This window comes from Heloderma suspectum, chromosome 3 (genome assembly GCF_057233095.1).
Source record: "Heloderma suspectum isolate Gila_16-S chromosome 3, 16-S_ref, whole genome shotgun sequence".
Classification (NCBI taxonomy): domain Eukaryota; kingdom Metazoa; phylum Chordata; class Lepidosauria; order Squamata; family Helodermatidae; genus Heloderma; species Heloderma suspectum.
Genome location: NC_139460.1, coordinates 101,196,681 through 101,340,859, shown reverse-complemented (window position 1 = coordinate 101,340,859; position 144,179 = coordinate 101,196,681). Strand labels below are relative to the sequence as shown.

At 42.3% G+C, this 144,179-nt stretch overlaps 2 protein-coding genes across 4 annotated transcripts; one reads left to right on the top strand and one right to left on the bottom strand.

Annotated features, from left to right (window-relative positions):
• Nucleotides 1–67,669: 67,669 nt before the first annotated feature.
• Nucleotides 67,670–69,992, bottom strand: TASL (TLR adaptor interacting with endolysosomal SLC15A4). The gene has a single exon (XM_084843982.1). It carries the CDS (start codon nt 69,990–69,992, stop codon nt 69,108–69,110), a length of 885 nt encoding a protein of 294 aa, XP_084700108.1. The 3' UTR covers nt 67,670–69,107.
• Nucleotides 69,993–93,302: 23,310 nt separating this feature from the next.
• On the top strand, nt 93,303–142,503 carry GK (glycerol kinase). 3 transcript variants are annotated; one of them, XM_084843979.1, is made up of 21 exons: nt 93,502–93,685; nt 101,860–101,933; nt 103,684–103,790; nt 104,660–104,737; nt 110,332–110,411; nt 113,505–113,642; nt 114,649–114,758; nt 116,369–116,435; nt 119,824–119,841; nt 120,949–120,984; nt 123,706–123,773; nt 125,581–125,623; nt 126,308–126,388; nt 127,073–127,151; nt 128,101–128,197; nt 128,877–128,961; nt 129,528–129,648; nt 131,377–131,520; nt 131,875–131,955; nt 135,760–135,846; nt 139,510–142,503. In XM_084843979.1, the coding sequence occupies exons 1-21, from the start codon at nt 93,593–93,595 to the stop codon at nt 139,521–139,523; spliced, it is 1,701 nt and encodes a 566-aa protein (XP_084700105.1). In that variant the 5' UTR covers nt 93,502–93,592; the 3' UTR covers nt 139,524–142,503. The 3 variants fall into 3 exon arrangements, with proteins under 3 accessions (XP_084700106.1, XP_084700107.1, XP_084700105.1); XM_084843980.1 differs by lacking the exon at nt 119,824–119,841 and having other exon boundaries at nt 93,303–93,685; XM_084843981.1 differs by lacking the exons at nt 119,824–119,841; nt 135,760–135,846 and having other exon boundaries at nt 93,334–93,685.
• The last annotated feature ends 1,676 nt before the right edge of the window (nt 142,504–144,179 follow it).

The window sequence follows — 144,179 nt, the reverse complement described above, 5'->3', positions numbered from 1 at the left end:
GAAAAAAGCATGTGTAAAGGCGCCATTCTTAATCCTGCAAAGAATCCAGAAGCAGAAGCCTTGGTAAAGGTGTGGGATAAAAGCCTCATGTTGAGATGCCCTCAGAGGGAACAGGGAATTCGGGCAGGGGGGAGATGACGTCAGCATCCCTGCTAATCAAAAAGTTGCTGGTGCGTCATCCCTTTGAGGCCTGACTCCACTACACCACTGGCTATGCCTGAAATCAGTGCAGAAACCATACTTGCAGAGCTGTTTGTGAGCCATGTGATATAAGGAATAGTGTTGGACTTTGACGGGTGAGACTGGGGGAGGGTTCAAATTTTCCACTCAGCCATGGTGCATTGGGTGGCCTTGGACTGATCTGTCTCTCCCTCTCAGCTTAATTGACCTCACCAGGTTGTTGTGAGTGTAACATCATTCAATCCCATGCTAGGTCTGTGGCATTCCTGCTAGTCCAAATGGCAAATGGGGGTCTAGCAGGATAGCCACAAGTGGCACAGTCTGAAAGAGTTGCTGCTGCATAAAATCCTTGCACTAACTGGCTCTTTTCTTTGGCACTCTCTTTCCCCTTCCTGTTTAGCAGTGCAGCACTAAACCAGTTCTCAGAAAGAGGGAAGCTGCACTAAAACATATGAAAAGTATCCAGAAGCTTCTTCTTTTTTTAGGTCAATTGTCCTGTCCTTTGTGTGGCAGGTAGCATAAACTGCTAAAGCCACGTTTTGCCTCACAGTCTCCAATTTATTCTTTGTCTTTGTTTGTGTAAACTCCTAGTATGTTTGTTTCTCCCATAAGCTAGTCCTATCTTAAGAATTCGAGTTTGAAGAGACTCCACAGGCAAACACAGACTAGTTTTCCAGGTGATGAAGTTTCAGAGAGTTCTGTGCAGATAAGCTCCCAAACCTTAGCCCTGTACAAACTGAACAGAGTATCCGAGTCTAAGAGGACTGAAATTGGGTGCCACTGTCTATGACTATGTTGATGTAGAAAACCACTGTTCAGTGTTTCAGAATCTCTGCTTCACTAAAGGTGCAACCCTAAGCATGTTTAGATAGATGTTTAGATAGCATGCTGGGAGTTGTAGGACTTTTACCTGTCTAAATATGCCTAGGATTGCACCTTTAGTTCTCTCAGTGCTCTACTCATGAGCAAGGGGCAGATTTATGTACCACACATACTTACTACTGAGTATCTCCAGAATGTTTTCAAAACCTCTGGTGGACTACTCGGTTGAATACATTTACAGAACAATATATGCAAAGTGTCCTAAATCATTACAGCTTTTTAAGGAACCAAGAAATGTAGCCACTACTAAATCAGTCCCTATTACCTCACCAGGTATAACAGTTGGAATGTGTACCAAATTGGTACCTAATGCTACAAGAGCATATTTCTAAATGTATCCTTTTGGTAACTAGGATTCTAGCCATATATTAGATTAACCAGTATGATAACGCTAGAAGGCTGCAACCAGGGCTGAATCTACACATAGCAGTTATACTGTTATCATACCGTTATAATATTGGTACACATTATACCAATGGGCACCAATAGTTTTGATAACGGTATGATAGTGATATAACTGCTATGTGTAGATTCAGCCCAAACTGGAGCAGGAGTAGGAGTGGAAAAGGAGCAGAAGGAACAAGTGGAAGAAAAGCAGGAAGCAGTGAAACTTTGGAGAGATGGGAAAGAAAGGATTGGGGGGGGAATGGGCCCTACCAACACTGAACCCCACTGAACCCCAGGACACCTATCACAAAGTATCACAAAGTCCTGTCCAGCAGACACCATAAATGCTTTATGACCACAGGTAAAGTCCAGTTTGAGAATCACTGTTTTACAGAGCACCCCCATGCACGTCTACTCAATATGCTCAATGTGTTTCACTCCCAGGAAAGAGTGCATAGAATTGCAACCTTTAAAAGGAGCTTGCAAGTATTATATAATGGGTTGGATCCAGAACTGGCGTTCCACCAGTGGAAGGATACAATTTGTGGAATGGTATCCTTCTGCTGGAGGGAAAACAGTTCTGGCTCCAACCCAATATGTTTTTAGCACATTTGATACAGCTCCTGCATCAAGTGCAGTTAGTAGCTCTTTGACTGCTTGTTATTGAGAAGATAGTGACCAAGCGTCAACTTAGATTACTGGCAGCCTGGCTGCCATGAAGAGGAAACTGCTGTTAGAATTTCATAAAATTACAGACAGGAAATGGTAGATGATAGTGAGGGACAGAGAATGTACTCACAAAAATATTGCTCTAATAATATACACAGATTCGGTGTAATCATATAATATTATAATGCGGATGTTATATTAAGGACAGTTGATCAGAGCCAAACTACATGTTACTTTGTATTCAGAAGCAAGTGCAGAGCACCCAATCTGGACTGGGACCCTAGGATGGGGATAGGGTGGAATTTCACCCTTTGCCCGCTGCTGCTGATACAAACACCTGCCATTTACATTGCCAAAAAGACATCTACTGTTAAAGATCAAGGGGCAGGCTACACTCTCTGAATGCAGCTTGTTCCTTGTCCCACTTGAAGGAGCTACCCCCTCCTATGCAACAAATATTCCAAGTGTTTCATCTAGCAAATGCTAGAAAGTAGCAATGGTCTACAATAGGGGTAGGCAGAAAGTAGATCTCCAGATGTTTTGGTTTTCAACTCCCAGCATTCCACACCATTGGCCATGGTGGCAGGGACATCTGGGAGTTGACATCCAAAACGTCTGGAGATCTACCTTCTGTCCATCTGTGGTCCACAAAGCAGGTTAAAATCCTATGCACTAACAGCAAACTCATTTTCCAAGTGCAGATACTTACGTAGCCAAAACAGCATCATCCACACTCAAGAGGGAGGTATCTTTAGGCTTGAGGGAACCCTCTCGGCCTCCAGAACAAGAATTGGGCTGCAATAATGGAGTGTGTGTGTTTTAGTGTGAACTCAAGGCACAACTAGGGATGGATGAATCTGTCAGTTTCACTTTCTCCCACATTCAAATTTTTTAAATTTCAAGTTGTTTCCCTTCTGAATATGAAGACCTTTGCAAATGTTGGTAAGAAATTGTTATCAAAAGTAAACTGCAACAAAATTGTCACCTATCTGCACCAGGTACAGCTAATCCCAGCATGCAGAGGACCATGATGTACCTGCCCACCATTTAGCTGGTAAAGATGAGGAGCTTGTCAGAAAAAAAGGAGGCAAAGTAAGCACTAACATACGTAGTTGAATACGCAGGAATTCAAGCCCAGATTTGAGCTAAACACTCAAAGCCCCTGGCCTGTCAGTTTTGGCTTCTCCCACATTTGATTTTTTAAAATCTCAAGTTCTTTTTGTCCCAAATGTGGAGAACAAAATTGTGGTAAATTTTTATCAAAACTGAACTGAAACTGAATTCTCACCCATCGCCAGACACACTTATGCACACTTAAATATAAGTCAAACAGCTGGAACCCTTTCCAAATATTCCTTTTACCTTAGGGAAGCATTACCTGGCATGTTGTCTTCCATTGTCTTTCTCTTAGATTCAGTAAACCCCCTCTATGGAACCTTACATCCCTATATTGTTATTCAATGCTTGTCGCCTGCCAAGTGCGTATGTTTCAAGAGACTGATTAATATTGACCACAGGTAATGTTTGCAGCCAGACCATCATCACTGTGGAGACCTTGACAGTTCCCTGACCCTCATTTCCCCATTCCCCACCTCCCCATCATTCTCTCCTTCACTCTTACTACCTTCTTTTCTGCTCCTTGTGCAAAACATTGCATTGGGAAGTCAAAACAAGACAATAGGCATGTAAGTCTGATAACCTTGTTGGTCCTGTAGGATCAGAGATTCTAAGAAGTAGAGGAGTTTGGTGGAGGGGAATAAAAGAGTTACAATATTTGTCAATGGACTTTCAGCTTTGTCTTTGAAAAGAGAGTTTCTTGGGCTTTTTATTTAAGCCTAAAGCCAGACTCAAGGACACTGAGGCAAAACAATGTGTACAAGGTCAGTTACAAGCTAATTTCTTTCTAAAATGATAGATAACATAAGAAGCAGGTATATTGAGTCCTTTAGTGGACACCATTTCCAATTACTTGAAGTACTTTTCCAGAATCACTTTGAAAATGATCAATGTGCCATGTGTTGTGCTTAACTAGAAGCTTGGACCAAAAGGCCAAAGCTGGGTGCCCACAGGAGCAAAACAAATATGTCACACACTTCTTGATGATTCTGCTTGCTACAGCTGACAAATAATTGAAACCAAATGTTTTCCTGCTGCATCTGATCAACATACCATGCAATGATAGTCAGCTTTCATGCCATAGCCCTAGCCAATCATGCTTGCCTGCCTGCTTGCCTTTCTAGCATTTATGCCCCATTCTTCAGCCGGAAAGCCTCCCTAAACAGTTTACAAATCAGTAAGAACAAGGCAGTCTCTGCCATCAGGCATACAATCTAAAAAGACATGAGAGGAGAGGAGAAAGGGATGGGGAGGGAAAAGGAAAACAAGAATACTCAGGCACTAATTATATGGATCTTATTACAGGCAGCTGTAATAGCTGAAATGCAGGCAGAATTTATTGGTCTTCTTAGCACAACCAGCTGGATATTGGGGTATTTAAAATGTTCTGCTTGTTGTTCTTCCAGAAAATATTGGGGCAACATATGTCCTGGCATGCATCTCCAGCCTGATTTTCAAAGAGTCAGGTGCACTTATCAATTATTTTTAAAACCTGCCAATTTAAAAGACCAGAGTTAAGGTTATCTCATATTGGTCCAAATTCCAAAAAAGCTCCTCCCTTCCCTTTTTCCCAGTCTGTCTGTCTCTCTCTCACATGCACATGCACACAATATCATCACTGATCACGGGGCACATCAGTTAAGGCATCAGCCTTAGCTTCCCATTTCCTGGCATTTTAGAGTTCAGGCCAACATGAGATAGCCTGAACTCTGCTCTTTTAAACCAGCAGGGGTTTTTTTATCATTGAATTTCCTTGGTTTTGTAAAAGGAAATATCTCCCCAGTGTATTTGCTTTTAGATTATTTGCCTCTCTGGTAGGGATGGTGGAGAATTCTGCCACTGATCTCAGTGAGGCCGAATGCCAGTGCATTTGGCCCCCCAAAATCCATAGTGGAACAAAGCCCCCCAGCCCCACCACCCCATGAAAGGTGTGCGAAATGGAGCACCTACCTGGTGGCATTCGCACTGGTTTGCGAATGGTGGCCGCGTCTGTGGCCGCCATTCGCTTCATGATTTTTCCTGTGTTTGGCTACGTAAATACTTACATAGCCTATCACGGCTGATGCAGGGACGCCATTTGCGTCCCTGCGGAGGCCGTCATAGGCTATGTAAACAGGTAAGTCGTCTCTGCAGGGACGACTTACCTGTTTCGTTTCATGACATCCACGATGTGGGGGAGGTGCTCCGTCCCTCCCCCCGAAATCCTTGCCAGCCAGCTAAATATTTACGTAGCCTATCACAGTGAAAAAAAGGGACACAAATGGCGGCGGCTATGGCGGCCGCCATTTGCGTCCCTGAGCAGCCCAGCAGCGTCTGGATGTCGCTGCGGGCAGCACTGGCCGGTGGCTCCGCAGAGTCACCGCAGAGCCGAGCCGGCTGGTGAGGATTTCGAGAGGAGGGACGGAGCGCCTCCCCTCCACCACGGATGTCACAAAACGAAATGGGTAAGTCGTTTCGTAAATCCCTACTCTCTGGGCACTCTATGAACCACTGTTCCTCACTGACTGTAAAATGGTATGTGGATTGTATGCTTGCAAGTTTTAGGTGTCTAGGTTTCATGGTCTGTGACACTGACAGACTGACACACTTCTTTTATTATTATAGATGTAGGCAATTCTTTGTCTTTTAAACCACAAATGTTGCGGGTGGGGGGAGACACATACACATACACATATACTTGGGGATGGGGAGACATCCCCAAATACTTCTCCCTGAGTGGTGGGGAGGCAAAAAACACACACACATCCTGGGGTGGGGAGGCAAACACACATAGGGGAATGGACATACACACACTGGGGGTAGTGAGATACACGTGTGCACACACACGCACACATGAAAAACACATACTGGGGGGGATGAGACACAGAACACACAAACCTATGGGGGGGATTCAGGCTGTCCCGAGATGAGAGAAATCCAGGCTGTTGCGGGGGAGAATGGCCAGAGAAGGGACAAGGTTTCCTCCCTGCCCCAGTCACCCTGAGCAGATTGCCACTTCAGTGGCATTGAAGCAGCAACTGGACTGCCTGGGAGAGGGAATGACCAGGGAAGGGAAAAGGCCTTGCACAACACCTCCTCCCTTTCCCAGACACACACACCCCTCAGCCAGTCCAGCAATCTGCTTGAGGTGACCAGGAAAGGGAGGAGGTCTTTCCGGTCACCCATGGAGCGGCACTGAAGCACCAATCTAGACTGCCTCAGAGGTAGGGGTGGGGAGTGGCCAGGGAAAGAAGGAGGCAAGAGCTCCTCCCTTCCCAGTCACCGTGATCACCGCTTGTCCAGAGTTTGGGGGTCCAGGGCCACCAGTATGCTGATGACACCCAATTCTATCTTTCCTTTCCATCCAAATCCAAGGAAGGACTTCTGGTTCTAAATTGGTGCCCGATGTCAATAATGGACTGTATGAGGGCAAACAAATTGAAGCTTAATTCAGAGAAGACAGAGGTGCTTTTGGTCATTCAAAACAGCAGATCAGGGAATAGGAATTCAACCTATGCTGGCTGGATGGGGTTACGCTCCCCCTCAAGACTCAGCCTTGCAGTTTGGATGTACTCTTGGACTCGGCCCTGAACCTGCATGCCCAGGTCTTGGCAGTGGTTAGGAGTGTGTTTGTACAGCTGAGGCTAGTGCGTCAACTCTGCCTGTTCCTAGAGATGTCTGATCAGGCCATGGCCATGCATGCCTTGGTTACATCCTGTTTGGACTACTGTAACGTGATCTATGTGGGGCTGCCTTTGAAAACTGTTCAGAAACTTCAGCTGGTCCAGAATGCTGCAGCCAGACTGTTGACTATAGCTGGTTACAGGGAGCACATGATTATAACAGTTTTACTGGCTACTGGTCTTTAGGGATGTACAAAAGTCACTTACCTTTTCGAAGGGTGACGTTCACGGTGGGAGGGAGGCGCTCCGTCCCTCCCCCCGAAATTCTCTCCGGCTGGCTCCACTCGGTGGTGATTCCGCGGAGCCACCAGCCGCGGCCGCCCGCAGCTGGACATCCAGCCGCTAGGCAGCCTGCAGGGATGCAAATGGCGGCGGCTGTAGCCACCGCCATTTGCATTCCCTTTTTTGGGGGGCCATGATAGGCTACATAAATATTTACGTAGACTATAACAGCAAAAGAGAGGGGCGCAAATGGTGTAGTGGCCGCCATTTGCGCCCATCTCTTTTGCTGTAATAGCCTACATAAATATTTACGTAGGTTATCACAGCCAAAAAAAAAAAGGGAACACAAATGGCAGCCACCGTAGCCACCGCCATTTGCATTCCCTTTTTTTTTGCCGTGATAGGCTACGTAAATACTTACGCAGCCTATCACGGCTTCCGCAGGGACGCAAATGGCATCCCTGCGTTAGCCGTGATAGGCTACGTAAGTATTTACGTAGCCTATCATGGCTATAGTGAAGAAGCGAATGGCGGCCGCGGACGCAGCCACCATTTGCAAAGCAGCTTGAACGGCAGCAGGTAGGTGTCCCATTTCACGCACCTTTTGCGGGGTGGGGGGGCGGGGGGCTTCGTCCCACCATGGATTTTGGGGGGCCGAATGCACTGGCATTTGGCCTCACTGAGATCCGTGGCGGAATTCTCTGACATCCCTACTAGTCTTCCAGGCAGAATTCAAACTGCTGGGGGATGTCTTCATGAGCAATTTAGTGTGAAGTTAGAGCAGTCTGAATTCCTTCATGACAGATGATGTCATCACCAATCCACTGCCAACCAGCGGCTTCCGTTTTGAAAAGCCGCATTTTCTGAAACTCCTTTTACTCCAACTTTTTTTTTACTGAAAGCAGGTCCTTGGTGGTTTTACCACAGTGTGACATCCCCCCCTCCCGCATTAAATCCTGGGTGTGTCTCTGTGACCTGGCAGTGACATGGTCAAGGGGGTGGGACACCCCATTCTCTCTTGTTTCCCCAATGGAAGTAGTTTTTCCCATTGAGAGAATCCCCAGGAGCGCCGCAGCGACCCCTCACATTACTGCAGCAATGGGGACACTCATTTGCCTTAGGTAGCCTGCTTTTAATCTTTCACATATCCCCCCTTCTGTGCATGTTTACTCAGAAGTAAGAAATAAATCTTGCTCCCCTGCAGTAAAAAGGTTAAACTTTAGTAACTTGCCCTAAAGCACACTTTCGTTTCTCGGATACTCTCTTAAATCGCTATTGCGATGCTGTGCTTCTTTGATGTTTTGTAGTTTCTATGATGTAAAGCCGTTTCTCTGTTGTAAAGTCCCTTCTCTGCGGCAATGATCTTTCAGTTTACAGGAGCTTCTCATTGCAAGTAGGGAGAAGGAGAAAGGGAGAAAGTGGGGGTTGGAAGCAATAACTCCGGGGCAGAGTGCTGGGACGGGGCAAAACTGAGGGGCTGAGCTGCTTTCGGGGGGGGGGGGCTTCAAATGCTGCACTGGAGAATTGGAGATTTTGGCTTCTCAAGGCAAAAGTGCGAACCTGAGGAAAAATGGGGTTGGAGCAATAATTCCTCAGCAGATTGCTGGAATGGGGCAAAATTGAGGTGGGGGGAAGCTCTCAGGGGAGCCTTTAGATGTTGTACTCAAGAACTGGGGATTTTGGCTTCTTCAGGGAAATCTGCACACATGGGGAAAATTAGTTGCTCTCCATTCATAATAATGTAGTAGCAAGGGAGAGTCTGGACAGGGGTGGGAAACAAGCCTCTCTCATTGGTTGAGCAGCCCCTGCCAGGTTGATAATGTTCAGTTCTATTCCCCCACCATCCCACCCAGAAGTATGTTCCTTTCAAGTGCTGTGTGACCCCTGAAAACCAGACTTTAATGGTACACTACACTCGGCTTATCTTGCTTTGTGTGTTCCTAACAGAGCAAAGCCGATTCTATGAAAATCTGGGTAATATTTCAATGCGCTTCTCATTCCATTGTCATGAAGATCCCCCCCGCCCCGGCTTATGACCTTTAAAGCCCTATATGGCTTGGGACCAGGCTACCTGAAGGACCGCCTTCTCCCTTACGAGCCTACCCGGGTCCTAAGATCTTTGGGAGAGGCCTTTCTTTCAAGACCGCCACCTTCAGAGGTGGTGGTGATATGGAAAAAGTCTTTCTCTGTGACCATTTCCAGGCTATAGAATTCCCTGCTAACAGAGGTTAGGTTTGCTCCCTCTCTGCTGTCCTTCTGCCAGCAGGCAAAGACTCAAATAGGCCTTCGGCGGGTAAGTGGGTCTGTTGAGTTGGATGCAGTTTTTATTCTGTCATTATTGTGTTTATAATCGTGTTTTAATGCGTTTGTTTTATTATTGCTTTTATCGAGTGTTATTCATCATTGTAAGCCACCTTGCATGCCATGTTTCTTGGTATAAAGGTAGGATACAAATCAAATCAATCAATCAAGTATGTACCACCATGAGTGGTACTGAAATAGCAATAGGGCTACCTTGGAATGGGGGTGACCAGGGAATTGTGTATATGTGTTTATCTGGTCACACGCACCTTGGGTAAGGCCTCCTGCCCACAGTCCCAACAAAGAAGAGGCTGACAACCTGAGGCAGGACCCAGCAGACCTAGCACCTGCTGCTGCTTTAAACAGTGCCACAGTGGTTATTCCCCTCCCTCTCAGTTTTCTAAAAATCGGCTGTGAGGTGAGATGGAGAGAAAGAGAGGCTTCTGTGGCTGCACATCATTGCGAGAGTCCCATAGAGGTTAAAAAGCTTATTAAAAGACAAAATTAAACTTTGATGAAAAATGGTTTCCCACCAATTCCAATATAAGAGTAATTTTGTATATAACAACCCTGTGGTTTCTTCAGAAAACACGACTATAAACCAGTCGCCAACCAGTTTCTCAAAGTCACTTTCGACGGGGGGTGGGGGGTTGCTTTTTATCTTTAAACTGCTCTTTCTCCCTCAAACTTCCACCAATCTTCCTGAAATTTTCAGAGTATGTAAAACCAGTGCTTCTTTCTGATACCAGTAAATTTCAGAAAAATTAGTGAAACTGTTCCAATAAAGGTTAGAATGACACACACATACACACACACCACCACCACCACCATATAAAATTTTTACTCACTGGCCCTAATTATAGCCACCACAATATAAGGTCACTAGGAGACCTGCCGAGAGAGCCTATCATCGCACAAGTTTCATGTTGCCAAATGTTCGTTGTTATTGCTGTTGGCAAATGTTTGACAGTATACGTAGAAAATATTTAATATATGTTTATTTCAGAGCCAAGACATGCATACAATAGAGAGAGCAAGTAGTTTCCAAATCTTGGCTGCAATCCTGTATATCTTAGGCTGCAATCCTGTACACACTAACTTAGGAAGAAGTCCCATTGAACTCAGTGGTACTTATTTCTGACTAGGCATGCATAGGACTGTACTATTAATGCTATAGTCCAACATTTCTTGACTACAAGTATCTTCAGACTGGTCCTTTGTAGCACAAATGGAATATACAATCCAAGAGCTAGGGGTGATTATTTAACAGAAATGGCCATTTGCCTGAGTGGGATCTGAGAGAGTAGCCTATATGAAAAAGTACGTTAGCAGCCCCTGCAGTAGAACATGGAATTATACATAGTTCTTGAGCGAAGTATGGGATCCATTTATTTTACTGTTAATTCCCAAAGTACCCACCTTGCGGCTATTTTTAACATATGCCTGACTTCTTTGGTTAGCCAGGAAAACTGTTTCTAATGTTTTAAAGGGTATGTGTTTTTGAAAACTACAACACCCTGCATTATCTGGTGTAATAGCTTAAAGGATAGTTGAGGGGAATGTTTTAATGTCCCAGAAAGTGCTCTTTCAGTCCCTTCTCCACTACCAGCGCAATCCCATACATGTCTACTCAGAAGCAAACCCCACTTAGTTCAGTGGGTAAGTTTGTATAGGATTTTTACTCCCAGGTAAATCTGTATAGGATTGCAGCCTAAATGTCTGATTATTTGGGGTATGTGCAGGCTATAACCAGAAATTTTGGGTGGGACATGTGGGGGGGAGGGGCAAGACAGCACAAACTGAAATACAGGAAGTTTAATATGTTCAAAATAAAGTTAATTTGTTTAACTGTTAATTAAATAAACATTTTAATAAAACAAAAAAGTGACAAGTGCTTGGTAATCATTCCACTGTCTTTGTACTCATTGACCAGAACACTGGAACCTGGGAACAGGTTTAGTGAGTGATTGGGGCTGTTCGCATGAAATGACAGTCCACCATGAGTTATTCAAAATGGTGGCTGCATGTGCCCCATACATGCTGCAGCTGCACGGTGAGTTAAATTAGGGTTCTTTGACCCATGGTGAGGCTGCAGTATGTATGGGACACATGCAGCCACCATTTTGAATATGCAACCCCCTTTCAGGAGTTGTCGCGCTGTGCAAACCTGTCAGACCTGGGCTATGTGAGGGTTAAACAGCCCTCTCATAACCCATTGTCTGTTTTAGGGTTATTCGAAGGTTGTTTAACCCTCGCATAAGCCACAAGTTTAGCACAACGTGACAACCGTTAAGCAGGGGGCAGGATATGCAACCTGGCACATGCAGGCCTTTAACCCATGATGAGCTGCAGAGTGTCGTCCAAACCCAGTCATTGGGTAGAACACTGCCTGCAGGCTTTTCTTTACATTTCTGTAAGTAAAAGTTCTAGAAGCTTAGTTTATTGTATGAAAGCAAATATTCAAGGAAGGTGTTTGGTATATTTATGGAGAGAACCTGGCTTGCACAGACTCTCTCATGGCGATGACCTTGGATATGTTGAGCATTAATATTTGTAAAGTTGATTCCACTTTTATTTGTTGGTTTTCAACATTTTTATCCCATCTTTCATTAAAAAATATTCAAGCCAGCAAATAATAGACAAAAGTTTAAAATGATAGAGCAAAAGTTATCAAATTAGAATTGAACTAACTAAAAATTGAACTAACTGAAATTTAAAGTCAGCAGGCATCAAAAACTGTTTTTAAAAGGCAGTACACAAAAATGGCCACTGAAAATGCCCATTTCAATAACTGTGTAGAATTCCATGTTCCACCACTTGGGATGCTTAAGAAGTGTCTCATCATATGTTCTCAGATTTGTTCTTTCAAACCCTAGTTACCAGAAAAGTGGTCATTTCCATAAAATAAATCCCCCCCTTGATCACCCATTCATAATTTCTAAATTATCTTCATATCGAAGTCCCCCTTATGTCACGGGGGAGGCTGGAATATCCCAACCCCTTGACATCTGTTGCATGTCAAATCATCATGTAACTTTGCAATATAAAGATATTTCAACATATTTAACATTTCATACCTTCATAAAATTATAAAGAGTACTCACCGTCTGTTCAATTTCACATCTATATCCATTTATATGAATAACCTTGTTCTTGTTTATCATATGTTCTGTATTACATTAATAGTTTTTTAAAAAAAATAATATGGAATATTCTCCTCTGTTATACATAGGTTTTTAAAGTAATTCCTACAGAATACTCAGTTCCTATTCCAAATGAAATAACCCACTTATTTTGTTTTTCAGTCAGACAAGACTGAATGCCTATAAAAAAAATTGCTCTTTAATAATTACACTTTTTTCAATACAAGCAAGTCCTTTTTGATGTGCAACAGTTCCTTGCTCAAGGTGAAGCCTTGACTAAAATGTGATCTGCTCTTTGTTTAATGGACTAGATTAGTTAATTAACATCTTAATGAATGTCAGATGAAACAACAATTTTTATTTTTAGCCTTGAGCCCAGGGTTGCTTCAGCATGTCACTTACAATGTCAAATGGGCTGCCTGAATTCACCTCAGTCCTTGGAAAAGGGAAGGAAAGTGCTACTCAGGGGAGGCCCAAGATATATTTTGTTGCCTGAGACGAAGCAGAAAATGGTGCCCATGCCCCCACCCCACAACTCAAGGTGCATAGAAAACCAAGTTATTCTGAAGCAGGAAATCCCACAAACACCTTTCCCCCTCCTTGGCAGTAAAAATACAAAATTAACACATTAAATAGCTAGCAATGTGCTGCCTTTCATGACACCCAACACCAGCTGCCTGAGTGGGATGCCTCACTCTGCCTAATGATAGGGCTGGCCCTAGCACTACTCGTTTCTGAAGGAAAGTGAAATAGCAAACTTTTACTGCCTGCTTTGGGTAGAGGGACCGGTTGTGGCTGTCGGCTATAACTGTATTCATATTTTTGTTGCTAGTATTCGTGTATATTTTAAAATTGGACCATCCATTTAATAATTGTAGAAAGAAAAGGATATCAGAGTTATAACAAGAAAGACATTTAAGATTGGGCAGAGTATTGTGTGTGGGGTGCGGGGGGGAGAAGGACGTTAAAAAATGTTACACATTTTGTGGGTGCCCCCTATGGAGGCAGTCGGTGGGAAAAATACACTACTGCTTTGACAGGTCTGTAGGCAAACCCCTACTGTTACTATTAAGAGCAATACCAATTTTTAATGGCTATCATTTTAAAAAGATGAAAACAGCAGGTGCCTGTCTGATATAGTAGGTAGTATTGGACTTGAGAAGACATGGGGTCAAATTAGTCCTCAGCCAATCCATCTCTGGTTGATTTTGAGCAAATCACACTCTCTCAGCCTTGATTTGCAGACAGCACAATGGGAGAATTAGTGATGCAGAGTTTTCCTCAAAATGAATAAGATAATTGCTGTAAAACACACTCTGCATGATAAAAAGTGCTATGTTTATGCTAAATAATACAAAACTAGAATAAAAGCAAAATAAATCTTAGTGGTGCTGTTCTGTAGTTCAATTCTTCCCCAATTTGGCATCCTTCTGGCTGGAGCATGCTGGGAGTTGTAGTCCAACACATCTTGAGGGCGTTACAGTGGGGAAGGCTGCTTTAGTTCATAATATGCTTAGGCACTATCAGAGTTATTTGTTATTGGTGGGCTGTTGGTTCTTTCTACTTGTTTTCATCAGCATGTCCTCCCTTATTTTTCATAAAGAACTTCTAGCTTTCAACAACTTCACTTTTTCTCAGTTATTCCCCCTACCCCAAGAACATTTCTGCATGGCCACTGGTGGTGGTAATGGCGGGAAAAAAAATGCATTTGATGACATTCTTTTTGGTACGTTTCTTTTCTGGCTGACCTACTAGTGCTTATTTCTAGATGCGCCAGGGAACACTGTGATTGCTTGAAAGTGAACTAATCTTGCCTGCTGGAAAGTCCGTTGGTGAATTAACCCATATTGGGATTCAGAATCCTGCCCAGTCATACAAAAGGAGAACCCTTCATGCATACAGCTGTACACCTAGGTACTCTCTTCCACGACGGGGACAGGGGGGGACCTGCCATTATGCTGTTTCATTCATGTGCATTCAAGAAACCCTGATAACTTCTGGAAAAGGCAACAATTAAGGTTCTTGTTTATGTCTGGTTTTTTTCTATTAAAAAAAAAGCTAGAAGATAGCAGAGCACAAAACTGCAATATCCATTTTCAAAAATTTATTATAAGCATGAAGCAACTGGGTGGTTTAAGCTGCCATTTCCTACTCTCTGTATTTCCCTCTTTCTGGTCCAGCATTCTTTTCCCTGGTTCTCTTTCTAATTTCCTTGCTCTATTGCAAGCATCCTATTGATTTCAATGTAGCCATGACTTTCAACAGTCAAGAATGCCAAATTAAAAAAAATGTTATATTTAACCTTCTATTTTCTTCCTTTTATGGGGTCAGATTTCTTTAAAAAAAAAAACCAGCCTGTTCGCTTGTTTGTGGGTAGGAATTCACAATATTCCAGAATGAAGTGTGGAGGGGTGCATGCATCCATGTGTATAAGAAATGAAATAGAAACTGAAGGACATATACGTATTGGTTTGGCTGGAATTAAAAGCCAAATAGAGCTTCGGCTATTGGGTGGTATAGAAATGAAATAAAGACATAAAGACATAAAAATAAAGAAATAGGCATTTCTTTCATTTCCCATTCCCCTGTAGTCATATAGTGAAATTCTAGTGATATCATGGGCAAAACTCACATTTCATAAACTCCTGATATGGTGATTTTCTTTTCTTTATGTTTTTATTTCAAAAATGTAAAAGTAAATAAGAATCAATGTAATAAACTCACATTATTGTTTTCTGCTAAAGAACAATATTACTTTTTAGAAAAGGAGTGGGGAAACTCAGACTTTCAATGTGTGGTATTAGAAGTAAGGACAAATCCAAGCTCAAGCCTACAATGAATGGGCCACCCTGGCCTGTACTTTTTCTATACGTTAAACAGGCATCCCAAGCCATTGAAGAGCACTGTGAATAGAGATAGGGTTCTGTGTATAGATTTTACCTACCCTGTGGGGAAAATAGGGATGTGAAAGTCCCCCATAGCCAGGATCTCAAGGTTTGCACACAGTGCTCTTGGCTTTGTATCTACCTGTATAACTGGCCAGATGATTACCACTCTGAGCTCCAGTGACGTTCATTATTGGGGTAGGAGAATCCCCAGTATCCTATTCCTCTTTCTCCAGCATTTAATCAGTACTGACAGAGCTGACCGTACTGACCATCTTTGGGGGCAAGTGAGAAGAGCTCCACAAATGAAGCAGTACAAATGTTTAGCCTAGCCTCCTACTACACTCACATTTCTGTGGATGGTAAGAATGTTAGTACTCTCAGATATATACCATGTATACATGTAATTTGGGTTGGCGGGAGTAGAATTTTGAGGAAGATGTAAAATGGAAAACAAACTAACTCACCAAAGGTTTAAATGAAGCTGTAGATAATCACCAGAGCGTTAACTGTAAATCTGATATGAGCTACAGACTTGAAATTGTGACACTGAGGCAGAGGTTTATGAAAAATTGTCCAGTGAACTTATTTGCAAAAGCAAGCTGGTCTGACCATTAAGTGGAGTGCAATGATCACATAGTGCAGATTTGGGGTCACCATTAAAGGGAAGTAAAGGCGCAATCCTGTTGAGATAGACGGTCACCTCCGACTTCCTCTGAAGTCGGAGGTGACCATCTATCCAATGTAGGGTGGCTGAAGCACAGAGGAGAGGATTCCTTCCATGCTCTGACTGCCCTGCAATTTGCCTTAGACACCAGCTTCAGGGAGGGGGCTGGAACAGGGCTGGAGAACGCATAGGAAGCTGTCTAAAATGGCTTCCACAGTCTCCTCCCAGCCCCACCCCCAGGAACACCCCCTTTTCACCCTGTCTGTGCTCCATGTTACGAACATGGACAGGCACAGAGGGCCAGCCGCTGCAGTTCTCTCTGCCCCAGCTACAAGGGGGAGGGCAGGGGAGCATGGTTTCCCAGCTACAAGCTCATAGCACTGTCTACGAGATCGGAGCTGGGAAACTGAAAAACCCTAAATCCCCCACGCTGTCTAGGGGACATAGGATTGCTCTCTTCATTGTTTATTATTATTATTATTATTATTATTATTATTACTATTATTATTACTATTATTATTACTATTATTATTATTATTATTATTATTATTATTTTACTGCTGACAGAGAGTAACATGAGATTTTCTCCCTCAGGTACCAACATTTCTTGGGCCACCTCTGTCCAATAGCTTGCTTGCACAGAAAGAAGGAAAACAACACCTTAACATTTTACTTTAATATTTAACTGAAAAAAGATTATTGGTTGCCCCCTTGGATACTATGTATTAAGCAATCAGAAGAGATGAAGGAGTGTAGTTCTGAAGGTTAAACATGAGTAAGGTGCATTATGAGTCACAAGGCTGAAGGAAGAGAGAACAATGCAGTTGTTTGAAAAGGCACTGCCTGGAGTGAGTGGATACTGTATAAATATAGAATAAACTGATTGCTACTATAACTGAGAGCTTAGATGCAAATGTCTGTTTATTTCATAGCTGGCACTAAGCCAAAGTCATCCATTGCTCTAGGTTTGCCAGAGTCCTGCAGCTAATCATCTGGCCTTTTTGCCAAATCTTGTACCCTCAGCTGCATCTGGTGCTAAATAACTAACAGGCCCCTTTGACAACAGTAAGCAAGACAGGATTTCATGGCCAGTTTTTGCAGCTCAACTGAGGGTGATTTGGGATGTGCAGTTACTATGCCAAGTGGAGTTCCTGTGCTGACCTTTAGTGGCATGTTAACTTTAAGAATATGATGAAAAATGACCACATGCACAGAAAAGAACACACCTGCCCTTTGACATGCAAAGAAGATTTTTGTGAACCACCCAGAGAGCTTCGGCTGTTGGCCGGTATAGAAGTGAAATAAATAAATAAATAAATAAATAAAATAAAATAAAATAAAAGATGTCCAAAACCACCCAAATAAATTCAGGGCCAGCTGAGCAAATATATAATACTACTCAGCACATATATGGAGCTTTTTCAAAATTTCCCAAACAGTTCACATGCATGAGATCAGTGGTCCTAACCACCAGCTGGAAGCCTGCCTGTATTGTCACCCTCTTATAGATGGTGCACTGAAGTTAAGGGATACTACCTCTGCTTAAGACCACCAAACAAGTTCCTCCAAGCTCAGTAATCTTCCTGTTGAAATATAGTTTTGAATATAGATTTCTCTCATTTATCTTCATTAAACTGAATACCAAAAATGCCAACATAAAGCTTTTAATAATGCATAGGGTTGCACCCTTAATCTGTGAACAGTTTGCTATATGATGACAGCTCAAATTTGCAAAAACTGTTCCCCCTCCATATGGTGAAACATTCAACTTTCCATAAAATAGTCCATCTTCTTCTTTTTTTTAAGTATGTTCATGCAGAACTTTCAACAGTTAACAGATGAAAATAAGGTTATGCTTGTAATACCCTTATTATCATATTTTTCCTGTTTAAACTGGAAAAAAAGGTCACAAATGAGAATGGGAGTGAGACAAACCAGGCTTTGAATTTTGGTGAGCTCGAGTATCCCTACTTCTCCCATCCCTACCCCACCACCACTATAGTGAGGTCCCTGAGGGCTCCTCCGAAATTGAATGTGTCCCTTGGATCAAAAGAGGTTCAACACCCCTGCTGTAAATAGAGCCAATGCACATGCAACTTGTACACATGTCAGCTCTAGTTCAGGTTAAGGCACAGAGACTGAGGAGTGGGAAGGGCCAGTAAGCTTAATCCTGCTCTCTGCTTTCCCATGTGTTCACCTGAACATGGATAAATGTCTGTTCTCAGGTTCTCTCATTAAGTACACTTAATACCTGAAAGCCACAGAAAAGAACTCTTCTAGATTCTCACCCTAATGCGATGGTAAGGTAATTAATTCTGGGAAAGAAAAGTACTGACGAGATTGATCTGAAAACTTTTATAACTCTTTATTTACCTATTATGTTCCTGTCAGTCCCCAAAGAAGAACGATCAAAACCAAAATCATAATTAAAACATATCCTGCAGAATTTTTCAAATTTAGCCTTGACAGTTTCACTGACACTTAAACATAAAAGTAACATATTGAACTCTATGTTAAATTTAGAGCTTTTCTACACAAACCTGTTAAATCACTGTATCTACTTTCAAGTTTTGTCGCAGAATTTTGATCCAAGCTCTACACGAAGAGCTTTCCCTTTCCTGATTTTCTGCTACATAACCTCTAGGCGGCACTGTGCTATCCAGAATATCACTATTAGACAAATAGGAAAATACCTTTCCTTTTGCTTTCAGAAATAATACCCCATTTTCCCCATTATAGAAATGTAATAAATAAATATTAAACTTTAAATAAATAACAAAATAAATAAATATTAAACATTTTATGTCATATTTTATTATGTATTTTGTGATTTTAATTGTTGTGTGCTGCCCAGAAAGCGTCATCTATTGAACAGTATAGAAATATAATAAATAAATAAATATCCCTGCTTTAAAAAAACAGGATAGTTCTCTTTAGAAACAGAAGCAAAACTGGGGGATCATGACACCGTGTAAACAACCCACAAACAACAGTAAGGAATCATGACCGCACAATAAATGCCTCATGTAGAAAAGTTTTTAGTTGTCTTAACAAAGAGCTTCAATAGTAACAGAAGACAATAGCTGTGTGTGTGTGTATGCATGTGTGTGTGTATGCATGTGTGTGTGTGTGAGAGAGAGAGTGATCGGGATTGTACTATACAATTCTTTAGGCAAATTTTATATTGTTGTGTTTTTACAAAATATATTTTTTCCACATTAAGTAGCTTCAATCCAAAATACAGACGTATTTTTTCCTCTAGCCTGAAAGATATATCGTTAAAAGGGAATCAGGCAGGGAGCTTCTACAGTTACTTTCTTTGCAAGCTATAATTGGAGCAGTAAAAGTTGGCATTGTACAGCACAGGTCAGTCTGTACCTCAGGAGTCTACAGACTGGTAAAAAAAAAAAAGTAGGGGTGTTTAAAAAGAGCGATGAAAAGAAAGTGTGTGCGCGTGTTTCTCTGTTGTGCTGCATCTGGTTTCTGTCAGAATGAATCTTCTTCATCTTGGTTTCAAGGTTTCCATTCTGTGTGTTTTTAAACCAAGGTCAAGCAGTAGGCAGCACAGAGACCTTGAAGGTGTCATTGACAAGGAATATATAAGCTTTATAGCTACAGCACTAATTATTTAACATTTATAGAAAGGATATAGGTGGGCACGATGAGACACTTTACTTTTTTCTATACCTGTGCCTCTGCACACAAACATTTCAATAGACCAATGGAGTGAGCACCTGTATGTGCGCAAGAGTACATGTATAAGTGCATGTCTGTGTACTTACCTGCACAGAAAATACAGCAAGTATATGAAGAAAAAAAAATATGAAAAGGGGGCGAGTGTATGTGTGCCTGAAACCGCCATGGTTAACACAGACTCTAAACAAAAAGACAAGGCTTTAACATTTAAAAACAAAGCTTTACCATCATTTTAAACTACTGGGATTTTTCTTTCTGACATAGCCTTGAGGATTTCTTTTCAGTAAACCCCAAGCCGCTACAGTAAAAACCCTAATGAAAAAAATGTATCAACATTTATCTTCATCTTCCATAATGACAGACATTTATCATTAATTAGAGGATTGCCCACCCCACATGCTAATTAGACTCAGGTAAATCATGGCTAGGTCAGATCAAAAGAATATACACAAAAGTCAGAATAATTGCTGTGTTGTCAGGCTGAAAATATATCCTCAAGAATGGTGTCATTACATACTGTCTGAAAGTAGCACTTTTCAAATGTGTGCAATGGCTATTGGACTTTGGCTTTTGGTTATTGGACTTTGATTTGGCGTGATATATCTCAAAGACACAAATTGCAAAGGATCCTCATGCTGTTGCCAATAGTTTTAGTGGCAAAACATTAGTAGGCATGCAATAATATACAAGCATGGCTATTTTTAAGTGGATGCATACCTATCGACAGCTTATGCCACTAGATAAATAATGTAGTGAAATTTTATCAACAGAACAAGCAATATACATTTATTTTTTTCCATAGCAGTTTGAACTTAGCTGAAGAAAAATTCATTCCATGCTCCAAGTATCCAATGAGAAATCTCGGTATATGCATAACCAGGAACATCATTCTCCTGATCTCTTGATAAGAGGTTGTAAATAACACAACAGAAAAAAATACACACACACACACACACTTTTAAAATGAATAAATGTGAGACAGAGCATGTAATGAGTCCCTGAGAATAATATTGTTCAGGTAACTATCTTGATCACATCACTGACCCATATTGCTAAATAGTGCACTTGTTTATACTGTCTTGTTCAGCAGAGGCAGATTACATTCTTCGGGTCTTTTTAGCTTAGAAAAACTGAGTAAGATGGGGGGGGGGATATAACAGAGATGTATAAAATTTTGCAGGGTGTAGAGAAAGTGAATAAAGAGACATTTTTCTCCTGCTTTCATAATACCGGAACCTCAGGTCATCCAATGTAGCTGGTGGGAGTCTGGGGACAGGTAAAATGAAATACTTCTTCACTTCATAGTTTCACAGAGTCAGACTATGGAATTCATTATTGTTTATTGTTTATTTGTTACATTTATAGACCACCTTTCCTCCAAGGAGCCCAAGGAGACATACATGATCCTCCTTCTCTCCATTTTATTCTCACAACCACCCTGTCAGTTAGGTTACGTTTAGCGTCAGTGACTGGCCCAAAGTCACCTAGGGAACTTCATGGTCAAGTGGGGACTAGAACCTGGGTCTCCTGATTCCGAGTCCAACACTGTAACCACTACCACAAGATGTAATGATGGCCAACTTGAATGGCTTTAAAAGGGTATTAGACACATTCATGGAGGATAAGGCTATCAGTGGCTACTAGTCCTGATGGCTACATATCGCCTTCAGTATTAGAGGCTGTATGCCTCTGAATACCAGTTGATGGGGAACATGAGCAGGAGGATGCTAATGAGTTCATGTCCTGCTTGTGGGCTTCGCATAGGTATATGTGGTTGGCCACTGTGGGAACAGAATGCTGGAATAGATAGACCTTTGGATTGATCCAGCATGGCTCTTCTTATGTTCTTTAACTGTTTAATCCACAAGAAAAATGAAACAAAAAGGTGTCTTTTATCAAGCCAACAAATATATGTGGCTTTTATAAAACTAACTAAAATAGACATTTGTTTTGTTTCTTTCCTGCTGTGGTATCTAGTAGCTGTCACATAATCCTTAGACATGCTTTTACTGGCTTGGAATGCACTGAGTAACAGTTTCCTCATTTTCAGTGTAGTCTAATGAATGTGAGGTCGATGCGCCCTTTTGTCAAAATAGTTACACACTGGTAGATTGAAACCCAGAGACCCTTTTCAGATTCTTCTTTCCTTTATTAATGTTCTCCTTTTCATATTCCTGTTTGGCTAGATCTGCATATTCCATGCACCACAAGAATGAATGCTACAAAAACCAATATCTATGTTTCAAGTTCTCCCTCTCACCCCAGAATGTGAAGGAATGCTGGCTCTATCATCAAGTAGTCAATTTCCCTGCCCCCATCAGATAATGAAGACTGGGGGCAGCAAAACACACAACCTGGTGATGCCGTATCACAAAATACTTATATGTTAAAGGGAAGAAGGACAGAGCAAAACTCAACACGTTGCTGCCATTTTCAATGGAAATCCTGCTGAACTTGACATTTCTCCTGGCATTGAACACACTTTCTCCCCAGTGGTCTCAGGCTAAAATGATCCTAGCTGTTTCATAGCTGTGATTCATAGCCTCAACAGCTAGGATCATTTCTAAAGAATAAAAGCACTGATTCTCAGAATAAATTAATTTTGAACCTGGACCAAATTTGGCTCAAGGGGTGCTTCCAGATGGATGACTCCTAGCATCACTATCAGAAGGTGTTGTGCAGCAATTCCATCTTTTTCTCCTTAATGGATTTTCTGCAGTAAGGAAAAGGGAAGAGGAAGCAGTAGGAAAACATGGAAGGCCTGTGAGTAGAAAATGACATCTGGTTCCCCAATAAATTATGTGAATGGGGCAGGGTGATGGTGCTAGAAAAGCCTTGTCTGGAAGCACCCTTAGACAATGCAATTGTGGAATAATGCAGTAGATCTTCTCCTACAGATGTTTCTCCGCTTTATGTTCCAGAAAGCCTACAAGGAAAAAGGCAGTCTTCCGAGGGAGATCCTCTAATGTAGGGGGGGCACAACCTGTGCCCCCCCCAGGACTTAATTGCAGCCCCAGTGGTGCCCTAACACAAGCCCACACTGCTTCCGAATTCCCTCCCCCACCAATCCTGATACAGATTACTCTTTCCGTGGTGGCGGCAGCAGCAAGGGAAGAGCGATCTGTATCAAGATTGGTGGGGGAGCATGGGTGGAGGGAAGTCTCCCCACTCCCTACCCCAGCAATCCTCATATAGCTCGCTCTTTCCCTGCTGCTGCTAGCAGTGAGGAAAGAGTTAATTGTATCAAGATTGGTGGTATATGGGGGGGCGCATATGTGTGTGACCATGAACCAGTGTTATATGCAGCCCTAGGGGCTAAAAAGGTTGTGTGCCCCTACTCTAATGGAACCATTATTTGTTGTTTAAAAAAAAAAAAATCTCTAGGATTATAATCACCCTTCAAAAATATTCCGCCAGAGTAGCCAGGGTTGAAGCAATATTGCCAAGAACAGATTTATGACTGTAGTCTAATTTTGCCACACTGACACTAAATGTTTCCCTATCCCCTTGCTAGACCAACCTTTTTTCTTTCTTTTTTTAAGAGCTTATAAGAACTGTGTTGTTCAGCAGCCATCTAATTTGGGAACAAACGGGAAGAAATAAAACCACAGGCTGGGGAAAGTGATGCAAAGGAACACAGTGGCTTCCATCAGTGGATGACTATGACAAAAAGAGATCAGGAGCCAATTGTGAGATTTCTAGTCTCACACATTTTAAATGTGGTGTAGATTGAAGTGGTAGAATAAAACTCTTCCTCAGCTTGGGATAGTATTATTGAACATGATAGTTTGGACTATATCTCAGTCTCCAGCTGTAAATCAATGTAGTTGTCACAAGCCAGACAAACAGTAAAGTTAGGTTCATGTGAACTAAGTGTATGGCACAAATGCAATGTAGAAAAAATTATTGATCTTTCCAAAGGCTTCTGGGATCTTCAAGACTACAGAGTAATGCACATTCAGATCGGTAATACATCCTTCTCGGACCTTGGCTGAGGAGAAATGAAAATGTACCAGAGGATAACATAATACATATGTGTTTATGGTCTCCAAAGCTGAGAAAAAATATATCATACTTCGTAGATTTCCCTATAATTACATATGTATAATTACATAGAAAACCCAGTTCACTTTCTTTACCGATTTAATCTTCTGAGTTAGTGAAGAGCAGTACTTCTAGCTGCCATCACAAACTTGAGATCCAAACACAGTGACTGATCCAGGGATGCCCAAAGGATGTGACCCTGAACAGCCAGGCAAGACTGAACCTAATCTGTGATGGAAGGGTGATGGCATCTAATGATGGTTGGAACTGGTGCAACTTCTAGGTATGGGAACAGCTTCCATGCAAGAGAGTGTGAGCTAAGCCCCAGTATTTCATATGAAGAAAGTTAAAGTGTCCCAAATGGCATGGTTTCTTGATTCTATGCAGTTGTTGTTATTTTTTCAAGAGGAACAGATATCTTCACTTCCAGAAACCAAAATGAAGACTAAAGGTTTTTAAGCAGCCTTCCCCAAACTGGTGCCCTCCAGATGTTTTGGACTATAAGTCCCAGCATTCCTGACCATTGGCCATGCTGGTGGGGGATGATGGGAGTTGAATTCGTCATCATGACCACGCCCTCAACAACCCCAAAGTGGGTATTTCACACTACAGGAGAAGTACACAGGCAGGTCATGGTGCTCTTAATGCTCAGGCTGAAAAAATACTGCATTTTTTCGGTTTGGGGATAAGATGGGATAGGCAGGGGGAAATGGTGGGAAAATAACTGGAGGATTACAACATCATGTAATGGACTTGCAAACTTCCATGAGTGGCCAATCATGAATGTGTGATAAGTTGCAGGTGCAGAGATGCCCATAGGCTGCTGCCTGCAACATCAGAAATACTCTTCTGGAAAGCTATTCTAGGATAAAAGTCCATGGATTCTGTGGCTGTGAAAGTGCTGCATGTGATTATTATTTTGTATTATTGTATTATTTGTATTATTACTGTATTATTTGTATTATTACTGTATTATTTGCACTCCGTGATCTCTCCTTTTGTTTCCAGTTATTTATTTCTTGAGTTCTGTAATGCTTACTAATATCTGTATTTAATTCCCCCACCCCCAAAGCCACACCATTTCTTCTTCAAAAATAAAACAAACTAATGCTTTTAGCCATAACATAGAATTATGATTTGAGCCAGGGCTCAGAAGAGCTTAGTATCAGAACCTCTTTTTAATGTCATAGTTTAGTCAGTGTTTCTTGCCACTGAGTAACCACTGCAGTATGTCCGGGATTAGGCAGATCTTGTTCCAGGTTTGGGTGGGAGGATATCAGGCAGTGTGAAATTTAGACAGGTACAAAGCAAGCTGAAAAATCACAGCTTTGCTAGCCACCACTGAGAGCAGAAGCTAAGAAATGAATGTTGCAGATTAACTCACATTTTGTTGAGAAAGGATGTTGGAGTTACAACAGTATATGAGTTGTGTGTATTAGCTTAGATATGTGTTTGTATATCTTGCAGGCTTTCCAGGGTTACCTGAACATTTCATCTGCTACTTTGTTGTGACAGTTTATAGATGACAATTAACTAGACATCTTGCTAGCTTGTGGCTTATCTTTTCCCTCTCTGGTAAAAGATGGTTGTGTTCATTAGTAAAGTTTTCTTATGCATACTTTAGCTGTGTGTTCAAGTTACTTGCCAACAAGAACACATAGGCCCAGCAGTGGCAGTAGAGAAAAAGGAAAAGCTTCAACACCAAGGTGTAGGAGGGAACAGAAACTGGAATATATTTCCAGTTAAAAAGCCACCCACATAACTGGACACATTTCATGGCCAGAAAGGATGATGCAGTAGAGGAAAAGTCCTATGTTCGAAGAAGAAGAAGAAGAAGAAGAAGAAGAAGAAGAAGAAGAAGAAGAAGAAGAAGAAGAAGAAGAAGAAATAATTGCAAAGATTTTGTTAAGAAGAAAAACTGTAATATTGGGAAATAAGCCATACATTAAGAAGGACACCTCAGAAAACATAGATTAACAGAACAATTCTATACTCTGCTATATGCCAATAAAACAGCTGCCATATTCAATGCATGCTCAGCCAGGAGGGGAGGGGAAAAACATGTTTTGGGGCTAGATTATTGCAACGTGCTCTTGGTGAAGCCTTTGAAGATTGCTCAGAAGCTTCAGCGGGTATAGAAGGTGGTAGCATTCAAAGTGTCACCCCACTTCTTTACTTTTGGAGCAGACCTAAGACTATCACACTTCTTTTTAATTAATATAAAACCACTTTCAAATGCTACATAGAGCAGAGTTACACCAGCACTGGGAGAAGTCATTTGACCGACCCAGGCCGAAACTGTTTTTGAAGCTGCAAGAGGAAAACACTTGCAAAGACACAGCTTCCTCTTCCCCCAACAACTGAAGCTCCAAGTTTTAGGTCTTGGAGGAAGAAGAAACTTTTCTGCCTCTGTAGTGCCTGCCTACTGCCTCTTCCAGTTCTGCAACAGTTCTTGCCTGGGCAAGGCTAGAAGATTAAACGAATTACCCTAAAGAAAGCAGCCTGTGTTTTCAGGTTGGTAGGATGTCACATTTCAAGAATATGGGGTGAGTGCTGACTGTGACAATATACCAGGAGTGAGAAACCCGAGGTCTGTGGGCTGCATATTGTCCTCAGCACAGCCTTGTGTGGTGCCAAGAATGTGCACACACACATGTGTGCGCACGCACACACAGAGCACCTCCAATATCTTCTGGTTCATTCTGATCCTTTCCTTCCAACTTGAAGCATCATCACTCCTTTCATTTGGCCCTATATGCTCTCCAGTTCCTTCCTGGTTCCTTGTGCTTTTCTGGATCATCTCCTTCCCTGGCTGTCCGTTCCCTTCTTATGGGCCCCACCCACTGTTATTTTGGCCCTCCCCAGTGCCCCACCCACTGCCAGCAGGTGGTCCCCAACAGATTTGTTGTTGTTCAGTCGTTCAGTCGTGTCCAACTCTTCGTGACCCCATGGACCATAGCATGCCAGGCCTTCCTGTCCTGCGCTCTCTCCCGGGCTGTGCTCAAGTTCATATTCATTGCATCGGTGATGCTATCTAGCCATCTCATCCTCTGTCGTCCCCTTCTCCTTTTGCCTTCAGTCTTTCCCAGCATCAGGGTCTTTTCCAGAGAGTTTTCTCTTCGCATTAGGTGGCCAAAATATTTGAGCTTCAGCTTCAGTATCTGTCCTTCCAATGAGCACTCAGGGTTGATTTCCTTTAGGATGGACTGATTTGACCTCCTTGCAGTCCAGGGGACTCGTAAGAGTCTTCTCCAGTACCACAGTTCGAAAGCATCAATTCTTCGGCGCTCAGCCTTCCTTATAGTCCAGCTCTCACAGCCATAAATTACTACTGGGAAAACCATAGCTTTGATTAGACGGACCTTTGTCGGCAAGGTGATGTCTCTGCTTCTTACTATGCTGTCTAGGTTTGCCATAGCTTTCCTCCCAAGGAGCAAGCGTCTTTTAATTTCATGGCTACAGTCACCGTCTGCGGTAATCTTGGAGCCCGAGAAAGTAAAATCTGTCACTGCTTCCATTTCTTCCCCTTCTATATGCCAGGAAGTGATGGGGCCAGATGCCATGATCTTTGTTTTTTTAATGTTGAGTTTCAAACCAGCTTTTGCACTCTCCTCTTTCACCCTCAACAAGAGGCTCTTGAGATCCTCTTTGCTTTCTGCCATTAGGGTGGTATCGTCTGCATATCGGAGGTTGTTGATAATTCTCCCGGCAATCTTAATTCCGACCTGTGATTCATCCAACCCAGGGTTTCTCATGAAGTACTCTGCATATAAGTTAAATAAGCAGGGCGACAATATGCAGCCTTGTCGTACTCCTTTCCCAATTTTGAACCAATCGGTTTTTCCATGTCTGGTTCTTACTGTTGCTTCTTGACCCTCGTACAGGTTTCTCAAGAGACAGGTAAGGTGGTCTGGTACTCCCATCACTTTAAGAATTTGCCACAGTTTGTTGTGATCCACACAATCAAAGGCTTTAGCATAGTCAATGAAGCAGAAATAGACGTTTTTCTGGAATTCTCTTGCTTTCTCTATGATCCAGCGAACGTTGGCGATTTGATCTCTAGTTCCTCTGCCTCTTCGAAACCCAGCTTGTACTTCCGGTAGTTCTCGGTTCGCATACTGCTGAAGCGTAGCTTGTAGGATTTTGAGCATCACCTTGCTGGCATGTGAAATGAGCGCAATTGTGCGGTAGTTTGAACACTCTTTGGCATTGCCCTTCTTTGGAATTGGAATGTAAACTGACCTTTTCCAGTCTTGCGACCATTGTTGAGTTCATTGTTCATTGTTGTTCATTGTTCATTGTTGAGTTCAAACATTGAGGGCTAATTCCTTAAGTGCAATTGGCTCTCTCTGAACTGCCTGTGCTGGTTCCCTGCTAACATTGCCTGTAGTCCAGTAGCAAACATAAGAGCCCTGTTGGATCAGGCCAAAAGCCTAGCTAGTCCAGCATTCTGCTTAGAGAGTGGCCAAACAGATGCCTACGGGAAGCAAATAAGCAGGACATGTGTGTAATAGCATCTTCCTGCTCATATCTGCTAGCAACAGGTGTACATAGGTATACTGCCTCTGATGCTGGAGGTAATATATAGCCATCATGACTAGTAGCCATTACTAGCCTTATCCTCCATGAAACAGCCCAGAACAAAACATCTTCAAGAAGCTGAGAGAAAAGATGGGCCACCAAGAAGTTAAGTATTAAGTGCAGGCCAGAAGGTACCAGGGAGAGAGGAGAAGTAACCAGTGGTGGATATGGGAAGGGTTCACTTCCTTGATCTAAACATTAGAACTTGGTCCTCTGCTTTATATGTGACCCAGTCTTAAATGAATGGATCCATCATGTCTAGTTTGGCCATTACAATATCTAAAGCATCCTTTCAGCAACTCCACAACATAGGTCAGTATTATTAGCCACATCCTGCAGATTGTGAAATGAGGGAATAGTGACATTTTATTTGGTCAGGCTGTATTAGCTGGAGCTAAGCAAAAGTTGTTTCAATATTAGATTGTCACATGCAGTCCTAAAACTTGAATATTATTAGCATCCATAGGCAGAAGGCTACAACTGATAGTTTAAGGCCTTGAATTTGGTTTTTAAATGCTTCATGATCAGATATGTTGTGCATTCCTGTTTTCATTCAGTTATCAACCATATCAAAATATGGTTTTAATGTTACCCTTTATTAGAAATTATTTTCTATAGTTTTGTAAGGTTGACTCTCTTGGTGCTAAGATGTCTTCATACTTGGTGATCATTGAAATATGTACAGCCTGATCCTGTGTGAGTTTACATGGAAGTAACTTCCATTGAGTTCAGTGTTTATTCCCCAGGAGGTGTTAGAAGAACTGTAGGTGCTATGCTACAGTACACCAGCCTGCTGCCTCATAAGGGGAGCACAGGGCTTCCCCAACCTCCACCCCCTATACAAATGGTAATAGTAAGGCATAAACAGTAGCAAGGACATGGCCCAGTGCTTCCAAAACCAACTGGATTTTTTCCATTGATTTCCAAGGGGTGTTGGAACACTCCAGATAGGCAGTGAGGGGGTGTCATCTGCATCATATGTCAGAAATAGACTAGCTGTTCAGTATCAGCAGAAAAGAAAGAATGTTCAGTCAAGGCTGCTCCCTTCTCTAATGGGAACTGAGTTTTGCCAAGCACTGGAAAGGGAGTACTCATCTGAAATGACACTAATCAGTATTTGTCAGCTTAACACTAAAGAATGTGGGAAGAAGAGAAAGAAAAGGAAAGGTTCAGCAAAAACTAAAGCTGATCAGCAAATGAACATTTCATTTCTCTGTGGACAGTATGTCTTTTCAGGAACATTTGAATGGGCAATACTGGGTTGGTAATGAGGTATGATTCAAAATACAAGTGACCAGAAGAACAACATGACCACTTAAATACACACACACCCCTGCCTCCAGGCTAGTATGGAAATACAAAGTTTTGTGAAACTTGGTTGCTAAAGTGAGATTTCCTTTAGAGCGTGTCAAAACAAAATGCTCCCAGGAAAAAGGAGCATTTTAAAGAACACTGATGAAATGTGTTGTATGTACAGAAGAATGCAATTCTGATGTCTGCAAAAACGTATTTTCTCTAGGGGTCATTTCATTTATGACATTTCTATACCACCCAATAGCCAACATCCTCTGGGCGGTTTACAAAGTTTTAAAACCTTAAAAATACAATATTGTACATAATGTAAAAACCGTTTACATACAAATATGTGAACAGACAGCGTGCGTGCGTGCGCGCGCGCACGCACACACACACACACACACACACGTATCTCCAAACAATTTTAACAATCAACAATAAAACATCCCATGACCTGAATAAAACCTTATCATATGCAACCAACTATTCCCTAAAGAAGAAGTTTGAAAGCCACTGTCCTTATAGTAAGTGGACATTTAATTGCCATGAATAGATTAAGAAAGATGTGTGAGAACTTTTTTACATGAGGCTGTTAATCCGCTGTATCTACTTTCTGTTTCATTGCAGAGTTGAGCTCCAAGCACTACACAAAGAGCATTTCCTTTCTGGCTTTTCTGCTACATAACCTCCAGGTGGCAGTATAGTGGAATAATGCAAATACACAAGTGGAAAAAGCATTTTCTTTTGCATAGACAAATAATACTGCATTTTCCTGGCTTTAAAAAAAACTTGGTGAAAGTGCTGTTTAAAAACAGAAGTGAAATTGGAGGGTCATGCTGTCATCTAGAACTGTGAGTAGGGAATGATGAGCATCCAACAAATGCCTTGTGCTCACAGACTCCTCTTGGGTTGGGTGTATGCCTGAGGTATCTTCAGGTTGAGCAATAGCCTCAGCAGTGAGGTTCACCACAAAATGTGGGATCAAAATAGTAGATGTAAACATTGAATTTGGTTTATTTATAACAAACCTGTAACTCAATGAAGACATTTATAACAGATCGAGAAGAGGAGAAATCAAACAAAGTTTAAATACAAAACACTTTGTACTGTTGAATTTCAAGAGTTTTCAAAGAATCTTCGGGGGCTCCTCTCATGCAGGCTCTCCGTGCTCTGTCAGGGTTCAGGAATCTCATCTGCTCTCAGGCTGCTCTCATCCACTTTCTCTGGATGAACTGCTTCACTTGTGGATTCTGGATCTTGATCTCTCTGGCACAAGCTGAAGCCTTCCCCTTCAAGCCCTATTCAGACCTTCTCTCCATGCAAAAATGAGCCCATTAGCTCCACTGCCAACTTCATGGGTTCAGCAGAACATCTAAAAGGGAGTGGCAATGGTTATAGGATGCAAGTATGAGCAAACCCTTAATACAACACTGGCAGCATTTTCACCTCCTTATTTTATATGCAGATTTCATCACTTCATCTGGCTCCCAAAAGCAAAAGTTCCTAGACTTTGATACTTGATGGAAGTGCAGATACAGAGGTTATTACTAAATAAGGTAATTTTCTCTCTCTCTCTCTCTCTCTCACACACACACACACACTGAACAACTGGGGAAAACAATGCTCTTTTTGAATCCATTATCTGCTCTATATATAAAGCATAGTAAAGCCTCACAGCATGCTAGACCTCATGTGCCATGCATTCATTATGTTGAAGCATAACCTGTCAATGAGGAAATCAACTCTAGAACTGGAGAGCAGTGGGCTTTTAAACTGACTAAAAAGAACTCATTAGCAGTGACAGTTGGGCAAATCATTAGCAGGGGTGATAGTGACCTTCAGTAGCCTTGGGCGGAAGCTTTTACAACAGCTCAGAAGGAGATTACATTACCTCTGAGTCTCAAAGGTATGAGTCATGCGCTGCCTGCCAGTAATAGATTTTAACTAGTACAGCTGAAAATATTGGTCTTGTGAACTCTGATTTGCAAGTAAATGTTTAACAGTATTACAGTAGTGATTTAGGGCTAAGGAAAACAGAAATAAAAGAGAGAAAGTGAGCATCATTAAGAAAACATATAGCAGCGAGGAGCAACATATAAACAGATGTATAAATACACCGCTGGGAAAGACTGAAGGCAAAAGGAGAAGGGGACGGCAGAGGATGAGATGGCTAGATAGCATCACTGATGCAATGAATATGGACTTGAGCACGCTCTGGGAGAGAGTGCAGGACAGGAAGGCCTGGCGTGCTATGGTCCATGGGCTCACGAAGAGTCAGACACGACTGAACGACTGAACAACAACAATAAATACACCAGGCAATAGGTTTGGAAGGATAAGGACCAGGAGAGGGCATCCTGTTATTAGATTCTAAGTTTTCAGTATCAACTATAATCATGTTACTCAGTACCATGCACAATTCTTCCCTCAAGTTTTTTTTTTTTAAGTCAGTGGGAAATTTGCTATGGTATTAAAAATTAGTTCATACATGTTCACTCAGAGAATGAGAAATGGAAATTAGGTCAGGTGGGAAAAATGCATATTTGTTGTAGCTTCGCTGAGATTCACTTCAGGCACTAGGAAGTAGCAGGGCTAATTCTGAACAAATACAGAACAAGGGAGCCAATGCAATATGAAACTGCAACCTGCAAAATATTTTGTGTCAGAGATTATCTTCTTCATATGCTCTGTCAACATCTCTGGGTTCTGCTAAGAATGCTCCCCTCTGTGTACAAAGTCCATTGTGAAGAGGGAGGCGTGGACGCATTCTCATCAGTTGTCAAAAATATTACATAACAATTCCTGTCCTGCCCTCGTGACTCACTAGGATTAAAACCTGAGCATCCTCAGGTGGGGAAGAGTTGAAGAAAGATTCCTCTCAATTATTTGGACATTCATTGGTGTGTATGCGTGTGTGGGGGGGGTGCGCGCGCACACGTGTGTGTGTGTGTGTGTGTATATATATATGGTTTACTCTTTTACTTTTTCCTGTGGTATTCAATAGCAATAAGTAAAGTATCCCTAGTAATTTCTGTCATAACTGTATATTCAGTCACTGCCCTGTTAAAGCACATTTAATTGAGCAAAAAGTTCCCAGTGCCCAGATTTTGGCATTGGCATCACAGTAGCCATTGACAGTAGTTTCCTTGATTCCAAAGCAGCAGCTAAAGGGGACAGGGAAGGAGGCTGAGAAAGTGACAAGGCCATGTTTAGCTGTCAGGCCTGTCAGCATAAGGCCAGATGTTATTGGCTTCTCAAGTTGCCCGATGCCTGCTGGACTGAAAGCTGCAGTATATGCTACCTCCAAGATCAGAGGCAGAATGCTTCTGAATACCAGTACTTGGGGAACAACAATATATTGCCCTCCTGCACTACTTCTGGGCTTCCCAGATGCATCTGGTTTGCCACTGTGGGAAACAGGATGCTGGATGGACTAGATAGGCCTTTGGTCTGATCCAGCAAGGTTCTTCTTATTTTCATGCCAGTATATCCCTCATCCTGCAAGCTGCCCAGGTTGTTGAGAGATTAAGACACTGATGTCCCACTGCCAATTTCTGATTTGATGCATGTCATCTGCTTCCTGGGGAGGGGCAAGTCAAACTCTCCATTATCCATATCCAGAGTTGAAAAGAAGGAAGTCCAAAACAGGTCAGTGGTTGAAATTAACTTTATTGGCTCCCCAGTTACCTCACTGGATGGCCTACTACTTAGAAAAAGAACAGTTAGGACAGGGCAAAGAATCCCTGTGGGTTCGTGATGTCAAGATGTAAATAAGCAGCTGCTGTCGCAGATGGTAGTTCACCTTGTGGTTAGGTGTACCACTTTTTCAGTGTGTTCTCAATCGTGCGTCTCATCAGGTATTGGGGACCCTCTCTCTCTCTCCTGTGGTCTCCCTCTTCCTGAGTGCCAATGTTGCCACAAAGGAGGAAAAGCTGGAACTGCTTGAAATGTCAGTAGGTCCTCCAGTAGAAGGTCTTACACTATGGATACGTTGGTGGGTGCTAAGTCAAGTTCTGTTCAGTCCTCTCTTGCACATTGCTGCTTGTCCTAGACTTCCTGGGCTTGGCATCCTTCTCCCAGACTTTTGGAGACACATAATCTCATCTGCACTCACTGGCAAAGCCCTGTGTGCAGTCTCCAGCCCTGTCTTAAGCTTCCCACCTGCCTCTCCAGTTACTTCCCTTCAGCCTCCATCTCTCTCCATCATTCTGCTATTTCTGTTGCTGCTTCATCCACTCTCTCTCTTTCTCGCCCAGTTGTTCACTGTCCTCTCCCCCTCCTTTCCCTTCCTCTGTGGCCCACTACAATGGCCTCCTTTTGCTACCTGGCCAAGCTTCCTCCTCCCTGGCCAGCCACACCTGCTGCTCTAGCCAGCTGTTGGGTCAGTCGGCAAGCACGCATGGGCAGGAGATAGGAGGCTGTGCCAACAAGTCCCAGCGGCTTGCTACAGTGCCTTATAGTAGCTTCCTAATTACTGTTTGAGCAGGACAGAGCTTTATTATTTGTGCAGCCATGCACCTGTTTATTTATAGCACAGGATTTTTAACGATGAATAAAGCACAAAAGGATGCTACTGCTTTATCAGACAGGTAGGTGGTACTCTGAGAACAAGCCTTTAGGCACATCCGTTGTTGATGCCAAAAGAATAAGCAAAAAGAGATTACAGATCCCAGCTGCAATGATTCAAGAAAGCAAGTCTTCTGTTCAGTCCACTGTTTTGGAATCCAGCACTTACTTTATTTAACTGATTTAGTGCCATCAATGTACATGGCACTTTACAAAGTAAAAGAGGATAGATCTCTTCCCTAAAAGATTAACAATCGAAAATTTAACACAGGGGACACAATGGAAGAAGTGAAGGGAAACAGAGGCAGGATAAACGGGGGAAGAACATGTGGTTATTACAGTTGAAAGTACTAACTTATTACTACGAAAACTTGGTTATCATAGAGTAGCCAGACTAGGGGGTTGTGCGTCAAAGGCTTAACAGAAAATGTGGGGTCTGAAAAGGGATTAGAAAGCAGTAAGAGAGATGGCATCATGCAGCTGTTCAGGGAGGCAGTTTCATGTAAAAGGGACACAAGGGAGTTAGGGTGCATTTGTTTGAGGGAGCAGGAGACCTTCCATCAACTGAAGGTGGTGGAGCTAGAAGAACAAAGATCACAGGATTTATAAAAATGGAAAGATAAGAGGGGAAAGCCCATGGAGGGCTTTGGGGTAAGGATGAAGAGCTTGATCTGGATTTGGAAGTGGCAGGAGACCAGTCATGTGGTCAGAACGACAAGAGAGGTGAATGATTTTGGCAGCAGAGTTTGGAGGAAGGGGACAAAGGTGAGGTGACTAAGGTGAGAAGGGAAGACCAGGGAGAAGAAGGTTGAAGTAGTCAGGATAAGAGATGAGCTGGGCATGAACCAGTTTTTGTTAATGGGGTAGAGAGGAAGGGCCATATTACTGAAAGACTGTAAGGGAAAAGTGACATGACTTGGCAATGGACTGAATATGAGGAACAAAGGTGGGAGAGAGACAAAGAGTGTGTGTGTGTGTGTGTGTGTGTGTGAGAGAGAGAGAGAGAGAGAGAGAGAGAGAGAGAGAGAGAGAGAGAGAGATCCAAGCTAAAGCCAAGGCTTTTTGCCTCAGCAACCAAATGACTTACGATGTTGTCATTTGCTGATGAGACAGACAGTTTACAGGAAATAAGTGCTTGAAAGGGATGATGACACGCTCAGTCATATATCTGAGACTATGATGCATCCAGTTGGAGATGCAGGACTGGAGGGAGAAAGGCAGAAAGTCCTGAGGTATAGAGGGAGAGATGGGCTGGGTAAACTTAGTATAGAGATGGCACTGAAAGCCATGGGATGTGATGATGCCACCCAGATACATTCTGTAGAGTGAGAATAGTGGAGTGTGAAGACCCTGTCCCTGAGAGGCCCCAGCAGAGAGAGGAAAAACATAGGAAGACCTACGAACATATGAACTATGAACATATTCTAAGAGCTGTTAGATAGGAAAAGAACCAACTAGGAACAAAATCATGGAGACCTGGGGAATAAAAAGAGTCAAGCAAGAGATGTCTCTAAGGTAGCAGAGAGTTCAGGAATATGAATATGGCATTGAGGAGATAGTGATTTTGGTGAAAGTAGTTTCAGTGAAATGCTGGGAGCAAAAGCCAGACTGGAGAGGGTCAAAAGCAAAGTCAGAAGAGAGAAAGTTGAGACAGTGGGGGAAAGCGGCAAACTCTACAAATTCAGAAGCAAAGGCGAGAAAGGAAATCTTGTGGTAGTTGGAGAGGGATCATAGGTCAATGTCTGGCTTTTTGAGAACAGGAAACACTACGGCATATTTGAACTCTGTACAAAAGGATCCAGAGGGGAGAGAGGTACAGGACTGATAATGTAGCAGACCATAGAAATAATGGTGAGAGAGATGGTAAGAAGATTACAAATGTATATCATACACATTGCAAAATTTGGAGAAATGCAAAATTAGAAGGATAACTGTGTTCTGGGAAATGGGTCGTGTTTCCACGACAATGGAAGGGTGACACAAACAGAGGAATAACAGATTTTTCATGGAATCGGCAGGGCTCTGCACAGGGCTCCACAAAGGAGTGCACTGCACCATTATAAGTCACTGACAGAAACATACTTCCAGGTGAGGTGGGGGGACTGGAAGTGAATGTCATCAGACTGGCAGGGGCTGCTCAACCAATAAGAGAGGCTTCCCTTCTCCCCCCCCCTCCTTTCCCGTGAAAGTCCAGATGCACCTGCATTTCAGGAGCAAGCCTCATTGAGCACAATGGAAGTTACTTCCAAGTAGACACACATATGCTTGTGCTGGAAAAAAGGGGGAGGAGAACACAAAGATGGGAAACCAGCCCCCATTTTAACCCATAGGATCTCTATAATGAAGGGTAGAAGTAGTTACTTCCTAAGGCAATAAACCAAACAAAGGAGAATCGGAGCCTCAAGATAGCGCTTTACCACATTTAGGGAATTGGGCTTTAAACTGTGCCATGTCAATTGAGGGGGAGCTCTGTAAGTTCTGATGTGGGCATTCAGACTCATTCAGCACAATGGGAGTTACTTCTGAGGGGACACTAATTGGTTCGTGCAGGGACGGGAAACACACAGGAAACACCCCTTGACCAGGATCATGGTGAAAGGCACACCCCTGGCCAGGGCTAGCATACCCAAGGTAAATGTGGGGGTTGGGGCACACAGCAACTATACTGACGAGAACCCAACTTAAGGAAAAGAATCGGACTTTAAGCAGTCTCAGGAAATCCGGTTTTTCCCTGATAAGCTCTGAGGTGGCTGCTTGAAGGCTACAACATCATGTATCCCTAACGACCTCAACATGCAGCCAGCTCAGAATAAATCGCTGGTGGAAACACCACATTCAGTGGTGCACATGAATGCACATTCAGTGCGCATTCAGGAAGCGCTTCAGGAAGTGCAAATCATGTCATTTTACTTCCAAATGCAGACCAAACTAAATTCTCAAGCATCCCTAGTCTTAAGATCAGTGCTGGCCCTGCATTAGGCAGAGTGAGGCAGGCAACAGATGCTGCGAGGTGGCAGCAAGGAGTTAGCGGAGAGAGCTGTGGGCCACATGGCCTACCATGTACCGCATAAGCTAACTTGCTGCTTTCAGGTATGGTACATAGTGCCGTCCCATTGCCAGTGTTGAAGAAAGATTCAACTGTCAGTCCAGTCAGGTTTCATACATGGAATGGGAGGAGGCACCATCTTGTCGTTCACCTCAGACAGCAAAATTTCTTGGGTTGGCCCTGCTTAAGGTCATTCTTTGAGCCCTGCCCCCTTATTTTCTAGGTGCTCCCCAGAAGCCCCAAACATTGTATAAGATCCATGGCTTTGTTGTTGTTTTTGTTGTTGTTCAGTCGTTGTCATGTCCGACTCTTCGTGACCCCATGGACCATAGCACTCCAGGCCTTCCTGTCCTCCGCTCTCTCCCAGAGTGTGCTCAAGTTCATATTCATTGCATCAGTGATGCTACCTAGCCATCTCATCCTCTGCCGTCCCCTTCTCCTTTTGCCTTCAATCTTTCCCAGCATCAGGGTCTTTTCCAGTGAGTTTTCCCTTCGCATTAGGTGGCCAAAATATTTCAGCTTCAGCTTCAGTATCTGTCCTTCCAATGAGCACTCAGGGTTGATTTCCTTTAGGATGGACTGATTTGACCTCCTTGCAGTCCAGGGCACTCGTAAGAGTCTTCTCCAGCACCACAGTTCGAAAGCATCAATTCTTCGGCCTTCCTTATAGTCCAGCTATCACAGTCATACGTTGCTACGGGGAAAACCATAGCTTTGATTATACTAATCTTTGTTGGCAAGGTGATGTCTCTGCTTCTTACTATGCTGTCTAGGTTTGCCATAGCTTCCCTCCCAAGGAGCAAGCGTCTTTTAATTTCATGGCTACAGTCACCGTCTGCGGTGATCTTGGAGCCCAAGAAAGTAAAATCTGTCACTGCTTCCATTTCTTCCCCTTCTATATTCCAGGAAGTGATGGGGCCAGATGCCATGATCTTCGTTTTTTTCATGTTGAGTTTCAAACCAGCTTTTGCACTCTCCACTTTCACCCTCAACAAGAGGCTCTTTAGATCCTCTTCGCTTTCTGCCATTAGGGTGGTATCGTCTGCGTATCTGTAAAGGGCTCCTTGGAGGCCTCTCTCAGTCTAATCCAGTAGCCAAGCCGAGACACAGACAAAGGGATTCCTTTCAAAGCTTTATTCTTCTTTTATAACTTAACAACTCTACCGTTTGCAACTAGATCTGAGAAGCACAGTACCTATGCTCTAAGTTGGAACAGTTGGTCCCCGTTTGAAAGGGAATTACTGGCAGACCCCTGAACTTAAGGACTAGGGAGAGTCCCTCCCCTTTTCCCTTGGATCCTCTGGGCGCAGCCGTTGTTTGCGCGCCAACCGGGCACTACGCCTCCTTTCTGCGCCCTCCATTTGGCGCCACTCTCTGCGTCGGCGTCGCGCATCCACCAAGTCTGCTATCCGCGCTCTGTCACTGCCTGGACTGCTATCTAAGCTAGGAATGCTGGTGGGAGGAATCTCCGTCAGCTGTTGGCCCTGGGAAAAAGGAGCGAGCTCCTCTCCCAGGAGCGACTGCTCTTCCTCAGAATCAGAACTACTCGGAGATTCTATAGGCTCAGTGTCCACCCTGGCAGTATCTGAGGTTGTTGATAATTCTCCCGGCAATCATAATTCCGACCTGTGATTCATCCAACCTGGTGTTTCTCATGATGTACTCTGCATATAAGTTAAATAAGCAGGGCGACAATATGCAGCCTTGTTGTACTCCTTTCCCAATTTGGAACCAATCGGTTGTTCCATGTCCGCTTCTTACTGTTGCTTGTTGACCCTCGTACAGGTTTCTCAGGAGACAGGTAAGGTGGTCTGGTACTCCCATCTCTTTAAGAATTTGCCACAGTTTGTTGTGATCCACACAATCAAAGGCTTTAGCATAGTCAATGAAGCAGAAATAGACATTTCTCTGGAATTCTCTTGCTTTCTCCATGATCCAGCGAATGTTGGCGATTTGATCTCTAGTTCCTCTGCCTCTTCGACACCCAGCTTGTACTTCTGGTAGTTCTCGGTTCACATACTCCTGAAGCCTAGCTTGTAGGATTTTGAGCATCACCTTGCTGGCATGTGAAATGAGCACAATTGTATGGTAGTTTGAACACTCTTTGGCATTGCCCTTCTTTGGAATTGGAACGTAAACTGACCTTTTCCAGTCTTGTGGCCACTGTTGAGTGTTCCAAATTTGTTGGCATATTGAGTGCAGCACTTTAACAGCATCATCTTTTAGGATCTTAAATAGCTCAGCTGGAATACTGTCATCTCCGCTAGCTTTGTTGTTAGTAATGCTTCCTAAGGCCCACTTGACTTCACTCTCTAGGATGTCCGGCTCAAGTTCAGTGACCGCACTATCATGGCTATCAGGGACATTCAGCTCTTTCCTGTATAGTTCTTCTGTGTATTCTTGCCACCTCTTCTTAATCTCATCTGCTTCTGTTAGGTCCCTGCCTTCTTTGTCTTTTATCATGCCCGTCTTTGCATGCCCGTCTTTGCATGTTCTCTTGAGATCTCCGATTTTCTTGAAGAGATCTCTAGTCTTTCCCATTCTATTGTTTTCCTCGATTTCTTTGCATTGGTCATTTAAGAAGGCCTTCTTGTCTCTCCCTGCTACTCTCTGGAACTCTGCATTCAGTTGGGTATATCTTCCCCTTTCTCCCTTGCTTTTCGCTTCCCTTCTTTCCTCAGCTACTTGTAAAGCCTCATCAGACGGCCACTTGGCTTTCTTGCATTTCTTTTTCTTTGGGATGGATTGAGTTGCTGCCTCCTGAACAATATAACGGACCTCTGTCCATAGTTCCTCGGGCACTCTGTCTATAGGTCTGATCCCTTAAATCTATTCCTCACCTCCACTGTATATTCATAAGGGATATGATTTAGGTCATACCTGAATGGTTTAGTGGTTTTCCCGACGTTCTTCAATTTAAGCCGAAATTTAGCAATAAAAAGCTCATGATCTGAGCCACAGTCAGCTCCAGGTCTTGTTTTTACTGACTGTATAGAGCTTCTGCATATTTGGTTACAAAGGACATAATCAATCTGACTTCGATATTGACCATCTGGTGATATCCATGTGTAGAGTCACCTCTTGTGCTGTTGGAAAAGAGTGTTTGCTATGATCAGCATGTTCTCTTGGCAAAACTCTATTAGCCTTTGTCCTGCTTCATTTTGTACACCAAGGCCATGCTTGCCTGTTATCCCAGTGATTTCTTGACTTCCTACTTTAGCATTCCAATCCCCTATGATGAAGAGGACATCTTTTTTTGGTGTTAGTTCTAGAAGGTGTTGTAGGTCTTCATAGAACCGATCAACCTCAGCTTCTTCGGCCTCAGTGGTTGGGCATAGACTTGAATTACTGTGATGTTGGTTTGCCTTGGATTCATACTGAGATCATTCTATCGTTTTTGAGATTGTACCCCAGTACTGCTTTTCCCACACTTTTGTTGACTATGAGTGCTACTCCATTTCTTCTAAGGGATTCTTGCCCACAATAGTAGATATAATGGTCACCTGAATTAAATTCACCCATGCTTGTCCATTTTAGTTCGCTGATTCCCAAGATGTCGATGTTCAATCTTGCCATCTCATGTTTGACCACCTCCAGCTTACCTTGATTCATTGATCTGACATTCCAGGTTCCTAAACAATATTGTTCTTTACAGCATCGGATTTTCTTTTCACCACCAGACACATCCACAGCTGAGTGTCCTTTTGGCTTTGGCCCAGCTGCTTCACTCTTTCTGGCGCTACTTGGAAATTCCCTCTGCTCTTCCCCAGTAGTATATTGGAAACCTTCCAACCTGAGGGGCTCATCTTTCAGCATCGTATCTTTTAGCCTTGTGATACGTTCCATGGGGTTTTCTTGGCAAGAATACTGGAGTGGGTTGCCATTTCCTTCTCCAGCGGACCACATTTTGTCAGAACTCTCCGCCATGACCTGTCCGTCTTGGGTGGCCCTGCACGGCATAGCTTATGGCTTCACTGAGTTACGCAAGCCCCTTCGCCGCAACAAGGCAGTGATCCATGAAGGGGTCCATGGCTTGCCACAAGTTAAAAATAAGTCCTTGCAGTTATTAATTCTTTGGACATATTCCTTCTATATGTGAGCCCAGAAAGAGGCTCCTTGTGGAATATATTGAATTCTGAAGACAAGAAGTGTAGGGAGGCATTTGGTGTGATTATGGAAGGGGTGAGGAAGAAAAGTGAAAAGGAAAGGGGGATAATTTGTTGAAGAGAAGCCTAATTTTCAATTAGCATTCAAAAACAGTCAGATTTGTGTATTTCCCCACCACTACCCTTCTCTTTATCCATATGATTTTCTGTTTGAAGCACTCTGAATGAGAGCCTATAAGCATCTACTGTTTATGCTTCTTGAAATGCTTCCTGCTTTTTTGGTTTGAGTGCTTCGGGAAGATGTAGAATTAGAAGTTTGTCTCTCTTTTTTCTAGGATTCTTTTTTCTCCCTATCCATATCATTTTCTGTTCAAAGCACCCTGAATGGGAGCCTATTGGCATCGACTGCACACTCGTCCAAAGATGTTTCCTGCTTTTTCAATTTCAGTGCCATTGAAGGAGGCAGAAAATGTATCCTTTCCCAATACAAAAACAACCCACCCTGCCTCTCAGTTCTGATGTGAAGCAGCTACTTTCTCGCAAGAAGAGAAAAAATAATTGTCTCCAGGTGTCGGTCATTTCTGCGCTAAGAGTACAAATTAGAACTATGTGACCATGCTGCTTACTTGCCTACAGTCTTGACTATTCATACTTTTGTGGCTTATTGGTAAACACTGGCAACTTCAGCCATGACTAAATGAAATCCTGGGAGCCCCCCTTATAAATAAGGTGAGATGGAAATGGACTGAGCCGGGCCAGCATCAAGGATAGGCATGGCTGGGCAATTGCTGAGGGCTCACACCCCAGCAGAAGCTCACTGAAAAATGCTCCCTCGATTAACCTCTCCTCTTCACTGTTGCAACCTGCTTGTTCACTCAGACAGTGGTGGTGGTGAGAAGAAGGAGCAATAGATTCCACTATAAACAAGTGGTAGCAATGATGAGAAGAGAAGGACGAGGAACAATAGCAGCTGGTGACAATGGCAGTGAGAAGGTAGACTCACTGAGGGAGGTCACCCATGGAGGGTGTCTTGCCCAAGGGCACTCAAAAACCTGGAGCCAACACTGCAATGGAGGTATATGATGTTACTATAACTCTGTATGAGTCCAGCTGCTACTTTGATGGTGCTGGTGTCTTATGGGAGATAAAAGGCTCTGTAGTTTAGAAGGCAGAGGATGGGATGAAAATAAGGATTCAGACATTGCAGAAGATAGTATGGCAGCATGTCAAGCAGAGTGACAGCCAACCCTTCAGGGGAGCATGACCCAGTGACTTGGAACTCCAGGGGCAGTGGAGGAAAGACTTGCGCCATGTGACTTGGGCTAGATGAAACAACGATCCGGTGGATCAACAGTTGGCTACAGAATCGGACTCAAAGAGTGCTTATCAATGGGACCTTCTCAAACTGGGGAGAGGTAACGAGTGGGGTACTGCAGGGCTCAGTCCTGGGCCCAGTGCTCTTCAACATTTTTATTAATGACTTGGAGGAGGAGGTGCAGGGAATGCTGATCAGATTTGCAGATGACACAAAATTGGGCGGGATAGCTAATACTTTGGAAGACAGAAACAAAATTCAAAGTGATCTGGATAGACTGGAGCGCTGGGCAGAAAACCACAGAATGACATTTAATAGGGATAAATGCCAAGTTCTGCACCTAGGAAAAAGAAACCAAATGCACAGTTACGAGATGGGGGATACGTGGCTCAACAACACTACAAGCGAGAAGGATCTTGGAATTGTTGTCGATCACAAGCTGAATATGAGCCAACAATGTGATGTGGCTGCAAAAAAGGCAAATGCTCTTTTGGGCTGCATTAATAGAAGCATAGCTTCCAAATCCTGGGAAGTACTAGTTCCCCTCTACTCAGCACTGGTTAGGCCTCATCTGGAGTACTGTGTCCAGTTCTGGGCACTACACTTTAAGAAGGATTCAGGCAAACTGGAGAGGGTCCAGAGGAGGGCAACAAAGATGATCAGGGGACTGGAAACAATGCCCTATGAAGAGAGACTGAAAGAACTGGGCATGTTTAGCCTTGAGAAGAGAAGACTGAGGGGAGATATAATAGCACTCTTCAAGTACTTGAAAGGTTGTCAGAGAGAGGAAGGCCGGGATCTCTTCTCGATCATCGCAGAGTGCAGGACACAGAATAATGGGCTCAAGTTACAGGAAGCCAGATTCCGGCTGAACATCAGGAAAAACTTCCTGACTGTTAGAGCAATACGACAATGGAACCAATGATCTAGGGAGGTGGTGGGCTCTCCCACACTGAAGGCATTCAAGACAAGGCTGGACAGCCATCTGTCGGGGATGCTTTCACTTGGATTCCTGCATTGAGCAGGGGGTTGGACTCGATGGCCTTGTAGGCCCCTTCCAACCCTACTACTATTCTATGATTCTGTTCTACTATTCTATGATTCTATGACTTCCTCTCTTAAGAAAGAGACACTAGGTCAGAGATGGCAGCATTTTTATAGCTGTCCCTTAGCATCAGGACTAGGTTTGTTGCTGGTAGAGAGTACACTGATATCTTGGTATGTTTAATGGTATGTTTGATTATCTGTGTTATTTAATGAATTTCTACCCTGCCTTTTATTCTGGACTAGACCCCTAAAATGGGTGACATGATAAAATACACCTGAAATCCATTTAAAATGCTAACATATCAATAAGCTACTGACAAAAGCCATAGCCAAGTGTCAAAGTGCCATCTAGCCTTCATGGCCTTTGTTTCCATTTCTCAAAGATTATTTACAGTGCAATCCTGTACACACTGACCTAGGATTAAATCCCATTGAATTCAGTGGGGCTTACTGCTGAGTAAAAATGTAAAAAAAAAGGATTTTACTGTTATATAATTAACCAAGGTGGTAGTTATCAAGTGACAAGCTGTGACAGAGGAAAAAACAAGAAGCAAGGCCTACTCCATTGGCTTTGCTGAGATACCAGTTCCAGCAGGCTCCTTCTTCCCTCAACTATCATCTAGCATCAGCCCTTCCATCAGGCTGCCGCATAGGGAGAAATGGGAATCATGCTCTGCTGAAAGGCCAGCTCCAATTGGCTTCTCCTCTCCCTAAACTGTTTCCATTCAAGCTGCTCATTATAAGAACTTTGTAACGTTAAGAACTGGTGCCTGAATTTGCTTGTTTGCCTCTCCTTTCCTCATCCCTTTTTCCTTTTGCGTTGTGTATTTTATATTGTAAACCTGAGGGTAGGGATTGTCTTTTTTGTTGTTGTTACTAATCTTATATAAGCCACCCTTTGGGCCTTTATGGATGAAGAGTGAAGTATAAATCAGCAAGTTCACTTCCATTGGATGGTACTGCAATCATATGATAAGATAGTTGGCCTGTAATAGCCATAGACTTAATTTCTAGACTCACACACAGGGTCCAACTTCTAGTTCCTGTAGCTCGTTGGGTGGATGCTTTTTTCCGTGCCTGTCCTGTCCTCATCTATATTGCTATAAAATACTCAGATCTGGGGTTGGCAGCCCTCTATGTACAACTGGAGAAGGCCTTTTGGGGGGAGAAAAAAAGTGTCCTTTACCCTTTCCTCACTCCTGAAACTCACCTCTACCCACAAAAGGCCTGAGGAATACTACAAGGTGGCTGTTCGAGGCTGGCTGGAGCTCGGAACAGGAGCACTCCTCTGATGGGATAGGGCTACTCTGCAACATTTTGTAACAGGTCCCACTTGGAACAAAAGATTTCATGTTAACATTCCTATCCTAAACATATGTTCTTTGAACTAAATCCTATTGATATTAATAGTCAACTTTCAACTAAGCATGCTTAGAATTACAACCTTGTTTTAATTTCCAGGTTATGATTTGGTCATAATTTTTAATGTGAAAGTTACTTGTATGTCAAGGAACTCCAGAGGTCAAGCAGGGGACTGGCCTTGTAAGCCAACTGAAATAGCATAGATTGCACTGAAGAAGACAGGATAGAGCAAGTCTAAAGAATTCTCAAGATATAGATACACTGATCTTAAGAATTAAATGATACAGAGAATTCTGCTACAGAGAATTCACTCAGAATTCTGAAATATCTTGGATGTTTTTCGGTGAATGCAGTTACCAGCACCTCTCCAATGTCTAACATAGAAATAAACAGTCATATAGATCTTTCCACTCTGCAGGGAAACTTATTGCATATTGTTTCATATAATATTGTGTCAAAGGCTACTTAGTGTAAAGTGCCTAATGTACTTCTTGAAAGAACCAGTGTCATATGTATTCAAAAGTGCCGGTGACCCTGACAAAGGCAAAGATTATATTGGCCTTACCTGGGCCCCCACTTATAGCTCATCAAGCAAACAAATGACAGCCTCTAAAGGAAGCCAATGTCAGATGCACTATACAAAGGTTAAAAAGAGGTAATCCATTTTGATGAAGTGTGTCAAAAGAGTGTCAATCTCATGTAAACTTGCTCCTTCTTCTCCCTTTCCTTCACATTTTTTTTTCATTAAAATAACAGGGTTAATTACACTGCCTCAGTTACTGGAAGCACATATATTATCAGTGTCAGTCTCTTGATCATACTGGTTCTTTCAGAAGAAGCATATTGTCTCTAGCACGGTATAAAATCAGAAAGACAATGTAGATTGTGGACTGGGTGCAGCCCTTTGACTTCTCCATCATTGTTTTCTGCTTCCTTGGTGTTTGTACTAGTTTTTGTAGTGTGCCAAATTTGCACCTGATATTACAGGATCCGCTTTAAAGCCAGTGGGGTGCCGTGACTTTATTGTTGGGCTTGGGTGTGGGAAACGCAGGTTCAAATCCCCACTCAGTTATGAAGCAAACAAGATGTCCATGAGCAACCCACCATCTCTCTCACAATAACATTGCTGTGAGCCTAAAAGCACCACTCTGGACGTCAGCTAGGAATATTAACAAGGAGGATGTATAATTTAAATGTGCCTGCTTGATTGATAAAATCCTACCTTTCTGCTTTAGCAGTAGATGTAATAATGAATGAATACAGACAGGCAGCTTACCACAGCCAGCACACATACAGGCACCTAACAAAACACTTCATGAGGCCCCATTCTAGCAATGGAGTTTGGGAAGCCATCCAGCTGATGTCCTGATTCAGCACAATCAGGAACCAGTGGTCATGACCAGAGAGATGCCCACTATTCCCCCTCATTCCTCCATCCCCCAAATCATGCTCAGAGCAAGTGCTTTCATGCCACTCCTGAGTGAGGGATGGGGGAGATGACGTAAAGAGAGAGAAAAGGGGTGGCAGAAAGAGAAAAGGGAGTGGTTCCACCCATCATTGGCTCTGGCTCTAAAAGGTCCACTGTATCTCCATACACCATCAGCTCTGGCCCACAATGGACTTTTCCTATAGGTCAACAGCCGTTCATAGAAAATAAGTTCCCCACCCCTGCCACAGATGGAAGCAAATCAGCATAGCACTCTTAGCATGCAGCACATCGTCCTGAGAAAGGGAGAGGGGTAGGAGGGAGGGAGGGAGGGAGCATCCCACAATCCTCTTGGACTTCAACTAACCTTTTCCTTCTCTCACTGCTTTTCTGTATCTTTCAAAAACAGTAGTTAGTTTATTTATTTATTTATTTATTACATTTATATCCCACCTTTTTTCCTCTTTGAGGAACCCAAGGTGGCGTACATAATCCTCCTCCTCCCCATTTTAGCCTCACAACAACCCTGTGAGGTAGGTTGGGCTGAGAGTCTGTGACTGGCCCAAAGTCACCCAGTGAGCTTCCATGGCTGAGTGGGGACTAGAACCCAGATCTCCTCGCTCCCAGTCCAACACTCTAGCCACTACACCACACTGGCTCTCAACTCTCCTAGTTTCAGCCAGAGATCTTGAGACCCAAGATCTCAGGGATCGGGATGCATTATATTTCCCAAGTGGCTCTCACATTCCATGGGATGATCATGGCATCGCCCTCCAACAATTAGTTCCCATAAAGAGACAGCCGCCCCCCATCTGGAGCCATTTACCAGAGAAGTCTTGGGTGAAGAGTTATTTAATGGGTCATGCAAGTCACCCAGGCTATATGGATTGGTCTTGCTTGTGCTGCTTGCTCTCCCCCCTAGTATGTAAGAATACTACATTTCTTTAGCAAATGTGTAAGGTACTTATGTGATCATAGATATCTAGTCATGAACTGTTCTGTCTAGTTCTGTCTGTCATGAACAACACCCTTTACCACAATATTTCAGCACACTCCACAAGATTTGATGTAATTTATCTGCCCAGCAGCCTACCCTGTTTCACACTCTCTTTCACCACTAAAAGGTACTATTATGGCTAAAGGGCTTAGTAATGGCTCTTCAAGGACAAACATGGTATTTAAAGACTTTAAATAGCACTGAAGTCTTTATTTGGTCTTTGGAAAAAACCTCACCACAATGAAAAGAAAAATACTTTGCTCAAGATAATACATGGGATGATCCTTAGGAAGCTGCCACTGAAGCACATAGTGGCACACTGGAATGCTTAATGGTTCCTGAAATCAGTATGTGGCCTTCATGAGGTTCCTCCTCAAGACTCTCTTTCCAAGGACAGAGTAGCAATAGGGATGTTGACTTACACCCACACCTCTGTCTTCACAAGTACTTTCTGCATGTCCAAAGGTGGTTGCTATAGCTATAGCTGTGTGATATAGTAATTCTGCATAGCAACTGGCACTGACGGTTCTTTGCGGTAGTATAAATGGGTTTCCATAAACAAGAATCAGTGCATGCATACACACACATGCGCACGAACACACCTGATTCTGTATCCCAATGCTAGTTTTCATTTCAGCCTTGATTAATATTTTTTGCCCTTCATTTTTCCTGTGTAGGCACAGTCCCTCATTTTCACATATTAGAAACAGAACTGCCATTTCTAGAAGAACCTGCTGGTATTATTCCAAAATACATATTAATGTCATACCTTTATTAGGTCAACCAAAAGATCACAAAAATGTGCAGGTTTTCAAGATCTCCAGATCTTTTCATCAGGCAAAATATTACAAAAAGCAGGTTCGGGTTTAGGCGGGGTGGGGTGTGGAGAATTTGACTTGATGTTGAAGTCAGAGTGCCTGTACAGTCAGAGTCCGAAGATGAAATGGCGGGGAGGTCTCTGCCGACATTCAAATAAGGCATTGCAGGTCATGTGATAGTTGGGCCTGTACCTGCTCCTAGGAGTGCTGGACCTGCACAATTTTTTGTGATCTTTTCTTTGCTCTAATAAGGTTATTACACTAATATGGATTCTGGAATTTTTCTTATGGTCAACACAGCTGCCTTTGGATTAAAAAAAATTGTTTTTAGTGACTGCTAGTATCAGTTACCTGAGTGGTCTGATTTTGTAGTCATGCCCTGCATGGACCTATACTGGGTGGGTATAAAGAAGGTTTGGCTTGTACGTGTAAATACCTGTTGAAGGGCTTCAGAACAGCCCAGCTGGCAGCCCATTCCACATATGGAAACAGCCCATATGTAATGCGTGTTTCCCTTGCTACTGAGGAACCATGCCTACACATCTATGTTAATGGGGTTGCTGAATGAGCAGAACTCTGAATCAATGTCAGTCATCCACACATTAAAGGGATGATGGTGAACCTTGCTCCTGTAATCACTAATCCGTGTAATTCCAACAAAACAGCTAGATTTGCTCTAACTCTCCCCACCGCAAGAAATGCCTCATTAATGAGATGCTTCTTTTTTGCCACCTACCACCACTATGGTGGTGACATGGTGACACACTATGAGTGACATGCAGAGATGCAGTGATACTGAAGATAAGAACTCAAGAGGCAGCAAGGGCATTGCTAGGTTCTTCAAAGATCCAGGGCACAGGCCCATAACACAAATTTGCAGATGATAGATAGATAGATAGATAGATAGATAGATAGATAGATAGATAGATAGACAGATGAGTCTAACCGCACATCTAATTTATGTGGGTGTGTGTGGTGTGTGCATGCAGTGTGCTTGTGTGTGTGTATAGATTATATACATACATACATACATACATACATACGAAGTGTGCACTGGCACCCCCCCCCCCGCACCTCACTTCAATTCAGACCCCGATTCAGCATTTTGGAAAACATCCCACTTCTGCTCTGGCCAAGTTGTAGTCAGACCACTTCAGCTCAGCACCAAACCTGAGTCAGTGTTTGGAAAAATGAGTCTTTATGCTTCCTGTTGACTACCATGGGAAATTAGAAAAAAATTGTAACTTTTTTCTCTTGGTCAGAACTGGATGATAATTTCAGGCATAGTAGCCCCCTAGAAAGGGATTACACCTGCCCAATGTCAGAAAAATAGGTGCAGGGTTTATATTTTGATTTTCTCTTAAAGGGAACTGCCAATAATATTTTTATTCCTTGGAAGAATTGGATAAAAATTTCAGGATTCATTGCCCCATCAGAGGAGATCATGTCTGCCAAATTTCAAAATGCTAGCCACATGGGGTTTTGTGCAAAGGTGGCCTTGACATTTTGAGGTCTCCAAAAGAGGACATACTTATCTCCCTATGTTCTTTGTGGACCATTGGTCTGAAAATTACAGACAGCCTAGAGTTGTCCCTAAGTAAGAAACCAGCCAAATTTCAGAAGGACAGGTCCAGCACTTCATATGGAAGGGGAGTTCTCCAATTTGGGGGAGGGAGTGATTTGCTTTCCCTTCCATTCACCCCTTCCCCAATAGTTTTTGGGTAAATTTGTATGAAAATGCACAGGTCATTAGAGGTGTCTCCCAGGCAAGAAACCTGCAAAGTTTCTGAAGGATATACATGCATTCTAATTTGGAATTACTAGAATATATTTACATTTCACCAACGTTAGCAGCAGGGTAACATGGCTGGGAAGGTGCTATTGCATTCATGTCCTGCTTGTGGGTTTCCTATGGGCATCTGGTTGGCCACTGTGTTAACAGAATGCTGGACTAGATGGACCTTGGTCTGATGAGGCATAGCTCTGCTTATGTTCTTATATATAGAGTGCCTCTGAGCATGTGCAGAATGTTTTATTTCACCACTGAGCACTTACATTCTCCCCCTACCAATTCTACTCCCCTACATACAACCATCCCTCCTCATCCTACCATCCTGCAGCAGCTCTTCATAAAGATGTCTTCTTTTGTGCAACTCCTCTCTACCTCCTCCTTGTTATGCACAAGCTCTCGTTGTATCTTCCTCCCCATAACTTCATTTGTGCCAAGACTTCACCAGGATTCAGCCAATGAGTCTGTTTTCAAAACTAGGGCTAAGTTATGGAGAAACTCTGAGCATGTACTAAGTGCCTTTCCCTCCCCACTGAAACTCGAGTTCATGCAAAAAAAAAAAAACCGTAAACACACAAATGACAAAACATGCATAGGACTGAGCTGAAAGGGTAGTCAATTCATGAGACAGAATTGGGTAGGCACTGTATTAAGCTTGCAGGACCATGCTCACAACTCAGGACTTATTTCTGAGTAAACATGCAGAACATCAAGATGCAAAGCTCCCTGCAAAATCAACTTGTGCTGGGATCCTATGCACATTTTCCTGAGAGTAAGCCTCATTAAAAACAATGGGACCTCTCAGTAGGCATACATAGGATTGCATAAATTAGCAATATTTATCTCCCCTCCACTTAAAAAACAATCCAAAAACTCCTCTTTTTTAAATTAAAGCTTTCTGTTCATAGGAACATAGGAAGCTGCCTTATACTGAGTCATACCCTGGGTCCATCTAGCGCAGAATTGTTGACACTGACCGGCAGCAGCAGCTCTCCAAAGTTTCAGGCAGGATTCTTTCGTAGCCCTACCTGGAGATGCTGGGGATTGAACCTGTGACCTTCTGCATGCCAAGCATGTGCTCTACCACTGAGCTACAGACCTTCCTATTGCTGGATAATGGGAACTGACAAACAAAACAGCCCCAGGTTTGTTTCTCTGCAACCATGTGAACCCACTCTTCTCAAAGACTTGAGTTTTTGAAAACTCAAGGAGAAAAACCAACCCTCTTGTCTGTTTGTATAAAGTCAAATACAATTCAGAACTTCTCTTGCCCACCAAACAGAATTCTCTTTAAGAATTCCCCAAGATATGCTCTGGGTGGAATAAAGAAGAGAAAGAAAGAAAGAAAGAAAGAAAGAAAGAAAGAAAGAAAGAAAGAAAGAAAGAGGAGGGGAAGGGAAGGGAGGGGAGGGGAGGGGAGGGAACAAGAAAAGAAGAATGGTGATTGGAAATGTGTGCAGGGGTGGGGGGTAGAGAGAAGCCAAGTGGCTCCTTTCAGAGAGGTAGTACTTCAGAGGAATTTAGGAGGCTGTGCAGGGTTTGCAAGAATTGCACGTACTTAAATGAACTTTATGAGGTGAGGTGGCTAAGGGCTTTTTCTAGCTTTTTTAAAACTGTAGAACCTATTTAAAAGCCCCAGCAGTTTCTCAATCATGATGCCACATAGTCCTAACCATCCCTTTGGGATTATTTGAGTCCTACAGCTATTTAGGAGAAATTAAAGTGGAGGGGGAGAAAGAAGTTTGTGGAGACTGTTTGGATCCTTTGCTGTACTGAAGCTACTAAACTTCTGCAGAAGTCAAAGGTTCCAGTTTGGGGCAGTAAAATCAGATGCTGTGTAAAATACCAGTATTTCACATGGAGCTCTTTCTTCTCCCTCTTCAAAATGTCACTGCAGGCAAGCTCCCATCAGTGGGCATGTAAGAGCAGAAAAGAAAAGTAGGGGGAGAGAGGTTGTTTGCACCTCAAAAAACAAAACAAAACCCTACACCAGAGATTAGGGATAGTGACCTCCTAATGGTCACCATAAACACCTTTTGATTAGCATCTCTAATCCCCTGGGTGACTTGACAGTTTTTACTTTTTTAGACTTTGAGAAAAGGAAAATTTATGCATGGCTAGTGCAAAAGCTACTGGACTTAACTGTCTGAAATTTGGTAGGTTCAGTCAGCTCCATAGGGTCTGCTAGGTCCCCAAATTCCATGAATTTATGTGGAAGCACAAAAAAATATAGCTCTTTGCTTTGACACATTTTCTTGAAAATAGCAAAATTTACCTGTGACTAGCACAAAAGTCACTGGACCTAACTGCCTGAAATTTGGCATATTCAATCAGGTCCATGGGAGCTACCAAGCCTCCATATTTCATGTATTTATCTTACAAATGTAAAAAGTTATGGCCATTTTTGTTTTCCAATGCAAGTCAATGGGAAAATGAAAAAAAAAATAGCAATTAGGACAGCTCAAAAGATCTGGGACACAGCTCAAAAAGATCTGGGGCCCATGCCCAGGTGGGTCCACTTAACAAAGCCCCTGAGAGGCAGGAATGACTGCAAGACAAGTGAGCCACCATATTGAGCTTTTCAATATGAGGCATTTATTATGCATTCCTCATTCCCTATTCATGGTTGTTTATGGGTTCTTTAGATGACATTGTGACCCTCCAGTTTTGCTTCTGTAATCAGCACTTTTGGCAAGTTTTTTTTAAAGCAGGGAAAATGAGGTATTATTTCTGATGGCAAAGGAAAATGCTGTTTCCACTGTTATGTGGAATGCACTGTTCTGCTATACAGTGGTGCCACCTAGAGGTTATGCATCAGAAGAGCAAGAAAGGAAACACTCCTCATGTAGTATTCGGATCTCAATTCTGCAATGAAACTGAAAGTAGATGCAGTGGATTAACAGCCTCATGTAGAAAAGCCCATTATCTCTCTCTTTAGAAATTAAGCACTGTAAAATGGCCATAGTTAAGCACATCTTTGAATGCATTCTGAACTAGCAATGGCTAGCAAGATGGGGCTGAAAGCAATAAGTGGCAATGGAGAGGAAGGGGAGTCTTTCACCTTCAATGGTTGGCATTTGTTGGAGACATCATGCAATGATGATGGAAATGACCCGTGCACAGCACAGGCCAACATCATCAGCCAGTACCTGCTGTACTTCTATCGACTAGCAGTTATTTAAATGGCTGGAGTTCACAGAGGTTGTTGCTGTTGTTGGGAGCTGTGCTGTGCTGTTGTAAGAAAAATGGATTCCTGCATTGAGCAGGGGGCTGGACTTGATGGCCTTGCAGGCCCCTTCCAACCCTACTATTCTATGATTCTATGAAATGCAATTCGAGATCACCTAAAGATGCCTTCACAGAAAATCTCTGTATTCTATGGGTATTCTGTATTATAAGGCCCTGTACTCCTGATCATAGAAACCCCTCTCAGTAAGATAACAGAGGAGGATCATGTATGCTACCTTGGGCTCCTTAGGAAAAGGTAAGATATAAATGTAACAAATAAATTAAAAATAAACAAAAACTCATTACAAGAAAGGACAATTCATAAACGGCCCTGGCATGTAGATTTACTTTTTCTGTGGCAGACCAAACATATAAGTGAAGCCTACTCACATAGGCATTTATATACATCCACCCCTACTCACAATTAAGAAAGTGCAACAGCCCAAAGTTATTTCGACCCTCATGCCATGAAAACCCTACTTTGGTGTCTGTGTGTGGACAAGAACTCAATGACAATGATTTAACAAGAACTGACTTTAAAGTAGGTGTGCTGATGCCACCCAGCTTAATGGCTACTTTTGTCTTGTACTTAACCCTGATGAATAAAAATGCACCATCCATTCTCCACAGCATCTTTACTAGGTAATATCAAGGGTGTGAAATACTGGAGCAGCAAGGTCACAGCACTGCCATGTTTGAAAGTGCATCAAAATATTAACATAATGTCATTTATGATTTTGGGGGAAAAGACAAGACATCCATATCGCCATCTGAAACAGAGGAAGGCAATAAATATGTTTCCTACAAAGCTGACATTTATCCAAAAGGTGGGGTTTTATACATCCTATATTTATCCAAGAAGAAAGCCAAATATGAGGAAAATATAAGAGCACCAAGTGTCTTAGGTATGTTGCGACTGTATGCCTCCACACAAAGAGCAAAACAGGCACCTTGTAAGTCTCCTTTGGTATATCATGAGGTGTCACAAAGACATTGGTCCGTGACAGTTTGGCAACTTCTCCATTTGTATTGCAGCTAAAACTGTATAATTCATCGGCATATGCTGTAAAGAAACTGTTACAATACCAGAAAAAGTAATGCTTGTAAAACAGTGACATCTTGTGGTAAGTAAAAGATAATGAAATGATGCAGTTCCATTTTCAAACCATGCTTAAAGCTAGGAAGTATATCATCTCACAGAATTGTTGTTGCTGAGATATGGAACTCTTATCCTTTTCTGCTACAGATAATATCAGTTAGTCTTATCAATGAGTAACAAAGGAAACTTCAGCTGCATCCTATACAAACCTACCTGGTAGTAAGTCCCATTTAATTCACTGGGGCTTACTTCTGAGTAGACATGCATAAGATTGTAGTCTTTAAATCCTGCCCTCCTCCAAGAAGCTTATCCTATTCTATTTTATCCTCACAACAACCCTGTAAGGCAGCTGGCTGAAAAGGGATTTGACCCGGTCTGACACTCTCTCCATTTCATCACACTGGTTCTCCTAGGTAGCTATTGATCCTGAAGACAGCTGAGATACATAAGATGCATTCACCTGCTGAAGACGTTATGCCAGAAGTATCCATGCTTTGCCTTGTCTTCTTTTCTTAACTATTGTGATTATTATTGATGAAGTGGATATTTTTAAATGGACCACCAAGAAAAATGCACTATGCATCTATATCAAATGTATGCAAGTTAGGAGCACAGAACATTCCAGCTATGATCATAGCAAGGGCTGCCAGAAGTGAGATGGCATGGCAACAGAGCAGCTATATCCTTAGTGAACGCCACTTCTTCTACCCAATAAAGGGGAAAGGTTAGAATGAGCAAAGGAGATGATTTCCTATTTGGACTATTATCCCGCTGCCTTTATGTTTGTCATCTTAAACTGGTCCTTTCTCGTGCATTTGTTGTAGTCTTGTCCTCACTGTGGGCTAGCTGCTTTGTTTATTATTGATCTTTTGTGGAGAGAACTTAGTGAATAGTGCTCTCATGTGATTAACAGCAACTTTTGCATTCTGCTATGCCACAGTGTTCAATATTGTGAATATTGGCATGAAAGCACTTCATTTCAAGGGTGTTCAGAGGACAAATGGAGAAGCAAAATCCATAATAATATATGGAATGCACATCCAAGGCAGAAAAGCGATATTTAAAAAGAAAAAGAAGGTGGTATATCTGGCCCCTGGCTCATCAGTCATGAGAAAGTTTCAACACTTGACATCCATTTTGCATCAAGAACCAATTTATTCTAACCTGATGGTGAAAGGTAGGCAAAAACTATATGTTTTACATTGGCATGCTGAAAATTACAAAATAAATCTTAAATAGTCTTCACCTGAAACATTAGACAACAAACAAGTCAAATATACTGGCTGGGGCATATGACTAATAGCACACTTACATAAAATGTGATGCTAGGAAAATTGCTTTTCTTGTTGGAAAGAAAGCTATACAAACCAATTATTGCAAAATCTAATGATGCATAAATTGGTTGCTGCAAGCAGCACACATCAAGAAATTCATGACACTTGTTTAACTGCCACCAGGATATGAGAGAGTCTGCATCATATTTGGGAAGAGGAAACTACACTTTCCCACCTGTTGTACAGCTCATATGTGACCTGAGAATAACAAAACCCATTCACAAGGACATTGTGTATTGGGTGTCCACAAGAACTAGATTTGGCTGTTTGGCCATAGTTTCGGGCTACACATAAGCACAAAGCTGGATGGAGCTCCTCTACAGAGCAAAAAAAGAAAATGAATTCTCAAAGAATTAATATACCTCTAGAGCTTTTGGATGGCATTCTTGTACACACTAGATAGAATTTGTCTGGTGTTGCCTACATGTCTTCAATAGTACAATAACTGCCCTAAAACTCTATAGTATATTTGCTCTTTGGAACCAATACATGAGTTTAAAAGCCTTGGGTTTAAGAGAATAGTTAAGGCTCTTATACAGTCAGGGCCAGAAATATTGGAACAAGGATAACTGTTTTGGTAGTTGGCCTCTGTACACCACCACATTGAAGTTGAAAGGAAATACACCCAGAGGGGAGTGAAGTCAGGACTTTCAGCTGTAATTCAAGGGGTTTGACAAAAGTGGGGCACAACCCATTCAGGAAGTACAGCCAGTGGCATACCCTCCCCCCATCATTGGTGGCTCATAAGTAATGGAATGAATGGCTGACAAGCAGCTGCATGGCCAGGTGTAGCCTGTTTCCTGGGTACCCCATGACTAATCAAGCAGATACAAGGCCTGGAAGTGGTTCTGAGTGTTACATTTGCATTTGGTAGCTGTTCACTGGAACTCCCAACATGAGGTCCAAAGAGGTGTCCATGCGAGTGAAGGAGGCCTTCATTAGGCTGAGGAAACAACATAAACCCATCAGAGATAGCAAAAACAATCGGAGTGGCCAACACAACAGTTTGGAACATCCTGAAAAAGAAGGAATTAACTGGCAAGCTCAGCAGCAGCAAAAGGCCTGGCAGACCATGGAAGACAACTAAAGTGGATGACTGCAGAATTCTGCTCATGGTAAAGAGGAACCCTTTAACAACATCTAGCCAGGTCAAGAATGCTCTCTTGAGGAGGTAGGCATGTCATTGTCAACATCTACAGTCAAGAGACAGCTTTATGAATGTAAATACAGAGGCTTCACAACAAGGTGCAAACCACTGGTACCACTCAAGAACAGACAGGCCAGATTAGCTTTTGCCAGCAAATACCTAGAAAAGCCTGCCCAGTTCTGGAATAAGATTCTTTGGACTGATGAAACTTGTACCAGAACGATGGGGAAAGTATGGAGAAAGAAAAGAACAGCTCATGCTCCAAAGCATACCACATCATCAGTCAAACATGGTGGAGGCAATGTCATGGCATGGGCACATATGGCTGCCAATGGAACCGGGTCTCTGGTGTTTATTGATGACCTGACTGCTGATAAAAGCAGCAGGATGAATTCTGAAGTGTATAGGGCTATAATTTCTGCTCAGATTCAGCCAAATGCTGCCAAACTGATAGGACGCCGCTTCATATTGCAGATGGAGAATGACCCAAGACATACAGCAAAAGGTACCAAGAGTTTCTCCAGGCAAAGAAGTGGGATTTTCTTCAATGACCAAGTCAGTCACCTGATCTCAACCCAGTAGAGCATGCTTTTCACTTACTGAAGATAGGACTGAAGGCAGAAAGACCCACTGAAGGCAGCTGCAGTAAAGGCCTGGCAAAGCATCTCGAGGGGGAAACTCAGCATTTGGTCATGTCCATGGGTTCCAGATTTCAGGCAGTCATGGGTGTGTTTCCTTTCAACTTCAATGTGGTGGTGTAAAGAGGCCAACTGCCAAAACAGTTATCCTTGTTCCAATATTTCTGGCCCTGACTGTACATTTTAGAGTATGAATGAATGTACAGTCAGGGCCAGAAGTACATTCACACTGCCTATCCCTCACCCTTTCCTCCAATATATGCCGCATGAATACGAAACACAAGGCTAGCTTGCTTCCCATAAGCACAAGGCTAGCTTACTGCACCTTGCCCTCCACATACACCCTGCTAGTTTGTGGCTGCTCTTTATCCACACACCGGGCTCCCCACCCATAGCTCCCAGAAGTCTTCCCTGCCAGAAGTCATTCCATAGCCATTATCCTTGTTTGCTCTATATTTCTCTTCCCACCCCTGCCACTGTCATCCAGTTTTTGAACATCCTGTTGCTCCTGTCCTTCCACAAGTGCGAATCCACAGGGCAAGAGACCTAACCAGGCAAGTGGCAGGTAGCATCAGGCTGGAGCTGCAGAACCTGGATAGTGTCAAACAGACAAGTTGCTCTGACTGAGTCCTTTTATCCCTCTCTGGCCAAAGACTCCCAAGCTCCATCCCTTTCCTGAAGGGTGGAGAGCCTTAAAAGGTAGCACCCTTGCCTTGGTGGTTCCATTACAAAAATGTGGAGAAGATGTTCTTTGAGACCCATCCACCTAGTAAGCTCTAAACCATATATAGGCAACCCACAGACCATGTGGGTGTTCAAGCTGCCATCACAGCCACTGCCAAATATTAAGTGGTGGGCTGTGTAGAGTGTGATTCTGATGGGAAGGAAAATGCTCAGGGATTAAACTCCCTGTGTGCTGTCTTGCCCATTATAATCATGCTCCACTGCATAGAGATCTGCATGGAGTGAAATTTAAATGGCGAGAGCAGCACATGAAGCGAGTCAACCCTTGAGTGAGTGAACAGAGAGTGAACAGAGTGAACAGAATGCTGGACTAGATGGACCCTTGGTCTGATCCAGCATGGCTCTTCTTATGTAACCCTGAGCACCTGTCTGCCCAATTAAATTACACACCAGCTTATCGGTGCTGAGAAACGATGTTCCCAGTGCCAATCAGCTGGGGGCCACAAAATCTCAATTCATGAGGGAGGGGAGGCTTAAACCTCCCCATCCCTACCCTCTGAGATGAGGTGGGGAATGAGTTACTGTGTGTGTGTGTCTGTGTGTAGGCATGCAATCCTTTGCATATTGCTGCATGCAGCCCTTGGGGGCAAAAAGGCTGCCCATCCCTGTTTCATATGTCAGTTTGGCTGTGTATCTATGTAGGGAGCCTTCCAAATCCATCAGACTTGTAAAAATCACTTTGAGAAGTAATGGTGGGGTTATACTTCATTTTAGCATATGAAATATATGAACTGCATGTCAGATTCCCTTTGCTCACACTTTTACAATTGATTTGCTACAGCTGCCACCGGAAGTGAAGTCCGAAGGAAGAAAAAGATGAGCTCTCACCTCCATGGGCTGTCTTATACTAATATTTGAACTAGAATATTCCAGCCATTATAGCTGAGATGTCCTCAGACAAAGAGGGATACGTGAAAAAGTTTGGATCTCTGGTAAAGCATTGTAGATGTCGCTGCACTTGAGGCAGGCAGTTGCTTTCAAGCCACCCAAAACAGGACAGAGAAAGTGTGGGCGGGGCGGGGGGAAGAGGGAAGAGAGGAAAGGCTGTGATTCATTCAATGTTTTTCTGTCTCCTTGTCATTTATCTATCCAATCATTCCTATTTAGCATCTACAGAAGAGAAGGCAGGAAGTAGAGTAAGAAGGGTTTTCAAAAAGCTGGCTGACTGGAAAAGGGAAATAGGCTATCTAGCTGGAATTAACAAAATCAGATTAAAACTCCCTAAACTCTTTTTCGCCTCAGTGCATATTGTTCTATTACTGAAAACACACAGCACTTTACTGAAATTAAGAAAATGATTAATATATTGGACAAAGCAAGACACTGGAAATTGGCATGGGCACTAGTGGAATTGCTATTGCAATTTATACAGTCTGGTCCAGTTGCATATGGTCATCTGGAAGCATAGCATTTTACCATGCCACCCCTGAATAACACTGCAACCAGGACCGGCCCTACCATTAGGTCAGGAGTGGGCAACTTCAGAGGGTCCAAGGGCCAATTTCCAACCTTCCCACTGCTGAAATCACAGCCGCTGAATTGGCAGCAATTCAGCAGTGGCAAAATAAGATGTAGCATTTTCTCTTTAAAATGGATAGGCAGCATGCATGTGGGGCCCCTGGCCTCTGGCTTGACTCCTGCTGCCACCATGCCACCAAAATTCAGCAAATTGGCAGAAGAAAAAATGAGCGTTGGCAGCTGACTTTCAGCAGCAAACTATGACAGAGGCTTAGAAGGGGCAAATTTAGTTTGTTTTCAAACTAAATTTGCCCCATTTAAATCTCTGTTTCAGTTTACCATTGAAATTTGGAGCCAAATTGTCCATTTTTTTGCAACCACCACACCGTCGAATTTTGGCTGTGTGGCAGTGGTGGCAGGAGTGCAGCCCACAGGGGGCCCCAGGATGTGGAAAGTGGCCAGACCCCCTGAATTTTCCCACCCCTGTTTTAAAACAAGGTGTGTGGGTAATGAACCTTGTTTTAAAGTGAAAATACAGCTTTTTTGTTGCCACCACTACTGCCAAAATTCAGCAGTGGAAGAAATGTGGGGGGCAGCAGGGGCCACAAAAGGCCAGGGGGGGCACCTGCCACTTGTGAGCCATGTGTTGCCCACCTCTGCATTAGGCAGCATGAGGTGGCTGCCTTTGGAAGCTGATTTCGGATATTGTGTATTCGGATACTCTTAGGGAGAGGCACTTGTGGGCTTTTCTGTCTTTGCTGCTCACCTCCAGCAGCAAAATATCTTGGGCCAGCCCTGACTGTGGCCTAAGACAACTGCTACCTTCGTGGCTGTTCCTGTGCTACTACCAGTAACATTTGAAGCAACCACTAATTGGAGGGAAAGCAGTTTGGTGAATCTGTTCTGAAAAATTACAGATTACTGACCCTTCTCCAAAAGACACTAGAAAGGTTGGCAGCATTCTACAAAATCACATGAGCCCATAATTCACTACAGTGGTATGATTAAACTCTGATTCCAACAAGTCAGTATTTAAAATCCTATTTTTAGCTTTCTCATTTGTATGCATATGAAGCCAGTGCGACGGAATATTGCAGACGTTACTTCATTTCAAGAAATTTAAATGATCTGACTAAAAATTTAAATGATCTAACTAGAATAGCTTCCTTCTCAGTTTGCAGTTTTTCATGAGAATAATACAGGATACAGGCATTCTGTGCCTAAATAGGGCAAACATGTGATGAGAGAGAGCGCACTAGCCCCTCTCCTTCATTCCATCTGTTGCTCACTACTTGTGAAGGGTGACTGTCTGATAAGGAGTCTCCTCTATCCACGGAGGCTCTCCCTGTGACCCAGAACACTGGAAAATCAGTGTTCTCACTCATGGGGAGAGCCTCCATGGATAGAGGACGCTTCCCTCTTCAGACAGTCACCCTTCATGATTAAAGGGCAACAAACATGAAGTAGAGTTGTAGGGCTAGCGTGCTCCCTCTCATGGCATGTTTGCCCTATTCAGGTACAGAACACCTGAATATGGCTAAAATTTCAGCACTTCTCTGTTCACTGGAACAGAGGGGGCCACATGCCACTTGTGGGCCACGTGTTGCCCACCTCTGCATTAGGCAGCATGAGGTGGCTGCCTCTGGCAGCTGATTTCAGATATTGTGTATTTGGATACTCCTAGGGAGAGGCACTTGTGGGCTTTTCTGTCTTTGCTGCTCATCTCCAGCAGCAAAATATCTTGGGCCAGCCCTGACTGTGGCCTGACTGTGGCCATCAACAGATCATTGATCTGTTGATGCATCCAATACAAAATTCATCTCATCGTTGAAGCAGAGGAGACAATAGCTAAGGAAGTGGTTAACATTTAAAAGGCTGTTTGGTTTCTGTTAAATACTCCACCAGTTTTTATCAAAACGTGTTTGACTCATACACACACAAACCAATGTGGACCATTCTTAACTGGTGAGAGATGTACCATAAAGCACAAAGTTTTGAATAAATATTAGAAGTTGTACATAAGATGGCATCATGTACCATGTAACGCTATTTTCTCTAACTCAGCAACTGTTTAGAAGGCACCCATGTAATGCAGCCTGAAGACATACTATTACAATGTCTTCAGTGAAAGGAGAAGCCTCTGGCTTCAGATTTCAGCTGCATGACTTGCCTCCTGTGTTATCTATCTATCTATCATCTATCTATCTATCTATCGAAAAAATTATTTATGAGTTACATTTCAGCCCTGAAAAGGTTCCCAAGATATCTTACAATTCAAAAATGTTTAAATAATATATAAAGGTGGATGGATATGTCAGTCTTGGTCTCACCAGGATCGCTGACTTTTTGAAATCAAACTCATTCTGATATGTTTCTGCATGACCTTGTGATTCTTTCTTTTAAAAAATCCTTCTGGAAAATTGTACACTTTTTTTTCATAATATACGTATTTTGTGCACATTTTTCAACATACACATTTTTGGATATATAAACCCATTGACTAAAGATTGTGCACAGTTTGGAATTGTGCACATTTTTCCTTGCATATTTTTAAAATGTGTGCAAGTTGTCAAATGCAATCTTGTTGTTGTTGTTGTTTTGCTATACACATTGAAAGCTCAGAAATGTATGGATTTTCGAGTGCCAATTGCATTTGGGTTCACATTTGGGTCCAGGAGTTGTGAAATAGGCAAGTTGCTGATTGGGCAGGGAGGGTCTGTGGCTCAGTTGTAAAGTACATGCTTTGCATGCAGGAGGTCCCAGGCTCTATCCCTGGCATCTCCAGGTAGGGTAGAAAAATCCTTGCTTGAAACCCTGGCATACAGCTCAAAAAGGCTGTGGAATCCAACCCTCTTGAAAGAGGAGGAACCTTCCACCCAGCACACCCAGATAACCTACATAACCCAGGCCACATGTGCCACAGAACAAGCAGAAAGCTGACCCTGTAAAGAAAGTGCTTAATAATGCTTAGGAATATTAGAAAACCCCTGCTAGATCAAACCAAGGGTCGATCTAGTCCAGCATCGGCCAACCAAAGGTCGAGCTAGTCCAGCATCAGCCAACCAAGGGTCGAGCTAGTCCAGCATCAGCCAACCAAGGGTCGAGCTAGTCCAGCAGTGGCCAACCAGATGCCTGGAGGAAGCCCACAAGGCAATAGCCCTGCCCTCACACCACCCTACCCCCATTTGTCTTCCAGTAACTGCTGTTCCTCTGAAGTGAATGCAGACCTTCCATACAGCCATCAAAGAAAATAGCCATTGGTAGATCTATTCTCCATGAATTTGTCTAATCTCCTTGTAAATCCATTCAAATCAATGCCATCCTATCAAGTGGCAGTGAATTCCTTAAAATAGTTATGCTTTGTGTGAACAAATACATCGTTTTGTTTGTCCTGAACAAATTACCAATCCATTTCATTGGGTGACCCTGAGTCCTGGTGTTATGAGACAGAGAGAGAGAGAGAGAGAGAGAGAATTGTTTTTGCTACCCACTTACTCCACACCATTCATAACTTTATAAACCTCTATTATATTGTTAATGCTTCAGAGTCTATATTAATCCTCAAGAAGCTATTTATTTATCCAAGGAAATTTCATCTTGTTTGAAGTAGCCCACAAAACAATGCTGTTTGGACTTCCCTTGTGCATCCAATCAACAAAGACAACATAATCTTCAGTACTAATCTAGTTTGTACTGGACCCCAAAGATTATGCTTGGCCCTGATCTCCTATTAGGTAATTACAAAAAGAATCACCAACTATTGGACTGAAAGCAGTTTTGTGAACTCACTCTGAAAATGTATATACTTCCGACCCTTCTCCAAAAAGCATAAGAAAGGTTGACTGGGTTCTACAAAATCACATGAGCCCATAATTCACTACAGTGATATGATTAAACTCTGATTCCAACAACAAGCACACAGAAAAACAGAAAATCAGAGGTCTCTGTGGAACACAGTCAAACTTCTCTGTCAGAAAAATGTTCACCAGCTTCTCAGAAGCCTCTTCTGCCTTTCCTTGCTGTGGCTACCGAGGCTGTGGACAATTATGCCCCATCTGTGCCTCATTCAGGTGCAGGGGATGCCAGGAAGTGGGTTCTGACAGTGGCCCTTAAATAGACACAATTAAGACAAAAAGGAAATAGTGACTGGTAATGCTTTTTGGTTCCCTAGAAGCTCTATTGCCCTTTCTGTCAATAGCATCACTTCCAGTTCTAGTCACTTAAGGGGGGGGGGTGTTTGTTTTTTGTGGTAACATACACAGGTAGCTGCTAATTCTGTGGCTGCTAAAGCCACAGCCTGGGCCTCGTTACTATCTCCCCTTTATCACTCCACATTTATTTTTAGAAGAAAACTGCACCAACAAATGGAACTACTGAATGGGAAATAATTCAAAAAGGTTGGAATTCCTCTTCTGTTTCAAATTGTTCATTTATCCTTAGAACTGGAGAGGAGTCAGAGGAGGGCAACGAAGATGATCAGAGGACTGGAAACAAAGCCCTATGAAGAGAGACTGAAAGAACTGGGCATGTTTAGTCTTCAGAAGAGAAGACTGAGGAGAGATATGATAGCGCTCTTTGAGTACTTGAAAGGTTGTCACAGAGAGGAAGTCCAGGATCTCTTCTCGCTCATCCCAGAGTGCAGGACATGGAATAATGGGCTCAAGTTACAGGAAGCCAGATTCCAGCTGAACATCAGGAAAAACTTCCTGACTGTTACAGCAATATGACAATGGAACCAATTATCTAGGGAGGTGGTGGGCTCTCCCATACCGAAGGCATTCAAGATGAAGCTGGACAGCCACTTGTTAGGGATGCTTTGACTTGGATTCTTGCACTGAGCAGGGAGTTGGACTTGATGGTCTTGTAGGCCCCTTCAAACCCTACTATTCTATGATTCTATGAGAACAAATATTAAATGAAATATTTACCACAGGAATCCTATGTGCCCAGTATTGCTACTATTTTTATGTTAGCCACTTATAAAGAGTAATCTATCTATGTGTTGGACTCTAGATACTCCAGTGAAGCAAACACGATAGGAATATTTATGTATGTATTTATTTATTTGGGTGTTATATTTTAAATTCTCCTTTCCAAACAATTATTGTTTTCCAAAAAGGCTCACATCATGAGAGAGAGAGAGAGAGAGAGAGAGAGACAGAGACAGATTGGCCTTGCTCAGCGGAGGCTGGTGGCTCCAATTTCAGTGGGGCTGTGAATCTGCTCTGGGTTTCAGTCAGAACTCCAGGGTGCTGAAATTTAATCCCCAAAATGGGTTCTGTGCCTTGGATAGCTTCTTTACAGTTCTGTCTGGTTCTGACTGAAATCCAGAGTGGATCCACAGCCACAATGAAATCAGAGGCACCAGCCTCAACTGGCCCTCTCTCTTACAGACTAAAAAGATAAAGCACACAAGGGAAGGAGAGTGGAGAGAAAAGGTAGAGGAGGATCAGTTCTTAAATACCAGAGCAAACCTTTTAATATATTTGAGGAGCCAGATATTATAGAGATGTTATTATAGATAATAGAAATGTAGCTTCACAACCAACCATAATATGAGTGAAGGGCTACCTAGCATGAGCAGATGGAGTGGAACAACAGAATCGGGCCCTATATGAACAATGGCTATTTAGGCTTAAATAATGTACTTGGGATTAGTTTTGAGTAAACATGCCTAGGTTTACACTGAATGTTTCTTAACAGACCCAGCTTCAGCACCTGGCACCCATAGATAGCTGCTGATGCCTGCCCCGGGCCCCAGGCCATGCTGTGGGTGGCTATGCCACACCATTTTAAATTTCTCGCTATTCTTCAGAGCACCCAGCATAGCATCATTGTAGGGTATTGTAGGAAATTTGAATTGGCGGCAGGTAGCTGCTGCTGCTGCCAAGTAAGCCCTTGGGCAGGTGGGCCTATTGGCATAGGAGGTGGCTCACAGTGGACACTTTGCTGAGAGCTTTCTCAAATGTACAGCCAGCCCTGTTTCTCAATATCTGTAACTGGCAGGATTGCTTGCCTGTAGTCCCTAATATGAAATGCTGGTCACAGCTAAAAGGCAAGGATCAAAGGCTATCTGAATCCATCAAGATGAAACAGAGATCAATGACTTTTCTTGTATGCAGTTGATCTTACCTTTACAATCAGAATACAAATACAAGGTCACTGAAAAACTTAAATTCACAGGTCATGACATGTAAAGGGAACAAAAGCTAATAATGTCTTCTTACAATTGCTATTAGTCTTTAAACACTTACACGATCCTTTAAATGTATCAATGGCATAATGACTCTTGTAATGTATTTAATAGAGGCTGGTATCAAATTCATTGCCTCTTACACAAATACTAAGAAAACATATAAAATCATTAGGAATAATCTTGTTCCTATCTTTAAAGTAATATACTCTTCTTCAACTGGGTCAGAGATGTGTGCACAATATTAATAGTTTCAATTCAATTGAGTGAATATTTTCACATTTTTATCACACCCAGTTCTCTGGAATATTTGATCAGAGATCCAGTACCTCTCTAGAAGTGTATCCTGAGTTCCATCCAGAATTGCCTTGAATGAAGACCATTAGAGGATTTTAATGTAACAACACTTTTATGGGAGCTGTCTACTCTTAAAATAGAGAGATCTTTAATATTGCAGTGCTGTTCAAAGGAATGATCATGAGGCTGTGTTTGTGAGCTACACATCAGCTGTAATTCACATGCCTAAATAAAGAATGTTGACACTTAGAAAAGTAAAGTACTTGAGACATTTTGATTTCTATGGGATTGAAGAACACTCAGCTTTCTGGATTATGCTCGGAATTCTTGTTAAGCCTTATAAGTATACCACACCTATCTATGAACAAGCCATGCTAAAACACACTTCTGGAATAGTTTCAACACATGCAAAATTAAGCTATCCTTTATATCAATTATTAGTCTAGATGTGGGGGAGGGGGAGGACACAAAATAATGTCTTTGAATTTTTTCACCCTATATCTAATTAATTAAACATTTGACCCAGTGTAACATGGTGAGCAGAGTTTCAGACTAAGTCTGGAGAAACCCAGGTTCAAATCCTTACTTACCCATAAAGCTCACTGGATGACCTTGGGCCACTCAATACCTCTCAGTCTCACCTGCCTCACAGGATAACAATGAACAGGGGAACCATGTACATCTTGGAGCTCCTTAGAGGAATAACTGGGATATAAATATTTAAAAATTATAAATAAAACCTTCAGGAATGTGTCACAAAGCAAAATTAATGTTGCTGAATTACTTCAGGTTGAGACAGATTGGTTTACTGTAGCACCAAGAAGTTTTTTAAAAAAAACCTCTATCTGACCAGAAACCCCCAATCCCCAACCCTTGAAACCTCCAGCTTTTAAGTCTTTCTTTACTTCAGATGTTTATTTTTACATTATAATGTAAAATGAAAAACTGAAGATGAAATGCCTAGTTGATATACATTCCTACAAACATACTATTGCACGATTTATACAGGTCAGAGCCTAGGATCAGTTTACAATTGTGAGAGAACCCATAGCAAGACATGGCCCTTTAGAGAGAACCTACAATTATGCATTAAAAGTAAGACATCTGAAAGAAGGAACATCTTCAAATATAGGCTGAATGCTATAGCACAGAGCTCTGACTGCAAGAGTGGAGTACAGGAAATGGAAAGTACCATTGTAAAAAAAAGAAGAGAAACCTTCTTACTTCAGTGTCTTTGGTCATGCTATCTTTTCCCCATTCTGTGACTTTCCATGATTGCACATCTGACCCACAACCCACTGAATCCACTGATACAATTATTTAGTTTACTTATCTTTATTGGCAATAGATGAGATTAGCTTCAATGCAACCATATTTCATTTAATTCACTGGTCTACAAGACTAATATTAAGAGTCTGTTAATGGCTTAATAAAAGAATACTACAAAATGGCAATTAATGACATTTATCTCTTAGTTCCAGTGGCAAAGACCTGAGGCACTTGTTACCCAGCCCAATGTGAAAGTTCTAATCCAATCAGATAAATCATATAGTTATCTCAGTTCTCTGAATTCCAGTCCTTATGTAGTCAAAACAGCACCACCTATGCTATTTTGTAGGAAGGTTTTAGCAGGCTCCAGGGAACCCCAAGCTTTGCAGAAATATAAGAATATTTTTTTTTAAATCCTGAGGGGTTGAGTTCCAAAACAATCCAATGAGGACTGAGCATGCTTAATGGCCAAGAAATGCTGTCTGTCTGGTGGGAGTAAAAAAACCCACACACACACACACACACACCAGAAAACCAGCAGGGTGGTGGTGGGGAGAGAGAGAATGAAATGGAGTATCCTGGAAACAGGAGCAATCCACACTGCAGTATTTTATTGCAGGCCCCAGCTGTACAAGTATATGTGCATTTGGAGTGTTTTAAGGCTCATGGTATTGGGAATGGGAAGAAAGTTCAGAAAGGAATGATAAAATAAAAAGGGTAGATAGAATTAACGCTGTGCTGGATTTTCATGACATCAGATTTTCATTGCACAATGTTTGCAACCCCCCTTCTGCTCTTTTTTCACCCCTGTTTACAGCCATTGTTCTCCCAATCTGATGCTGTGTGGTGGTGGTGGTGGTGGTGGTGGAGACAAGGTGTCCCCATTGCCAAGGCAACTGACTAGTCTTCCCTTTTATTTGCATACAAAATAGTGCAGTGCCAAGGGACAACATCTACATTTCAAGGTACATCAGAGCATCACGACTGGGGTGTTTTGAATGTAGATCAGCAAAGCATTCTCTCTTACTCTTCCTTGTCTTACTCTTATGCCTGCCCCCTTGTGGACATTTTCACATCTTTTTGCAGTTGGGTACCCCCTCCCCCCAAAAAACACTGAAAGGGGGAATGAAAATGTTCATGAAATATGCCCCCTGCCCCATTTTGGCTTTGTACCAGATAGGATTGATAAGAGCACTGGGAGACAGTCCAAATGCGAAGGGAAAAGCTAAGAACACATTGACAGGCAAAAGAACAGAGTATGGGAAGGAAATCATAAAATGCAGAGGCAAGCAAAAATGTGATTGCTGGAAGAAAGCAGGAATTATTTACATCTGAAAAACACCGAAGCTTTCTAAACAAACCCTTTTTGTGGGAGTTTGCCTATAATTAATATTCAGTTCTCTGACCATCCCCCAAGAGCTTTACCTCACAGACACAACTGACTCATTTCTTTTCTCTTCTCTTAGAGACTTGGAGCTATCTAGTTGCAGACAAGCTTTATTTGGTCACAGTGCTCAACTGGGAAATGTGGAGACTGGGAGTGCTCATTTCAGTGGAGAACTTCCCGCTGGCTAGTCGCAGTAGGCAGTTAATGACCATATCCTTGGCTTTGGTCGTCTTCATGTTCCTCTCTTGTGATAGCTTCATGCTGATTTGATCTACGTTGGTCATGATGAACTCTGATGCCAAGATCTGAGTGGGGGATGAACTGTTGTCCATGCCATCCATGATATATTGTTTGTACAGCTCCACCACCTTCTCCTCCAAGTAGTTATTCAGTACTGAATTTGAGAGGGGCTGCTGGTGTTGCATGATGCTGGCCACTCGCCAACAGGACGAATACCCTTGAGTTGGCTTGCGAGGGACCAACTCGGCAGGTGGCATTGATATAGAGTCCATTGGTGGTGGGATCTCTGATGATTCCAGGAATGGGCCTATCCCACTGTCATAAGTAAAATCTCTTTTCACTGAGCTCATAGGCAGCACCTGGTCACCAGCAATATGCAGGTCATTGTAATTCTTGCAAATGCTTTTGCAAGAAGAGGGGACCAGGTATGTGTCTCTGCTTATGGCAGATCCCATGCAGATTTCCACAGCTGCTGAGGTTTGCCTTTCAAACACTGTCTTTTGTGTAGTCTGTGCCAGTGTATCCTTTTGTCTTCTGCTGTTTCTGTTTTCTTTGGAACAAACAGAGTACATCAACTTGCCAACAGATCTACACCTCCAAAAGAGATTTCTGCCATATGTTTCCTCTGTTGATCCATATGTTACACCATTTAAAGACCTCAACTCATGTACAGACTCGTCTCCTTGCTTGCTGCAGAGCTTGAAATTCAAGAGATCATGATAGGGAATTCTACAGAGATATCCTTCTGACAACATTCTTTGGAAAAAGAAAAGGAGACTTATATCAGGGCATTGGCATATACACACTTAGTGAAATATTGTCATTAATGAATACATCAGGGCTGTGTTATTTTCTTACTTGAGTTTTGTGGACTGAAACTGGCATGTTCACATGGGGATTATGTGTGAGCCTAGAAACTGCATTAGTGGTGGCTGGCATCTAAAAGAACAGAAGTCACTGCCAACTGATAATCATACATCATGCCTGACCGTAAGAGCCCACACTTGACACAACTTGGATAATCAAACACGTAATGTTTTGACTACTCAGATTCAATATAGATGTGTATGGTTTAAAATGGAAGGGGAGCAGTAGTGCCACATTAGTTAAGGTCGCAAAAACAAACAAAATAAAACAAAAAGATTCCACTATGATAAGCCCCCAAATTCTATTGCTTATACAAATGACACCTCTTTATTTTTAAAAAATTCTTGGCCGCTTTTCAGGGCAGAAGCCCTCCCAAGGCAGCTCATGGCAATAAGCTCTTAAGCTAATAACTTGAAATTTGGCATCCATGATCTACTTGATGAGGTCTATGAATGTGCCACATCTTAATCTAAAATGTTGTTCAAAACTTCTGATGTGCTTCATTTAGGCTTGTTGAGGAAGGCAATCAGTCCTTCACTGGTTTAGTGAAATTCTGAGCAACAATTCAAAAGTTAGTAAGGTTTTCCTGCCCCATTAAAGCCTATGGCAGCAACTACTGGCAAAGTTATGTCATGCATGCTCAGTTTCATGTTGAAGCTAGAATGCCGCTAGCATGGCAATGTTCCAGAGAGATTCTACAGCCATGTTCAGGCATTTGGCTGAGCTTGTGAGAGCTAAAGGTGTATATAAAGACAGGGCCCTCCCAGTGGCCCTGCCCCCAACATCGCCGTGTGCGCTGAGCCACATTCCCTCAGTTCCCAGCCTAAAGAGGAGTTCTACTGGTGTTTGCCTGAATGTGAGTAGAACTCTCTGTGTGATCAGAGACCCTGCTTTATCCCTCCTCTGTTAAGGCTCAGATGCTTCATAAGGCAATACAAGACCAGGACATTGTGGGCCATCTTTGCTGGTCCCAGGCACCAAACTACCCATCTGGATTTGATCTGAAAGACCAAGGAAAAGTGTAGGCATGTGGAAGGGAAGTTGTTAGCAAGCACAATTCATGTCATTGCACAACATCATTACTGATCATGAGGAACTTCTGTTAAGGCATCAGCCTTGGCTTCCAGTTTCCCAGATTTGTTGAGCATAACTCTGGTCTTAAACTAGCAGACTTTAAAATCTTAATTAAAGTCTTAACTATCTCAAAATTATTTAAATCATGACAAATATGCTCTAAAATAAACACACCAAATATATAAAAAAATTAAAATTAAAACAATCATCAAGTATGCACTTTAGGAATTATGCACTTTCAGTAAAACATCCAAACATGAAAATAAAAAGCACACCCTGTCACTAAGTTGTTATGACTACCAAAACAAAATTAATAAATTAAGGAGGAAAACAAATAAAATATTTATAAGGACCCTGGAAAGCAAGCCATTTATTCTTTATTGTTGCTGTTGTTTTCTACCAAGAATATGTTAGGTATTGTCTAGAACAGGGATGGGAAACCTCAGGTCTAGGAGCCAAATCAAGCCCTCCCAGGAGCCAAATCTTCCCTGTCGTCGTCCCCCCGCCCCGGATTCTCCAGATGGCCATGCCCCCTTCCCCTGGACCCACCCCCTTTCCTGGCTTTTGTGCAGTTTTTCCCCTCATCCTAAAAGGTTGAAATGCCTCTCTGAAGGCGTAGTTAAAGTAAGAGCTTTAAGCTAAAATATGCTGGCTTTTTTTTTTCTTTTTTGCATTTCTGCTCTGCCCCTTTTGCCTTTAGCCCCACTCGCTACTGCAATGCAGCTTCTGAGAGCTTACCCAAAACTGAATGTGGCCTGCAGACTGAAAGGGTTTCTCCACCCCTAGTCTAGACGACCACAAAAATTGCATAGTCACTGTTCAGAGAGCATAAAATCCAAGTCACTGTGGATACAGTCCTATGAGTTGCGCCCTCATTGTATGGGGTATTCAGTGCCCTGCCAGGCTGCTGACAGCAGGGCAGGAGGTGCGACAGGGCTATTTTCACCTCTTCATCCTCCTCTAGGCGGCCTCTGAGCCCATCTAGAGGAAAATTTTGCATGGTGTGGGGAAAGTGAATAGAGGGACATTTTTCACCCTCTCTCATAATACTAAAACCCAGGGTCATCCAATGATGCTGAATGTTGGGAGATTCAGGAGAAACAACAGGAAGTAACTCACACAGTACATAGTTAAAACTATAGAATTCACAGCCAGAAGATATGATGATGGCCACCAACTTGGATGGCTTTAAAGGGGGAGAAATTCATAGAGAATAAGGCTATGAACGGCTATATTATCTCCAGTATCAGAGGTAGTACACCTCTCAATATCACTTACTGGGAAATATGAGTGGGAGGGTGCTATTGCACTCATGTCCTTCTTGTGGGCTTCCCACAGGCATCTGGTTGACTACTGTGGAAACACAGTACACAGTGCTGGACTAGGTAGGCCTTTACTCCGATCCAGCAGGGCTGTTTTTATGTTTTCATAAGATAATGGCATAATGGGAGCAAATAGCAGATTAAATGAGCATGTATATAACTGAAATCAGCAATAACGAAGATATGAGAAGAGTCATAATCAGGGCAGTAATTTAGATACATTTAAGCTCGTTAAATGAAATTACTAATTACAGGGGTAGGGGGGATTGCACAGGTAGATTTTATCCAAGATGCCTAAGTGCCTTATTGAATGCTGAGCACCGCTGTCTCAAATAATCAGTTTTCACTCTCTTTCACTGGAATTAAAATAACACACACAAGCATCTATGTTCACTGCTGGTATATAGTTCGTTGAAGTAAATTACTTTCACTTCCCTTTCCCGACCATAAGGTAGCAAAGGGCTGAACTGAAAGTACTGGTTTTGTTATGCAGTGGCCCATCTGCTGGACAGAAGGGATATTTGGCCTAGTGCCATGCCATCCCAGCAGAACAAGACAGCATTGTGCAATACACTTCAGGACCTTGCAAGATGGCTGGTCAGGCCAGGGTTAAGGTGCTACTGCAGTATGACCTGGAAATACAGGAAGGGTGAGGGATTAAAGGCAGATGAATAGCAGAGACTAAAATTATGAACAGCCTTGATCAATCTATAGAAATAAGACCGGCACATTCTCTGGAACATGGGAAGCTGCACTGTAACCATTGCTCACTATTGTCTGTTCTGACTGTCAATGGCTCTTCAGGGTTTCAGACAGGAACCTTTCCCAGCCCTGCCTAGAAATTCCAGGGAATGAACCTGGAAAGAGGTATGGGGTCTAGAAATGACGGGCAGCAGAAGAGGATGATGGGGGGAAAAAACTGTGGGGATTGCTGGATTACACATTGTCCAAGATAGGTGGCCTAGCCACATACTACAGAACTTATATTTCACAATCAGATAAAAAGCCTCTGTTCGTAGACAAATGGCAACAAACCAGAAGGGCCATGAAATTTGGCAACAGAGAACTTAAGAACACCTAGTGGTTTTTCTTCAGAAATGTGTCTCTTTTATCCTACAGATATTTCATGAAGCTGCAGAAAAATCTCAGCAGAATGACTGTTTGCAGGTGAAAGTTATGCTTCAACTATTTGTCTTGCCATTCTTGTGCCTGTCCTAAAGGAAACCGAAGTAAGTTGGAAGGCTGTTGGTTAAGAGAGGACAGGTCAGTAGTTTTAGAGAAATAGAGCAGAGGTCATCCGTTCCATTTTAGAAAGGATCAGAGGTAAACAATCATATCACAAATCGAATTGCAAAATGTTCCTGTTTACTTTCTGAATAGCAGCACAACTTGTGCTATTTTGATTTTGGGGGTTCTGTTTCTTTATCTTTCTTTTTAAATAGAACATTGCTTCTATATAAGCCTTTCCCATCCTGGTTCCCTCCAGACTACAATTCCCATCAATTCCACTGGGGATGATAGGGCCTGCAGTCCAACACATCTGGAGGACACCTGGTTGGAGAAGGTTGTTCTATATTGTTGCCAGCTATGATAGATTTCAGACCTATTGTAAATCCATGATCAGTTGAACATTCTGCAGTGTAACCCAGCTATTACACCCGGTGCAGCCTAGGCAGCTTCAGCTGTGGGGTGGTATAGAAATTGAATGAATGAATGAATGAATGAATGAATTGCCTACTGCTGTTCTTCTTAGAGGTAATGGATCTATGTCTGGGAACAGTGAACAGTGAAAGGAGAGGATAGCATAGCCTGTTTGGAACTAACTAAAAAGTCAATATTGGCAGCCTACTATTATTCTGCTTTTAGGCACTATAGTAAAACCTTGAAAGGGATAAATGTTGATAGATGTCTTACTACAGAGTGGGAGTTAGTCAAGTAGAGACAGCACTAGTACAATATTGCCCTACAGATGAACTATTGCATCTGTAAGCTGTGGATAATAATGGATGAATTTGCCATATTGCAATATCTACAAAGGCAGCACATTAGTTCCTTGATCTCTTCCTGCATAGGGTTGTTCAATTTAATGTGCACTTTTGACATGGTAACGTCACCACTATGTGACTTTTATCTTGTCATTTTTGCAGTTGACCTTATCTTCTGAATGCACATTTATGTAGTAAGATTTGTGACAGAAATTTAGAAATGTACACTTCATTTCATAATGCAATGCATTTAATTCCCCTCCAAGTTCCTCAGTTAAACTGGTTTAGTTTGTAGTTTTGACTGTAGGTAAAATCCTTACAAATCTTATTTTCTCTTCTTTTAAGTTGTACAGGCATCATCAAAAACCTCTGCAATGAAGAGACAAACCAGATTCTATCCACATGTTAAAAAAAACACACACAAAAATCTATGTATGATATATTCTAGTTCTCACTTACCTTCAAGAACTAAGCTGCTCCTTTCAGGCAAGAAATGTACAGGAGTGAGCAATCATGAACAAAAATGTTGCACAGACCTTTAGGTTCCTTAAAAGCTTATGTGACACCTTTGGTTCTCTTAACGTAGCTTATGGGCAAGAGGTTTCATTTACATCTATGTAGGTCACATGGTGTGTGTCCCCCCCCCCCCCAGTTCTTAAACGTAGGGGTTCTTAAACGGAAGTCCCTGAGCATAACAGAGGAGGAGATTCATAAGTAACTTTCTGGTGTCAAGCCACTTTTAATTTTTTCTTCCTCTTTTACTTCTCACATGAAACCTTTCTGTGGAACAGTTTGTTAAAATACTTTGTTTCCATATAATATGCATTACTTCTCAGTGAACATTTCTGGGCTATTGTCACTGAGAAGTAGAGGAAGAAAAAACTCTTGAGTGGCATTTTGCAGACATAAGGCAGGAGTGAGGAAAGTGTTATTTAAAACAAAATCTGAGCTATGATCAAGTGAAACTGAAATGTCCTCCTTTATTTTCAGACTTGCAATAGCATTTGTAATACACTGTTACATGTGCACACCCTACTTCCAAGTGGTGAGAAGTTTCAGGGGTTCCAGTCCTTACCCAGAGTTCAGTTTCTTTAGAAGAGATTATTGGAGACATATGGTATTTCTGTGATATATCATCTATCTATCTATCTATCTATCCATACATACATACATACATACATATATACACACACGCACACACAGGCTGAGCATTAAATGAGGGCTCACAACATTAGCACTCCAACAAACTCGTTCCCCATCATAGTTGTAGGCAAACACCATAAGGCAGTATAATTTCCTGCAGAGACCCCCTTTCAGTCTCAGTTCTAGCATTAACTTCCTGCTGTGCATACATACAGTCCACACTCACCCCTTCCCCTTGTCTAGCTGGCAAGGGGGAAAAGATGAGTCATCTCTGCCCATCCTAGCTCTAATTGAAACATCACCAGAATTTTACTAGTTATCAACTGTCCTTTGGCAGGTCTTAATGGGTATTGCTTTAGGACACCTACACTTAGCATTCTACTTATAGAAATATTTGAGTCAAGTATTACAGAGTTAGAAGGGATTCCAAATCTCTTTGCAGTCAGAAGCACTGGGCTCCAAGGAACCCTGGAAAGATCATTCAGACCAACCAACCCCAAGCCCTTAACAATACTGTCATTAGCCATCTCTGGCTAATGAGCAGTTTTACATACTGCCACTGTCCTTGATATAAAAGCAGCAAAAATAGGTAACTTCTCTTACCTTAGGAAGGGCAGTGGCTTAGTGGTAGAGTGCATACAAAAGGTTCCACGTTCAGTCCTGGGTATGTCCAGGTAAGCCCTCTTTCTGAAAGCCTGAAGAGCCACTGCCAGTCAGCGTGGAGCCAACACTGATCTAGAAGGATCAATCTTTTGACTCAATATTAGGTAGCTTTCAATGTTCTTTCTCAAACATGTGAATTAATAAACGTATCTGCAGTTTAATCATGATCTTGGCCATGCAGCTTTATGGAGAGACTGCAGAAGATAATTGTTTTACAAAGCCACAATATTTACACTGCTTCATCACACTGAAGTAGTTAGCAGGTGTTGTCCTGTGGCCTGTTCAGCCTCCTTCCCTCCCCCCCGAAACGCTTTCACTAGATGGGCATAAAAACCCATCCAGTGAAAATGCAGGGCGGGAGAACGGGGAGCCAAAGATCACCTCCGCTGCTCTTCCCACCCTTCATAGGATGCTCATTAAGTCTCCAGGGCGCAGCCCATAGGATTGCACCCTAAATTACTTTGGATCCAACTGTCTTGAATTTAGTTTAATGCAGTGACACAATTCTCCACTTCAGCCTATCTCCCATCTTATGAAACTGGCAAAGGATTCCTCAACTCCAGCTCCTCCCAGTGTGAAAAGATTCCAAGATTCTTCACTTGTTCACTTCAGCTGCTCATACCTGTGTGCAAGCCAGAACACAGGCAAATAGCAGTAAGCAACTGAGCTGAAATTGCTCTAAGAAAACCTTTGTTATTATTCACACTGGAAGAGAGGCAGCATTAAAGACCCCTGTGCCTTGGCTTCTGCGAGACTGAATCAATGCATAAAACTAGGTTTGCTGGTCCTCCAACCTTTACTCAATTCAAAATATGGCCTTTTTAACAAGCATGCTCCTTGCTCGTTCCTTTATGTATCATTGTGCTTTGATTTATTTTGCTGTCCTTGTTTTGCTGACCTCTTCTTACTGTATACTGTTCTGGATAATTAATATACCAGCTTCAATAGAGTAGCATAATGGAGTCTTCTACATAATATATGTAAAACATCTCAGTGTAGCAACAGCAAATGTGGTAAAACAGGGAAGTAATTAAAACTTCAGAGAAGTAATTAAAACAAGACAATAATAGCAGTATTTTCCACCATATGGCCATAAGATTCAATTTGCAGAAGAGCATCAATATGCATTTATATGGTTAAAAGTTGCTTTTCCTTAGCATTGAAGCAGCACATTTCTTAGCCTAATCTAAACAAAGTCCATATTCTTTATTAATAAGGAAAATCAAAGTTTGTGAGACAGGATGATTTACTTCTGATGAGACCACCCACATGCATTAAAAGACCCCCCCCCCGACTCCAAAGGATCTGGCCCCCACCACTTACACTAAGGTAAACAAAATGGTATCAGCTACATGCTAAATATTAATTATTGTAGCATGTAGTTTAGCCCTTAGTCTTCTCCTATTGTTCTCACCCCAGACTCAATTAGCACATTCCTTCCGAAGCAGAGGGAGCAAAGTAAATGCTCTTCAGCACAGTCTATCTATGGTCATCTCTGAAGACAGCCAGCACTTAGGCTAATTTCCATAACTGCAGAGAATCTGCCAGGCTAAACTTGCCCAACTGGTTTGACCTATGCTAGCAGTCTCTCACAACCACAGATACAAGGGCTGCAAGTTCCTTGAGAGACCTCTTGAGAGATCCTCCAGACTATTCCCCAGCTACCCACCCAATCTCATTATATTACAGTCTGGCACCAAGGTGCAGGAGAGTGCCCTTGATTGCCTGCTTTTATCCATTTGCAAGACTCTTTCCAGGCAAAAATTGCACATACCTGTTCTCACCTTGATTCTACATTGTACATAGGGGCAGTATAGGTGCCTAGAGCTTCTGCTTGCAGTTTTCTATTAATACTTTTTTTCGTTTGTAAGGCCGACAATGTGGGCAAAGTCCTTGAAAATGCAAGTCTGATGGAATGTGCAACTGATCCTGGTCTATCTTGGCTGGTAAAACCAGCCAGAGGTAGACTGACTGAGTGCGTTGGAAATGTCATAAATGCTTCATTCGTATGGTACTGCTGGGGGACATCATTCAGATATTTGGAGTTTGATGTCATCCATATGCTAATGTACTCAGCTTTACCTGTCCTTTCCATCTGACTCCAAGGAGAATGTGGAAGTTTTGAAATGTTGTCTGAAGTCACTGAAAGATTGGGTTTGGACCCAAAAACTGAAGCTTAATCCAGACAAGCCAGCCTGTTTTGGAGGAGGTTGCAACTTGCACTCCCCCTGAAGAATCAGGTTTGAAGGTCATTGTGAGTGCTCCTTGACACAGCTTGACATCGGGGGGAAGGGGATCTTCACGACAATGGAATGAGAAGCACATTGGAGGATTACCCAGATTTTCATGGAATTGGCTCTGGTCCATCAGGGACACACGAGGCAAGAAAAGCCGAGTGTAGAGTACCTTTAAAATTCAGTTTTCGGGAGGCACACAGCGCTTGAAAGGAACATACTTCTGGGTGGCGTGGGAGGACTAGAACTGAACTTTATGAATGGAGAGCAACTAATTGACAATTCTGAAGGCTCTCTCCTGCTACTACATTATCCCCCCCCCCCTTTTCCCAGTGTGCGCATTTTTGCCTTGAGAAGCCAAAATCCCTAATTCTGGAGTGCAGCATCTTCCCATGAGCAGCCCAGCCTGCCAATTTTGCCCCATTCCAGCATTCTGCTGCAGAATTAGCGTTTCCAACCCCCCTTCCTCCTTCTCCCTGTTGCACTGAGATGAGAAGCTCCTGTGATCTCGAACGATCGCTACTGAGACTTCAGCACAGCATCAAGATAGCGATTTCATGGAGAAGTGAAAGAGTCCTTTAGGGCAAGTTATTAAAATTACCTGTAATCCTTTAAGCGCTTTAACACTTTAGTGATTTACCATGGCTCCATATGCATTGAGATCTGTTAAACATTTACTGCAGGGAAGTGAGATTTATTTTGTACTTATGAGTAAACATGCACAGAAAGGGGGGATATGGGAAAAACTACTTCAGTAAGGGAAACAAGAGGGAATAGGGCATCCCACCCCCATGACCATATCACTGCCAGGTCACAGAGGCACACCCAGGATTTAATGCAGGAGGGGCATGGCACACTGTGGCAAAACCACCAGGAAGCCACTTTCAATAATAAAAAAAAAAGTTGGAGTAAGAGGAGTTTCAGACAATGTGACTTTTCAAGAGGGAAGTAGCTGGTTGGCAGTAGATTAGTGACGTCATCTGTCGTGAAGGACCTCAGACTGCTGTGATTTTGCACCAAATCGCTCGTGAAGACAGCCCCCTGGATATCTGGCTGTGGCAAGGAGTGCCTTTGACCAGTTTAAGATGGTGAGACAACTGCACCTCTTCCTTAAGAAGCAAGATCTGGCCATGATGCCACAAATTTTAATTAACATTTTAGTTACCTTTAGTTAGACTACTGCAATGCACTTTACATGGGGCTGCCTTTGAAATGTATCTGGTAACTTCAGCTAGTGCAGTTACTGCAATAAGAATGCTGAGCAATGGTGGAATGGTTAACGGTGACGTGCAGGAGCTTATGACAATGCGTATACATGTACCAAACATCAGCAGTATCTAGCATAATGCACATTTTATTAGGATCAGCATGACTGCAATTCTACCCATGGTTTCCTGGGAGTAAGCTCCATCTAAGTAGTACTTACTTCTGACTGCATAGGTTCACATTGTAAAACACACTGAGCTTTAACAAACAATATTCAGCCAGCTGAATTGTACCCATTAGCTTTCTTTGTCTCTGGGTGGTATACAATACCTTAATTTTATATTTTAAAAAAAATTATCTGCAAATACAACCATAACAAACCAAAAAAGGGGTGAAACCACAAAAGAGGGTGGGAAGAAGAAAAACGAACATATCATAATATATATATACACACACAATAATGACTTACATAATGCTTAATATTTAAAAAAGAGGGGGAAAGAAGGATTTAACACTTCCACATTAATATAAGCAGTACATATATCTAAATAAGCATCCAAATGAGACTGACAACTGTAGGATATATGTTCAAGTGTAGCAATAGCAATAAGATCTTCAGTCCATTGAATGATATAGGAGGTGGGTGTTTATCCTTCCAAGCTTGAAGTATAAGCCTCTTTTCAACTGAAAGGGCTCTCAATATCCACTTTTGCTGTCAGTTTGTTAATCCCCACAATTTAGGGATGTAATTTAAAAGCGCATGAACATCCACTATTAACATTAGCTTTTAATCAGAAATGCAAACACTCACTCGCAAATAACACTTACCATTTAAACTGCTAGGATGAAGTAGGAACTCCTTCAAAGAAAAATAAAGTACCCATAGAATCCTAAGAGTTCTTCCATCTTGTCTGGATTGAGTCTCAGTTTATTGGCCCTCATCCAGTCCATTACCAGGCCCAGGCACTGATTCAGAACATCCATTGCCTCTCTTGGATTTGATGAAAAGGAGAGATAAAGCTGGGCGTCATCTGCATATGTAGATGTCAAACAGGATAGGGGTGTCAGGGTGGAAACTGAGCCAATAGAACCCCAGAGCAGTTCTGATTCTGAGGAGGAATAGCAATCCGTGGGAGAGGAGATAGCTTATCTCTCACAGGCACCGCAGCTGGCAGAGATTCCTCCTGCCAGCATTCCTGGGATAGATAGTGACCCTGGCAGTGAGAGAGTGCTGGAGGGGGGCTTGATGGACGCTCGGCACCGGCGCAGAGAGCGATGACAGATGGAGGGCATGGAAAGGCGTAGCACTCATTTGGCACGCAAGCAATGGTCGCGTCCCGAGGACCCAAGGGAAAGAGGGAGGATCTCTCCGTAGCCCATAAGTTCAGGGTCTTCCCGTGATTCTCCTTCAAATGGGGACCAACTCCCTAACCTGGAGCATAGGATACTCTGCTATCTTTCCTCAGTGCTGTTCCTTGCTTAGTCGCTGGTGATTAAGTTGTAAAAGGAATAAAGCCTTGAAAAGAATCCTTTTCATCTGTGTCTTGAGTTGGCTATTGGAGTAGACTGTAAGAGGCAGCTAGGGCGCTCCTGACAAGAGGAGAAGATGGAACCCTGTGAAACCCCATAGCATAACTGCCAAAGGACAGGACAATAATCCCCCAGCACTACCTTCTGGAATCAACCATCCATGTAGTACCTCCAGCTCCCAACCCAGCCAGTCTATCCAGAAGGATATAATGGTTGATGGTATCGAAAGCTGCTGAGAGGTCCAAGAGAATCAACAGGGTCACGCTCCCCCTTTTCCTGTCTTGGCAAAGGTCATCCAATACGGCAACCAAGTCAATTTCCATTCCAAACCCATGTCTGAAGCCAGACTGAAATGTATCCAGATAATCAGCTTCATGCAAAAGTGTCTGGAGTTGATCGGCAACCACCTGCTCGAGCGCTTTATTTATTTATTTATTACATTTATATCCCACCTTTCTTCCATCATGGAACTCAAGGTGGCTATATGTGGTTCCCAGGTGGTTTCCCCTTCAAGCACTGACCAGACCCAAGCCTGCTTAGCTTCAGCAAGGTGGCTGCCTCATGTGCCTTGCCCGGGAAGGGGATGTTGGCAACTGGCCTATAGTTAACATCTAGGTCCAGGTCAGGCTTCTTTAGGAGTGGCCTAATTATTGCTTCCTTTAAAGAAGCTGGTACTATTCACTCTCCCAAGGAGGAATTTACAACCCCCTGGACCCAGCTGAACATCTCCCTATTAGAAGTAATAAGCCATGAAAGGCAAGGGTCAAGCACACAGGTGATCAACCAGATTTGGCCAAGCACCTTGTCCACATCCTCAAACCTCAACAACTGGAAGCCATCCAATAAAACTAAAGCAGTCAATGGTTTGGACACCTGTACTAATGGAACTGCATTAACTATGGTGTCTATGTTGTGACAGATTCAACCAACTTTATCTTCAAAGTTTCATGCAAACTCATCACAGTGTGTCACCGAGGGTTCCACCATCTCTCTCCCTGGCCCAGATTGCAACGGACCATGAAACACTTGGAAAAGCTCCATTGGACAGCAGTGAGAAGATGCAATGGTGGTGGAAAAGAGATCCCTCTTTGCCACCATCACTGCCACAAAGTATGCTCAATAATGAGCTCTAACCTGTGTTTGGTCAGACTCGGCATGAATTTTCCTCCATCTCTGCATTCCACAGAGTAACCAGGGCTTCTACAGAAGCACCAGCCATGCCAGCAGGAAAATCCCCTAGAGCCCTTTGGAGTCCATTAGTGTCTATGGGTGGGAAGGTGCAAGCTGGGTAAATTCTGATCAAAAACAAATTGAAACAAATTTCTCATAGAGCCCTAGCCCAACCTAAAACAGCTACTCACCAGCAACAACAGACTACATCCCACCCTGTGAAAGACCCAGATGCCAAATCTGTCCACATATCTACTCTGGCAATACTAGTTTTTTTCATCACATTTTTTTTACAATAAACAAGGGAAAATACTTCATTTTCAGAAATTCCATATTATTTAAATTGAGAAATTGTGCTTAATGACAACATAAAAATGAGAATGAAATTGCAGCTGCTGTCCACTTTATATGTAAATGCTGTTTTATGATACTGAAAAAAAGACTTCTATTTGTAATTTTCATTCTGGAATATAGCTGGCTAGCGAATAGGCTTAAAAAAACATAGCTCTAAAAGTAGAGGCATTAATTCCTGTATCAACTGAAGTTCATGAGACCTGGCCAAGGGTCCTGAAAGGAGCCTCAGAACAAGTTTTCCCTTTTCCAATTGCACAAGAAATTCACCCATGTCTAGGCCTTTGTCAGGAGTGCCCTAGCTGCCTCTTACAGTCCCCACCAATAGTCAACTCAGGACACAGACGACAAGGAATTATTTCCAAGACTTTATTCCTTTATGACTCTTTCAGAATACTAGTTGCTAGCACCAAAGCAAGGAACAGCACTGGGGAAAGATAGCTGAGTAGCCTAAGCTCCAGGTAAGGCAGTTGGTCCCCATTTGAAGGAGAATCACGGGAAGACCCTGAACTTATGGGCTAGGGAGAGATCCTCCCTCTTTCCCTTGGCTCCTCAGGACGCGACCGTTGTTTGCACGCCAAACGAGCGGAATGCCTCCTTTCTGCACCCTCCAGCTGTCGTTGCTCCCTGCGTCTGCGCCGAGCGTCCAGCAAGCCCCCCTTCAGCGCTCTCTCACTGCCAGGGTCACTATCTATCCCAGGAATGCTAGCAGGAGGAATCTCTGCCAGCTGCGGTGCCTGTGAGAGATGAGCAAGCTCCTGTCCCACAGATTGCTGTTCCTCCTCAGAATCAGAACTGCTCTGGGGCTCTATTGCCTCAATTTCCACCCTGACAGCCTTGGCTATTTGGCTAGACTGATTGGGACAAGTGGATTACATTTATTTATCCTATTCCATGGATTTCTACACCATAAGTGTGGAAGAGAAGGGAGAGATCATAGTAACAGTTCTGTCTAGGAACTGCTAATGACTATGTAAGCTTTCTCAGATTTAAAACAATGGCCACTGGGATCAGATGGGGCAGATACCAAAACTGAAGCATTAATTTTTCTTATTTCTTATTAATCCCTGAGATCTGTGAATTATGTATGAAAACCACTCCTTTCTTCCACAAACAAAGGACACATCTTTAAGGAACAATTTAAAAGAATTGCTGAGTCACAACTGAAAGCTGTGTAGGCTAGCTACATAGAAAGCTATCTACGTTTTTTCCAACAAGCAGAAGAAGGGTAAGATTTACAACAAAACAAACTCTTGACTATGAACCAAAAGATGTCTTGCCCAGTTACTGAAAGCCTCCATTTTCAAGGCTATTATGGGTCATGCATAGTTTATTTATTAAACAGATGTACATACTGCTGTCCATATTTAAAAGTAAGTGGCTGGCTTAGCTTTGCCACTACTATCCAAGACACACTTTTTGTTACAAACACGTTTACGTTTTTCTAATAGATTATTTCATTGTTCCAGATTTTATATTATTTACTACTGAGTTGAATACATAAGGATTTGATTGACTAAAAATGAATTGAATACATAAGGATTTGATTGACTAAAAACTTTAGTAGAAACAAATGAAAGTAGAATGATATACAAACCTCAGACAGCCTCCTGTATACACAATTCAGTACCATTAAATCTTGGGTACTGTACTTTATTGTCAGTATTTAAAGAGCAACTATAGCAATTCCCACCTGTGCAAGACTATACAAGACCTGCATAACATTGTGTTGGCCTCATATATGCGTATAAGTCACTCAGCAGCTATGGTTGAATAGAAGGAAAAGTCACTGCAACTGTTCCAGAATTTGGTGAGTTCTCCCCACCCCTAACAGACTACAGCCCACTCTATACAGGTTTATTTGAAAGTAAGTACCACTGTGTTCAACTGTATTTATTCCTAGCCAAGTGTGCATAGCCTCAGTCTGCTAAGACTAAAATCACAAATCCAGCTTGAAATCTGCTTCATGGGGAAATCAGATGCATTTGTACCAGAACTGTGCAGGAAGTTCGGTGTCAAAAACATTACCTATACTGAAGTGTGTATGTTTATAAAAAGTATTCTTATTCCATCGCTCCACAAAAAAATGCTCAAGTTGGCTTACAGTCTAATCAACATATTTAAAACAATAAAATACAAAATAATCAACAATAAAAGAGAAAGGCAGCACATAAAACACTTTAGCTAATATATCAGGATATTAACATTAACAACTCGGCAGGCTAAATGCCTGCTGGGAAAAATGTATTTAAAATATAAAGTACTTTCCTTTTTATTGCTGTGCACATATTTGTTAGACTAGACTAGCAGCTTCAAACTATGTAACATTGCTGTTCTGTTAGATAAATAAAATTATGTACATATTCCTGATGAACATTAGGGATCTGTTTGGGTAGCTTATGCAGTTATACACTTTCCTCTGCCTACTTTATTAACTTTCTGGTGCCAGGCTTTATTAACTTTTTATACTTAAACTGGCTTTTTAAATTGTTAGCGGCCACTTGCTTTATTTTAAATATGTTTATATGGTCAGCCCTGGTTAGTACTTGGATGGGAGACTGCCTGGGAATCAGGCTTCCTGCACTGAGCAGCGTTGGACTCGATGGTCTTGTAGGCCCCTTCCAGCCCTCCGATTCTATGAAGTCTATGAAAGCTGCATTTTAAAATTGTTCTCTTCCATGTTTTAGCTGCTTTTATATTTATCTCTCCTTTTAGGACTATTTTTAAATTATTGTTGCCACTGCTTTTACATTCATTTTGCTATAGGTTTTACTATTATATTTTATTGCTTTTGTTTTTATTATGTATGTCACCCTGAGAGCTCCAGCTATACGACAACTCATAAATTGAATCACCACCAAATTAAAATTATTTTTGGACTAAATCCACTGGACTTCTACTTACACAGCAGGAGCTTCCCTTCCCATCCTCGCCCTGCAGCCCTTCTCATGTTCCTCAGATCTGCTCCAGAGGGTACCCCAACTTCCAGAGCAGATTTGGGGGACTGCAGGGGTGAAGGGGAATTTGATTCACCAGCGGTGTCTGTTCCACGGAACAAAGGACACTGTTGGATACAACTCATTGTATTTATTCCCTGATCAGAGGTAAAATTGGCATTAACATCTCAAAAATGCATGCCTGCTTTATGAACCTGTCACAAATGGGTATTCCACATTCAAGCAGACTGAAACCCCTCACTATTTCTAAAGATTACAGTGACTACCCATGTAGCTTAATTTATGAGTTACATCAGTGGTCCCCAACCTTTTTGGGACCAGGGACCGGTCCGTGGAAGACAATTTTTCCATGGACTGGGGGAGGGATGGGATCAGGCCTCAGTAGGGGTGTGGGAACCCCCCTTACCTTGGGTCTGCGGGGGGGGCGATCCATCCCTCCCCCCCGCAGAATCCTCGTCGGCCCTGGACTCGCCGCAGAGCTGCTGGCCGGCTCTGGCCGGGGGAGGACTTCCAACTACTGGGATGCAAATGGCGTCCGCATAGCGGCTGCCATTTACGTCCCTGTTATTTGCAGTAATAGGCTATTACTGCAAAGAACAGGGCCAGAGCCGGCCGGCAGCTCCATGGACTCACCGCGGAGCAGAGCCAGCCAGGGCCGGTGAGGAGTCTGGGGCAGGGGGGAGGGATGGATCGCCTCCCCCCCTGCAGACCCAAGGTAACGCCGGGTTCCCACACCCCTACTGCGGCCCAGTCCCTAACAGGCCATGGACCGGGGGTTGGGGACCCTGAGTTACACAACCAACCATTAGCACTGCTTTATGCCATTCATCCAGCCAATCGGGTCTTAAGAGGAAGACAAATCACTATAAAGTAGGTATAGTGATTCTGTGTGAAATAGTCTACGTTCAAATAGTTGGCATAATCTCACTGGCATAACATTAGTGTTGTAAGACAGAATGACATCTGGCATCCACTTCCTGATCTATTCCGTGTTGCATGTTTGCACAATGTAAAAATAAGACTTTCACAATCACATTTGCTTTTTGCCAGGATCAAATGAGGGGACAAAACCAAGCAACAACAGAAGAATGTAGTTAACACAGCTCATGGGGAATTAGATTGTTTCCATGTGCCTAGAATCTAAGGGGATTCACACAACTATTCTGTGCATGGCCAGCTGCTATTTCTGTTTGATTTGTATTGTACACATGGAGAACAGGTCACCTGTTACTGATCACACACAAATACGAATTACTGATCACACACAAGCACAAAAGCTGACCTTGCAGGCAATCACAAACCTTTCTAGTGCTGCTTGCGATTTTGCTTCCCTGCAACAAGTTATTCAGACAGATCATTTGCTACATGTATGGAGCAGTGAATCAGAGGAGGCTGGCTATCTAGCAAATGACTCTGTGTATTAGCTAAGTCAGTGACTTTCAAATTGTATTCAGAGGACCCTGAGGAAACCCTGACAAGGTTCTATAGATCCTTGTAGATCACACCAGTAATATCCAACAAGCTTCCCTGAAAGACAGCTTGCTCACCATTACCAAATTTCCCCTGAAGTGTGCAGTCAGCCTTAGCCCTCAGGCGACTGTTAGGTGCATTTTAAAGGAATTGGGTAGCAATACAGATAAGAAACTCCATGATTATTATTTTTTAAATTAAATATATGCTAATACAATAATCCATTTAACTTATAATTTAGCTTCACCCTCATTGTGGGGGAATAGTGGCTGATTGGAGTTTCACTTTTTCTGTTGTGCATGTGGGAGAGTTATGCCTTGCCCGATTCTTAAAGCTTTTAGGAAAATGGCACGAGACTTCTAGTGATAAAGAATGTGGTTAAACATGGTGGAGTTAAACTTGCATCTTTGCCAATGTGGCTGAAATAATTAGCTCTTTCAGTCTTATATAAAGAAGCAGTTTGGCCTTTGAGAGGTTGAATGGGGTTCAGGGCGGGGAGACTGCCTGCAACCAGGAACATCTTTACATTTTTGTGGTATTTGTCATTTTGTTTTTTTGGCAGTGTGTGTGTGTGTGTGTGTGTGTGTCTGTTCCTCTAAAAAGCTCATAAATTCAATAACTTATGCCATGTGGTATGCTTAATTGATAAATGAGAGGGGATGGGATGGAAGTCAGTGACCTGGTTCGCATGATCACCGCAGCCCACTATGGCTTATTTAAGCCACAGTGGGTTGCAGCGTGTGCCAGGCAACTTTTGAATATTCAAAACGCAACCACGGCTTGTTGCGACTTCCAAACCCAGTGAAGGTGGGTTGTTGGCATGGTTAACAAACTGCCCAGAATCCATGGGCCGTTTTAGGGTTGTGGGTGGTTTGTTAATCATGGCAACAATCCATCCTCGCCGCGTTCGCATGTCACAAGCTGTGGTTGCATCTTGAATATTCAAAATGGCCTCCCGCACACACTGCAACTGCCTATAGCTTAAATAAGCCACAATGGGCTGCCTGATCATGCAGCCTGGTCCATTCTCATGCCTTTTTCACATGAAAGCTATTCCTCCCTATCTATGGTTATATAAAAACAGTTGATGTACCACTGCAAGGACTATGACATTTCACACATATTTAAAAGTATTGTTCCTGTACTAATGTGGTATAAGTCCTGGAGTAAGGAAGGTAGAGAGGTTTAAAAGCCCCACCCATTCCAAAAGTCATCAATCAACACCACTATTCAAAACGCTCCACAATATCCAGCAGTTCAGTGGTAGATGTCTGGGGGTTCCTCTGCAGGTTCACTGTAGAAAGGGTTCCCTGAAGTCAGAAAGTTGGGAAGACACTGAGTTAAGTGCCTTGCAAACCTGTTCTTAAAATGACATGTTTTCTTTATAAAGTTCAAGTACAACTCCCCTTAAACAATGATAAAATAATAATATCCTTTGCTACTATTAACATATTTTAAAATTCAAGGGAAAAAAGTTTAGGGATGTAATCACACTGGTGGAATATATGCTTAAATTATCTGTCATATGTTACCTGTTCTCTGTGGGCAACAAAGTAATTGGATAAAACCGGGACAACATGCAGTGATTAAATTCAAGCCTAGGGATATAAGTCTTTATATAGCTAAACTGACACCACTGTTGTCTGTATTTTTTTCTAACTACTAGATAGTCTGCCACTGAGACATTAATAGGTAGCAGAAAGAAACCTAGCCCTGAACACTATTTTGTTTAAACATGTGAACTTTTGATTGTAGTTGTGTGTTCCTTGAAAACTGAACAAAAAGGCTTGTTGTCTGTATTCATTAAACATTCAACTGTCCTCATAATGACTGCATTTAAAAAGAACGAAAAAGAGCAGAAAGCCACACCTTGTATTTCTATGGCTTTTTGGTTTTCAATATGCACTGAAATCCAAATTAAATCTAGGTTCTTTTTTGCTCAATATGCAGCCTTATTATTACAATAACTGAAATGCTTTGAACAGCTTTGCAGTATCCATGTAGAATAAACTCTTGCATTTTTAAAAAGCATTTGGGTATGTACTGATTCCCTTTTCCTTAGCACTATATGATATAAATAAATTGCAATGGCCAGCTGCTGAATGTTTGCTTTCTGGGATGGCGTGACAGAACTCATTTCTAAGTACTCTACTAGGCTGTTTTCTTAATATTCACAGTGCAATCCTATATATGCCTATTTAGAAGTAAGAACCACCAGAGAGTTCAATGGAGTTTACTCCGGGGTATACATTGGCATGGGATTGCAGCCCAATTCTGTAGTCCTATATTTACTTATTTATTAAATTTCTTAACCACCCATCTGGCTGGTCACCCAGCCACTCTGGGCGATGTATAATGGTACAATTTAAAACAGTAAAATTATACATTAAAACATTATTTAAAAATACCCTAACCCACCCCAAATGCCTGCCTGAATAACCAAGTTTTCAGTGTGTGGTGGCAGCTCATTAAAGAGGGGGCATGGCAGAGTTCCCTAGGGAGGGAGTTCCACAGAGTGGGGGCCACCACAGAGAAGGCCCTCTCCCTCGTCCTCACCAGCCTAGCTGTCCTGGCTGATGGGACAGAGAGAAGGCCATCTGAGGCTGATTTTGTTAAGTGGCCTGTCTGGTGTTGCTGGAGGCGCTCCTTGAGATAGGCTGGGCTGGAACCGCATAGGGTTTTAAAGGTCAAAACCAACACCTTGAATTTGGCCTGGAAAACAACTGGTAACCAGTGCAGCTCCTTCAGCACCGGAGCGATGTGATCACACCGGCAGCTGTCTTTAATCAGGCGAGCTGCCGCGTTCTGCACCAGCTGCAGCTTCTGAACCGTCTTTAAGGGTAACCCCATGTAGAGCGCATTACAGTAGTCTAGACAAGAGGAGACAACAGCATATACTACCAATAGGAGCAGATGGTCGGGAAGGCAGGGGTGCAGCCGCCGTATCAGATGAAGATTGTACAACGCTGTCTGGCTCAAGGCTGACATCTGAGCCTCCATGGACAGCTGGGAGTCTAAAATGACCCCCAGGCTGCAGACCTGGTCTTTCAAGGGTAGCCGTACCCCCTTCAACACCAGGTCAACATCTCCTAACCTACTCTTGCCTCCCACCAGAAGTACCTCGGTCTTGTCAGGGTTCAGCTTCAGCTTATTCCTCCCCATCCAGCCACTTACCTGGGAGTAAGTCTCATTGAACTTAGTGGGACTTACTATATTACTAGAAATATAGAGGGTTACATGGACATCAATGCTCCAGGTAGGGTGGTGGTGGTAGTATCCACTGTATGTGTGTAATGCTGATGCTCTGTTGAGGCCTTGCTCTGGCATGCCTCTGTCATTAGAGGTTAGCTGGATGGTGAATGGGGAAAGGATTTTTTCTGTGGTTGCACCCCACTAATAGAACACCCTGCACAGAAATATTACTCAGCATCAAATGTTTCATTATTCAGGCAGCAAATTAAAATTCATTATTTCCCTTAGCATCTTTCCCAATGATCCTTGCTGCTGCTATGGATTTCATAGAGCAGGGAGAAGCAGCAGCTTTACATAGCAAAGACACGTGCCGCAATATACAGTCAGGGCCAGAAATATCGGAACAAGGATAACTGTTTTGGCAGTTGGCCTCTGTGCACCACCGTGTTGAAGTTGAAAAGAAACACACCCAGATGGGAGCAAAGTCAGGACTTTCAGCTGTAATTCAAGGGGTTTGACAAAAGTGGGGCACTACCCATTCAGGAAGGGGAGCCAGCAGTGGCATACACACACACCCATCGTTGGTGGCTCATAAGTAATGGAACAAACCAACATCATTTCAGACTTAAGGTTCACCTTTAATTTGTTGTTGTTCAGTCGTTAAGTCATGTCCGACTCTTTGTGACCCCAAGGACCATCGCACGCCAGGCCTTCCTGTCCTACCTGGATGAAAATCCTTTGCAGTCAATGACTGCCTGAAGTCTGGAACCCATGGACATGACCAAATGCTGAGTTTCCTCCCTTGAGATGCTTTGCCGGGCCTTTACTGCAGGAGGGTCTTTCTGCCTTCAGTCTTGTCTTCAGTAAGTGAGAAGCATGCTCTATTGGGTTGAGATCAGGTGACTGACTTGGACATTGAAGAACATCCCACTTCTTTGCCTGGAGAAACTCTTGGGTAGCTTTTGCTGTATGTTTGGGGTCATTCTCCATCTGCAATATGAAGCGGCATCCTATCAGTTTGGCAGCATTCAGCTGAATCTGAGCAGAAAGTATAGCCCTATACACTTCAGAATTCATCCTGCTGCTTTTATCAGCAGTCAGGTCATCAAGTGACCTGTGTTCCATTGGCAGCCATACGTGCCCATGCCATAACACTGCCTCCACCATGTTTGACAGATGATGTGGCATGCTTTGGATCATGAGCTGTTCCTTTCCTTCTCCATACTTTTCTCTTCCCATCATTCTGGTACAAGTTAATCTTGGTTTCATCAGTCCAAAGAATCTTATTCTAGAACTGGGCAGGCTTTTTTAGGTGTTTGCTGGCAAAGGCTAATCTGGCCTTTCGGTTCTTGAGTGTTACCAGTGGTTTGCACCTTGTTGTGAAGCCTCTGTATTTACATTCATAAAACCATCTCGACTGTAGATGTTGACAATGACATGCCTACCTCCACAGCAGCGTTCTTGCCCTGGCTAGATGTTGTGAAAGGGTTCCTCTTCACCATGAGCAGAATTCTGTGGTCATCCACTTTAGTTGTCTTCTGTGGTCTGCTAGGCCTTTTGCTGTTGCTGAGCTTGCCAGTTAATTCCTTCTTTTTCAGGATGTTCCAGACTGTTGCATCGGCCACTCCCACTGTTTTTGCTAACTCTCTGATGGGTTTATGTTGTTTCCTTAGCCTAATGAAGGCCTCCTTCACTGGCATGGACACCTCTTTGGACCTCATGTTGGGAGTTCCAGTGAACAGCTACCAAATGCAAATGTAACACTCAGAACCACCTCCAGGACTTTTATCTGCTTGATTGGTCATGGGGTACCCAGGAAACAGGCCACACCTGGCCATGCAGCTGCTTGTCAGCCATTCATTCCATTACTTATGGAATGAACCAACGATTGGGGGGGGGGGTGTCTGCCCCTGGCTATCCTTCTTGAATGGGTAGTGCCCCACTTTTGTCAAACCCCTTGAATTACAGCTGAAAGTCCTGACTTTGATCCCATCTGGGTGTGTTTCCTTTCAACTTCAATGTGGTGGTGTACAGAGGCTAACTGCCAAAACAGTTATCCTTGTTCCAATATTTCTGACCCTGACTGTAGCTGGGTTTTTTTTTTAACAAAGGCAGGGCATCTCTTTAGGAACTGCATGGCTATCCTATGCACTTTTACCCAGAAGTAAGCCCCACTGAGCAACACTATTTACTCCCAGGTAAGCATACACAGATCTGTACACTTCTCCTCAATGCACATTTCTACTTCGTTCTTTCATTTGAAGAAACTATATACAGACTAAACAGGAAATTCCTTGCAGTAGTGGCTCCAGGTTTTTGATGGCCTTTGGACCCCAACAGGCCCCCTCCATCAGTGAGTTTACTTTCTCACTGCCATTGTCACCAGCTGCTATTGCTCCTCATCCTCATCAGTCCTACCACTTGCTTGCCAGACAGGCAGAGATCCCGTGAGTAGGTAGGCAGAAGCATCTACTGCCCCTTCTTATCACCACCTCCAGTGTCTGGACCAGAGCAAGAGGTAGGTGAACAAGCAAGTTGCAATGCTGAGGAGCAGGATGGCCAACTACAGGAGCTTCTTGTCAGTGGGCCCCTGCTGGGGTATGGGCCTCCACCAGATGGCCTACCATCCCTACCCTTGACTCCAGCCCTGATTCCTCGTTCCTTAACCACTGACTTGGGCAGTGCTGTCAACCACCACTGGCTGCGGCGGCTGATTGCCTCACAACAGAAGAACGCGCGGAGGAGGTCGCCCCACGTTCCAAGCCCGCCTCCGCCCGCGCGCAACGCAAAGGCTCTTGCGTCACGAACTCCGTCACGGCCCATCCGCGGCGCTTTCCCTCAGCCGCTGTGACCGCACCCGCCAGTGCGGCGAGGTCGACGTCGAGGAGCTCCCGGTGCGTCAGAGGCCCGGCCCACGTGACCGGCCGGCTCCGCGGCGCTCGCCCGTCCCCGAACCTCTCTCCCATTTCCCGTCGCTCCCCGCCCTCCCCTCCTCCCCGCGCACGGATTGGCGGCTGAGCGGCAGCTCCCCCTTCCCCGCCTTCTGCCTCTGTGATCCGGGAAGCCACGCGCGGCTGTAAAGAGAGCGAAGGGCGCCGGCTCGGCAGCCTGTCAGGGTTCGTCGGCGCCTCCTGCCGGGCTGGTAGGGTCGCCTAGGAGACGCGCCACGGCCGCGCGGACGGAGCCTGCCCATGGCAGCGGGAGCGGCGGCGGCGGGCCAGGGTGGGGCGATGGGCCCGCTGGTGGGGGCCATCGACCAAGGGACCAGCTCCACGCGCTTCTTGGTAAGCGCGACCTGAACGAGCGCAAGTAAAGCAGCTGCTCCCAGGGAAGGTGGAGAAGGCGGGAGAACAGAGGCAGGGGCGAGGTCGCCCTTGGTGGGTCCGTGTGGAGGACGGGAACCGGGGACGGAGGGAAGCCGGGAGGGGGTGGGCATGTGCCCGCGAAGGGTATCCTCCTGTCCAGCGCACAGGGCTCGGCTCGAGGACGTGTTTCCAGTTGCAGTCTCTAGAACCCCTGAAGAAAGGATAGGTGAACGTGCCCTTGAGTAGGTACAGAGTTCCTTCTCCTCCTCACTAGTCCCCCCCACACGCACACACACACACACACACGCATGTTGGTGAATACGGGGAAAGGCTTCTGGATCAGAGGGGGGTGTTTCCAGACAGACCCACGACTGTCTTGGTAGTTCTTCCGAATTAGGCACTGCCAATGCAAGTAGGTGCGGCGGGAGCTCTTTATGTATTTTATTTATTTATTTATTACATTTATATCCCGCCTTTTTTCCTCCAAGGAACTCAAGGTGGCGTACATAATCCTCCTCCTCTCCATTTTATCCTCACAACAACAACCCTGTGAGGTGGGTTGGGCTGAGAGTATGTGACTGGCATGCCTCTGGGAAATCAGTGCTGTTGCCTCATTCAGAGATCAACATGCACTGCGTGTGGTTGCATTTGACAGACATCTGGTGCCCTCCTGGGAGACTTAAAACTGGGAATCAAGGCAAGAAATCTGGGCTTGTGCTTGACTCATGTATATATGCAGTTTGTGTCCTGTGAGGTCACACTTGCCTAATCCGGTTTTGTAGGGGCAATCCTACCCGCACATACTTGGGAAATTCCAATTGAGCTTGGAAACACTTGCTTCGGGCATGCATAAGACATATAAGGTGAAATTTAGCTTGGGTTTTTGTACATTGGCTGTTTCTGCCTGGAGTGGGAGGGTTGGGTCACTGTCACTAGAAATTAATGCCTTTCCCCAGATTTAACACTAGGTCACCAATCTTAAAAATGCTTTTAGTCAAAAACCTGCTCTGAACTTCATCTCTGGTTCTTTAAACATCCCCTTTGCCAAAATTTTCCTTGTGGCCCATCTCTCTCTCGTTTCCTTTTTTTTTAGAAAACCAGGCATAAGTTCCTAGTGGACTTTGCTAAAGTTCAGGAGTGTGTACCAAAAGTTATGAAAGCATGCAAAGGCAAAATTGCTTTCATGGACAGTCTAAAGTCCTTGCTGCTGCAATAGAATCCCTTTACTGATAAGGGGAATGTGTAAAAGGCAAGTAATATAACTGCAGTATGGGGATGTACACACACAAGAGTATTAACCCCACTTTGGCACATTCTCTGTGCATGCTGCTTTCAGCCTGGTATGCGGTATAAGGATGGATTTGTCATTTTATGTCCTTATGAAAATTATGTTGCTTGTTTATTAATAGCAGTAGTCTGCCAGATTTGGTACTAAGTACCTTGGTGTGTGCAGTTCACCAAAATACACACTAGAAGCCCCTTCTGGGACTCAAGTGAACCTGCAAACTCAAGTGAACCTGCAAACTCAAGTGAACCTGAATTGTGCTCAAAAACAAATAGAAAACCAGTTAAGTTGTTTCAAAACAGGTATTATTTGGTGTATAAAACACATACCAGACATACGTCTGGCTGCCACGTTTGGCACTAACTGTAGTTTCTGAACACTTTTCCGGGGTAGCCCGATTTATTTATTTATTTATTTATTGCATTTATACCCCGCCTTTCTCCCTCTCGCAAGGAACTCAAGGCGGCTTACATTATCCTCCTCCTCACCATTGTATCCTCGCAACAACAACCCTGTGAGGTAGGTTGGGCTGAGAGTCTGTGACTGGCCCAAAGTCACCCAGTGAGCTTCCATGGCCAAGTGGGGACTAGAACCCAGATCTCCCGGCTCCCAGTCCGTCACTCTCACCACTACACTACACTGGCTCTCCTACACTAGCCCGATGTGGTGCATGTTACAGTAATCCAAATTCATTATGTCTGAATTGAGCCAAAATGTGTGTATACTGCTTTTTATCCTGACACGTCTTATTCACTTCATCTTAAGTCAGGTATGGGAGACATGTGGGCCTCCAGGTGATGCAGCTCCCATCAGCCCAATCCAGCATAGCCAATGGTGAGGGATAATGAGAGTTACAGTCCAACAATATTTGGAGGACTACACATTCCCCATCCCTGTCTTAATTGAACTCAATGGTGAAGTCTTACTTTCAAAGGGATATGCATGCTATATATTTTCCAGCCCAAAATATGTTCTAGAATATAATGTGCTATAATGTAGGTTTCCCTCAGCAAACTAACACAGTTTGCTATAACAAGGAGTGTAACTCAGTGGTAGAGCACATGCTTTGCATGCAGAAGATCCCAGGTTCAATCTCCAGGGTAGGATTAAAAGACCTACCGTCTGAAAACCTGTCAGGATCGACAATAGTGCGCTAGATGGGACCAAGTATAAGGCTGAGCTTCCTATGTTCCTAATAAAAACATGAAGTAATACATTGGTTCTCCAGCAAAGGAGATTGTTACCTTGTCGTGGTGCTGGAGCTTGAGCACCTCAGTGATGACTTTATACATGGACTTCACCAGATGGTCGACACTGAAATCAGATTGACTACATCCTTTGTAGCCAAAGGTGGCGGACATCTATGCAGTTGGTAAAAACAAGACCAGGAGCTGACTGTAGTTCAGATCACAAACTTCTTATTGCACAATTTAGAATCAGACTACAGAGAATAGGGAAGACCCACAGATCAGTTAGATTGTTGTTGTTGTTCAGTCATTCAGTCATGTCCGACTCTTCGTGACCCCATGGACCATAGCACGCCAGGCCTTCCTGTCCTGCGCTCTCTCCCGGAGCGTGCTCAAGTTCATATTCATTGCATCCGTGATGCTATCTAGCCATCTCATCCTCTGCCGTCCCCTTCTCCTTTTGCCTTCAGTCTTTCCCAGCATCAGGGTCTTTTCCAGGGAGTTTTCTCTTCGCATCAGTTAGATATGAGCTCACTAATATTCCTAATGAATATGCAGTGGAGGTGAAGAATAGATTTCAGGGACTAGATTTAGTAGATAGGGTCCCGGAAGAACTATGGACAGAAGTTCGCAACGTTGTTCAGGAGGCGGCAACAAAAAACGTCCCAAAGAAAATCAAGAAGGCAAGATGACTGCTGAGACACTGGAAGTAGCCCAAGAAAGAAGGAAAGTGAAAGGCAACAGTGATAGGGGGAGATATGCCCAATTAAATACAAAATTCCAGAAGTTAGCCAGAAGAGATCAGGAATTATTTTTAAACAAGCAATGTGCAGAAGCGGAAGAGGATAATAGAATAGGAAGGACAAGAGACCTCTTCCAGAAAATTAGAATCATCGGAGGTAAATTCCAGGCAAAAATGGGTATGATCAAAAACAAAGATGGCAAGGACCTAACAGAAGCAGAAGAGAGCAAGAAAAGGTGGCAAGAATATACGGAAGATCTGTATAGGAAGGATAATAATATCGGGGGTGTGGTCAGTGAGTTAGAGCCAGACATCCTGAAGAGTGAGGTTGAATGGGCCTTAAGAAGCATTGCTAATAACAAGGCAGCAGGAGACGACGGTATCCCAGCTGAACTGTTTAAAATCTTGCAAGATGATGCTGTCAAGGTGATGCATGCCATATGCCAGCAAATTTGGAAAACAGAAGGATGGCCATCAGATTGGAAAAGATCAACTTATATCCCCATACCAAAAAAGGGAAACACTAAAGAATGCTCAAACTATCGAACAGTGGCACTTATTTCACATGCCAGTAAGGTAATGCTCAAGATCTTGCAAGGTAGACTCCAGCAATTCATGGAACGAGAATTGCCAGATGTACAAGCTGGGTTTAGAAAAGGCAGAGGAACTAGAGACCAAATTGCCAATATCCGCTGGATAATGGAGAAAGCCAGGGAGTTTCAGAAAAACATCTATTTCTGTTTTATTGATTGTTCTAAAGCCTTTGACTGTGTGGATCATCACAAATTGTGGCAAGTTCTTGGTGGTATGGGGATACCAAGTCATCTTGTCTGCCTCCTGAGGAATCTGTATAATGATCAAGTAGCAACGGTAAGAACAGACTACGGAGCAATGGACTGGTTTAGGATTGGGAAAGGAGTACGGCAGGGTTGTATACTCTCACCCTACCTATTCAACCTGTATGCAGAACACATCATGTGACGTGCTGGGCTTGATGAAGCCAAGGCTGGAGTTAAAATTGCTGAAAGAAACATTAACAATCTCAGATATGCAGATGATACCACTTTGATGGCTGAAAGCATGGAGGAGCTGAGGAACCTTATGACGAAGGTGAAAGAAGAAAGTGCAAAGGCTGGGTTGCAGTTAAACCTCAAAAAAACCAAGATTATGGCAACCAGCTTGATTGATAATTGGCAAATAGAGGGAGAAAACATGGAGAGAGTGACAGACTTTGTTTTTCTAGGTGCAAAGATTACTGCAGACGCTGACTGCAGCCAGGAAATCAGAAGACGTTTACTTCTTGGGAGGAGAGCAATGACAAATCTTGATAAAATAGTTAAGGGCAGAGACATCACGCTGACAACAAAAGTCTGCATAGTTAAAGCAATGGTATTCCCCATAGTAACCTATGGCTGCGAGAGGTGGACCATAAGGAAGGCTGAGCGAAGGAAGATAGATGCTTTTGAACTGTGGTACTGGAGGAAAATTCTGAGAGTGCCTTGGACTGCACGAAGATCAAACCAGTCCATACTCCAGAAATAAAGCCAGACTGCTCACTTGAGGTAATGATATTAAAGGCAAAACTGAAGTACTTTGACCACATAATGAGAGGACAGGATACCCTGGAGAAGATGCTGATGCTAGGGAAAGTGGAAGGCAAAAGGAAGAGGGGCCGACCATGGGCAAGATGGATGGATGATATTCTGGAGGTGATGGACTCAACCTTGGGGGAGTTGGGGGTGGCGAGGGCCGACAGGAAGCTCTGGCGTGGGCTGGTCCATGAAGTTATGAAGACTCGGAAGGGACTGACCGAATAAACAAGAACAATAAATTGGTTATTGCTTGTTGGCTCTTACAAAAGGCAAGAATTATACCTCCTCTTTGTCTTGTCCTCCATGTTGCATTTGGCCACGCAGTTGGCCAAGTGCAACCTCTGTAGTTAATTGTTGACATATCAATAAGTACGCAACCCAATAATGTGTGTATGTACATACCTACAGCGCAGTGATTCAAGAAGAAAAGCGAACATGGTTAGCTGTCCCTACCCTCACTGAACACTTTACTCGTTGCAACAGCATCAATATCTATTTTTTAACATTCCCTTAATACATTAGAAACTTGTTTCAGTAAACAAGAGAGAGGCTGTGGGCAAAGGACCTGTGTGTTTAGTGGAAAGTTTAGGAGGAAGCTGGAGAAACAATGAATGAAAAGGGCTGCATCAGCACTGTTTAAATATTTTAATTACTTGCGTAGATAGGAATAAAGGAAGCTGCCTTATACCAGGTTAGACTATTTGTCCATCTAGCCCAGTGTTGTTTACTTTGACTGGCAGTGGCCTAGCATAGTATTTATTTAGTAGGTTAATTAAGCCTGCTTTTTAATATGCTTTTCAATATTCGTAATTTGGGGTTGCTCCCAGAACTGTCACTTGAGACACAGCGGACTCGGTGGCACAAAGCGGCTTTTATCAGCTTAGGCTAATATACTAACTATGCCCTTATCTCGACAGAGATAGTCTAGGTATAGTTATCCATGCCCTGATAACTTCTCGTCTGGATTACTGCAATGCATTATATGTGAGTATGCCTTTGAAAATGCTCCAGAAACTTCAGCTGATCCAAAACAGGGCAGCAAGATTGTTAACAGGGACTGGCCAACAAGATCATATTTTGCCAGTACTTTTCCAGCTGCATTGGCTGCCAGTCCATATCTGGGCTCAATTCAAAGTGCTTGGATTAATATTTAAAGCCCTAAACAGTTTGGGGCCAGGATATCTGAAGGATCGTCTCCTCCCATATGTACCTGCCCAGACCCTAAGGTAATCTTCAGTCCTTCTCCAGGAGCACCTGCCAAGTGAGGTGGGCGGCTACCAGGAAGATGGCCTTTTTGGCTGTGGCATCCCAGCTGTGGAACGAGCTCTCTAAGGAGGTTCTCCTGGGGCTCACGTTGTACTCTTTCCAGCGCCAGGTGAAGACCTTTTTATTTTCCCAGGAATTTTTGCATTTTAGCATTTCAGTTTTTTAGCTCAGCTGTTTTAAATTTGTTACTGTATTTTAAATCTCTGCATTGCTGCTAAGTTTTATTCTGGTTAAACTTTATACTGTAACTTTAAGCCTTTATATTTTATACTGTTTTTATGCTGTACTTGTGGTTTTAACTTTTGTGAACCACCCAAAGAGCTTTGGCTATTGGGCAGCAAAGAAATGTGATTGACTGATTGATTTCCCAAAGCATGGTATAATTAAAAGATTTAAACCATACATATACAAGCACAAACACTTGTATATGGGAAAAATAATTTCCATAAACTAATGTGGTTTTTTAATTAGCACCCTCCCCTGTTTTTTATGCTTTTGCACAAAGATTTACTAGCAGTAATGATTTGCTTGACTGCAAATTTAAGAGAAGTGTCTGAGCTAATGCCTCACTTCTGGTAAGGGTCAAGTTAAACCTAAGCTGACATATTTCAGATGAACAGAGAAGCTTCATAATTATCCCCATTTTTATAGAACGCACAAAATAATTACGTAATTACTGTTGCCCATTTTCTAACTACATTGGATCATTCAGTGTTCAAAACTCCTCTGTCATCATATTTTTATGAACATAACAGTGTTCTATTTTTAGTGTTTATATAATACAGTTACTCAGGAATGTCAAGTGTATCAGCATTCTTCATAAAGCTACTTCAGAGGGGGAGGATGAATTTGGGATTTAGACTACCAGTTATGAAGTTTGAGAAAGAACAAGAAATTATGCACAAACACTAATCTCAACCATTTATCTTCATTGACCATTAACAGTATAAATACAGAAATGATTTCTACCGATCTTAAAATGGAAGGATAATATTGTACTGGTGACACCACTTATATTCTAAGGGCGCAATCCTATGGCCGCTAGTCAGTGGCTAGACGGCCATAGGATAGGTCAGTTCCTGGGAACCGACCTCCACTCCCTCCCGCACTGCCTGACAGGCCGCACGGAATGGCCCCGCACTCCACACTTGGAAGAGGAGTGCGGAGCGGTGAAAACGGGGCATTCCTGGGGGCGTGCCGGGGCAGGTAGAAGTGCCGTTCCAATGCTTCCTATGCGTTGTCTGGTGTCCACCACCACCCCGCTCCGAGTTCCCGTGGCTAGACAGCCGAAATCAGCTGTCTGGCCACAGATGTAGAGTGGCTGAAGTGCAGAGGGGACAATCCCCTCTGCACTTCTCCTGCCCTGCATTGGATAGGTGTTCGCCTCCAAGTTCGGAGGCAGCCGTGCAATCCTATGCTTGTTTAGACAGAAAAACATCCTACAACTCCTGACGTGCCCTAGCCAGCCATACTGGTTTGGGCATGCTGGGAGTTGTAGAAAAATTTTTGTCTAAACATGCATAGGATTGCACACTAAATGGATAATTAGATTACATTTCTTTATATGTGCCTGTGCTTTATATATTCTTCCTCCCTCCCTTTTAGAAATGACTCAAACTAGAGGGGAGGTATCCTTGATTCATTGTTCTTCTTGTCCATAATCCCCAGAAACTGTTACCTCCCTTTATCTACTTGATACATTGACCTTTCATATTATTGCAGAATCATTTAATATGGTCGCAAAAGCCATAATATAACTCAAGACTCAAAAGTCTTTGCTTATAACTGCTTTTTTAAAGTAAGTTTAACTTCCGTTTACAGCGATGTATTGTTAAATGCCCTATTCTAGTGTTAAGCGAATGTTCTCATGTCATCGTGCTCTGTGATAATTTTATGCTGTGTATAAAATGCTCAGCATTTTGTTAGGGCCATTAATCTGTATCTTAATGTCACTGTCGTCAGTGGAACTTGCTTCCGAGTAACTGTTTAAGATGTAGGTGCCAGGCTTCTTTGTCTGCCACTCCCTTTAATTATTGTTTTACAAACTGGTTTGGTGAACTTTTGTGTTGTGTTGTTTGCAGGTTTTCAATGCGAACACAGCTGAGTTGTTGAGTCACCACCAAGTAGAAATCAAACAGAAATTCCCCAAAGAAGGGTATGGATCTTCCTTTGTGTACTTGAATGCTTGCAGTTTAGTGTGATGATGATATTAAACTCTGTGGCTTGGATCCAAAGGTGCCCTACATAAGTGGAAAGATACTTCTGCTCTTCAAATTGCCTTCCCCCAATTTGCACCAATTCCCCCTATTTCTTTAGTCCCGCATACATCTGTGCTGTTTTGAGGAACTTGGGGAGGATGTAGCTTTTTGAGGGCACCAGCACTGATGAGTAAGTGGTGGGAAAGCTGCATTTCATCAGTGAAGTTCTGCTTGCATTTCTTTTGATTGAGGCCTACATGTTTCTGCTCAAGTTAGTGGATTGGTTTGTTTGTAGAAATATGAGATCAAGTCCAAAAGGTGTATATTCTTGCAATAATATACTTGTCTATGTGCTGTTGGTATGTTTCCTTTTAAAAACAAAACAAAACATAGGTGGCCTTACAGAAGAATTTTTGAGATGAAAAATTAATAACTGGGTGATCTTTTCTCCTATATTTGCTGATCATGTAGTCATGTAAATCTGCCCCTGGGATAAGTTTTTAAGATTTTCCAGAAAAGCAGTAAGCAGTGATCTTGTCACATGTTATGAGATTTGGATGACTCCTTCACTTTTCATAGAAATGTCACTTCAGAAATGTCACTGCCTTAACTTTGACACCACAGCTCCCACCCCTCAGCATATAAAAAAAATTAGAAATGCCTGTTTGCTTGATGTAAACACCGACTATTCGCATTTTTCACACTGGAAAATGTGCAATTTAACCTCTAGCTTGAAATGTGATTTTCACTATGATTTTAAATCATAAAGCATTTTTTCTGTCAGTTTATAAATATGTGTTTTAGTTTTTACAATGTTCTTATTAGGAATGGCACAGGCGCCCGATTCAGTCCAGGAATCCAATGGAACCGCCCCTGCCCGCACCCCTGAGCCCTGCTCTCCGAGCCCCTGCCCCTGCTCACCCCTCGCCCACGCTCGGCGAATGGCCTGCACTCACCCTGGTGGCCTCATCGAGCTTCACGGTCACCATTTTTTGAGAAATAAAATGGCAATCGTAAAAATGCGCATATTTGCACACATGCAAAAATGTGCATTTTTGCGAATGCACATATTCACATATGCGCAAAAATGTAACTTTTAAAAAATACACATTTTTGCGCACACACAAATGTGCACCATCATAAAATGCGCATTTCACACATGAGAATATGCACATTCGCAAAATTAGCATTTCGCGTGCTCATTTTTGCGATCACCATTTTCAATTTTTTTTAAATGGCGACAGCGGAGCTCAATGAGGCCGCTGGGGTAAGTGCAAGCTGCTTGCTGAGCATGGGAGGAGCTCGAGTGTGGTCCGGGGACTGGCGAGCAGGGACAGGGGCTGGGCGGGTGTCCAGAGAACCCAGACAGGGGTGAGTTCACACATCCCTAGTTCCTATTGAGAATACTGTTTTACTTGTCCAACTTATAAAACACCAGAAGATATATAAAGTTCTTTCTTAAGCTACCTAAACTAATAATTCTGTCTGAACAAGTTTTTGATAAGAGGAGTCAAGGTGAAAAGATCCACTAAACTCTGCTTCTTGGCAGACTAGCTGGTACCAAGTGAAATTAATGCTGAAAATTGTCATCTATTTCTAAGGCAATGGAGCAAGCAGGCATGTCTTTATGGTATTTTGTGTCCATAATGTCAGTTGCAAAATGCAGCTTTCTGATGTTGGCCTTGCTTTTATGCTTATCTGTTCAAGGTGGGTAGAACAAGATCCAAAGGAAATACTACAATCTGTCTATGAATGTGTGGAAAGAACATGTGAGAAATTGAACCAGCTGAATGTAGACATTGCCAACATAAAAGGTATTACGTTTTTTCATTAAAATAATGGATAATTTCCCAAAACTAAAGGTAGAGGTCAAGAGGGAGACAGTTGTGAACTTTAGAAACCTGATGCATAAAGTAGTAGCCAAACTATTAAAGTGATTCCTCAGGCTGGAAAAAAACAGACAAGATATTTCTGTAGCTTATTAATATGTTTTGACAGAGTGACCTTTCCTGTTCTTGGGGGAGTGTGCAAATTAAGCCATAAATTATTTGCTGTTTGTGCGATGTTGTGTTTCTTTTCTGGAAACCAAAGGGCTGTACGTGGTCTCTTGCACAGGTTTTTCAGCCTTCCCTTCTGGCAGGCAGCCTGCTGTTCTCCCCTCTCTCCCCACCCCTCCCCCAAGGTCAGGGGATTGTCAAGAGCAGCATTCCACTTAGTGCAAGGGCTGCTGCTGAAAACAAATAGCAGCATACTCCCCTCCCCCGGAATGAGTCTACAGGAGCATTTTGTGAATTCACAGACTTCTCTGTATCCCAGCCAATATATTTGTGATGTATGTAAAGTGTATAAATAATAAATAAGAGAAATGTTAAAACAGAAATGATGAAAGTTATTGAAATATTTCTAAAAGATATATGCTTGGATCCAGAGATGTCTTGCATTAGCAGAAAGGCACTACTAAATTCTCCTGATTTCCCCATTCTGCTGCTGTCCCCAGTGCCTATCACATGTCATTTCTCCCCTAAGGAGTGGCTCGGGGGAGTGGGGTACAGAATACTGTAGTCAGGGAAGGAGCCAGAAAGCCCCATTGCACGAACTGGGTTCTGCTCATCTATTTCTGGATCCAAGCCAAAGTATATAACATTACATCTAGAAAACATTACAACTTTCCTTTGTTCTTAAGCTGTTGGAGTTAGTAATCAGAGAGAGACAACTGTGGTTTGGGACAAGCTAACTGGAGAGCCTCTCTATAATGCTATCGGTAAGTAGGACTGCTGTCTTCCACTAAGCTATATGCTAATCCTTTTTTTAATTATTAACAACATACAGTTTCTCTCCTGCCTTCAAGCATACTACATGCTTCATTCAAATAATTAAAATCTAATAAAATTTGCCTGCTCAGATATTAGTCTTTGTTCTTGCCACTTCACCTTTTAAAAAGTGCCTGAGGAAACAATTTTACTCTCCCAAGCCTTCAGAAACTTTTGCTTTCCTCTTTAGTGGTATTTTGTACCTCTGTTGCACTGATATCTGAATGAGCAAATTCCACACTGAAAGGGTTAGTTGCCCATTTACTGGATCTATGCTGCAACAGGATGCAGTTGCAGCAAAGGCCACAACATCTACTGAGTCATCCAGCCAGGATTTCCAAATAGTGTCTGGAATCTAAACAAGGCCAGCAGGTGAGGTTTTTAGAACAGGTCTCAAATGTAGACAAGGTCTTCTTGTGCTTTGTTTTAATCTAGAATGAATCTTAAATTCAGTCTGTAACTCTTGAGGCAGTCAGCATTAAGCAGGCCATCCAGATGTGTTGGACTACCAACAGGGAAGGTTGATGAAACATACACACAGTGAGAATAATGTGATCTTTACTTCTTAAATGGGTATACTGCTGTGCTGCCCTTTTCTGAAAAAGCCAAAAGTATTGGAGGAGCGCTGCTAGAAACCCATGCAATACAGAATTGCGAAAATCAAGCAGGGATCAATAAGGCATAAGATACTGTAGCAGGATTAGCCTGGAACAAATACAGTTTTTTATAGCATGGATCTTACCATAATTTCACAGAATGAAAGCTTCCTGTCCCCTTCTCACCCCTGCAGCTACTAGCACCCCCCCCCCCAAGCCCCTCTGGCTCCTGAAGAATGTGTGATGGGGCACATGGGGCTGCTAGAGGGAGGAGGCAATGGGAAACTCATATGTGAACTGAAGTTGTTGTTGTTGTTGTTCAGTCGTGTCCGACTCTTCGTTACCCCATGGACCAAAGCACGCCAGGCCTTCCTGTCCTGCGCTCTCTCCCGGAGCGTGCTCAAGTTCATATTCATTGCATCCGTGATGCTATCTAGCCATCTCATCCTCTGTCGTCCCCTTCTCCTTTTGCCTTCAGTCTTTCCCAGCATCAGGGTCTTTTCCAGGGAGTTTTCTCTTCGCATTAGGTGGCCAAAATATTGGAGCTTCAGCTTCATTATCTGTCCTTCCAATGAGCACTCAGGGTTGATTTCCTTTAGGATGGACTGATTTGACCTCCTTGCAGTCCAGGGGACTCGTAAGAGTCTTCGCCAGCACCACAGTTCGAAAGCATCAATTCTTCGGCGCTCAGCCTTCCTTATAGTCCAGCTCTCACAGCCATACATTACTACTGGGAAAACCATAGCTTTGATTAGACGGACCTTTGTCGGCAAGGTGATGTCTCTGCTTCTTACTATGCTGTCTAGGTTTGCCATAGCTTTCCTCCCAAGGAGCAAGCGTCTTTGAATTTCATGGCTACAGTCACTGTCTGCAGTGATCTTGGAGCCCAAGAAAGTAAAATCTGTCACTGCTTCCATTTCTTCCCCTTCTATATGCCAGGAAGTGATAGGGCCAGATGCCATGATCTTAGTTTTTTTAATGTTGAGTTTCAAACCCGCTTTTGCACTCTCCTCTTTCACCCTAAACAAGAGGCTCTTTAGATCCTCTTCGCTTTCTGCCATTAGGGTGGTATCGTCTGCATATCGGAGGTTGTTGATAATTCTCCCGGCAATCTTAATTCTGACCTGTGATTCATCCAACCCGGCGTTTCTCATGATGTACTCTGCATATCAGTTAAATAAGCAGGGTGACAATATGCAGCCTTGTCGTACTCCTTTCCCAATTTTGAACCACTCGGTTGTTCCATGTCCGGTTCTTACTGTTGCTTCTTGACCCTCGTACAGGTTTCACAGGAGACAGGTAAGGTGGTCTGGTACTCCCATCACTTTCAGAATTTGCCACAGTTTGTTGTGATCCACACAATCAAAGGCTTTAGCGTAGTCAATGAAGCAGAAATAGACGTTTTTCTGGAATTCTCTTGCTTTCTCCATGATGCAGCGAATGTTGGCAATTTGATCTCTAGTTCCTCTGCCTCTTCGAAACCCAGCTTGTACTTCCGGTAGTTCTCGGTTCACATACCGCTGAAGCCTAGCTTGTAGGATTTTGAGCATCACCTTGCTGGCATGTGAAATGAGCGCAATTGTGCGGCAGTTTGAACACTCTTTGGCGTTGCCCTTCTTTGGAATTGGAATGTAAACTGACCTTTTCCAGTCTTGTGGCCACTGTTGAGTGTTCCAGATTTGTTGGCATATTGAATGCAGCACTTTAACAGCATCATCTTTTAGGATTTTAAATAGCTCGGCTGGAATACTGTCATCTCCGCTAGCTTTGTTGTTAGTAATGCTTCCTAAGGCCCACTTGACTTCACTCTCTAGGATGTCCGGCTCAAGTTCTGACCGCACTATCATGGCTATCAGGGACATTCAGATCTTTCCTGTATAGTTCTTCTGTGTATTCTTGCCAGCTCTTCTTCATCTCATCTGCTTCTGTTATGTCCCTGCCTTCTTTGTCCTTTATCATGCCCGTCTTTGCACAAAACGTTCCCTTGAGATCTCCAATTTTCTTGAAGAGATCTCTAGTCTTTCCCATTCTGTTGTTTTCCTCGATTTCTTTGCATTGTTCATTTAAGAAGGCCTTCTTGTCTCTCCTTGCTATTCTCTGGAACTCTGCATTCAGTTGGGTATATCTTCCCCTTTCTCCCTTGCTTTTCGCTTCCCTTCTTTCCTCAGCTACTTGTAAAGCCTCATCAGACAGCCACTTTGCTTTCTTGCATTTCTTTTTCTTTGGGACGGATTTCGTTGCTGCCTCCTGAACAATGTTACGGACCTCTGTCCATAGTTCCTCAGGCACTCTGTCTATCAGCTCTAATCCCTGAAATCTATTCCTCACCTCCACTGTATATTCATCAGGGATATGATTTAGGTCATACCTGAACGGTTTAGTGGTTTTCCCGACGTTCTTCAATTTAAGCCGAAATTTTGCAAGAAGCAGCTCATGATCTGAGCCACAGTCAGCTCCAGGTCTTGTTTTTACTGACTGTATGGAGCTTCTCCATCTTTGGCTGCAAAGGACATAATCAATCTGATTTCGATATTGACCATCTGGTGACGTCCATGTGTAGAGTCGCCTCTTGTGCTGTTGGAAAAGAGTGTTTGCTATGATCAGCGTGTTCTCTTGGCAAAACTCTATTAGCTTTTGTCCTGCTTCATTTTGTACACCAAGGCCATGCCTGCCTGTTATCCCGGTGATTTCTTGACTTCCTACTTTAGCATTCCAATCCCCTATGATGAAGAGGACATCTTTTTTTGGTGTTAGTTCTAGAAGGTGTTGTAGGTCTTCATAGAACCGATCAACCTCAGCTTCTTCGGCCTCAGTGGTTGGGGCATAGACTTGAATTACTGTGATGTTGAATGGTTTGCCTTGGATTCGTACTGAGATCATTCTATCATTTTTAATATTGTACCCCAGTACTGCTTTTCCCACCCTTTTGTTGACTATGAGTGCTACTCCATTTCTTCTAAGGGATTCTTGCCCACAATAGTAGATATGATGGTCACCTGAATTAAATTCGCCCATGCCTGTCCATTTTAGTTCGCTGATTCCCAAGATGTCGATGTTCAATCTTGCCATCTCATGTTTGACCACCTCCAGCTTACCTTGATTCATTGATCTGACATTCCAGGTTCCTAAACAGTATTGTTCTTTACAGCATCGGATTTTCTTTTCACCGCCAGACACATCCACAGCTGAGTGTCCTTTCGGGTTTGGCCCAGCCGCTTCACTCTTTCTGGCGCTACTTGGAAATACCCTCTGCTCTTCCCCAGTAGCATATTGGACACCTTCCGACCTGAGGGGCTCATCTTCCGGCGTCATCTCTTTTAGCCTTGTGATACGTTCCATGGGGTTTTCTTGGCAAGAATACTGGAGTGGGTTGCTATTTCCTTCTCCAGTGGACCACATTTTGTCAGAACTCTCTGCCATGACCTGTCCGTCTTTGGTGGCCCTGAAGTTACCTTACCGTAAAATCCAAGCTTGTCTTTTTCATGTCTAGTAAGACTAATACAGTTTGATTCTTCTCACTTTTTAGTAGTGTTAATTCTCTAAATTCTTAGTTGTGTGGAACTCTTAAGCCTTTTCACAATTGCAGGAATATGATCATTCAATAACTCTCTTACATGTACTCTTCAGAAAATAGTCTATTTATCCAGATGGTTTAAGTGTAACTCCTGAAAAGGGTTTTAGTTTCACTTTTAAATCTTTTGCAATACTTGTTGTGGAACTCCCAGCTTGCAAAACTCTTGCTATCAATGGTTTTTGCAATTCAGGGGAAAGAATTGCAGCAGGGGTAGAGATTGCAATTGGACTTCTTTCCTCCATATAACCACCACCTCTAATTCCATGTGCTCCCTGAGCAATATTATGTACATCCTCCCCAAGGAATGCTGTGACGTCTTCATCCACAGGGATTACTTCCCACTTTCCATGCAACCCCTGCTTTCAGCACTCCTTTCCTATTCTCCGTACAGCACTGGGAGTCTGGAATTCATATAGCAACATATCTTCCCCATTTCCTTTTATCCTTTGCATTTTAGCAACTGTACCATAAAATTCCACAGCATTTTTAATCTCTTCATTTACATCCCCAAAATCTATAGTACTTAACAGAACAGTTCTATGCAGATCAAATCCCAACTTTCTGCAAACGTTCATTGCAACAATCCATGTTTGCAAGTTTTCTTCCAAGCTCCATGCTTGTTGGGCGCCAGTTGTTATAGGCCTCTGCTTATGTGGGTTCTATGGGGCTTTAATAAATGTGGATTCTATGGGGCTTAGAATAAAACTTGCGAAGATATAACTGAACTAAGATGTCTTTGTATAATTCAGTAAGAATTATAGTTATACAAAACATAAAATTGTCTAATACAAATAAATGCAACAAATAGTCCTTGAGTCCAAATAGAAATATTGGAATTCTTGCTTTCAGCTTTGCAGCTTGCCAGTCCCAAGTGTTTCTCCGGTTCCACAAGATGCTGGACACTTCAGTAGTGCTTTTGTAGTTACTTTAACTCTAGACCACAGGACAGCCCCAATTGGCAGCTTATAACTTGTAGTTTCAAAGTCTTCTCCCTGCAATAACAATAGAAATATAATAAATATCAGAGATACAAAAATGATTCCCTATCCACTTGCAGTTCAGCTATACACAAATATCAGTTCAGTTTACCTTATACAAGGTGATAAGAGCACATAATTATTAATCAGTTCTCCAGTACTTGGTTTGCCAGCAGATCGAACTCACTCTTTTCTCCTAGCTCTCCCCTTTAGGGACCTAACCATCCAGTTCATAGGGGTTACACACACAAACTGTGATAGGTGGGTTTGGAGAAGAATAGGTCTCTATCGAGGCCTATTCACAGTTTCAGAACCCTGGTCTTGTTCAGTTAATGCATTGCTTAAATGTTCTGCAAAACAGCTTTTACCGATTACTGATGTTTGTCTTTGGGTTATAGTGTGGCTTGACCTAAGGACCCAATCTACAGTTGAGAGGCTGCTTAAAAGAATTCCAGGGCAGAATAAATCCTTTTTAAAGGTAAAATCTGTTTTTAGAATATTAGAAAATGATGTGTTGATGTCAGATGGTATTGTCTTGTTTATAGTAAACACAGTTTCGGTTAGACTAGCACAGTTCTGTTTTAAATGAGCACAGTTCTGTTTTATATGAAATCATTTTACTAGGTCAGTGTGTTGATCTGCAGGATTCAACACCTGGGGAAACGAAATAGACCCTTGGGAGGAGAGCAAGAAAGGTTGAATTAAGTAGGTTTGCATCATGAAGGTTAACAGTGCAATCCTAAACATGTGTATTCAGAAGTAAGTCCCATTGAGTTCAACATGGTTTATTAGGTAAGTGGATGTAGGATTGCAGCCTAAATGCTTGCCCACCACCACCACCGCAAAAAAACACCTTGCGAAGGCAGTGGGAAGTAGGATAGTAAGTGTTCCGTTTATTGAGCAACTGAAAATATGAAGCTACCAAACATTTCTTAGTGTCAGGGTGGAAACAGCCCATAGAGCCCCAGAGCAGATCTGATTCTAAGGAAGAGCAACAACCCGTGGGAGAGGAGCTTGCTCATCTCTCACAGGCACAGTGGCAGGGAGAGATTCCACCTGCCTGCATTCCTGAGAGAGATAGTGACCCTGGCAGCGAGAGAGCGGGGGATGGGGCCTTGCTGGATGCTCAGCGCAGATGCAGGGAGCGGCGCCAGATGGAGGGCACCAAGACGAGGTGCTCTGCTCGCTTGGCGCTAAAACAACGGTTGCGTCCCAAGGGCCCACGGGTAAGAGGGAGGACCTCTCCATAGCCCATAAGTTCAGAGTCTTCCCGCCCTCCTCCTTCAAACAAGGACTAACTGCCTTACCTGGCGCTTAGGCTACTCTGCTATCTACCCCAGTGCAATTCCTTGCTTAGTCGCTGGTGATTAGCATCTGAAAGAGTCGTTAAGTTGTAAAAGGAATAAAGTCTTGGAAAGAATCCTTTTCGTCTGTGTCTTGAGTTGGCTATTGGAGGGGACTGTAAGAGGCAGCAAGGGCGCTCCTGACACTTAGAAACTTTATATTTTGTGAGAGATCACCTCAATGTAAATGTATCCATTTAAGGTATATATAAATTGCCTCTGACTGTTCTAACAATTCTTTGCCTATGCTTAGGAAATATCTGTTTGGGAACATATGGGTAAACTAGTATTTTAACCTACCTACTTTATTTATTTATTTATTTTTATTTATAATATTTATATACCACTCCATATCTAGAACAGATTTCAGAGTGGTGGACACAAAAGATAAAACAGTAAAAGAATAAAAAAGATTAAAACACCACATTAAAATTATACTTGTTTAAAAACACACAATGCCAATAAAAACTGTACCTGGTCAATTAAAGAATGCCTCCTGGAACAGTGCTGTTTTCAAGAGGCACTGGAAACAGCGCAGTGTTGGTGCCTGCCTGACCTCCAGGGGCAGGGAGTTCCAAAGAAAGAGGGCCGCCACACTGAACACTCTTCTCCTGGTGGACTCCAATTTGGCCATAGGTCTATGCGGAACCACCAGGAGCAAGCCTTCTGATGACCTCAGTGCCCGGCCAGGTTGGGAAGGGAGAAGGCACTCAGGTATCCTGGTCCCAAGTTGTTTAGGGCTTTGTACACTGATACTAAAACCTTAAACCTGGCCCAGTAGTGAATAGGCAGCCAGTGCAGTTCCCTCAGCAAAGGAGTTGCATGATGGAAAGGGACAGCTCCCAACAGCAGCCGAGCTGCTGTGTTCTGCACTAGCTCCAGCTTCCGGAGCAGCCTTACTGGCATCCCCACATAGAGCGCATTGCAGTAATCCAGTCTTGAGGTTACTAGCGCCTGTACCACTGTACCTATCCCTATCCAGGAGAGGCTGTAGTTGGCAAACCAGCTGAAGCTGGTAAAAGGCACTCCGAGCCACCATGGTCACTTGAGCTTCCAGCAACAATGATGGATCTAGGAGTACCCCCAGACTACGAACCTGATCTTTCAGAGGGAGTGCAACCCCATCCAGAACAGGCAATGAGCCTATCTCCCAGACTCAGAAACCACATACCCACAGGGCTTCTGTCTTGCCAGGATTAAGTTTTAGTTTTTTGGCCCTCATCCAGCCCATTACTGAGTTCAGGCATTGGTCCAGTACTTGCACAGCCTTTCCTGATTCAGATGTCACAGGTTGATAGAGCTGTGTGGCATCAGCATACTGATGGCACTTGGCTCCAAATCCCCGAATGACTGCTCCCAGCGGCGTCATATAGATGTTAAATAGCATTGGGGACAAGATGGTACCCTGTGGAACCCCATAGTTCAAGGGGCCAAGGAATGGTCATCCAATGTTACTTTCTGAAATCAGCCCCTCAGTTAGGACCAGAACCACTATAACACAGCGCCTCCAATACCCATCCCATGGAGTCGATCCAGGAGGATACCATAGTCAATGTTATCAAAAGCTGATGAGAGATTGAGCAGAATTAACAGGGTTGCACTCCCCCGTCCCTCTCTTGATAAAAGGTCATCCATCAGGGCGACCAAGGCTGATACAGACCCGTAACCAGGATGAAACCCAGATTGAAATGGGTCTAGATCATCAGTATCCTCCAAGAGTGCCTGCAGTTGTTCCACTACTACCCTCTCCAGAACCTTTCCCCCAAAACAGGTATTTGCAACTGGGCGGCAGTTGTCTAATACCATTGGGTCCAGAGTGGGCTTCTTCAGGAGTGGTCACACTACTGCCTCCTTAATAGTAGGAACCACCCCTTCCCAAAGGGAAGCAACTTTGATAGCTGCCACTGCCATTCTTCAATATACTCCCATCAGCATTTACCGTCCAAACACAGGCAGATAGCCTTTGTAAAGAATGACCTTTGGAACAATTTCTGTGTGTTTGCTATGTGGCAGATCTTCAGACTATCTTCTCTCTTGATCTTTGATCATGGATCATGTTGGAGCTAGGTTTTAGCACATGTAGGGCTTGCAATATTAGGGTGTGACTAGTAATGACACCATGAATATGATCCTTTTTTATTATGCTTATACTATGCAGATGCACCTTCTTTGGCAGTTTTATGGTGGGTGTTTATCTTTTATATCCTGACCAACTTTCAATCTTGCAGAGTAGGACTGGCCTCCCACTTAGCACATATTTCAGTGCTGTGAAACTTCGCTGGCTTCTAGACAACGTGAACGAGGTCAGACAAGCAGTTCTGGAGGGACGAGCTCTGTTTGGTACCATTGATTCATGGCTGATATGGGTATGTCTCAGTAGGCTATATTGAAATCAGCTACCTTTGCTTCTGTCCTCTCTCAGCTTAAATCAAACAACTTTCAGCCTTGTACAAAAAAGTTGGGGGGGTTTTATGCATCTCCAGGTGCATTAATTTGAATTTGTAATCTGCTTCAACCATTATTGGCAACAGAATATTTTAGACCTGGATAACACACATCCATGATAGTCAACAAGTTTGAAGTTCTCGTGATCACCAAGCTTGCATCATGAAGTATTGCAGTGCTAGAGCGTGGTTTCAGTCAATACTAATCCAAGGCCTGTCCTCATGACTCCCATCCCAAACACTGACACACTGCTGGCTGCGCATCTCTAGTGGCTGCACAATTGGCATAAGTGTGAAAAGAGCCCTACATACTTATAGCTTTTCCTTGCAATTAGGAACCCTAGCCAGTTAAGCTTACTGGTTGTGTGGAGGAACCATTTTAAATTGCTTGTAGTGATTTTAATGTTTTAGCATGACTTTATTCTGATTTCTGTTTGTATGGTGATATTGTAGTTTTATTTTGATTTGTTGTGCACAGCTTTGGTGACTTTTATGGAAAAGTGGACTAAAATATTAAAAATAAATAATAAATAATACTAAGCATGTGACTGTCAGGTGGAACAGCCAGTGGGCATGATCCACCTCTCCCCACCCCCAACCCCCCATTCCGCAGGAAGAGGAAATGTAATATCTTGTGCATAAGAGCAGAATTTTAGTGCAAGTCCTAGAAATAGGAACTTTCTGAAGCATTTCAGCCATTAAGAATGGAGTTTATATAGATTAGACCTGCCGTATTATTCTTTTATGTATGTACATTAAATTAAGGACATCACTGCTTATCTCTCTATTCCTATTATAGACAAATACCTTATAGACAGTAAGAGTTAACTTGTAGTCTGTAAGATTCTCAACTTATCTTACAAGTGCAGCTGTATTTGAACTTCCGGTTTTATTGACCTATCTTTGGCTTATTTATTTTTTTATTCAGAGTTTGACAGGTGGAAAAGATGGAGGCATTCATTGCACTGATGTAACAAATGCTAGTAGAACAATGCTGTTCAACATTCATTCATTAGAATGGGATGATGACCTCTGCAAGTAAGTACCATGTCTGTGCATGTTTCTGTACATTTACTGAAATGTCAGGTTTTGTTGACATCTTCAAAAAGTCAAACTCACATCCTGATTCTGAGCAGGCTTACACTGAAGTAAGTTCCATTAGTTCAGTGGAACATAACTCCTAATAGTTCTTTATCCAAGAATATGTGAAAAAAAACATTTACATGGCCTCAGCTCTGACACTAAAGAACAAGTTGCTGCTGCCTTTTTGACTGCTTCATGTGGCCAGGAGTCCTGGCTGTGCTAAACTGTTAGTTTAGCCAAGGATCAAGAAAGCTTGAATGACCCCATGATCCCTGGATAAAGTGACAGATCTGCACAAAGGCTTTGTGTGCCAAGAAGAGGCCCAAGGGATACCTCCCCATCCCACGCAAAGCTGTGGTTTGGAGCTGGGTGGGTGGGAAAGGTGGTAAACTGTGCATTCTTCTCTAGCTTGAGTTTTAATCCATGCAGAAAAAGAATGTGGGGGCTGCTAATGCTTGCTTCTTCTGTGAGACAAACATTGCAAGCCCCTGAAGCTCATATCTGGGCTCAAGCCTGGCAAGCTCCAGTGGCATTCCCAGTGATCATTTGTAACACCTGGCCATACAGTAAAGCGACTTCTACCTTGGTGCTGTAATCATTTGGCAGTATGGGGTGGCATGCATTTGGCAAAATACTTCGCTATTTGACTAATAGTTACAGATCAGCCTTCCAAAGTGGTTAGTTTACAAGAAGCTACCACGGAGGTAAGTCATCTGTTATCAGCCATAGAAATGTGACCAGAACTTATCAAAGGCATTAAAAGGGTAGGAAAGGAATTGAGAATAAAACTGCCAATATCATACTGCCCTTATACAAATCTGTGGTGTGACAACACTTGGAATACTGTGTACAGTTCTGGTTACCATACCTAAAAAAGGATATTGTAGAGCTGGAAAAAATGCAGAAAAGAGCAACTGAAATTATCAAGGGGCTGGAGCATCTCCCCTATGAAGGAAGTTACTATGAAGTTACAACAGCTGGGATTGTTTAGCTTGGAAAAAAGGATGGTAAGGGGAGACATGCTGGAGGTGTACAGAATTATGCATGGTGTGGAGAATGTGGATAGGGAGACTTTTTTCTCCCTCCCACATAATACTGGAACCCGGGGTCATCCCATGAAGCTGATTGGTGGGAGATTCAGGACAGATAAAAGGAAGTACTTCTTCACACAGCGCATAGTTAAACTAAGGGGGTTAGACAAATTCCTGGAGGAGAAGACTACCAGTGGCTACTAGGCATGAGGGCTATGTGCTACCTCCAGTACCAGAGGCAGTATGCCTATGTACACCAGTTGCTGGGGAATATGGGTGGGAGGATGCTATTGTACTCGTCTCCTGCTTGTGGTTTCCTGTGAACTGGTTGGCCACTGTGTGAACAGAATGCTGGACTAGATGGACCCTTGGTCTGATCTAGCATGGCTTTTCTTATGTTCTTATGATGAAGACAATAATTAATTTTTATAGTCTTCCCTTAGCGATTCTCTCTTCATTCCTTCCCCACACACCCCTTGATGAGCAAACATGAAGGATTTCACACTAACCTTTGGAACATGCTTCTTTCCTCAGGTTTTTTGAAATTCCTATGAAAATACTTCCCAAAGTGCGGAGTTCCTCAGAGATTTATGGATTGATGGTATATATTAACATTTCCTCAAATGCTTCTAGTTAACTGAAACTATGTGAATTGAACCAGCATAATATAGATCAAACAAGCTTGTTACCTGTTCTGTGAAAAAGTTATTTTTGTCAAGCAGGAAAAGGAATAGATCTTAAATTTCTTACTAGCCTTCTTAAGAAAAGTTACATTTAGAAAGCCTAAATGAAGTTAACATTTGTCTTGTGTCTCCCAAGTTTTTATATCTTATGACATTATTTTTATTTACTGTGAACTGCATATATAATTTTTTGAACTAGCATACAAATTAAGGTGTTAGTACTTTCCCTGAACTAAATTAGGTCCAAGCTTCACAAGATGTATATACATCGACATTCCTTGTAACAGTTATGCAAGATGTGTGGGTGTCTCCAATTGAGACACTGAATTGGATTTTTGAAGCTGCTTATAAGTAAAGAAGGTTTAGGGGGAATTTAAGACAATATTCCAAAATACCCAGTGCTCCTTGGCTCTCAATCTTAGACACTCCCACCAGGAAGTCTGCTTAATATCAGCTTCACTGACATTGCACTAGAGTAGTTGATATATCCCATTCTAAGCACTTCAATCAGGGGTGGGCAACATGCATCCCACAGGCCACATGCAAACGCCCCATCCTTTTTTGCAGCTCCCACCACCCCCAAATTACTGCTGCCAGATGAAAAAAGCCTCATTTTTGCTTTAAAACAAGGCACGTAGGGAGTGTGCACCTTGTTTTAATGCAAAGTTGCGCTTCTTTGGGGATTCTATAAGCACATTTTTGCATTAATGAAAATGCGTTTAAAACAAAAATGTGGCTTTTTCCTCAATGTCGAGTGGCCACCAAAATTGGACCCCAGACCATCCAATGGTGCCCACCCCTGATATAAATGCTAATGTAGGAAGCGGCTGCCTAGAATACTTTTACTATGTTTCTAGTAGAGCATCAGAAGAATCCTGGGAAAATCAGAGTATCCTTTTTCCTCAAGGACAAAGCCATACTCATCTTGGGGAGCCACTGACAATCATTGTACAGCCTGAATTGCTCCTTTGTCTGCTGATGTTAGTCATGCAGAGTGTGGGGTGTAGACTGATGAAGGCTGGCGTACCCTATAGGGCTGGATTATGGGGGGATTGTTCTATGTGGATTCAGCAGGTCTTGTCCACCACAGAACTATTTGGATGTGCTCCCTAGTCTTAAAATCATATACCATAAGGAAGATGTAAATGTTCTGCCCAAGAATGAATTGTGAATAGTTGAAACTTTTGAATGAAGTGTGTGTTATTAAAATAAATGGAAAACAGCATGGCACATTAATCTGCATTCCTGACACCTGGCTTTATATTACAGAACAATCTGACAGGAGCCCTCTTTTTAGATGGGTACTCCAGCATGACTGAGTCACTACCTAGAAAAAAGTTTGAACTTTACCTTAACCCCAGATAAGACAGCATCTTATCAGAGAACTCTATATGATACAATAGAAGTGCCTCTGGTTAAATTAGTCTATGAAGACTCATATAAAACTATTCTAGCTTCTTGGGTGGGGGCATTTTCAATAGCATGGCCCCAGTCTCTTTCTTCCCTCTTGGAACCACTGCAGCTATTTAAAAAAACAATTGTTTTTGGCCCTAGTCTCTGAATTAACTTTCAGCTGAAAGTGTTCGGGACAACATAATAAAAATACTAATGAAATGTACTTGATACACCAACTCTATCTCTTACATCTTTATTTCTACAAAGTAAGAGTTTCCTCTGTTAAAATGAGTTATTGGTAAGTTGAATATTGCTATTGGTAGAGCAAAAAAATTAAAGTATTCAAATTATTTAGAACAGCCTCCCCCAACCTGGTGCCTTCCAAATGCTTTGGAATACAACTCCTTTTAGCCACAGACAACATGGCTAATGGTCATGGATGATAGGAGTTGTAGTCTAAAACATATGGAGGGTGTCAGGTTACAGAAGGCTAGTTTAGAATAATGCAAAATGCAGATATATTTTCAGTATCTTAGGTACATCTTAAACCATTGTGACTCTATGACATGGTTCACATGTAATGCCAGTTCATGGGTTGTTTAACCCATGAATTGCTGGGGCCACGCCAGAGTGAGCGTGCCACCTCCTGCCCATTTGCCACTTCCATTTTACATCAGCTTTTATAAACAGCCCAGGAACAGTGTTCTTGGGTTGTTTGATGTGACGTCCAAACCCAGAACTCTGGGTTGTTAAGGGACAAATAACAACATAGCTTGGGTTAAAACTGTGAGTTGTTTTTCCCTCAACAACCCAGAGTTTGGGATTTGCACATTGCATCAAACAACCTATGGTTGTTTATGAAAGCTGGTGCAAAGCGGAAGTGATGAGTGGGCGGGAGGTAGCACGCTTGCTCGCTACTGTGCAGCCCTAACTAACTATAGGTTGTTTAACTCATATTTAGTTGCTACATGTGAACTGTGGAGTGTTTGGGGGAAGGTGACAAACATTTTAAAAAGTAATGTGGTTAGCAGTTATAGACAAATATCCAGTGCTGCCCATGTGGCAGTGGGATCCACCACCAGCCCCACAGGAAGCAAGTACTTCCTAAAGTACTAGCAACCAGAAACAAGCCAAAATGCACTAGCCTCTTGTTGCACTGGCAGTGGGTTACAGTGGCACAACTTAATTAGCAGAGGCACATGGGCAGAGTTGGATACTGCCCATAACCAACACTGTTGTTCTTGTATTTTCCAAACAAGTTGCAGGTGCTGCTATTTAAAGAACTAACCCAAATTCTAGGGCAGGATGGCTGATATTGGGATTCCTGTAACCTTTTAATAGTTGGATAGCAGATGGAATAATTGCAGGTGCAGCTTAACGCAGTTCTGCAGGAATGGGAAAGGCTGTGCCCTTCCCCACCCCCTCACCTATTCCCTTGTCTATTCAGCTGTTAACACCTCAGGATCCCTAATATTGAAAGGTTTGCTATCTAAGGGTGCCTTTTTATTTATTATATTTATAGACTGCCCAATAACCAGAGTTCTCTGGGCAGTGTACAGGTAAATATATTTTAAAAATTAGAAAACAATATCTATTGTTATTGATGATGATAATGACAAATCTTAGCTGAGCTTATTGCTTAATAAGAACCTAAGACTATTGTTTTATCTATTTTGTAACAGAAAAGAGTAATTAATGATGTTGCATTTGGGTTTATAAGCTTGTGCTATTTTAGTGTTGATTTTCAAAGGGTAGCTGTGTGGGTCTGGTATTTGTTTTACCCCAAACTGCAATTTATAAGAATAAGAGAAGAGAACTGCACAGAGGAATGGAGATGGACTAGCAGGCTTTGGAATTGTGAACTTGTTTGTGTCTCTTCCCCCTTCCCATTACCTTTCTTGCTGACTATAGAAAATCTCCCCTACCCTGGTGAGTAGGATTTTGTTAGGATGCCCACCAGTTACATCTTCATCCATTCTGCTCAGATACAGTGCATTTCCTTAGGGGAAATCTCATTCTTTTCTAAAAGGGAATGGAGTCAAGTGACCTTCCCAAAATTAGATCAATTGAAGTTGAAGCTTTGTAGAGCCCCAGTTTTACTGACACCCACCGACATCAAAACACTTTTACAACTTTTCTCTTTTGTATTAAGAGCAAAAACAATCAAGACTAATGCTAGTTTATGGTAAATCTTATCACTACTTCAAAAAGCAATTTAAAAAGATATCCCTAAATGGAAATGCATTGACTGTAGTGTACGCATGGCTTCACTGAGCTGAAATGCTACCGCTGAGCATGCATGCATACAGCTTGTACGTTCAGCCTTCAAAGAAAAGCTGTTTTTGTTTTGGGAGGAGTAAGTGGGTACTAGATGTTGACACACTTGGCTGTTTGCAAGAACACAGTGGCATATTTCTTCTAGCTTTTTGAGAAAACATCACATACTTTCACAGCACCAATAGCGTGATCTTTCAAAATGAGAAGTCCTATTTTTTCTCCACCTAATCCCTGTCACAGTCACTCCAGTATAGTAGGCGCTGACTTCCCATTTTCAAGCATGGTGTTTATCTTCTTAATGTAGTCTCACACGTTATCAAAACCCAAATAGTGTTCTTTGTACTGCTGTTTTCATTAGATACTAGGGCTTGGCTTTTTTTATAAATGGGTATGGAAAGGAAACTACTTCACGTGTATTCTTTTTACTGAGCAGAGTGGGGAGGGCTGGACTGGAATCTGAGAAACAAATGCAGACCTCCCATTCTGCTTCTTGTTTCTTTTGTATTTGCCCAGTTATAGTGAGGGTCCACACATAATGGCAACTCAGTTTGTATAAATTTGTATAAATATCCTGACAGCATTTAGAGTAGTTAGGATTTTTATTTTAAAAGGTATTATATGTCAAACTTTGCTTGACTATAGCTTTGATGGTTTTCTAGCTGAGCATTGCTTTCCTTTATAAAATACTGGAAGAGCTACTAGATCAAAAGCACATGGTACAGAATAAACTAAAAAAAACCCTATTTTTATTTTTGTTAGAGTTCTGGAGCTTTGACTGGTGTACCAATTTCTGGGGTGAGTTCCTTAAATCAAGTTTGATATTCCCTTGGTACAATTTCTGAATACTGTTTGAATGTTTGCACCATGTCTGTTTCAAATAACTTATTTTATTAAAAGTAAACTCAGAGAGGGTACAATCAGTAAAAGCTGCATGTCTAAAGCATGAGTTGCATATGTTAGTAAAGCAGAAGCTAACAATGCTTTCAATTAGGTTTCCAGGCTTGAGCCTGGAACAGGTAAGTCCATAAATAATGAGCATTTCCTCCATTTCCAAAGCTGTGCATACTAACTGGTTGCTATAACAATTAAAACAAACAAAATAAAGCCATATACTACCTAGGAGCGTTATGCAAAACCCTGGTAATATAGCCTATGTACTTCTTGCACTACACAATTGTATCTGCTAGAAGACAATGGAGAAGACATCCATTTGAAATTAATGGATGTCTTTGGCTCTGTACATTCAAAGGACATCACCCAAAATCACTGTACAGGGTTCTGGCCCTTCAAGTAAAAGTTAAGCATGCTGCATTGTTGCCTTAGTGCCACAAATTTGACAGGAGCAAGGATGGCAATTACTTTTCAAAACATTGTTTTTCCATAAGATCAAAAGTAAATGTCCATGTTTATATAAACTCAAGTAAAAGAAGTACTTATCATATGCCTGGCCTTCAAAAGACCAATGTTTTATTTATTTATTTATAATACTTCTATACTCCTAATATTTTTTTAAAAATCCCTAAGCAGTTCACATTGTATACATAATTATAATGTAAAAACAATATGAAATAATAAATAAACACTTTACAACAAGAATGACAATAAAAGAAGTCACTGACATAATCCATTAGAGGTCAGGGAAAGCCTGTGTGAACAAGTATATTTTTAAGAGGCATTTGAAACTTACCAAAGTTTCTTCCTCTTGAACCATGCATGGGAGTGTGTTTCAGAGGGTGGGTTCCACTACTGAGAAGGCCCACTTACATTCTGTTACCATTCTGTTGGTCATGGAACAATCAGTAAGGCCACCTCAGAAGATCTCAAGGGTTGGCTGGGTATATATAGGGGAAAGCAGTCTGCTAGGTATGCTGGCCCCAAATTATTTAGAAGTTCTTATGTTAATAAGAGAACATGTTTATGGCTTGGTAGCTATGAGGCAGCCAGTGCAGTTCATTTAACACAGGTGTTATATGTATATGGCTAGGTGCTGCACTGCACATCCTAGCAGCTGCGTTCTGCACTAGCTGCCGCTTCCAAACCAAGTGCAAGGGCAGTCCCAGATAAAGCACATTACAATAGCCTTGTCACAAGGTTGTCAGTGCATGGATCACAGTGGCTAGGCTATCCCTATCCAGGAACAGGCAGACATGATGCAATACCCAAAGTTGGCAATGCGCTCTCAGGGTCACCTGGGCCTCCAGTGACAAAGGTGGATCCAGGGGCATCCCCAAACTACATACCTGTTCCTTCAGAGGACGTGCAACCCTGTTTAGAACAGGAAAACAACCTAATTTGTAAACCTGGGAACTGCCTACCCACAGGGTCTCTGTCTTATTAGGATCCAGTTTCAGTTTATCCAGCCCATAACTGCAGCCAGCCAGCCCATAATTGTAGCCAGGCACCAGCTCAAAATGTGTATGGCCTTTCCTGATTCAAATGCTACAGAGAAATAAAGCTAGGAATCATCAGCATACTGATGACACCTTGCCCCTGATCTCCTAATAACCACTCCCAATGGCTTCATATAGATATTAAATAACATTGGGGCCAAGATGGTGCCTGTGGCACCCCACAGTTCAGCTGCCATGGGGCTGAGGCACAGTCACCAGTGATATTCTCCGGAATCAACACTGTAAGTAATATTTTCCCTGTGGTTGTTTTTCCCCTTTTTACAGAGAAAGGCAAGCTTTTTATAGTGATATGTTTGAAAAGAGAAATGCACAGCGTGTTTGATTAAAATTCACACACTTTTTAAACTAGGTTATTTTTTAAAAGCAACACTTGCTGTGCACTGTCCTATATATGTCTACACAGAAGAATGCCCCATTGTGTTCAATAGGACTAAATCTTTAAATATATTTTAGGCTTCACTGTTTATCCACTCTGCCTCCTCTCCTTCCACACTTTACTACTCTCTGTGCTTCAAAACAAAACTCTTTAGATTTGCAGAAAAATAAGCATTCTCTACCCACAACCTCTGTAAGAGGCCAATATTTTTCCTTATTGCCTTAAAGGGCAATAACTGCCACCATTTTCTCTTGGATTCATTGAAATTGGTGTATGTGAGCTGTAGTATGTTCATGGTGAAGGAGATCTTGTGACAAAATAACCCTTTGGTAAAGAATATTCAGTTGTCAAGATCAAAAGAGCTGCACATCTCTCTTATCAGGCCTTCAGCCCTGCAACAGTAATTGGAAAGAGAACCCAGCTAAGAGTAACAGTGGCCAGTGCTGGCTTGGCTGGGATGGGGATAACAAACATGGAGGCTTGGGAGGCAGTGCAATCAGGCACTAGCATCTTTAAAAGGTGGTGGTGTTCTGCCTCTTAACTGATCATTGAGATTCTGCAGCCCCTTTAAACTAGGTAGTTTATCTAATTCAGTTGGTGTTTTTTCTGTGGAAGGAGTTAGTGAGACAACTGGGCAGAAGTTGGACCAATTTACAAAATAAAACAGAACTGATTTGACTTGTAACTTAAACGTGTAGGTATGCATGATGGAATTGTTTGTCCTTCCAGTGCTTAGGTGACCAGTCTGCTGCTTTAGTGGGACAAATGTGCTTCAAGGATGGCCAAGCAAAAAATACGTAAGTTTAACACGAGAAATGACGCTGCATCATCTCTGCCAAAGCTTTTTAAAAAAGACACGAAATGAAATTTTAGCAAACCAGCCATTTTTAGGAATATGCCAATATTCCCATTGGCTGCAACCCTTGGGGATGCCCTGCTTTAAATCCCCACTTGCCTGAGCCCCCTGCATGTCTTTTTCACAGAGATCTACATGCATCCCACTTTTCGGTCCCTTTCACGGTAACCACAGCAACCTTCAAGAGCTCTTTGACAGCTGTCAAACATAGCCGCAGCTAAAGAGAAAGGGTGCGAAAAAGGGGGTGGCTTGTACATCTCTATAAAAATGACATGCTGGGGGCTCAGGCAAGTAGGGATTCAAAGTAGGGCATCCCCAAGGGTTGGGGCAATACTTAAAAATCTGGGGATCACCCTACGAAGGGGCTGATCTGCACCCCTTTTCTTCACCTGTCAAGTGTCAAAAGCCGTAAAATGAGCCTATATACACTCCCCTCTTGTCATTTACCTTATATGTCACATGAAACATACAAGGTATCAGACAAGGCAATCCTGTCTATTTGGGACAATCAGGGTTGCACACTTGTACAATTCCAAAGATCCAGTTTTTAAAAATACGGGGACATTTGTGCACATTAGCAGGACCTAAATAAATAAACTTTTCACCCCCAATTTGAACAGATATGGAGAGGAGGAAATGTTTACAAACTGAGTTAGTGAACAAGTAGCAGCCCCTCCGAAGTGCCACTTGAGCACCGTTGGAGGGGCTGCCATTCGCTCACAGGCGAGATCACTCAGCAAGAGTGGCAGGGGTTTCTGCCGCTCTTGCCCAATGCCTGCAACCCAGGATGGGTTGGATGTGCTGGATTTGAACAATGTGCCAACCCATCGTGGATTCAACAACCCCTAGAAGAAGCGATGAGTGGTCAGGGTGGCTTGTTGCCCACGCACAACTGCTGCCCTGCGGGAATTGGTCCAGGTTCACATGACACAACTTGTGGCTTGTCACCCACAGTGGGCTGCCGTGTCATGCAAACCCAGTCAATGTTTAAAGCATACCCCAATGTTTTGAACAGTATAGGTGAGCTGCTGCTGCTATATAAAGCCTCTAATGCAACTTTCCCGAACCTTGTGTCCTCCAGATTGGCTATGTTGGGTGGGGATGATGAGAGATGTAGCCCAGCACATCTGTAGGGCTGAAACATGGCCTTCTCCCATAGGAGCCTGCTCACTTCTTAAGCCTGCCCACTTCTGGAGAGGGCCTTCTTTTGAGACCACCACCTTCAGAGGTGTGTTTGGTGGCAACACAAAAGAGAGCCTTCTCAGTGGCCACTCCCTGGCTGTGGAACTCCCTGCCAAGGGAGGCTAGATTCGCTCCCTCTCTGCAGTCCTTTCGCTGGCAGAGAAAGACCACTTTATTCAAGTGGGCCTTTGGTGTGTAAACTGGTCTGTTGAGCTGGATGGTGTATTTATTCTGTTGTGTTTTTAATTGTTTTTTGTAATGTATTTGCTTATTGTTTTTATCAGAGATTGTAAGCTGCCTTGAGTGCCATTTTTGGTAGAAAGGTAGCATACAAATCAAATAAATAAATAAGGCACTAGGTTAGGGAAGACTGGACCAGTCCAGAATGAGTGAAGGTCAGTGATGATGTCTGGAGGAAGAGGAAGATGGGCTTCATTCCTTCCCCACTCCACTCCCCATCATCTTATAGCATGCCTGCTGCTGTCTGATCATATATGATTGTTGGTCATATGTTTCTTGTACTTCATTTTGTAGCAAATCAATAACTTTTGTCATCTTCACTATAGGTATGGAACAGGCTGCTTCTTACTCTGCAATACAGGTCAAAAGGTTAGTGCTGTAAATTAAACAACCTGAAATCCTGACAAGCAGCTATTTCCCCCCAAAGAAATAGCTCTTGCTCTACAATACTCTGCTTAAAAAACTTTCCCATTGAGTCATAGAAGAAAATTAAATTTATTTTTCCCATCCCATTGACATGTTTGGCACAAATTTGAATGCAATCCTATAAACACTAACCTGGAAGTAAGTCCAATTGAACTCAGTAGGCCTTACTTTTGAGTATACATACATAGGATTGTGCTGTTAAAACCTCAAGGTGAGCTCAAAACAGTCATACACTTAACCAAGCCTGAAGAATTTGTTCAGCATTAAAGGCCCCCAATAAGAAATGTTACATGCTGGAAAGCTAGTCACTTGGGCAGCAATTAAGATAACTGGAAAGGGTAAACTAACCTGATATTTGCTCCAACTATATCAGCTGAAACTTCCAGCCAGGCTTGTAGATAGGCAGTTGATATAAAGAAAATGTTAGAATATTATTATTTAAGAATATCTTCCCTAAAATATTGATTGATATGTAGTTATTATGACTTAAAACTGTTCCTCCAAAATACAGATATAACATCTCTGCAGCAGCTTTTCACCTAAAGCAGTAATTAGACATAACTAATATTTTTTCATATGAAGTAGCTACACTTACCAGTATATTATGTGTGTGTGTTTGTTTTCCAGCCTGCACTTTCTGAGCATGGCCTTCTGACCACAGTGGCTTACAAACTGGGCAGAGACAAACCTGTATGTTACGCATTAGAAGTAAGTATAATTGTTTTCTGTATTCTATAGGTTTTTGCAGATACCCATTCGGTTATACCAGAAGTACTTGCTCTGTATACTCTCTTGATGGCTGAAAACCTACCATATAGTAGTAGGCTAGTTCATACAGGTTTAGGTCACTGGGGTGTCTCTGATGTCAAGGGCTGGTTCTTGTGGCTCTAAGAAAAATTGGCTCACTCTGGGCTGGTTCATACCTGCATGTCTATTGCTTTACACTCAATTCTATGTTTGAAGACTGGTAGCTGAACATATGAATGGACTCCACTGAAGGTATTGTGTTAGAAAGGATGTGAGGTGATATGGAAGTTTCATCTGTGGTAGTAGATCTGTTAGGGCCAGTTCACTTGTGCAAGTCATGGATAACATAAAGCGAAGAACATGTGAGTAAGAACCAGCCCTGAGTGTGGTTGCTCTTGTTGCCTGTCCTAATAATGGATATTTCCACTTCCAGTACCACATTTCTTCCCCCAGCATTGTGCAGCTATTTGCAATATTCTTTGAGTTTCTAGGGCTACTTTAATTATGAGCCAAGGAACTTAAAAAAAAAATTCTGGAGCTATGAAAAATACATGCCTCCATTTTGTGTGTGGTGTCTTCACAATGTTGTGCTCTAAAAATGAGGGTGAACATGATTAACATGTTTGGTCTGCCTTTTTGTTTTAGGGCTCTGTTGCCATCGCTGGTGCTGTTGTTCGTTGGCTGAGGGACAACCTTGGTATTGCAAAGTCTTCAGATGAAGTTGGTGAGTATCAACGACTTGTCTTGAATAGTTTGTTTTGGTAAATAGTTATCATAGCCTTCCTCTTCCCCAGGATTTGTTAAACAGTAAGTATGTTTCTCTTATCCTGTGTCTCAGTTCAGGGGTACTAACTTTAATATATACTTGGCCTTAGAAATTCTGTTAATATAATGTACTATGGCATTTAATAACCAAAGGACTGGTAGAAAGAATGTAAAAGAATGTGTGTCAGTTTTTAGTTTGAGTCACTTGTATTGCTTTTGAAAATGGTCAAACACTAAGAAATCTTATCAGGGTACTGCTGGTAGTAGTAGGAATTTAAAAAAAAAAACACTTAGCAAGAGTTATAAAGATTATAACTCAATAGTGTTGCAATCTTATACCCATTTTCCAGGGAGTAAGCACCACTGAACTCAGTGGGACTGACTTTTGAGTAGACATATATAAGATTGCATTGTAAGGATGCTTCCAGACAAAGAGCTCTATCACTAACAATCAAAAGGTGTTATGCAGCTATTCCAGTTTTTTTCCCTTACCAGATTTTTCTCTGGTAAGAAAAAAGACTGAAGAAGTAATGGGAAAACACAGGAGGACTGCAGATGGAAGGTTATGTCCATCTGGACCATCCATAAAATTTTGTGAATGAAGCAGTGTGATTGCATGATAAAAACCTGATCAGGAAGCACCCTAAGACTTTTAAGATACAATCTACAGAGTTGCTAATCTTGATATGCTGCCAGAGGCATAAATATTCTGTAGTCCATACACTATTACAAATACTTAGGAAAGGAGAAGTCCCAATTCTAACTCCAATATTTAGTTATTTGAGTAATGTGTGTAACAACCTTTTATACACTAAAGGTTACTTCAAAAAATTGTACTTGACAATTTGACTTTAAGTGTGGTTGGTTCTTGCTGTCAAAGATATGCTTTATTTTTGCTTTGATTTTAGAGAAGCTTGCTGCTGAAGTGGGCACTTCTTACGGCTGCTACTTTGTCCCAGCATTCTCAGGATTATATGCACCATACTGGGAACCCAGTGCAAGAGGGTAAGTATATCTGTCTGAACATTATCTTAAAAATATTGCAAGTTCCTGGCATTCTGATCTTAAAAGGATTGTGAACAAGGATTGAGGGGATACTCTGCCGGATGGCAGGAGACCATGTGTGCTGAAGCTACAGTGGCCTAAACTATGTGTGACAATAGTAGACCATATTGTTAAATGCAGATTTGCACAAAGCACATATTCAACAGAGGGAGGTCAGGTTTAAAGAGCAAAAGATGAACTGTTCCTTTACTGCAGTTTACCTCCTTGCATTCTGTTAGTTTCCCTTTGCCCGTGTGCAATAGTGGAAGTGAACCCAGCTGGAAGAAACGTACTTGGGGACAATGGGCTGCAGGGAAGTAAACAGGGTGGTGGTTAGCACCATGTGTCCCTTTCTGCTCTTTGAATCACACCCCCACACACACCTCCACCCACTCATGTGGTTGGGCCAGATTCACAGTTAGACATGGCGTGCCACCATCATATGTAGAGTTATGCTGCCTTTCATGAATGGAAGGCTGTGGGTATTGTCAGCATACTCTTCCTGCCAGGTGAGAGGGAATGTATAAGCAGCAGCCTCAGTACACCACAGTTGGGTGCTGTGACAACCACATGAAGTCATATTCTATTAAAGTTGCTTTTTCTCCTAACAGCAGTGTTTGTTTTCTTCCTTGTTTTACAGAATTATCTGTGGCCTTACTCAGTTTACAAATAAAAACCACATTGCCTTTGCAGCACTAGAGGCTGTCTGCTTTCAAACACGCGAGGTATGGAAGAAGGGGGCAATCTATGCTATTTTGCAATCAGCTGTCTTTGGCTCTCTAAGATGCATTTCTGTGGGCCACCATACCTGAATGTGTAGCTAATTTCATTTTCTGGCTCAAAATGCAGGTGAAATTGTCAAGTACAATTTCTTTCCTTCCTTTTTTGAGCTTTGCTTCTTTCCTACTTGATTTTTTTCCCCAGATGAAATTTTAAAAAAAACTATTAAAATTATGTACTCATACTTGTCATATGGGGGGCAGGGGGTTCCCTGTTTTGCTATTTCTTAATCATAAAAAGTTTATGTCTCATCTGAACATAAATCTTGAAGCATAGTTTCTCAGATCTACAGAAGCAATTAGAGTGCCCATTTGGCCTAGTATTTTTCTTTCTTTAAACATAAGCTATGTTGACTAAGGAATCCTTCTGTTCGTGCTTCTTAAGTTTGAAATAGCACTTCTGAACAAATACCTGCTGCTGTTATGCTAGCAGTTTCATAAAGACTGAGTGTTTTTTCCTGTTGAAAAAGTTCATGTGAATTTTTTGTAACATATAAATAGTTTGTTTTAAGATACTGGATGCAATGAACAAGGACTGTGGCATACCACTAAGCCAGTTACAAGTTGATGGAGGGATGACCAACAACAAGATCCTTATGCAGCTCCAAGCTGACATTCTCTGTATTCCAGTAGGTAAGAGAACTGTCCCTGTGGGTTATTTAGAAATACTGTTTCTAAGACCAAAGAAATATGACTGTTGAATAATTTAAAATGATGGGGGGGGGGTGTTTTGCTTGCTGCCCTCTTCCTTGAAATATTTCAATTCAAGAATTATACTAAATATTTCCTGAAGTAGCTGATGTAGCAGGATTGTCAACCCTGCTTGTGAAGGCTGGATCATTATAGCTGTAAAAGTTTGGCTCTCTGACACTGCAACTCGCATCTACGTATGTGATTTTTCAGTTAATTCAGTTTTCTTGCACTGCGGTTAATATGTGAATAATGCCTACTTTCAGTCATTTCCTGTACATGTAGAAGGAGCCCTCCAAATATTCCTCCTTCAGCCATAGTTAAGCATCCCCTAGAAGGACTACCTTTGAAAATCCCTGTGCCACATTCCTGTCCGTTTCCTTGGGGGGGCAGGGGGCAGGTTGTTCACCCTGTCACTTATGGTTGACTGCTGTCAAGATTGCCATAGAAGAGTAATTCTTGCTAGAGAACTGTGCAGTTCAGTGAAACAGGAAGCAAGTTCACTGACTAAGGGCACAATCTGATGTATGTTTAGACAGAAAAAAGTCCTACAATTCCCAGCATTCCCCAGCCAGCATGGCTAGCTGGGGAATGCTGAGAATTGTAGGACATTTTTCTGTCTAAACATGCATAGGATTGGGCCTTAAGTTGCACAAAGCTTTCCAAGGGAATAGGCTACTTACAAGCAATACACAGAAATCCGCTATAGCAGAAGTGGGCAACCTGTGCCCCTCAGACTTATTTCAACAGCCCTCTCCATGCAAGAGTGATCTGTCCCTTCCCTAGCGCCTCACTGCGTAGGAAGGAAGAGGGAGAGAAGGCGGCGGGAAGGGGGAGACCCACCCACTTTTAGCTCTAGCTTCAGCTCCACTCACCACAACCTGTGGTCCTCTACAGAAAAAAGATTGTCCACTACTGCATTATAAGTTTTTGGATGGTTTATATTGATTCCCTTATATTTGCCCTTCAGGGTGTTTTTCAGTAAATATTGTAATGCAACTCTGGTGCGACGCCATCTCTATCAAGATTCAGAATCCAGCAGCAGCTTCTCTTGAATCATATGTCATTCATATGAGTTGGCTGTTGGGTATAAACATTAAAGAACTGGAAGAATTTGATAAAAGTTGCAAGCAACAAACCAAACTTGGGGGGTTGAGGGGAGTGGAAAAGTTGTACCTGCTCTAACCAGTGCATAAAATAATCCCCATGCATTTCATAATAGTTTCTTAACAGTTAAGAAACTGTTCATCAAGGAATACAAACTTGTCCTTGTGACTTGCTTGCTTTAAAATAATGACCTAGGCTTAATTATCTGCAATAGTGCCCAGGATGAAAGTTTTTTGCAGTGGGTACTAGTTTTCTCCAGCTTACTACTTGTAAACGAGTATACGGGGGGGGGGGGGGTGTTTCGCCCTAACTCACCAAAACAGTGGCTGTTGACTGATTTTACTGTAGTAAGCCAAGTGAAAGAAATGAGATATTTCATTTTCCATTTCTTTCCAAAAAAAGGACATTCCTAGACCAAAAGATGAAAGTTAAGAAAACAAAAAGGAGCTGCTACTTTATGTTCTGTTATAACTTCACTTAAAATGTTCAGATTTCATTATCCTGTAAGTATTTTGCTATGTAAAGCAAGCCATAAACATTTTGCCTTTGTTTCTGTCTTACTAGTAAAGCCATCCATGCCTGAAACCACAGCACTGGGAGCAGCTATGGCAGCAGGAGCTGCGGAAGGAGTGGCAGTCTGGAGTCTAAATCCTGATGACTTTACAGCAGTAACATGTGAACGTTTTGAGCCACAGATCAATCCTGAGGGTAAGGAGGAAATTTAATACCTGATCTCCATTATCTAAGAGTGTATGAAACCCATGCTTCTAGCCAATTCATACCTCCGATAGGGACTAGCACAGTTTATTCTGTCAGTATAGTTGGACTAGCACGGTGAGTGTGGGTATTTTTCCAGGGAAAAATGTACTAGCCTTTCTGTATGCTGCTTTCCACACTTCTATTTGGTTGCTGTAACTCCCTGATAAGGAAGCTGCTATCTGGATATGTATTTTAAAAGGGCCAGTCTAAATATCATCTGATAATGACTGTTTCTATGTGGCTCAGGATACTTGTGAAATGAGGGATTTGAATTTGGGATGAAAATGTGTCTTATGGTTTCAGAAAGCGAGTATCGCTATACCAGGTGGAAGAAAGCTGTTAAGAAATCAATGGACTGGGAGACATCAGAACCTCAAGGAAATGGTAAGCCACTGCTGTTTTTATACCTGACTTGTGAAAGTTGTGTTGTTGTTTTTTAAAAATGACCTTCTTCAAGGAATGCTTTTGTAAACAGAGGCTCCTCTATCTGACTTTTTTTTTTAAAGGAAGCTTATAAACTGCTTCCAGCAAATAGCATGAATAGATTCTCATTAGTTCCAAATTGCATAACTGATGGTGGTGGTATTTGTTGTAATCAAACTCCATTCTAAATGCTTTCAGCAAGTGTACAGAAAAGTGAGAATATGGAAAAGGCTATTAATTTTTTTAAAGGAAAGTGAGAGAACAATTGGTCATTATTTGGATTCTATTAAAATCAATGTCTTGATAGTACCAAGCTGGAAGCATTTTCTTAAGTTGCTTGAGGAACACCTAAATATTGGCATCTAGTTGGCAGCTTCTTCTGACTGCATCAGTAACGTTTGTAATGACACTTTATACATGGCAACTGGAGTTGAGACAGCAGTGTGTCAATCTAAATGTTCCTAAGCATTATTATACCTTTGATCTATCCCGATGCTAAAAAGAGATGTACCCATGAATCATCTTAAAACTTACTTGACACCAGTGAAATACAGATTCTGTGGGGGTATATTCTCATGTGGAGAGCAGTAAATACATAGTGAAGAACTAATCTGTGGGTGCTTTGCTGTCAAAAGAAGCTGTCCAATGTACTGTATCAACTAGAAACAATGTAATCTCTCCCTGGTAGGTCAGTGAAGTATAAAAATAGAATAGAGAAAGTTTGACTTGAACAAAAGTTTGAACTGAATCTTTCTGACCTCATGTTAATTGAATAAACTTAGCTTCATTTCATTAGTTCTGATTTGTAAATGGCAAAACTAACCTAGAGACAAACAGTGAAATCCCAAGTATGTTTATTTAGATGACAGGTGGGCAACTTATAGCCCTCCAGATATTGTTGGACTGCAACTCCCATCAGCCCTAGCCACCATAACTAATAGTGAGGGATAATGGGAGTTGTAGTCCAACAAACTCTGGGGGTCCAGAAGTTGCCCACCACTGATTTAGATGCAAGTCTTACTGAATTCAGACAGACTGTCTTCCTTTTAAGTGTGCTTAGGATTGTAGCCTTAGACTCAGAGGCTGAATCTACACATAGCAAGTTATACCATTATCATACTGTTATCATAACTATTGGTGCCCGTTGGTGTCCTGTGTACTGATAGTTATGATAATGGTATTATAACAGTATAACTGCTATGTGTAGATTCAGCCTAAATGACTTTATTTGAGCCACGTTTTTCATGGTAAGATAAAGTGCATATTGTCATAAAGTTTAAAGTATAAATGCACTGTAGAATGAAAACTGAAAAAAGTATTGAAAATATTACCTTCAGCCAGAGGGAAGAAGTTGCATCAGTTAGATCAAAGGTTCTCAAACTTGCAGACAGTATCTTTTCTAAGTGGAAGGAGTGCCTTGTCTCTTATTGGACACTCACGGCTTTTTTCTTAAAGCTCTTACCAGCTGCAGAGGAAAACTTGAAAGAAGTGAATACAGTCCCTGCCGTTTTTCTTGATTACTGCAGGCTGTAAAGTTTGGGAAAGAAATGCAAGATTAGAGCAAAGGATATTTGTGAGTAAAACTAGTCTTACTAAGTAGTCATTTTGTTGTGCTGTTGAAGGGGTGAGGGCAGGTTAGTGGTAGGAGAGTGGATATAGTGTTTCCAGGAAGAGGCAGAAGCCTTGAGAAATGTTGGGCAGTGTTCTCTCTAATTCGTCTTGCACAGTTACTTCTGATCCAGCCTGACTATGTGGCCCTTTCTGCAACAAAACGAGCTGCATGCAGGTGTGCTCCCCTAGTTGTTGTGGCATCTGGGATAATGGTGGAGGTAGCTACATGAGCTTGATCTGTTTGTCCACCACCCCCTTGTGTCCACACCCCTTGTCCACCAAAAAGTGTCCACAAGGGGTGGTGTCAGAAATAACCACTTGGTGCTGTTCAGAATGGGCCAGGGTCTGGGTTTAATGGCTTTCAGGAGTTCCATTACATACACAGGCTACATTTCTGTTCTAGTAGGCCCTCTTGAAACAGTGCAAAAACAGTAGTAGCCAGCATCATTGATGCTTAGATCTGTAGCAGAAGCACTATTCTGGTAAAGTAGGTGGCTCCCAGGCAGAGGGCATTTTCTATGGAATTTCCACCTTGTATTTTGTCAGGCACAGATTTGTCAGACACATTTTGCTAGCATTTACGTACCAAGTAAAAATTGGGGGGAGGGGGTGTTTGCCTTGGTGTTAATAACATTCAGTGCTGTTCTTAAACTTTGCTTTCTTCTTGGTCTCTTCTGTGTTCTGTCTAAGGTTAATACACACACACCTTACAAAGATATTGTCTTGTAAGCCCCCTTGGGAATAATGTAGTTGAAAGGCAGTTTAGCAATGGTTATCAGAGTTACATAGCAGGCTCTGTGTTTATTCAGAGAGTGGGAAAATGGCTTCTTCTTTTTTTTACGTCACCCATACCCACATAGGAGAAAGAGCTGAAAAGAGAAGTCGGTGTTTCTGTTTGTGCATACAAAGAAAGGGGTTGAGGAGCACTGTAAGCTGAGAGGTTTGGGGGAAGCAGTTGTTTTGAGTTGAGCCCTGTGAAGGTCATTACTTGCGCCTTCTGAAAGGGTAGCAGGAAGATTGTAATGGAATATGCTCTGTGATTGTAACACATGAATGTTTGAATAGGGCAGGGATGCATGTGTTCCGTGAAACACTATTTGGATTTTTATCCAAGATACATTATATTTTGCTGTAAGAACAGTTTAATTCCCTTACGCTGAAAAATTATGACAACTTTGGATGTTCAACAGCAGCATCGGTAGGACAGGTAGGATGGGGAAGATGTAAAGAGGGAAGTTTCGGTCACTTCCTCAGTGACCTCAGTGTGTGAGGTGGGTTAGTATGTAAATGCTTGAGAACCATTGAACTAGATGCAGTACTTTGTTCCTGAGGGCAGTTTTAATGTTTGCTCAAATAGTCATACTGCTTCCTAATCTTATGTTTCTTACAGTGCAATCCTATACTTGTCTACTCAGAAGTAAGTCCCACTGAGTTCATTGGGGCTTACTCCCAGACAGATGGGTACAAGATTGCAGCCTTAGGATGTAGGTGCAAATCATTCTAGATCATTGATATGCTGCATTGTCAGAATCAGTGGTTTTAGCACACACAACTGGGTATTAGCTAGCTAGCTATTTTGTGCTTTCAGTCCCAGTATGGATAATGGTGGGTATATATTCCCCTTGCTGAGGATGTAATATGTATGGTGGAGCAGGCATATTCCCTGTGTATGAGGTACCATGTCACATGGGCACTGTGCTGTTATGCCTGATTCATGCAATCTTGCTTTTTTGAAGAGTAAAGATTGTATGTATTGGGCCTGTGCCTGTAGCACATATGTCACATGTTAGCTTGCATGTGTGTAGCAGGGGACATACATCTGCTCCTCCACCACCCATGGTGGATTCTGTGTATATAATAATCTTGTAATGCTTAACATCAGCTTTGTTTGGAATTCTGTATTGTCTGCTTTATTACTTCTAAATTGGCTTTGCCTAAATAATCTCAAATACTGACAGTGGGCACAAGATTGGAATATATCTTACCATCAAGGTTGGCCCATCTCTAATTATTCCTGAACTATCTGTAGCATTTTGCAGAAGTTGCTGCTTTCTCGTAATATTATAATTTTATACATGTGATTCTTAAATAGTGCAATTTACATCTATCTCTCTTTTGATTTGCTTGACTGGAACCTCTTCTGGATGACATCAGGTGAAACTAGTATCTTCTGTAGTCTGCCTTTGGGCTTTTTTATAATGAATAGCCTGTTAATGTTAATCGGAGCAAAGTACATCTCAGGTTAGTTATTATTTCACTGGTTTATATTTACAAGGTATCACTGCTAGTTCATTTCACTGCTTTCAGTTTGTAAGAAAGAATTGAAAATCTATTGAATAAAATACTCTGGTACCATTATTTTCTGTAGAACCTCTTCCATAACCTCTGCCAGGTTGCATGGTTATGTGAAGCTACTTTTCAAAGCAGGATTTTTTAAGGCATTATTACAAGTCCTATTTTTTTTTAATATTGTGACAAAAGATGCACTCCAGTTATTCCTGCTTCGAGAACTCTAAGCTATGGGTTTATTTTAAGGGGCCAAGATTTCAGATAGACCTTATGAACTAATCCTTAGAACTTTTTAGACCGGCAAATGCTTAGGATGAGCCACACTTCCTATTGTGCCATCTCAGCAATATACAAAACAAACTTTCAGGGACACATCAGGTGTTTCATCTTGCATCTGATGTAGTGGATGTCCACAAAAGCTTATGCCATAATAAATGTGATAGCCTTTATTGTTGTTGTTAAGTCAAGGTGCCATTAATATCAAAAAGATTTAGTTCTTTGCTCTTAGAAGTGACACATTGACCTGGTTTGGACAGTCAAAACAAGCCACCGTGGCTTAAGCCATGGAAGCTTGTTTTAATCCCACATGCGGCTTGTCGTGTCGTCCAAACCCAGGTGGTATGACTTGTTTGAGGGGGAAATAACCCTCAAATAGCCTATGGGCTGTTGTTGGGTTATTTGGGGGTTCTTTTCCCCTCAAGCAAGCCATGTCACCTGGATTTGGATGAAACGACAAGCCATGCCCAGGCGGGTAATTAGGGAAATGGCACCCAGCACATGCCAGGGATTAAAACAAGCCACAGTGGCTTCAATAAGCCATGGTGGCTTGTTTGATCGTGCAGACCAGCCCATCGACCTGGTTTGCACGATCACTGTATGTTAAGCAAGCCACAGTGGTTTGTTTAAGCCGCCGTGCATGCCAGGCACCATTTGTCTAATCACCTGCCTGGTCGTGTTGTCCAAACCTAGGCGACATGGTTTGTTGGAGGAGGAAACAACTATCAAATAACCCATGGACTATTGGAAACTAAACTGTAACCAAACATCTCTGCCCCCCAGCATGTATCTATAATCAGCTAATTTGAGGTTAACACTTCATGCATCTGATGAAGTAGACAATGTCCACAGAAGCTTATGCCAAATAAATTTGTCAAGTCTTTAAGGTGCTGTAAGACTGTTGTTTTTGCTGCAACAGACTAACACAGCTACCCTTCTGATATTTTGAAGATTACATACATGATTTACAGCATGTACATGCACTAGGAGGCTGCTATTGGAAGATGGGATTCATGAAGCCTGTAGTCACAGCAAATCAGACAGGTGATCTTCCCCTCAGTGTACAGGCTTTCTCCCTGTAGATAGGTTGTGATATATGAAGTGGAATTCATTGTCATTCTGTCACAAGCATGTAAACCTGTCTTTTAAAACACACAGCCCTGTGTAGGTTAAGCAGTTCTCTTCACTCTGCTTTTTCTTACTTAATGCAGGCTTCTAAATAACCATTTGCCTGGTTATCTATGGCATATAAGAATCTTCTTTGGGTGACCAGCCAGGAAGATCTTTAAAAGCTGATTTCCCACCCACCCCCAACCTACTTGGGCCACAAATGATTGATACAAGTTTGTGTGTGTGAATGGGGGGTGGAGTGGGGATGGGGAGTGAGAGAGAGAAAGAAGCCTAATAATTTCTGCAGAGAGCAGACATAATGCAACCTGTGCTTGTAGTAAAATTGAGATCCTGTGACATTTTTCAATTGCTTTTAACTTTTAAACGTGTTTTCTGTGAAAGAAGCTGTCAATTAAAGTGAGTTATGCAACATATTTGGGAAGATTCTACATGGTGATAGTTCAGAACTAAGGGCTGATTCTCAAACAAACCATCACGGATTGACTCAAGAATGTTGTTTGAAGTACTAGTTCTTAGTCACACATGGTAGACCAGTGATGTAAGGGATAGATTTTTTTTTTTTTTAAGCAAATGCTGACACTGTTTTGCTACATTTTTAAAAGACCTTGACTGCAATTCTGCACCCTGCCTGACCGGAGAGTTCCCCACAGGACTCTCACCACCAGGCCACCTCTGTGTTTAGCTGGCTGTTGACATGCTATCACTCTACAATTGTTCATTTCAAAGCAAGACCCTCCCAACATCTCATGATAGATTATCCAGCAGCCTGCTCTTGTAGACACCTATAGGAGCAGTCAGTGGCTGAATATTCTTATGTATTTAATTTATATCTTCTATTATGAAACTCAGGCTGGCATACATAGGGTTCCCAGATTATGTTCATCCAGGCATTGACAAGACCCAGATATCTTTGACTTTAGCAAGGTTACTTCAGACCATGCCTGGGATGCCAATGTATGGTTGCAAGAGGGTCTTGCTTTAAGTGGAACAGGATGTTAAGTTGTAGTGTGCCAAGTTCAGAGACAGCCTGCTGGGGGAAAGGACATTAAACTAGAAATTCAAAGGAAGCCTCTCCACTCAAGAGGAGAGAATCCAGAGTGTGGCAATATGGCTTTTACTTGTCAAAGGATCACTCTCCCCCAGATTTCTTATCCATCCTTTTAGAAAAGAAACCAGGCAAGTATGTATGTAGTAATGTTTGTGGCTGACTGCATAAGTGTCAGACAACCTGTTGCTGTCAAAAGGAAGGAATCCTCACTATTTGATAATTCTATAATCTTTTGTAAAATTAACAGCAACTTCTGAAGTCCCTTCCATTGCAATGATGTTCACTGTAGTAATGTTCAGGCCACAATTGCAGTTTTGCATTTGTGCAGTACAGTACACTGCTATGTGTGTTTAGGGGGGAACATACATAGGACAAGTGCAATAAGCTTCAATGCACAATCCAGACTTTCGGGATGAGGTCTAGTTTCCTCATGGCAGATAGTCCGACTGAATTGTATATTATGGAACCATAATCCTGTTTAGACCAAACTAGTCCTTTGTAGATTTGAAGCAGTTACATGTAGTCTGCTCCCTGTGAGGTAGAAAATGTGGTAGGACATCAGTGCCTTTGTGCACTTCACCTTTAGCTGGCTTGCTTAGTAGGAATGAACTCCTTGCCCAAAATCTACCTATTAGAGCCTACCTTAGTCATGCTGACAGGGCATGTACAGATGTTCCCTGAATATCAGGTCCACCTTTCCTATTCCCTACCAAAACCAAATTAATGAGGTTGCATTTCAAAATCCCTGTGAAAAGACTGGACAAAGCCCCAGTTGTTCTCAGTAGAGTAGTTTGACTGATATACTGCTTGCCTGTGCAGTGGTAACTTCCATGTTGACCATCTCTTCTCTCTTTCTGCCCCCCCCCCCCGAAAACTGCTTTTGTCACTGAAATGGAAAATGAACTGTCAATTACAGGTGCACTTCCAAGCTCTGAATAGTATTCCGTGCTTGCTACAACAATTGCCATTCCACAACTTTTCTGCAGTGCCATTTCATGTGTTGTCACTCTCCCATGCTCTAAGTTAAGATGACATGTATTTGCCAGGTTACTTATACTTTTAGCAATATCTTTCTACAAAAAGCCATCATAATGATTGCATTTAACTACATCTTTTTAACAAAAAGTATTTGATTACTAATTATATGTTTTCTCTTTAAGGTAATTGCAAATGAGGCTCCATAATGGATTTCCAGGAGACTGCAACATCTGAAGAGAATCTGGTGCTCTCTTCCATTGTGACGGCATTGTTTCGACTCAGTTCATTGTCAAAATAATGTGTGTGACCATTTAGGCAAGGACAAATAAGGAACACACATAACATTGCTGCTGCCTGTTCCCTGCTTAAATGTATAGTGGGATAGAAGCCTTCGTTACCTTCCTCACTTGCCATCGCCTGTTTCATACATTTTGACATGGAAGATTCCCATAAAAAGTTAGATTTTTAAAAATCTTACAGTTGAAAAACTTGGCGCTATATACACATTTGTAAAGTCATGGCGGCTTTTTCCAGTTCCTAGAAAACTGCCCATAACAATGTCTGCCAAAACCATCTCTGTAGTGACCAAGGGAGCAACAACTGTTTTTATCATGATCAGTTATCCTCATCCAATACTGAAGTCTTCAGTGGTGCTTTTTTCTTAAACATCCCACCCCCAATTATTGATTTATTCTCTTCCATTCATGTGCATTATCTAGGAGTACTGGGGACTCTAAAACCTGTAAGTGCCACAAGCTTCTAGGTTAAATAAGGTTGTTGGGTTTTTCCAGAAGTATATTTAAAAATTAAAATATATAGGCTTTCATGTACATGGACAACCCAGAGACCCAAGCAGCAAGGAAGCGATGTATTTGAAGGTCTATAATATAAACTTAATAGCCAACAGTAAAACTGAGAAACCAAGTTCTAAAGACATGAGAAGGTTTAAATAGATACAATGTCATGTTTCTCTTGGTTGGGTACATTCTAAATGAAACTTTCTGTTGCCAGGTTCTGTAGGGTCTGGTGGTGGAAAATGGGATTTTTTGCACTCTTTCATTCTGTGTGAAAGTCTAGATCAAAAGTTGCCTCTGAAATCTTAGTGAGGTAGTAGTATGGGCAGTGACATTTGTATTCATTTGGTGGAAGCACCAGATTTTAGGTATCCAAATAAAAGCAAAAAAAAAACCCAAAAAATTTCTAGGCCAAGAAGTTCAAAACTAAGATGTTTCAAAATGACACCTGAAAATTACTGGGGGAGAATTGTTTGGGCTTTTTCTTTTTCATAAAAATATTGCTAGGAACCACTACCCTCCATACACACCACACACGCATTGCTGGTTCATAGCATGATCACCTTCCCCCTCTTTTTTTTGCCTTCACCACCACTATCCTGCTTTTCTTGTATCCCCTTTACTAAAGGTGGAATACAGTAAAGGAATTGAATATGAACAGGGAAACAGAGGGAGGGGGAAGTGGATGAGGGAGGCAAGCAAGGGCAAATATCCTGTACAAATCTTGTATTTAACAGGGTTTGTCAAAGGCTTCCTAGGAATTCCTCCCAGGTGCAAGCATGTCCCAAGTATCCTCTACACTGTTTTCTATTACCTTTAATTCCATCTATAGCTGGGAGGGCTTTTGTTTTGCACATCACTAAAATAAGTTATAGATGAGAACTTGGTAAATCCAGCCTTTCTTGTACTTGAAGATGCCTCAAGATTGCTGGAATGGACCTACAAAATTTTGCAGAAAATAGTTGCCATGGGAATGAATGACATAGCTTACTTCCTGCCATAAAATCTTACATAAATAGTTACTTTAGTAAATAAAAAAGAGGGCTTGGTGTGGTATGAAATCACCTGATTTGATGGTTCAATCTGTGAACGTTCTGAATGACAGCAATATTGCTAAGTAAGTGCACTAGGAGTTAAAGGGAATGTGCATGTTCAAAATGTTCCCATGTCTGTCTTGTGTGAAGTAGCCTTTACTCTTACAGAATGTGTGTGTTCCATAATTTAGAACAGTCTTCCCTGACCTGGTGCCATCTAGATGTTTTGGACTACAACTCCCAGCTGTCCTGACCATTGGCCATCCTAACTGGAGCTGATGGGAGTTGAAGTCAAAAACATCTGGAGGGTGGCAGGTTGGAGAAGGCTGATTTAGGAAATACGAAGTGCTGAAAATTTAAAGGATTTCAAGTATTTGCAGGATGCTTAACTTTTCATTAAGTGCAGTGTAAATGACCTCTGAAACTGCTGCACATTTATGCTTGGTGTGAAATGTAGAATGCTATGGCAACTTCCATGTAGCCTGGGTGATAAATGTTTCAGCATGTGGATAAATGTAGTGACAACAGCCATTTCAGCTTTTGGTTTATCAAGGCTTATCTGTATGTGTCAAACTGAGGGTGGGATTTGTGAAACTCCAAAGCTGAACTCTGCTCCTAGGGCGCAGACATTATATGGCTTCTGGGTCATTTTTGGCAAACCAACGTTTTTCTCTGCCTACACTATTTGAGTGTCGTATCTTTTTTCCACACGTTTCACGTTTAGAGGGAAGTAGGGAGGGAAAGCTGCTCTGGAGGATGGTCTTGGCAGGCCAGATATATTGCCTGTTCCTGTAGATTGCACTAGGAAGTCCATGAAATAGACACAGGTGTGCGATGGTAAGCATTCTGTAATATTGGGCTTCAGAGATGCCAGTTGTGCTGAAATCTAACCCCCTTTTTCCAAACAAAGGCTGAAACAGCAAACCTTAAGTGAACCTGGAAATAACTTGTTTCTTGGGCTACCTACCATCACTTGTGTTCCGCTGCTGCTTTATATGACATACTGTGATGATCAGTTTCAACTACAGTTTCTGGGAGAATATAGGACATTAAAATATTTTCTGAAATTATAACTATAGTTGCAATTTTGTAAAATGTACTTAATTCCACTTTTTCTACAAAACAATTAAATCAACTGTGGAAACCATGTTCACTGTTTTGTGAATAGAATTTTTTTGTGATTTTGTATATACTTTAAAATTCTTAAATGAGCACACTAAAGAATGTAACAGCAACGCTGGTTGGTATTGCACTGGTAGGAATAAATGTGATGTCAAATGTCCTCAATCTTGTTTTCAATTATGTTTGCAATGGAAGCCATGAATAAAATAAAAACGAAGTCTGCTACACTTGTGGAAATGCTTTACTAGTCCACTGTTCGTTGAGGTAAACAAACTAAATTTTACTATACAAATCTCAAAGTAGGATTTAATTTTTCTTGCCTTAAGTTAATGTGGAGTTTAAATTTGAAAGCCAAATTGGAATTTTGTTACCTAGCTCTTTAAGAACTAATAATCCAGGATGCTGCCTTTTGTACTTCATAGTGTTATACACATTCACACATTCTTTTTCCCTGGCCTATGACATATCTTGCATATGGAATCTGAGTTGCTGCATTTGCTAGAATAACTCGTTGGTTTATATGAAATGTATTTGCTTGCACATTGCATTCTATATCTAAATAAATGGTTAAAATATCTCAATTCAAGAAGCTAATCTAGGCATTGGCAAACTTTAAATATACTTAAGAGCATAATTTTATGCATGCTTTCTTGGAAGATGATTCCACTGTATCTAGTGGAAATTATTCACTAGTAAGTGAGTTTAGGATTGCAGACTAAGGATGCAGTTCTATGCACACTTACCTGGAGTAAGCAGAGTTGAACAGTTGTGGAGCTTACTTTTGAGTAAACATAGGATTGTGCTGTTAGGCTGTGTCTAATGCAGCCTCTAGGCAAGTTCTCTGGCTGATGCACCAAGACTTCCCTGTATTATTTATGTATTTTATGTATTGCTTCCAGTCAACATTGAAAAGTGGACAATGTAAGATCAACTCTGTTATTATTTGTTGAAAGGGGTTTTTTTGGGGGGGGGAAGTAAATAAGAGAACTTCCCTCTACCCCTCCCAATTATACAATTGATGATAAAAGACATATGACAATACACCTCCATTTCCTTTTTTTTTAGAATACTTTTTATTTATTCTTGTCTTTATAAATGAAATAAACAATAACAACAGTAACAACAACCTGATCAATGACTACAATTTCCTAACAGTACAATATTCTTAGGAGGACACAACAATACCGAAAAGAAGAAAGCAAAAAGAAAAAGAAAAAAAAATCCCCCTTTTTAAAGGGTTAAATTTAAACTCCAACACACACGGGCTTCAGATCCCATTCTAATTTAAAAACTATACCTATAACATTAGCAATATTACAATTTAATAACCAACCTTATATTTCAATATCATATTAGCCTTATAGCAAGGAAGCAGGCCTACAATTCATTCCCAGCAACCATATATTGCCCTTAAGTTAGAATAATAAAGCTTAACAGTTTAATCAACCAAAAATCTTACTTAGTAGTCTTATAGTAATGATAATAATGGTAGTAATAATAATAACAACGAGATTAAATTATAATGTTATATAATAATAGAGCTTGAAAGCAACCCCACAACAGTCAGTAATATATTTTATATATTTTATACTAGATACATAAATGAGTGTGCACAATATACCATCAAACAATATATTTAAATACAGCATATCATAATGAGAATTTAAAGAAAAATAGAAAAATTAAAGAGAGCAAATGAATGTATGTATAATCAGTTATCTCTGACCTATCCTGAATCATGCAGACTAAACATAAACAATTGACAAAACAAAGGTAGGCAAATTTACATCTCTAGGCAGATTTTTAATACCAATAATACGTACATTGGATCGGCGCGTGAAGGCCTCCAGTTGGGAAATTCTGGCAGATAAATTTTTGAAAAAAGCTTGTGTCGTAGTTTCA

Bases quoted from the DNA above. Each gene is read 5' to 3' on its own strand.
- TASL (XM_084843982.1), bottom strand. From the start codon at position 69,992: ATGTTGTCAGAAGGATATCTCTGTAGAATTCCCTATCATGATCTCTTG.
- GK (XM_084843979.1), top strand. From the start codon at position 93,593: ATGGCAGCGGGAGCGGCGGCGGCGGGCCAGGGTGGGGCGATGGGCCCG. The intron at 101,934-103,683 runs GTATGGATCTTC...TATCTGTTCAAG, and splicing joins CAGAAATTCCCCAAAGAAGG to GTGGGTAGAACAAGATCCAA. The intron at 131,956-135,759 runs GTAAGCCACTGC...GGATGACATCAG, and splicing joins ATCAGAACCTCAAGGAAATG to GTGAAACTAGTATCTTCTGT.